At 48.5% G+C, this 124,026-nt stretch overlaps 5 protein-coding genes across 6 annotated transcripts; 1 reads left to right on the forward strand and 4 right to left on the reverse strand.

The window, feature by feature from the left end:
- Positions 1-17,813: 17,813 nt before the first annotated feature.
- LOC122726305 (forkhead box protein N1-like) lies at positions 17,814-42,850 on the forward strand. Its single transcript, XM_043963958.1, has 8 exons — positions 17,814-17,936; positions 18,707-19,177; positions 23,045-23,149; positions 26,346-26,476; positions 29,695-29,791; positions 35,470-35,677; positions 36,784-37,290; positions 42,582-42,850. The coding sequence occupies exons 1-8, from the start codon at positions 17,814-17,816 to the stop codon at positions 42,848-42,850; spliced, it is 1,911 nt and encodes a 636-aa protein (XP_043819893.1).
- A 7,447-nt stretch (positions 42,851-50,297) lies between these two features.
- On the reverse strand, positions 50,298-63,703 carry UNC119 (unc-119 lipid binding chaperone). The gene is made up of 5 exons (XM_043962963.1): positions 63,421-63,703; positions 56,685-56,798; positions 55,401-55,503; positions 54,957-55,129; positions 50,298-54,373 (listed from the first exon to the last, which is right to left on the reverse strand). The coding sequence occupies exons 1-5, from the start codon at positions 63,593-63,595 to the stop codon at positions 54,261-54,263; spliced, it is 678 nt and encodes a 225-aa protein (XP_043818898.1). The 5' UTR covers positions 63,596-63,703; the 3' UTR covers positions 50,298-54,260.
- A 1,415-nt stretch (positions 63,704-65,118) lies between these two features.
- Positions 65,119-79,469, reverse strand: PIGS (phosphatidylinositol glycan anchor biosynthesis class S). The gene is made up of 12 exons (XM_044005009.1): positions 79,303-79,469; positions 78,129-78,268; positions 77,942-78,053; positions 73,811-73,900; positions 73,467-73,558; positions 73,087-73,294; positions 72,714-72,856; positions 72,508-72,622; positions 70,433-70,578; positions 69,896-69,996; positions 68,852-69,062; positions 65,119-65,533 (listed from the first exon to the last, which is right to left on the reverse strand). Exons 1-12 carry the CDS (start codon positions 79,421-79,423, stop codon positions 65,258-65,260), a joined length of 1,755 nt encoding a protein of 584 aa, XP_043860944.1. The 5' UTR covers positions 79,424-79,469; the 3' UTR covers positions 65,119-65,257.
- Positions 79,470-92,113: 12,644 nt separating this feature from the next.
- Positions 92,114-97,530, reverse strand: ALDOC (aldolase, fructose-bisphosphate C). Of its 2 annotated transcripts, none has more exons than XM_044005462.1 (9): positions 97,372-97,530; positions 95,715-95,876; positions 95,409-95,620; positions 95,223-95,277; positions 94,906-95,066; positions 94,648-94,731; positions 93,618-93,792; positions 92,977-93,176; positions 92,114-92,641 (listed from the first exon to the last, which is right to left on the reverse strand). In XM_044005462.1, exons 2-9 carry the CDS (start codon positions 95,824-95,826, stop codon positions 92,546-92,548), a joined length of 1,095 nt encoding a protein of 364 aa, XP_043861397.1. In that variant the 5' UTR covers positions 95,827-95,876; positions 97,372-97,530; the 3' UTR covers positions 92,114-92,545. The 2 variants fall into 2 exon arrangements, with proteins under 2 accessions (XP_043861397.1, XP_043861398.1); XM_044005463.1 differs by having other exon boundaries at positions 95,715-95,928; positions 97,372-97,468.
- A 2,111-nt stretch (positions 97,531-99,641) lies between these two features.
- SPAG5 (sperm associated antigen 5) lies at positions 99,642-121,593 on the reverse strand. The gene is given in 25 exon segments (XM_044004287.1): positions 99,642-99,842; positions 100,467-100,547; positions 100,674-100,748; positions 100,829-100,984; positions 101,105-101,185; positions 101,587-101,698; positions 101,848-101,968; positions 102,373-102,459; positions 102,619-102,709; positions 103,377-103,509; positions 103,649-103,782; positions 103,919-104,012; positions 104,087-104,234; positions 104,486-104,579; positions 105,017-105,130; positions 105,211-105,303; positions 105,420-105,539; positions 105,699-105,833; positions 105,916-106,008; positions 106,703-106,777; positions 107,996-108,170; positions 108,263-109,305; positions 110,098-110,223; positions 121,461-121,553; positions 121,555-121,593. Coding segments are annotated over 25 exon segments (3,585 nt in total). The 3' UTR covers positions 99,642-99,770.
- Between the last annotated feature and the right edge of the window lie 2,433 nt (positions 121,594-124,026).

Below are 124,026 nucleotides of genomic sequence, written 5' to 3' on the forward strand. Positions count from 1 at the left end.
TAATAATGAGTACTATTCCGGATAATCATGAGTGCCCAACATCATTTGGGTAGTAGGCCTCATCCTTGACCCTAGAGCAGGAATTCTTAACTTTTTTGGTACCATGGACCCCTTGACAGCCTGGTAAAGCCTAAGGACTCTTCTCAGGATAATATTTTTAAATAATTGAAGGAAAAACTAAATTTCAGTTAGTGAACATAAAGATGTTGGGGCAGCTAGGTAGCGCAGTGGATAGAGCACCAGCCCTGGATTCAGGAGGACCTGAGTTCAAATCCAACCTCAGACACTTAACACTTACTAGCTGTATGACTCTGGGAAAGTCACTTAACCCCAATTGCCTCACCAAAAAGAAAGAAACAAAGAAACAAAGAAAGAAGGAAAATAAAGATGTCATTTTTTCTCATCCAAGTTCACAGAGCCCTCTGAAATCTATCCATGGACCCCTTAGGGTGGGTGGACCTGAGGTTAAGAAAACCCTACCTTCAAGGGAACCAGGATTCTAGCCTTCTCCATGGTGTGTGTGGAGAAGGGTGGGGGAGCAGAGCAAAATTGGAGATAGAATTGTGAGTTTCTTTAGGTCAAGGACTGGGTTTTTTCTTTTTCTTTTCCATGTTTTTGTATCTCTAAATATTTAGCACAGTGCCTGGCATAAAACAAGAACTTAAGAAATGCTTTTTGATGGGGGGCGGCTAGGTGGCGCAGTGGATAAAGCACTGGCCCTGGATTCAGCAGTTCCTGAATTCAAATCCTGCCTCAGACACTTGATACTTACTGGGCAAGTCACTTAACCCCCATTGCCCTGCAAAAAAAAAAAAATGCTTTTTGATTAATTAGTTTGGCGCCATCAGATTCAAACCAGTTAAAGAAGGGCTCTGAGTAATCTTTCCCTTTCCTGCCTCTTCCATTAAAGGAGGGGAGATATCCATTGCTTTCTGTGCCCAGGAAGGCACCCAGTTATTGCCTGGGGACTGCCTCAGGGGGAGAAGGAAGGACAACATAACCTGAAAAATATGAGCATAGGGTTTTTTTGGGGGGGAGGTGCTTTCACAATACTGGAAGCTATGAGGTAGGTGAGGAGAAGGGTTATTATTATTCTGATTTTAGAGAGGAGAAACTGAGGCCAGAGAGATCAAGGTAGCATAACTAGTAACTGGAAGAGCCCAGGTTTCCCTGACCACTGCCCTCCCCCCGCCCCCCAAGTCCAATGCTTTTTTCCATGACAATGCATTCATTGTGGAGTGCAAGGCTGGGCTGGACAGGCATGGGGCTTGGGGGATTGGGGATTGTGGAGTGATGCATGAGGCTGGGAGAAGGAAAGAGAATCTCCCAAACCCTCCATGACAGGATGGAGACAGGGCTGGATGGAGGCCTCAGAAAGAACTTGGCTTGCAGGGGGTCTTGTGGGAGAAGATGAGATCATCTACAGTGGAAGTAAAGAGAGGCAGAACAAGATCTTGCCCCCATAGTATGAACTTTTTGAGGCTTGGGAAGGTGGGGGGGGCGATGATAGGTGGAGAGGGAGAGGGAGAGGGTAGAGCTCCCCGGTACTTGTTTTATGATGTCACCTGAGGGGGCAGGGCCTCCAGCCGGGGAAATCCAAAGACCTGGAACAAATTCTGTCCTCCCAAGGGGCCCCCTTTCCCACTGAAAAGTTTTCCCTAGCTTTATGCTTAATACATTTTAGCAGAAAGTGAAACATGATCAAGATGATAATTCATTTCTCCTCTGGTCTCTTCATCTCACTCCAGAGCTATCAACTCCAACATGTCCCTCCCTCCCCAAACACACCCACCCATCCCAATAGCCTATTAAGGGGCAGCTAGATGGCGCAGTGGTTAAAGCACCGGCCCTGGATTCAGGAGGACCTGAGTTCAAATCCAGCCTCAGACACTTGACACTTACTAGCTGTGTGACCCTGGGCAAGTCACTTAACCCCCATTGCCTGCAAAAAAAAAAAAAAAAAAACAATAGCCTATTAAAAAGGTGGTAGATTTGGCCCATTTCACAGCAGAGTAAACTAATCATGAGAGGTGACTCACCCTTCAGGAGCTCTGAGATAGGCCTGTCTCTAAGAAGAGAGATATTGGCTTCTAGGGGCTCAATGCCCTACTGTACAGCTAGGGATAATTTTCCATTCTCCAGGCCCCCCATTTGAGAATATCACCCCCATTCTGTCCATACAAACCTGTGACTCAAAGATGTTAAAAGCCTTTAATGGGAAATGACAGTAAAAGGTCATTATCCTATTGATTTTCCTGATTTTAAGGGACCTCCCCATTGTGGTGAAAAGAGCCCTGTCTTTGGAGTTAGTGGGCCTAGGTTGGAAACCTGACTGGGCATCTTACTACCTATGTAAACCATGGGCAAATCCCTTCCCCTCCCTAGTGCTTGGTTCCTCCATCTCGTAAACTGAGGGCATTGGATTGGGTGGCCAATGAAGTCTCAGCCAGCTCTGGTTCTATGATTCTGTGATGCTCACAGTCACCTCTTTGTGCCTCAGTTTCCTCATTTGAAAAATGAGGGAATATGAGTTGATCACCTCTAAGACGATTCCACCTCTAAATCTTTGATGCTATGATCCCTCCCGAATATGTGTAGCCCCAGTCCTAAAGACCATTGGTATGAGACTCCTCCTTAATGGAGATGCTCTTGCATAGGCTCATTTCCACCAATGAAGAGCCCCAAACCAAAGGTCTTTGGGACTGGGGTTGCATATATAACAGTCCAGACTCATCCTATCTTCAAGGATCTCTCTCCTCATGCAGGGAAAAGGGTATTCATTCCTGAGTTGTCCATTGTATATCCCCCTCAAATGGGGAAGTCTTATTGATGTCAGAAATGAATTCCTACTGTGACAATTACCACCTCCCCTCACCTTTCAGAGCAGAATTCGTTGGAGAGCAACTCAAAACTTTAAAGGAGGGACACATAAGACCAGGACTGGGAAAGAGGGGAGGGAGCAGGCAATGAGATCCAAATCCCTCCTCGGGAGCTAGAGATACATGAGTGGGGACTGAGGGAAAGTGGAATCCTGGGGAAAGAAGATCCCCAGTGGGCATGAGAAATCCCAAAAGAGTAGATTTTAATCACGCAGCCCCCCTGCCTCCCAGAGTTGGAAATAGATCCCAGATGAACGTGAGGAAGGCAGGAGAGCAAGAGTAGAACTCCTAGGAAGTGTAAGATCTCAGAAGAGTAGAAGCTGGAGGAAACATGGGTCCAAGAGGAGCAGATTCCAGGGAGTGGGAGATCCCAGAAGAAGAAATCTTAAAATAATAGGAGATTCCAGAAGAATGGATTCAAGAGGAAGGTGGATCCTAGGAGGAAAGGAATCTTGGGGGAAGCAGGGAGAGGTCTGGATGGGCTAATAGATTGTGATCTTTCAGGACCCACCCCTTTCTCCCCATCTATCAGCTGAGTAGTCCAGGGTAGATCTATCCATCCACCTATGGAAGAAAGCTCATCACCCCAGAGGTGGCCTCCTGGAGGACCAGGTTAAAAAGCCATCCAGGCTGCTGGAAAGAGGTTGTGGTTGCCCATGGCATTTATGGGGCATGTGACCCACCCGGCCTGGGGGAACCAGTCCAGAGCTCCACCCCTCAAGGAGGGGGCTGGTCTAGAACATGTGGGAGTATTTATATGGCAATGGAGGCTCCAGGAAAGGCTGCTGGGCAGCACTGACACCACGAAGCCCAAGACGGATGGTCATGGCCTGGAGCCTGCAGTAGGTGCTTAGAGATATCTCCTATGGGGACTTGGTGGGCATGGGCAAGGATGCTTTGGGCTGGTTGGATATGAAGGGAAGCTACTCTGGGGAGCGCTTAGAGTCCCTAGAGATGGGGGGCAGGAGATGGGACTGTCTTGGGGAAAGTAAAGGACCTGGGGAGAGGGGTTGGGAGCAAGGAGAAGGATGAAATGGTTTTTGGAATCACCATTCAGAGGCACTGTTGGGATCCCACAAATGGAGAAAGGAAGGTCCAGAGAAGTTGTCATAGCCCTTGCCTATTCTCTGGGGGATTAGTTGGATGAGTGTCAGGGAGTGGCCAACCTTTGCTTCCTAGGACAGAGCAAGGAGGATGAAACTGCAGCAGGAAAGATTGAGATTAGAAGTCAGGGGAAACTTCCTAACTGTCAAAGGGTGTGAGCTTTAGGGAGCTGGTTGATTTGCTTCCTTGGGTGTCTGGAATGCTTTAGGGCCATCTTGTCCTGAAAGGTAGAATAATTGAGTTTATTTCTCCAGAACTTTGGAAGAAAGTAGGAGGGGGAGAGAGAGTAAGGTACTGGCACCTAAAATGTGACGAAATTTTCAACAATAAGATCATCGAATACTCTGTACCTGTTGTCTCCATGGCCCTAGGGGGGTGGGAGGGGCAAAGAGCAATAGTTTGGGGTCTGCCAGTGGCTGACTGAGATCAGAGAGGGGAGGGATGTGACTTGTCTTCTGTTGTTTTTTCCTCTTTTTCTTTTTGCCACCCATCCTCCCCAGCCCCTGTCCACTCGCCACTCAAAGCACTTAACCAATCAGGACAAGCAAGACAACTTAGGACAACAGGTGGTAGGATGGGGAAACAGAGACTTGGAACCAAGGCTGGAAGCAGTTGGGCTCTGGGCAGGAAGAGGAGACCACAGACTTGCCCTAGCACCCTCTCTCCCCCTACCCTCCCCATCCCATCTTGGTCCTTGATGACCATTCCCTAAACTCCTCCCCTCCACCTCCTCCCCTTGTCAGGTAATTACAGAGCTCCCTAAGGGGACCCCTCCCAGCAGCAGGGCGGGTGTGGCCCCAGGGTGGGGCCACAGGGAGAACTGGGCAGCCAGAGCCCCACCCCTCGTAAAACATGCTCCCGCAGCCGGCAACAGAAACCATTAAGGTGGAACAGGGTCTCCACCTCACTCATAAAGAAAAGGAGCCGGTCTGAGATCCCAGCGTGAACTCAGCAGCTCCCGGAGGATCACCCTCCGTGTGACTCATCCTCCCGGGAGTTGGGGGAGAGAAACAGGGATGGAGCGACTGGGGAAGGGGGTGCACTCGGCCGCCTTTCCTACCTCCAACCCCTCAAGTGCCTAGGGATCTCCGGGCCTTATCTGGCTGGGTTAGACGTGGAGTCCTTGCAGCCTGAGCCCCAGGACACTGCCTGGGGGCTTAGACTCCTGGGGACCTGCCCTTCCCAGAGATCGGAGAGTGGTTCCCTCACGCATCGTCCTCGATCTGAGGCTAGACAGAAGAGTTGAAGGGCCCCTGAAAGGTGACCTGGCCAATGCCCTTCGTTTAGTTCTCCTCCCTGCAAAGGGGGCATTGTCAAGAACCAGAGATTCCCCCCCAAGGAGGACCAAGCAATTCCTCCATTCTCCTGCCTCGAGGCAACACCGAGTTGCTCTCTCTGGTTCTTCCAATTCCTCAAAGAAAGAGACTTGCCCCTGAATGGTCTGGTATCCTCCCTGACCGGGGAGCGGGAAGAGAGAAACTTCTCCCTAATACCTAGATTGGGGGGGGGCGGGGCAATGAGGGTTAAGTGACGTGCCCAGGGTCACACAGTGTCTGAGGTCGCATTCAAACCCAGATCCTCCTGAATCCAGGGCCGGTACTTTGTCCACTGCGCCACCTAGCTGCCCCCCGACTAATTTTCTCTGGCTGCAGACACAGCCCCTATTCTTGAAGAAGTCCGGATCCAGTTAGGGGATGGGGACGATCTTGCCAACTCTGGGTCACCGCAGGACTCGTCACTGCTGCGGGCTTCCCTTCTTGGCCAGCTCCCTGGTGCTTTGCTCTCGGCCGGCTCCCTGGTGCTTTGCTCTCGGCTTATTTGGTGGTTGTTGCTGTTACTGGAGGAGGAGCAAGAAGAGGGGCTCCGACCCCGAAGTGCTCTGGCTAAGGTCTCTTAGGCAGGTAGTCTCTGATTCAGAAACACAGGACAATCCTTCACTTGGCTCCCATTCCTGAGGTATGTGGGAGTCTGAGAGAGAGGGCAGCCGTGCCATCCTGTCCCATTCAGACCGAAATCCAGTGAGGTCCTTTCTCAGTCTCCCTCAGTCCCAATGCTCCTTTTCCTGTATTGGAGCTCTCCCCCCACAAGAATCCAAGGATCCCAGTGAGAAATGAATGAAACTGGCCTGAATCACACCAAATGGCACAAATCTCAGTAAAGCACTCAGCTTGCCCATTTATTATCATTCATAACAATAATAATAATGGAGATGTATATCCCTCACAAATGCTTTCTTTACCACAACCCTGTAAAGTAGGAAGCACAAGAATGATTACTCCCTTTTACAGATGAAGACAGAAACGAAAACTCACAGAGGTTAGATCAGATGAGGTTAAGTATTTATTAAGCGCTTACTGTATGCCTTACTGTGAGATTCCACCTCCTCTTTCCTATATTCCTGGGTGGCCTTGGTCATGGAAAACCCTCTGGGAGTAGCCCCCAGTCCCTTTACCAAAGACTCAGAGACTCAGAACCGAGGGAAGGTCTCAAATCCTCAGAAAAGCATTTCCACTTTCCAGAAAGTAACAGAAAGGATACAGAGGCCCATAGGCTTTGTCCAAGGTCATACTAGACAAGGGTTATCAGAATCCACTAGTTACAGTGGAAAGAGTACTGGACAGTGTCAGAGGACCTGAATTCTAATCCTGACCCTGCTACTTATTACTTGAGTGACCTTAGGGAAGACACTTCACTTCACCTTCCTCTACTGTAAAATGAAAGGTTTGAACTAAATGACCTCTGAGGCTTCAAGTTCTAGAGCTAGCAGTCATTGTGCTCTCTCTCTCTCTCTGCCTCAGTTTCTTCTGTAAAATGAGGGTCTTGGTCTTGGTCTTGGACTACATGACTTCTAAGGCCCCTTACAGCTAGAGACCCAGGTTTCCAGGACTGATTGTTTAGCCATCAAAGGGAACCTCCCCCGCCCCAGGTGCATATGATTTGAATGTGATTTGCATTCAAGATTCCAGGATCTTGGTTGAGGGCAGGACTGGCATCGGACTTCAGCAGCAGCAGTGCTGAAAGGTCAGGAGAAACTAGGCAATTCCTCCTGAACCTTTTGTTTCTCAAGGTAGAGTTGCATCCAATGAAGGGAACTGAAAGAGAAAAAAAAAATGACCCAGTTAGGATTGAGGCAAGGGATGGAAAGGGTTTTGGACTAGGGGTCAGAAAACCTCGGCTTGAACTCAAAGGACCTGGGTTTTAAGTCTCAGCTTTGGCACTTGTCACTTGTGTGACCCTGGGTAAGTCGCAGATTTTCTGAGGCTCAGTTTCCTCATTTCTTAAAAAAAAAAAAAAGTCATTAAATCAGTTAATTGGGCATTGGAGTTAGAGCACCTGGGTTCAAATCCTAGCTCCTTTATGAACTACTTAAGTAACCTAGGATAAGTCAAGTCCCTTTACTTCTCTCAATTTCTACGCCCTCAATGAAGGAAGTGTAGCTAAAGACACAAGGCCTGGCCACTTGCAGGATTGATGATGGATATGAAAGCACTTTATAATAATATATACATATATTTTTTAATTAATTTAATTTATGGCATTATCTTCTCCTCCTTCTCCTCCTCCTCCTTTCTCCTCCTTTTTCTTCCCCTCCTCCTCATACTTCTCCTTCTTCTCCTCCTTCTCCTCCTCATACTCCTTCTCCTCTTTAATTATTTCTTCTCTCCAGAATCCAAACTCCTTAAAACTTCAGTCCTGATTTCCCCTAGGGGAAGAAGGAATCTTCAGAGAAAGAAAAAGTGGGTCAAGAGTTATGGACTAAGAGAGAAAAAAAAAAAACAGGATTGGAATTCATTTTAATCAGGGCTCTACCGCTCTTTCCCTTTTGACCTAGAGGTAATCACTGAGCCTCAGTTTCCTTAACTATAAAAGGAGGGGATTGGGTAGATAACCTCTGAGGTCTCTAGCTGTGTGACCAGGGGCAAATCACTTAATCTCCCTGAGCCCTGGTTTCCTCATCTGTAAAATGGAGATGATAATTGCCCAGCCTCCTTCATGGGACAGTGGTGAAGATCAAAGGAGATAATGGCAGTGGAAGCTCTTAGCAAACCGTAAAGAATGACATCAATGTCAGCTATTATTTTGGGAGGCAACATGGGACAGTAGAAAGAACACAGCACTTAGAGTAGGGGACCTGGGTTCCAGGCTCAACTCTAGCCTAAGCCCAAGTCTGGACAAGTCATGAATAACTTTCAGAGGCTCAGTTTCCTCATTTGTAAAAATGAAGCAGTTCGACTAAATGATTAGTTTAACAGAAGAAGCATTGGCTGTGAAGAACCTAGCTCTGCCACTGACTGGCTTTGTGACCTTAGACAAGTCATTTTGTTTCTATGAACTGCAATGTCTTTATCTGTAAAATGATATTGTTTAAATATCACTTCTCTGGGTATAAGTTGTTTTGCCCCAGTAGAAGAGGAGTCATTGAGGACAAGGACCCTTTGTGCTGCCACAATGCTTAGCATAATGCCAAGCATGTAGTAGGCACTTAAATGCTTGTTGAACAAATGAATGCGTGAATAAGGAGGTTGGACGAGATAATGGCTAAAGTTTCTTCCAAATCCTATAAACCTGCCCACACCACTCATTGGCTTATTCTGAAGAAAGCCTTATATAAATATGAGTGGCAGTGTAGAGATAGCGCTAGTCTGGAAGTCAGGAAGACCTGGGTTCAAGTGCCACCTCTGACACACACTGATTATATGTGACTCTGGGCAAGCGACTTAGCCTCTCAATGCCTTAGGCAAAGTCTGTCCCCTTGGAGTTTTGTTGTTGTTTTTTTTAAGTGAGACCACTGGGGCCAGGTGACTTGCCCAAGGTCACACAACCAGTAAGTGTTAAGTGTCTGAGGCCGGACCGGAACTCAGGCACTCCTGACTCCAGGGCCGGCGCTCAATCCACTGCGCCACCTAGCTGCCCCCCCCCCCTTGGAGTTTTACATCTCCAGAGTTCCCTCATTTGGAAGGTTCCTCCTTCTCCAAAAAAAGTGAGGTCATGATAGTGGAGGTGGGGTTGAGGTGGGAGAAGTAACAACAGTAAGAGATGACCTCCTAACTTAAAATGAAGGTTCCCGCCTCTTACAACCGTGCCCCTCCTCCTTCCTTACCTGCCATCCACCTCTTTCCACCATCCTTCCAGAAATGATACAGCGGTTAGATTTCTAATCAATCAACAAGAATTAATAAACACCTACTATGTTCCAGGAACTGTCCTAGGTACTAGGAATACAACAAAAGTGAAGCAATACCTGCCCTTAAGAAGCTTACATTCAAGAGGGCAGCTAGGTGGTGCAGTGGAAAAGCACCGGCCCTGGATTCAGGAAGACCTGAGTTCAAATCTGACCTCAAACACTTGACACTTACTAGCTGTGTGACCCTGGGCAAGTCACTTAACCCCCATTGCCCCGCCAAAAATAAAAAAGAAGAAGCAGTTTAAATTCAATCAGGAGAGACACCATGTACACATACAAATAAGTGTGTGTATGCAAAATAAAGAAAGATAACTTCTGGAATTGAAATTCACAAGCCCTGGGAACTAAAGGAAGTCAAATAATGTTATTGACTCTCCCTAGGGGAGCTAAAGTGAGAGGTATCCCTACCCCTGAGATTAGTCTGGGAGGGCATGAGTCCTGCTGCAGGGGGATGGATGAAATGACTTCCCAAAGAGCTCTGTAACAGTGAAAGCCATGACTTGGGCAAGTATCAAGACTTCCTTCCTGACTTAACTTCCCTAAAAGAGCTGCTGTCTTTCCAAGACTCGAGGGTTTGGAATGAGAGCAAGCTGATTAGAGGAAAGGTGAGGATAGAGTAATGGTAAAGGGAGTTCTCTCTGGCAGAAAGGAAAAAGCTCACACACATACCCCTTCCCCCATTACTGGGAAGATGGAAAGCCTTAAGCTACTAATTAGCTCTTTAGAATCTCTCTGGCTTTAGCCTGAAAATACTACTAATCCCTTTCCTTCTAAGGAAGTCAAATAGTAGACTTGATAGCTACCCCTGTGATCCCTCACCATACTCCAGCCTCTGAGTCTCTCTCCCTAGTCCCCCAAAAGCTCAGGTAGAAGTAAATCACTTTGTTAACCTTAGAGTGCTGTGGAAAGGCAAATAATTGTTATTAGCATCAATATGGTTAGTATACTACTAACAATGATCATGATACTAAAAGTAACAATTGCATTACAGATCAACAGTAAGCATTGGCAGGTTTACTAAACACAGACATCGAGAAATCCACATCTTACTTAAGGGAATTGGGGAGTACCAACCTCAGATGAAATATTTTCTGGGGAGATTGCATGAGTCAGTTATTCCATTTGGAGGTGACTTGGCCATTATAGACTTCCAGTTTTTATAGCCTTCCATTAGCCTAGAAATAGTTTCAAGAGAGAGGGACTCTGGTCTCTTGGATTTTCTGGGTTTGATGACTAGTTGTTGTGTATCTACCATGGTACATAAAACCCAAGAAAATGTGGATCTCACCAAAAACCTGTTAGTAGGACCATCTTTTTTTCTCTTTCCTTCCCTCCTATCTGGGTGGTAGATGTCAGAGAGAAAGTTGAAAGCTTAAAAGGGAGAGAAAAAAGAAGAGGGAAGACGAGAGCCAGAGAGAGAGAGAGAGAGAGAGGGAGGGAGGGAGGGAGAAGAAGGAGGAGGAGGAGGAGAGAAATGTAGAGAAGACAAAAGAAAGAGAATAAGAGGGAGAGGTAATAAGAAAGGAGAGAGTGAGTAAGGGGAAGGGAAGAAGCAGCAGACAAGACAGAAAAAAGATGATGGGGGAAAAGAACAAAGAATAAAGAGGAGAAGAGAGAGAATGAAGAGAGAAGAGGGAGGGGGAAAGGTAGAGAATGAAGAGAGAGAGGAAAAGAGAATGAAAAGAAAGAGAATGAAGGGAGGGAGGGAGAGAGAGAGAGAGAGAGATCAGCTGTGGTTCTCACCCTTGTTCCCTGATCCCTCAAGCACCAGAGAACAGGAGTACTGAGAGAGGTGCCTTCTGGGCAGATGTGGGAAAGCCCTAAGTTGGTGCAGTTCCAAGGTGGGATCCTTCACTAGGAAAGAGAAGATCACATTTGAGACAGTCAAGGCAGAAGCACAAAAAGGCTTCACTAGGAACTCAGACTCCATAGTTAGGGACATGGAAACAGGGAAATGAAGAGAGAGGTAAGCAGTGGGGAGGAAGACATGAAGAGAGTGTGTGTGTGTGTGTGTGTGTGTGTGTGTGTGTGTGTGTGTGTGTGTGTGTGTTTACAAGGAGGATCATAGGTCCCCAGACTGGCAAAGAGCCTGGTCAAATACAATCCTCATTGTGGTTGTCTAGTCGTTCCTCAAATTCTATGGCCTCTTCTGGATCATCCCACCCCTGTCAACATGTGGAAGGAAACAGAAGAATATCTGGCCCGTGTCCTTCCTGCCCAAGGTCTCCATTCCTCCCCCCACCACCCCAGGCTCAGACCTGATTACAGGGAGGTTTGGAGAGTAGAGGTTCTCCTAAGTTTCTCTTCAATCCCACCTTTGTCATTCATCACTAAGAGAGTTAGAAGAAGGCTAAAAGGGGCAGCTAGGTGGAGCAGTGGATAAAGCACTGGCCCTGAATTTAGGAGTACCTGAGTTCAAATCCAGCCTTGGACACTTGACACTTACTAGCTGTGTGACCCTGGGCAAGTCACTTAACCCTCATTGCCCTGACAAAAAAAAAAAAAAAAAGAAGAAGAAGAAGAAGAAGGCTAAAAGACAGAGTTACTTGGGTGGACTCTTAGGCTACAAGAACCCTGGCTGTGAGAACCACTGGGAAATCACAACATAGGATTATTATTTTATACAAGGGCAACTGTCATTAGCTTGCTATGCTTGGGTAAATCACTTCCTCTCTAGGCCTATTTCCTTGTTTGTAAAATCGGGGTGGGGGGGGGTCAGACTAAATGGTCCCTAAGGTTCTTATTTCCAACCTTGATATTTCATGGCACTATGAATATATGATATGATGGGAGTTGTTCTACCCAAGAGTTTAGACTCTGCTTCTGTCTCTGTCTCTGTCTCTCTCTGTCTCTCTGTCTCTGTCTCTGTCTCTGTCTCTGTCTCTCTCTCTCTCTCTCTCTCTCTGTCTCTCTCTCTCTCTGTCTCTCTCTGTCTCTCTCTCACTCACTTTCTTGTTTGCTCCTTCCCACTACAGTTGTTATCTATGAAAAGGTTATAGGATGAATTAATACAAGCCATAGAATATAAGAGGGAGAAGAGTCTCTAGGGAATATCTCTTCCTTAGAGTAAGAAGTTCTATCTCTGACATTGGTTCTGTGATCCTGGGCAAGATTTTGAGACTCAGTTTCCTCATCTGAAAAATGGGGATGATAGTACTCTCACCACCTAGCATATAGGATTGTTGTGAGACAACACTGGACTGAGGATGAGATTTGGAGTCAGCAGAGAAAAATGTAAATCCTGGCTCAGCCACTTTCTGTCTGTGTAACCCTAGGCAAGTCACTTCCCTTTTCTGTGTCTCAGTTTGCTCATCAGTAAAATGGGAGGGTCAGACAAGATGAATTCTAAGGCCACTTTCAGATCTAAATCTATGACTTCATATATAAGTGAGCTAACATTATTATTACAGAGGAGGAAACTGAGGCTTATGGCCTTGGGAAAATGAATTACTTCCCTCTATAAAATAATGTGGCTTGATTAACTACTCTTAAAGTTCTTGGATCCAACCTGGGGTACCCCTCAGCTCCTTTTCTCATCCCTCTGCTCTCACTTCTTCCTTCTATCTCTCTCCATCTGATAAGCTAGGTCTAGGTTCCCTGCCAGGGTGGGAAGCCCAAGGTCACACAGGTAGTTAGTGGCAGAGAGGGGCCCATCCATTATGCATAGGATCACTTAGAGGGACTTGACATGCCATTAACTCCAACCCCCTCCTTTTACAGATGAGGAAATTGAGGCCCAGAAAGATGAAGTGATTTGCTCAATGTCACATGAGTAAGAGCCAAGACTGGAACTTGGCTTCTCTAATTCCAAATCCAAGGTTCTTTCCAGTGGATCAAGCTGGCTCCCCTGTCTACAGCCCATCTCCCATAGATGATTATAGTGTTTTTGTGGGGGCAATGGGATCCAAGAGAAAAAATGCTGGGTTTTGAATCAGAAGACCAGGGTTTGAATCAAATCTCTGCCACTTACTACCTGTGGGACTTTAGAAAAGTCCCTCTGTTTCCTCCACTGTCTAGTGAGGTGATTGGTTAGATAGCCTTGAGGGTCCCTTGTGACTATAAAGCCAGAAAGGGGCTGAATCGGGATGGGCATTACCTACATGACCTTGGCCATGTGCCCCTCTGTAGCATGAAGGAGTTGGCCTGGCCTATCAGCTTTAATGAATACTTGGGGAAGGGGGTGAGGGGAGGGAGGGAGGGAAGGAGGAAGGAGCCAAGGATGGTGTCATTCCTCCCTGAGGATGAATTATACCTTGGTGAGAAGCCAAGTCCCCTCTGTCCTCTTCCCCTCCTCCTAGAAAGCTGATCTTTGCCTCAGGTTGGTGGGTGCCAAGCCCCCTCCCCCCTTCCCCGAAGTGGGAGGCAGGTCCCAGAATCTGGGCCAGGGCCTAGGAGAGAGTGGGGGCCCTGGTAGTCATGCGGAGCAGAGCTGGAATCAGCCTCAGCCAAGGAGTGAAATGAGCCTCCAGGCGCGTTGGGCTCCTGTTGCAGGGGGTGGTTTTACCTGGGTGGACCCTGCTGCTTCCCCTCCAAGGTCACGCCACATTTAGTGCGGGCTGCGCCAGGCGCCTGGGATTCTGAGAAGGGGACTGATGGGGAATCCTAGAGGGGAAGGAGGGAATGTGGCAGGGACCCCCCCCCCAGGGTATGGGCCCCAGTCCCCAAGCTTGACAGGCCTTGAGCCCTGAAGGCAGGGGATGCGGTGGGAGGAGCAAAGACCTGGAGTCAGAACACCGCAGTTGGAATCTGCCTTGGCTACTTAGAGGCTCAAACCTTGGGGGCCTCAGGTTCCTCCTAGAATCATAGCCAGGAGTTCCCTGAGAGGTCCTCTGGTCATCAAAGGAGCCTGCATGGAGAGTTGGAAGGAAAGCTGATGCTGCCCAGTCCAACCTCCCCTCTTACAGATGAAGAAGCTAAGACCAGAGAGGTTAGGGGGTTTGCCTGAAGCAGTAAGTGCCACTAAGTTAGGATTCGAACCCCAGTCCTTTGAACCTGTTCTGCCTACTTTGTGCCTCAGTTTCCCCCTCTGTAAAATGAGAGAGGTTGGATTAAGTGATCTGGGAGGCCCCTTACCTCTCGAATGTTCTAGGATTCTATATTCCTTATCTCAGTCTGGGATACACCTTCCATCTCACCCCAACACTGAGCCCTTCCTTCTGAGTTTCTCAGACTAGTGCCTAGTTCTCAGGAGAGGGTCAAGCCCTTCCTGACCTGCCCATGGAGCTCAGGTCCCCAATGCTCCCTAAATTTCTTCAGAGCGAGGGTCTGTTTCTTATCCATCTTTCTCCCCCCCAAAAAAAATCTGCTCTGACATTCTACAGACAACAGGTGCTTAATAATTGTTTGTTGAATGAATTGGATAAATCCTCCCTGACCTCTGACCAAGATCCAACCCAGCAAGATCCCTCTCAGATTCCCAGGGATTTATGTTTCCCATTCTCCTCTGGGTAAATTGAATCCTGTCTGCGTTCTCCTCTGCTCCCACCTAACCAAGTTAGGAGCCTCCTTATGGCTTCTTCTATCAGATCCTTCTCTCTGGTCTTCCAGGAGGTCGGAAGCTACCCTTGAAAGGAAGGATGAACAACCCATTCTCTCCTGCTGCCCCATGGGTGCTTGGCCAACAGGCTGGGCACACGTGACCTTTTAGTTTTAACAACTTTGGTTGTCTTAGAAGTCTTGGTGCTGGGCAGCCACACCAGACACACATGCCCCCGTGTCATTTTGTTGTTTTGGTTTGGTTTGGTTTTTTTGGTGAGGCAGTTGGAGTCAAATGACTTGCCCAGGGTCACATAGCTAGTAAGTGTTAAGTGTCTGAGGCTGGATTTGAACTCAGGTCCTCCTGATTCCAGGGTCAGTGCTCTATCCACTGCGCCACCTAGCTACCCCTGCCTGTGTCATTTTTAAAGGGACCACAGTGCGATCTGGATAGCTGTCCTACTCCCCACAGCCCTGCTCTGGACCAATACACACCAAAATGGGGTACTTCTGCTTGCCTAAACTCAGCAGATCCCACAGGCACATAGGCCATCTCTAAGTGACAAGGGCCCCAGGCACATCACACTCTGCAATCCCCCCTTGTACTTCCTTCCCCTTCCACCATCCACCTAAAGGTCAAATCAGCATAAGAGGAGAAACCATGGGAGTAATTCAGTTATCTCCATCCTTTTCCAGGATGGGAACATCCTGTGAGAACATCTCTACCCACACCACTTAGATGGGCCCCCAGAGTCAAGAACTGAGAATCCTCTAAGTCAATCACGGGTCATATCACCTTACTAGAACAAAGGCATCCAGGTCACAGCCCTCTCTCTGAAGGTATCACCCACAGGGTGGACAGAGGTGTTATACTTTTTCAAAAATATTATTGGAAGGGGCAGCTAGGTGGCGCAGTAGATAAAGCACTGGCCCTGGATTCAGGAAGACCTGAGTTCAAATCCGGCTTCAGACACTTGACTTGACACTTACTAGCTGGGTGACCCTGGACAAGTCACTTAACCCTCATTGCCCCGCCCCCCCCCCAAAAAAAACTCTTGAAACCCCACATTGTAGAAGCTGTAGTATCATTCTTGAATATATATGAAATTATACAAAGACAATCAACCAATCAATCTACAAACATTTATTAAGCACTTACTGTATGCCAAGCATTGTGCTAAAAGCTAAAAGGGCAAAAATTATTGGTTCCTATCCTCAAGGAGCTTACATTCCATTGGAACAGACAACATGTACATAACTAAATACAATGTAAATTTTGGGAGATGGCACCATGACCCTCACATAGGAAGTATTTTAAAATGTTCTCTTCTCTTTTCTCTTCTCTTCTCTTCCTCCATTTCTCTCTCTCTCTCTTTTCCTCCCCTCCCATCCCCCGCTCACTTGCCAGCTCTCTGTGTCTCTCTATATCCCTCTCCTCAACTGGGAGCAGGGATATAAAATGTTTAACAGCCAGCTTTCAAAAAATGTATGCACTATCTGATTGCTTGCTGCCTCTGGAAGGGGTAAGGGGAGGGAGAGAAGGAGGGATAAAAATTGGAACCCAAAACCATAAACAAAAATGTTTATTACATTAAAAAAAGAAATGTATGCAGGACACACTTTTAAGTCTAATCTTCATTATTAACATTGTCTCCATCAATTTCTTAAGTCTAGACAATCAATAAAATAATAAGTCAAGTCCTGATTTATAGTTTGTCCATTCCAGAGATATAAATGCTCCCTCTGAAAATTTAACAATTGGCTACCAGAGAGCTGGTTCAAGCTGGCCTCTGCACACTCCTTGCTAGAAGTATCATAAAGGTTTAATGTAGGTATCACCTAAACAGAGGGGTGTGGGGGTTTTTTAGGGGGAACCTACAGATTCTAAGACGTGGGAAGAGTAACCGTTCTAAAGAAATTTATTATTTTATTATTCACAACAGGATCTACATATGTCTAACAAAGAGTGAGAGAGACTGGCTTCAGAAATTAAGAGTAGGCGTCAGATCTTGTCACTGACACATACTGGCTTTGTGACCTGGGGCAAAGTCACAAATCTGCCCTTGCCACCAATCAGCTTTCATGTTCTTTTATTCTACTCAGTTGGGGTTAAGTGACTTGCCCAGGGTCATACTCCTAGGAAGTATCTAAGGCCAGATTTGAACCCAGGTCCTCCTGACTCCAGGGCTGGTGCTCTATTCACTGCAGCACTAGCTACCCCTACCAATTGGCTTTCAAAGATTAACAGTTATACATCAAGTGCCAATTTGCATTGGTGAAAAGAGTTTCCACACTGAGCGTTCCTTATGCCAATGGAATCACAAGGTCTGTCCAAAAAAAGCTGCAGTGACATGTGGCACATTTTTCAGTCTACAAAAGCAGTAAATTAATTTATTCATGGACCAACCCACACTCCACCCCTCTCAGGGCATCTTTGGAACCTTTGGTGTAGTCCAGTGCTGTCACTGGGAGGGGATGATCAGGGCTTAACTCCAGAATGCTAACAATGGGTGAACCTAGGCACTGGAGGCTACAGTTGGGGGGACAAAGAAAAGTGAAAATTCGAGGAATTTCACCCTCGAGGAATTGACTATTTTCCCCTCTTCTGTCTCATCCACTCCATGCTCCAATTATAAGAGGGGAAGGGTTTTAGTCAAGGACTATAATAACTATAACAAATCCCATTTCAACCAACTAATTAACGAGCATTTATTTTCTGCTACAGCAGGAAATTTAACAAGTAGTTCTTTCCAGCATTGTGCCAGGCACTGACCTAGGTGTCAAGTGATTTCAGGGAGTTGACATTTTTTCAGAGCAGACACCATGTGCACATGGAAGTACCTGACCAATAAATTCAAGATAAATGCAAAGATACCAGATAATTTGGAGGAGGCCGCTGAGTAGTTGGGGAGATTGGAAAGGAGCCCTCATCAGAAGGGTGTGCTAAGGCTGACCTCTGAATCTGGGCTATTGGGGAGGTTCCAGCCAAGTGCTAGACAATCACTCCCTAGGAGCAGACCATCAACCATGACAGAGACAGAGCGGGGGTCACCTGGCTCCGAGGTTAGATGAAGGCAGGTGAGCGCTCCCAACCTTACCCATAGTTACCAGCAGGGGCGGGGCATTGGGGTCTCATTGCAGCCGACTTTCTCTGAAGCCAGGATCAGGTGATGGTCTCTCTGCTCCAGCAACCATCTGAAATCCCACTGACCCCCCCGGAGAGCCTCGAGGGAGAGCATCAGGAAGATCTCATGCAGACCCGAAGGGCCACGGGTTCCCCACCCCCACAAAGTGTGAGTACTTGGCGGGCATGGGGCCCCGGGGCCACTCCCCCACTTTGAGTGACTGTGGGAACTGGGAAGAGCTCCAAATTTGGAATCAACCTGACTTCAAATCCCAGCTCTTGTTATCTGTGTGTCCTTGGCCAAGTCCTTTCCTCTCTCCAAACCTCAGAGACTTCCTGAGTAAAATAAAGGGGCTGGACTCAATGGCTTCTGAGGTCTCTTCCAACACTGGCTCTATGATTCTATAAGTCACTTAGCCTCAGTTTCTTCATCTGTAAAATGAGAGTGTTGGACTCAATGGGCTCTTCCATCTCTAGAGCTATTATTTCAAAGTCACTTACCCTACCTGGGCCTCGGTTTCCCCATCTGTAAAATGAGAGGGTTGGACTCAATGGCCTGGAGGATCCTTTCTATGATGATGATCAGTTAGTTACTTCATAAGGATCAGGGGTAACCATCTGGGCAGCACTTAGCAGAGCAAAAAGCCTTATACCAACGCCAGCAATTATTGTCACATAATGATAGATCACAGAACGTCAGACCTAGACGGGACCTCAGATGTCATCTGCTGTAAACCTGGCATTCGGGTGCAGAGGGGCATCGAGTCACTGGCAGATTCAGGACTAGTGTTCAGGGCCCACTGCATCTTGCAGGTGCTCCACCTTTCCATTCTTCTGGTCCTCCAGGGCATGCACAGGGGTCTCGCCCTAAGGCTGCCTCCTCCAGGCTGGCCTCCAGAGCCAGCAGGCCACTTCCCTCATCTCTCCTTCCTTTTCCAGGAGAACCCTGGCTTCAGCTGCCCTCCCTATCCCGGTGATGTCCAGCCGGAGCCGGAACCCTCAATCTCCTCCCTCAGCCCCAACCCTTCCTCCCCGTGCCCCGACCAGCTGCAGAGTCACTTCCCCCCTGGACCGGGCCAGACAGCATTCCGGCTCTCCCCGACGGAGAAGTACCAGGGCTTCGGTTATGAGGACGGGCCAGCAGCAGGGAGCCCAGGACGCTTCCTCAAAGGCAGCCGTGTCCCCTTCCACCCTTATAAACGGCAGTTCAACGAGGACGTTTTTCTCGAGGCGCACCCAGCCCTTGGCCTGGATGGACACTCCTTCAAGAGCCCGGGCTGCATGGAGACTTTTGAGGACGTGGCCAGCGCCGGGGACACTGAACCATTCGCTCCCAGCTTCTCGACAGAGGCCGCTGCCTGGTGCGATGGTCCCCACTATCCGAGCCAGGAGCACAGCCCACAAATGATGGTGAGTGAGAGACCACCTGCTCCCCGCTTCCCTTTGTCCTCTGCCTCATCTTCAGGCAACAACCCAACCAATGATCTTTGAGACCAACAGGCTCTGGGCTCCCTCTTTGTTTGGTCCACCACCACACCACCCAGGGCAAGTGTGAGCCAGGCCAGGACAGAGGGAGCTCTGCTTTAGACGTTCACTGGGGCTGTAAAGTCATCAGCTCCCAGCAGAACATTGAGGAGGAAGGGAAGGAAGGGGAGGAATGTCATGACCAGGTACAGGAAGGTGGGGGTTGTCAGGATAGGGAAGCTGGACAGCTTCCCAGCTATTCCTGAGTCAGGTCTCTATGGTGTGGTTTCATTATTTTTTGTTTGAAGTGTCATGAATCTCCAGCCTATCTGACACACCCATATGCAAATGTAGGCACAAAAACACATTCCACAAGCACAGAAGAAATCATTTTTAGTTTATCCCCATTTATTCGGGGGGGGGGGGTTTAGTCATTGGATGGGTCGCAATCAGCACTGATGGAGGAAGCCATGGCCTCAAGGAGTTCGCCAGTCCATGGATACATTGATGGGTATAAGGTTCTATCTAGCAAGAGAAGGGGTTTCAGGGTCATATAATCCTTTGTTTTACTGAGGAAACAGGTCTTCAAGAAGTGAATTGATTTGCTCAGGGTGGCAAGGAGTAGAGTTGGGATTCAAACCCAGGTCCTCTGGGCCATTATTTCCTTAACTGGCAAATGAAGAAGTTGACTCTAAGGTCTCTTCTAGTCCTCTAAGATCTCGAAGACCTCGAGATCCCCTCCAGTTTCCAATCCAAGGCTCTTTCCATACTATGGAAACCAAAACAGTCATACATGGGAATATACAATCGGGAATTGGCGTGAGCCACTGTTCTCAGAGGGGTCCCTGTAGCTTCCTGCTCAGTTTTCCAGCATATTCCCAGACTTACCTGGAAAGGGAACTTGGGAGATCAACTTGTCCATCCCCCGTCTCCAGGCAAGGTTTTTCCTAAGCTGCCCCAGAACCCTGAAGCTATCCAGAGAAGTCTTCCTGGCCTCCAAGCCATACCACTCCTAGCTATCAAAGACAGGAGGAGCAAATGCAAACTATGGTCCTAGGCATTCACTCCTTCTTGCCCATCCTTACTGAGTGAACTTACCCAAGGTTACCCAGGTTAGACGATAAGATCATAGCTCTAGGGTTGAAAGGAACCTCACAGGGCATCTAATCCAACTTTCTCATTTTACAGTGGAAGAAACTGAGGCCCAGGGAGGTGAAGTGATTTAGGATCCTAGTTCTAGAGTTGGAAAGAACCTCAAAAGCCACAGTGGATAGGCACAATGGCCCTGGAGTCAGGAAGACCTGAGTTCGAATCTGTCCTCAGACACTTACTGTATGACCGTGGGCAAGTCATTTAACTCTTGTTTGCCTCAGTTTCCCCATCTATAAAATGGGGATAATAGCAAATATACTGGGATATAAAATGGAGATCATATAAATTATATTATATAAGCAATATAAAAATGGGAATAATAAAGATTACCTCCCAGAGTTGTGGTGAAAACTAAATGAGATAAAATTTGCATATTGCTTAGCACAGTGCCTGGCACATAGTAGGCACTATATAAATGCTAACTCTTATTATCATTGTTAAGTCACTTGCCCAAAGACACTTAGGTAATAAGCACCAGGGGCAAGATTAGAACCCATGATCTCTGACTCCAGAACCAGAGTTCTTTCCACCATCCTATGGTGCCTCACTGCTTCATTGTGTGATCATCCTCCATCTTCATTTATTGACCTCCCACTGTCTTCTGTACATGACAGGGTCAGCAAAGATGAACAGGACATGGGCCTTGCCTTCAAGTTGCTAACAGACATTAGTAATAAAGGCAGCTGGGGCTAAGGGTCAGATGAGTGACACAAGGGCTATACAGGGCTATAGAGGGAGAAGCATTAAGCACTGAGGAGGTGGTGCTTCCATGGGGTCTGAAGAGGACAAGAAGGGAGACATTGTGGGACAACTTAGAAGTGTCTGTTTCAGCTTTCCTGAGATTGTTCCTGTGGTAAGGAAGTTAATGAGGGATGAGGGAAAGGGGAGGAGAGCTAACACTGGATCAGCCCTTCTGCCCATTTAAGTGAGTCTGTCCTCTCCTATGATAAAAATTATAGAAGAGGCAGCCTGGCTTAATCAGTAGGGAACCAACCTCAGAGTCCAGAAGACCCAGCTTTGTATCCTGCCTCTGACACCTACCGACAGAGTGACCCTAGACAAGTCACTTAAATTTCCAGTACTCTTGGTAATTCTCTGGTACAACAAGTTGCTAAGAAGGTACCAACCTGGGGGCAGCTAGAGGTGCAGTGGACAAAGCACTGGCCCTGGATTCAGGAGGACCTGAGTTCAAAACTGTCCTCAAACACTTGACACTTACTAGTTATGTGACCCTGGGCAAGTCATTTAGCCTTCATTGCCCCACAAAAAAGAAGGAGAAGCAGGTACCAACCTGCTTTAGTAGAGAACATTCCTTATGGCAATAAGTCATACATCTAATTCCCTCCCTCCTTCCAAAATAATAACTTCCATTTACATAGCTCTTTAAAGGATGCAAAACACTTTATGTACACATTATCTTGAGGCTCACAGCAACCCTCCAAGTACCACACAGTAGGTCTCTGAGTTAGGGATGAGGAAACTGAGGCTCAGATCATTTAAGTGACTTGCTCATTGTCACATGGCTAATATGCATCAGCATCAGGATTGGAGCCCAGCTCCTCCAAGCCCAGTATTCTATACATTTCTAAGGAGCTCATGGCTTCTCTGTTGCAATCCTGGAGCCAGTCCCTGCTCTGGCTACCTTTTGGTGTCCTGCTCTCTGGACATTTGGATTGGGAGGGCCTGAGGTACCCTGAGTCTCTCTCTGGTAGGGATCTGGGATTGGAGTCTCCTAAATCCACTTCCCCTTTGGGTTCTAAGAGATGGTAGCTGAGTGTTGGGCCTTTGTCTTTGATCCAGAGACCTCCTTGGCCCTTCCTCAGAGACTTTGTGGCCCTCACCAAGTCTGTGCATTTGGGGGCGTCTGTGGTTATGACTGACATCCTAGCCTCCTCTCTAGGGCAGTAGGGAAGACACCACGATGTAATGGAAAGATCCCAGGACTTGGAGTCATTCTGTCTCCCATAGCTGCATGACCTTGAGTAAGCCACATTCCTTCCCTGGACCTCCATTACTTCCTACGTCAAATGAGGGAGTTGTGCATTACAGCTCCAACATCCCTTGGTTCCATGATTCCCAAAGGCTGTTTCAGCTCCATTCTCATCTTTCCTCATTTCTCTGCCAACTACCAGGAGCAGAAGAGAAGAAATTGCAAAGGGTGATAGAGAAGAGCCAGGGAAGAAAAAGGATTTGACTGAGTTTGGTTTGGAATAAAGCACTGGTCCTTGGACATGGAACATTCTTTAGGTGCTTCTGGGAATGGAGATGGACCCCTTATACAGGATCATAGAGTTAAAAGAGACTTGAGAGGGGCAGCTAGGTGGTGTAGTGGATAAAGCACTGGCCTTGGATTCAGAAGGACCTGAGTTCAAATCAGGCCTCAGACACTTGACACGTACTAGCTGTATGACCTTGGGCAAGTCACTTAACCTTCATTGCCCTGCAAAAACAAAGAGACTTGAGAAGCCATCTGGTCCCATCGCCATGTTTTCCAGATGAGGAAACAAAGTCCCAGAAAGATTGTGGACTTGTTCAGAGTTGCCCAGATACTAATAAGTATCTGAGATGGGATTTGAGCCCAGGTTTTCCTCACTCCAAATTTGGTGCTCTGCTCACTAATTCCTGCTGCCTTCTAAGTATCTGTCCTGTTTCTTCTTCCAGCATGGGTCAGAGGTCAAACTCAAGCCACCCCCTATGGAGGGCCCACCTGGACTGTACTGTTACCAGCCTCAACACATGTACTGCCCCTCACAGCCCTTCCATCAGGTAGGTATAAAGGGCAGGGGTGAGCAGAGAGTTCTCATTGGGGACCAGGAGACAACATAGACACTGAATCTCAGTGTATGGACTAGTCAGGAGTTTTGCCCTCTTGGAATGCTCCAGGGAAAGGGAGGAGAATTTTCCAGGAGACAATGGAGCACAGGACCCTGGACATACTGGGGGTAGAAGCTGGTCTTCTTGGTCCTTTCTCAGGGTGACAAAGGAAGCAGCTACAGACCAAACCCTCAGATGCTCAACCTCATATGTAGGCTCCCGGGGACATGAAAAGCCCACTTGGCCATTTGTTCAGAGAGAATTTTTACCCCAACAGGTGGGATATTCTGCTCCAGTTATGAAATCCCCATTATGGGTTGATGGTCTCAGCCTCAGGAGAAGTCAAGCCAACAGAGCCAGGGACTGGAGTATGCACTCTAGGAGGAGAAAGATAGAAATGGAGCAATCTGTGGAGAAAGTTTGGGAAGGAGAGATTAAACTTTGTAGCTTAGTATTCAAGAAATGCAAAAGAATCAACTACATCCCTTACAAAACAAAAATGCTGGGAAAACTGGAAAGCAGAAATTGGGTTTAGACCTACATCTCACACTACATACCACAATGAGCTACTAATGCATACCTGATCTAAATATAAAAGTTCATTGCATAAACAAACCAGATGAAAAGGGAAGAAGTTACCTTTCACAAATATGGACACAAAAGTCCTTGACCAAATAAGAGATAGAGATGATGATAAAAGGTACTTAAAATTAAGGACTGGAGGACAGTGAGATGAGGAGAGTGTGGGGAAGTAAGGGAGGCACACAATATGATTTAAAAAAAGGGGGGGCAGCTAGGTGGCACAGTGGATAAAGCACTAGCCCTGGATTCAGGAGGACCTGAGTTCAAATCCGACCTCAGACACTTGATACTTACTAGCTGTGTGACCCTGGGCAAGTCACTTAACCCTCATTGCCCCCCATATAAAAAGAACACTAAACACTAGTGCAATCGATACTTGTGTTCTTATCCTAGATATGCCACTTATTCACTGTGTGACCTCAAGCAAATCGTTTCTCTCTGGGCCTGTTTTCTCCTGTGTAAAATAAGAGGGCTTGGTGAGATGGTCTCCAGTGTTTCTTCCAGCTCTGATGTTATATGAGAGAGGACCTTCTGATCTGTGCAACCTGGGGTGTGTCCATTAATCTCCTTGGTCCTCCTTGGTTTCCTGGTCTATAAAATAAGGGGTTGGGCTAGGTGGCCCCTTCCATCTCCAAATCTAGGAACCCTAACGCCTCTCCCTCCATTGCTCCAGTCCCTTCCAGCCTGTCCTCCTTTCCCAGATTTTCCCTCAGCCCGTGCTCCCATCCCTCTCGTCTCAAGCTCCACCCCCAGGGCCCGGGATGCCAAGTGATTACCCCACACTGGCATTGCCTGGATGGAGAAAATTTTTTTTAAATCCCCACATCATCGGAGGAGCTCAAACACTTCCCGGGAGTAGCCGGGCAAGACAGAGCAAGTGAAGTACCCTGCACCCATCTCCATCCACCTGCAGACTGGCACAAGGACAAGACTTGCCTGTAGAGCAGGTTTCATTCCCCTGCTCTCCAGCAGCATTTGCCCTGTTTGCAGTGAAAGCAGGAGTACCAGGTATAGACAAGTAGAAATATCCCCAACCAAAAGAGAAAGGGACTGAGGGAAACCTCAGACCACAGAATGCCAGGGCTGGAAAGGGCTTGCACGGCATCCGCTCTAGATGGAAAAAGGAGGCTAGAGGGAGAGCTTCACATGTCTGGCATTGGGACTAAGTCCCTACCAAGGGTTCAGCAATAGCCAGGCACCATCCTAATTGGGCCTCTGTTAGATGCCTCCAAAAGTCCAGTGTCTGCTTTGACTCCAACCCTGAACCAGAGAGCCCCTCCCTGAGCTTTATGGGCCCTGGGGTAGAGGGTGACTCAGCCCCAAGTTCCTTCCAGGTGACCTGAAAAGCTCGAGAGACAGGGAGCACCTTGGGGAGGTGAAGTCTCCCACCCCCCCCCATAAAAGGCCCGTCCCTGACACTTCACAGCCCTCACACGCTGCATAAAACCAGCCCCCTCCATCCCCACCCCATCCTTGCCACCACCTCCTGCCCTTCCAAGGAGCCACTGAAACTAATAAAAGGGCTAAGAAACTGATGAATGCCCAGGACCTGCCACTGCTAATGGCGATGGCCGCATTTCAAGGGCTACTGGCCTCCCCCAAGGCCAGAGAGGTGTGGGCGAGGGCCCAGAACAATGGGGAACAGGGAAGGGAATTGGGTGACTTAGGCAATAAGGAGGATGGCATTCCCCGTGGACAGTCCCTGCCACCCACCAGTCCAAGGACGGATCATGTCCACCATGAGTGACTGTAATCACCAAGGAACGTGTGGGACCAAATCAGCAAGAGGACTGTGAGCAAGCTGGGGACCCAGAAATGGATCCCAACATGCCCAAAGTGCCCCGGTAGAACAGAAGAGTGGTGGGTTTGTAGCCAGAGACCCTGGGTTAAAATCCCAGTTCTTCCATTTACTACCTTGTGTGGCCTTGGCAAAATGACTTTCCCCGCCCCAATCTAGACCTCACCTTCCTCATCTATAGAACCAAGAGGTTGGCTAGAAGACCTCTAAGGTCTCTTCCAGCTTGAAAGCTGTGATCTCATTCACTTCCTGAAAAACTTAGCCACGTTGTGATTAGAGGCCACCAAGTTAGTGAAAACAAATAAGGTGAAGGGGGAGCGAATCAACCAACAAGGAAATGAGGGACCCCCACATATGTGCTTCTCCCCCCCCCCATTCTTGATCGTAGGATCATAGATTAGAGCTGGAAAGATCTTCAGAGAAGCAACCTCCTGATTTTACAAATGGGGAAACCGAGGCACTAAGTGGTTAAATTGATTTACCCAGGGTCACATCACACAGAAAATACATCTTTCAAATCCAGCCTCAGACACTTACTAGCTGTGTGAGTGACCCTGGGCAAATCACTTAACCCTCATTGCCCTACAAAACAAAAAACAAAAGACAAAACACAGATAATACATCTGAGGTAGGAACCCAAGTCTTCCTGACTTCAAATCCAGTGCTCTATTCACTATAGCATCCTGCTTTTCTGATGTCATTCTCTAAATTTCAGTTCCTGCCTGAATCTTCTTTAGGCATTAGGCTAAAGGGCTTTTCTTTCCACAGTACTCCCCCGGAAATGGCAATTATCCAATGACCTACCTCCCATCCCCACACTATGCCTACCAGAGGATCGCCCCTCAAGCCAACATGGAGTCTCAGCAGCCTCTGTTCCCCAAGCCCATCTATTCATACAGGTAACCGCACCCTGATTCTCTTCCAGCTTAGGCAAAGAGCCTTCCCTCCCAATCCCCCTGTCCCCCAATTACTGCCTCTTTTCCCACTTACGCACTCAGACCCAACCCCTCTGTACTCAGGATGCTGTTAGGATGCAGTCAGGTGGGATGGAAAGAGCCCTAGACTAGGAGTGAGGAGACCCAGAAGGGAGATAGCGTTGGAGTGTGAGGCCCTGGTTTGGACACTTAACAGCTCGTGTGACCTTTGGTGATCCATTTCAACAATGAGCCTCATCTTGCCCTAGATGGACACTAAGAGCACTTCCATCCCTGGATCCTGTGATTCTAGCAATAGTTCTGCCACAGACTCGCTCATGAAGCTGGGCAAGTCACTTCCCCTCAATGGTTTCCAGTTTCCTACTCTGTAAAACCAGAAGTTGGACCTAGAGGAGGTACTGCAGGATATTGGAAAATTTGGAATTTAGAATCAGAGAACATAGACTCTGTGTGCCCTTAACCAAGTTACCTAACCTATCCAGGTCTTGTCTTCTCATCTGTAAAATGCTAAGGTTGACCCAGATGACCCTTAGGCTAAATCAATACCTCGGAGCTGCTCTAACACCATGTAAGAAATTATAATAGGTGTTCTACCCCTGTCCCCTTCCACTACACCCTCCCACCTCCAGCACTGGCTCTAGCTCTCAAATGATATAGAGTTGCCTAGGACAATGTTGGAGAGAAATAAGGTCAGATTTCACTGAATCTCAGAGTTAGAAAGGACCTCAGAACCCCAATGTCCAATCCAACCTGGAATTGACCAAAAATCTTATCTATAACATAGAATCCTGTGGGCATTAGGGATAACTGTTGTCAATCCCCACACCATAGGCATTAATTGATATTCCATCTTGTGGTTACAGGCTCTGGCTTTCATGGCTGATGGGTAGGGGCAATGGAGGAAGAGTATAAATTGGTTCTCTTTTTTTTTATTTGTCCTATTTCTTTTTTTTTAAGTAATAAACATTTTTATTTATAGTTTTGAGTTCCCATTTTTACCCCTCCTTCCCTCCCTCCCCTCCTCCCTCCCTGAGGCAGTAAGCAATCAGACATGGGTTGTACATGTATGATTATATAAATGTGTCCTATTTCTTTATCATTTTTCCCCAAGATTGTAAATAGTATTTTATTTCATTTTTTGCAATTACATGTAAAGAGTTTTCAACCTTCATTTCTGTAAGATTTTGAATTCCAAATTTTTCTCCCTCCCTCCTTCTTTTCCCTCCCCACTCCCGAAGACAGCCAGCAATCAGATACAGCTGACACAGTATACAGATTGGTTCTCTTAATGCCCATTACATCTCTGACACTTTCTTCCCTCTGTCACTCAACCTGAGCTCAGCTCTACCTTAATGCAGTGGGGAGGTATTATAATGGAAAGGGGCCCAGGAGACCCAGGGTCTAATTCCAGTTTTGCCACTTAACCTTGACCTTGGGCGATTCACTCCCCCCTGGAAGCTTCAGTTTCTTCCCCTGCCAAATGCATATGATGATGATAATAATACTTATCTTGCAGGATAGTAAATGGTAAAGCGTTACATAAATGCAAGCTATTATTACTGCTTTTGCTAATAACAGCCTAAGCCAGATGGAATTAGGAAGACCAACTGATGCCCAAAGAGCAGGGGATGCTCTCTAAAATAAAAATTGTTTTGACATCATTTGATGCTTGAGGTGATCCATCTATGTCCTGGCATTCTCCTGATGGCGTGGGGGCGGGGGGGGGGTGTCAAAATCTGGACAGTCATCTCCTAATAACTGCAAGAATCCCTCAGATGTCCAGTCTCCAAAAAGGCTCTGAGCAGTGTCACTTCCCCTTCATTTTTTAAAAACTGAGTTTTTATTGATGTCTTATGTTTTTACATTGCCCAAATTTCCCCCTGTATCCTTCCCCCTCCTGCCTCTCAGAGAGCCATTTCTTATAATAAATCATCTCCTTTCATTTTATCCTATAAGGAAGTAAATGTCAGATGTTTCTCCCTATTCTCCAGATGAGACAGATGAAGTCCAGAGAGGTTGTGAGTTGCCCAAGGTGACACATCACCGAAGCCACAGAACTGGGATAGATTTCCAGGCCTTCAGACTCCAGTCTGAAGCTTCACAAGCTGAATAGCAACTCAGTTCAATTCTCTTCATGAGACAAATATGAATTAAGCACCTACTATTCTGCTTCCCCATGCTGCTAGTGCCTTTCCTATGAGATAACTTCTCATCTACCCCATATATATATGTATATATGTGTATATATATATATGTGTGTATATATATGTGTGTGTATATATATGTATATATATATGTATATATATATATATATCTTGGGGGGGGGGTGCGGGGGGATGGGGTTGTTTGGTTTTGTTTGGTTGGTTTTTGTTTGTTTGGTTTTTTGCTGGGCTATGAGGGTAAAATGACTTACCCAGGGTCACACAGCTAGTAAGTGTCAAGTGTCTAAGGCTAGATTTGAACTCGGGTCCTCCTGAATCCAGGGGCAGTGCTTTATCCACTGTGCTACCTAGCTGCCCCCAACAAGCATTTATTAAGTACTTACTATGTGTTAGGCACTATACTAAATGCTGGGGATACAAAGAATGGCAAAAGCATGGCCCCTGCCCTCAAGCAACTCCCATTCTAAAAGGGGATACAACCTGCAAATATCTGTAAACATACAAGATATATATGGGAGGGACAGCTAGGTGGTGCAGTGGATAAAGCTTTGCCCCTGGATTCAGGAGGATTTGAGTTCAAATCTAGCCTCAGACACTTGACACTTACTAGCTGTGTGACCCTGGGCAAGTCACTCAACCCTCATTACCCTGAAAAAACAAACAAACAAACAACAAATGCTTGTTGACTAACTTGTCAGAAAAAGCACAGGTGATGGAGAGGTGGAAATGAAACAGTTGGGGGCAGCTAGGTGGTGCAGTGGATAAAGCACCAGCCCTGGATTCAGGAGGACCTGAATTCAAATCCAGCCTCAGACACTTGACACTAGCTGTGTGACCCTGGGCAAGTCGCTTAACTCCCATTGCCCCACAAAAAAAAGAAAGAAAGAAAGAAAGAAAGAAAATGAAACAGTCCCCGCACTCAAGGAGTTTATATTCTATGGGAATGCTTGCCACTAAGTAGGGCTCAAGAAGGGTAGTGTAAAAGGGCGGACTTAAAGAGGTCTCTCTCTATTCCTTCAGCATCCTCATCTTCATGGCCCTCAAGAACAGCAAAACCGGCAGCCTTCCGGTCAGTGAGATCTACAATTTTATGACTGAACACTTCCCTTATTTCAAGGTAAGCCTGACCATGTGCTTGCTTGACTTTGACATTCCCCAAGCCTAGGTCTCCCTGAGCTCATTCTCTAAGAACACTTTACTCTCCTAACTAGGAGGTAGGGACCCAGTGCCTCAGTTACCCAACCTAGCTAGATCCAGGAACTGAAAGCAAGGAAGCACATTTTCTACCATTTCCATCCTCTTCCTCCTCATCCCTTGGACAATGTTCAAATTCCTGATGTCATCAAAGGGGCCTCTGTTAGACCTTGTTCCAGCTCCAGGTCTCCCCAGATGGGGAAATGGGGAGAAGAGAGAGGGTGAGATGCTCAGAGCAGGCAACATCTAGGTTAGAGAAAGAACCTCCTTTTTCGGGGACAAGGATAAGAAGTCCCAAGAAAGGAAAGGTTTTCCCCACAGCTCTCAATCTTCACCCTCTCCACAAACAGGACCCTTGGCAACTTGGGAGGGAAGATCATTAAGAGCTTAAGGAATTTGGTTGGGAGACGGTTGTGAAAGATGCCACGGAATGCCAGGTTAGTGGCACCAATCTCCTTTTCTAGAAGGAGATAATGATCTCTTGTGGGTGGCAGGGGTACAGTCCTGCCTGGAGGCAGGGCCATGGACTTAATGTCTTTAGAGGCCCTTCCAAACCCAGGAACATGCCTACCCTACCAGCCACCTGGAGAACTGAGCTTACAATATTAGTGAAGGAGCTTTGAAAAAACAAAACAAAACAAAAACAAAAACAACAGGTTTTATTCTGGTGGGAGGGACAAGATTCTCTCTAGATGAGGAAACAGAACAGATACAATAAATCCCTTGCCCAGAGTCACCCTGAAAGTTACAGATAGAAACTGGGTTAGAATTTAGGACCATGGCCAAGCTCATGAGTTGCTTTGATGGGCAAGCCTCCTTTCCATAATCCACTAGCCCCAATCCACTAGCACCTCCTGACCTAGTCACATGTCTCTGTCCCAGGTACTCAATAGTTTCTCACTGAGAGGACCCATCATGGGAGAAAACTAATAGGCCAAGCTCCTCTCTCCCAGGTCCTTCTTCCCTCCTCCCATATTCCCCCATAACTCCCAGGGGCCTGTATCTCAGCAAGGAACTAGGAGCTGTCCCATAAGCCAAGAGTCAGAAGCGCCCTTCCCACCTCCCCAACCACATGTCCTTGACTCACAGAGTTCCTGTCTTTGAGACGAAGCCCCCATCCTCACAATCCCTCTGCTCTTTTCTGTTCCACAAGGGAGAAATTCCTTTATTTAGGGAGTCAACCAAAACATCCAGCCAGAAGTGCTGACTTAGGGCTCAGTCCTCTTAGGCACAGATTACTCTTGATTCGTTCCTTGTAGCACGGATAATCCAAAATCATAGATAACAACAACAGGCACTCTTCCATCTGCCATTATTACGGAGTTTCTAACCCCCTTCAAGAGATTCGCTTTCCTAACGTTTTTAAGTGAATGTTCAAATGATTGTTGTTCAGTTGTATCATTCATGTCCGACTCTTTATGACCCCATTTGTGGTTTTCTTGGCAAAGATACTGCAGAACTTTGCCATTTCCTTCTCCGGCTCATTCAAATAAGCACCTGTTAACTTGGGGAAGGGGGGTGGGGGTGGGGGGAGGGCTGGCCTGATAATAAAAACAAACAAAACCCAAGAACCACAGAGTATTCCTAGAGTTTTTTAAAAACCTCCAGATCCCAGTGAGGCCCTTCTGGAAAGTCCTGCAGGGATAATAATAGCAGAGAGCTTCCAGAGTCCCCCTGGAGCTACCTGGTCCATATCATCATCTGCAAGAAAAAAGGATCCTACATCCACCCCTCCTTAGGCGACTGAGGAGCTCTCCCCCACCCCCACCCCATCCCCCACTATACAGTTCAACAGTGTAGTGGAAAGTCAGGCAGACTCAGTTCTGACTCAAACTTACTGTTGTGTGACCCTGGGCAAATAAATCACTTAATATCTTGGTGTTCTAGGCAACTGTCTAAAAAAATTATCAAGTGCAGAGGAGGTGCTGACTTGCTTTGGTAGAGGGAGTTTCCTCACCTGGGAGTTCCCTACAGCAAGGAAATCAGAAGGCTCATCCCTGTCCCTTACTTCTCTCAAAGCCTACTCAAGGGGCAGGGGCAGAGAAGCAAGTGGGCGGCTGTCTGTCAAACTTGGGTCCGAAAGAAGCCAGGTCACTGGGGGGTGGGGGTGGGGGCAAAGTGCCCCCTCCCAAGCCCACCACACTTTCATCAGCCTCCCCCAGGAAGCCCGGAGCTCTCCACCCTGACTCCCATCTTGATGCCTCCTCCTCCCCTCCCCTCCCCCCCAGCCCTCTCTTCCCAGCCCATCTTGCTGGCTTAATTATTTTTACTAGGAGACATGTAATCCCTGTTTTATAGGGTTGGAAATAGAAGAGGTTAGACGGCTTTTTTTTTTCTTCCAGTTGTTGTTCTTAGCCAGTTACATCACTTTCTGCTACGTTTACCTTTGACTTAAGGGAGAAAACATCTTTCAGGTTGAGGATGGAGAAATCAGAGGACTCTGGCTCCAGAGCTGGAAGAGACCTCAGAGGCCAGCTGGTCCAACCCCTTCATTGTATAGAGGAGGAAACTGAGGCCCAGGGAGGTGAAGTCTTAGGCTCCTAGGTCTACAACTGGCTGTCTAGTCCAACCTTCTCATTGTACAGAGAAAGAAACTGAGGCCCATTCAGAAGCCATCTAGACATGCTCTCTTATTTTACAAGTGAGAAAAATGAGGTCCAGTGACTTGTCTAAGGTCACACAGGCAGTAAACCTCAGAGGTGGGATTGAAGACAATTCTTCCCACTCCAGAGCCAACTCCTATCCCACACTGTCTCCCCAGTCCAGATGGGCAAAGATAGAGCAAGATGGCGGAAGGTGAGGGCAGACCAAAGATGCTCATGTCAATTACCAAGGAGTAATACCCCGATCAAAGAAGACATGTTGGGCGACTGTCCCATCGATCCAAGAAGCCAAACATTGCCCTCAACAACAATCCTGATCTCATGCTAGGTGGGGTAGAGGGCATAACCTGGTATGAGTTTTCCAAGGGACTTCGAGTTCCTTCTAAAGGACTGAAGACAGGGGCAAAAGGGGGTGAGGAATGTCTGGCCAAGAGAAGAAAGGCTTCCATATCCCTGGCCAAAATGGTACGAGACAACATGACACTGTGGAAAAGAGAGTTAGAAGGGGGGAGGGAGCGTCAAATGACCTAGTTTGAATCCTGGCTCTGCTAAAAACTGAACTTGGGTCACCAAGTCACTCCCCCCTCTCTAGACTCAATTTTCCTAGCTATAAAATGACTAAATGACTTCTAAAGTTTCTTCCAGCTCTAGATTTAAGGTCCCATGATTTTACGGTAAATAACATGACATTGGTTGGTCTAATTCATGGATTCTTTACTTTTTGTATTTCACGGACCCCTTGGGCAGTCTGATGCAGCCTATAAACCCCACTCCCAGAATATTTTTTTAAAATTCATAATTAAATAAAATAATAAAATTTACCTAGAGGTTAGGGAAAATAAAGATGTAATCTCTTTTTCCCAGCCAAGTCCGTGGACCCCCTGAAATCTATTCATGAAGCCCTTGGGGATCTAAGGGCCCTAGTTTAGAACTTCCTGCTCTTAAAAACTTCATTCATGCTTGTTTTCTCTACACATCCAGCCTCCCCTTCCCAGAGAAAGGGTTCCAGATAAAGTCAACCCCAAAGCTACCTGGGATCCCTCTGTTCAGCCCCCATCCCATTCTTACCCCCAATATCTTTCAAGGATTGTGGTTCCCTACAGATGGGATTTTTCTGGATGAAATGGGGTAGGTTAGAGGGGTGGGGGAAAGGGACAAAGGGAAGGTGATAGAGCAGTGAGATAAGCCAGAGAACTGTTAGATGGGGGGGCAGGGAGAGAATACATGCAAAGGAGGCAAGGTGGGAGAAGGGCAGGGGACTATTCACTTTACCCCGTGGTTGTTTACCAGATGTTCTGCCTTTCCCCAGAGGGAAGGGAGGAGTAGGAAGGGGAGAAAGTGAATCTGGGATGTCCTGAGTCCCGAATGACAAGGGGCGCTGTCTCTCTCCCTGGCAGGGACTCAGCAAGGCCACTGGAGATAATTGTTGGATCCAACCGTCCCTTCTCCAAACAGGAAGAGCCAGGGCCCCCAGCAAAGGGACTGGGGGTGGAGAGCTGCTCAGGCATCCCCCAGTCACCAGTTTATGGGACTGTAAAAGGGTACAGCGCCCATTAACACACTAACCATCTTCCGGATGGCTAATTGATGATACTGCAAGGGGACGGTCCTATTGGGGGCTGAGAATAAATACCAAGGAGGTGAATCAGTTTCCCAACAACCTCTTCCCCTTTCCCTAAGGACTTCAGGAGATCATCTCAGCTGGACCCCTGCCTCTGGGGGTGGGTCCTTGGATCAGTTCTCAGTCTCTTTCCTTAGCCCCTCCCCCCACCAAAGGGGAAAAAAAATCCCTGACTCCTCAGGGCCTTTGGGGCCTCTGGAGGGCCTCGCTGTGGCTCCAGACAGCTCAGCCCTCCGAGGGCTCAGCCAGGACTCACATCCTACCCCTGCAGGTGGCGGAGGAGCCTGGAAAGGCCGAGCCCGCCCCAACACCCCCGCCCCAACTGGCCCAGGAAAGGTGCCCAGAGACACTGCCAACCTGTAACATGGAGCAAAGGAGGCCGCTGGCCTGCTTCACTCTGGCTTTGATTGCGAATGATTAAGCCCTCATGTTCTCCCCTGGAGCAAGGAGGGAGTGGTGATTCCTCATTAAGCAGGAACTGCTGCTTAAAAGCAAAGGGTGAGGACGAAGTGGGGGTGGGACCCAGGCTACGGGAGGCTGCCAGAAGCCAGGGGAGATTTCTAGGGCCTCTGCCTCCAAGGCTGCCCTTTGGGGACGCTCCCAAGGCAGCCCCTTCCTCTGAGTGCCTGAGCAAAGAAAGGAAACCGAGGCAGGGAGCCCTGGGTCCTCCCCTCCCCCCACAGACACACACACACACACCCCTCCCTCTCCCCACACTGAGTCAGCCTAATGGTTTTTACAGGCCCCCGTGTGCCCAATTATGATTGCGGTGACATGACAAGACATAATGGGTGTTTATTCTGCTGGCAGAGGCGCCCCCAGCCTGCTTGTTTGCCTCAGTTTGGGGGAGGGGACATACACACACACACACACACACACACGCAGTGGCTCACAGATACTCACAGAAGCCGGGGGAGGGCACAAAACCAGATTCACACAAACTCTTACATAGCGTGCTTCGTTGGAAAGAAAAAAAAACAATGTATTTGGATTTAGATGTCCTGGATTCAAATCTCAATTCTGTCACTTAATAGCTGTGTGACTCTGAATAAGTCACTTGACCTCTGTGGGCCTCAGTTTCCTCAGCTGTAAAATAAGGGGGTTGGAACAAGATGACCTCTGATATCTCCTCCAACTGTAGCCCTGTGGCAGATTGGCTCCCCGAGAGCCACCCAGGACTCTAGCTATGGTCCTGTCTCTTGCGCATAGTTGCCCAGAGAGTTCAGTGTTAGGTTGAGGAGGGGAAGGGGATTTCCTGTGTTGACTTCTCTGGGCTGCTTTAAGGTCCCTGAAGGGGGTGAGGCTGAGAAGCCTGGGTCTCGAGATGGGACAGAGCTCAAAGATTTCTTACCTGTCTCTTTCCCTTGGCTCCCACAGACGGCCCCAGACGGCTGGAAGAATTCGGTCCGACACAACCTGTCCCTCAACAAGTGCTTTGAGAAAGTGGAGAACAAATCAGGCAGCTCGTCCCGCAAGGGCTGCCTGTGGGCCCTCAATCCAGCCAAGATCGACAAGATGCAGGAGGAACTACAAAAGTGGAAAAGGAAAGACCCCATCGCTGTTCGAAAGAGCATGGCCAAGCCCGGTGAGTCTGGGGCACAACAGCAGGAGGAGAGAGAACAGCTGGAAAGGACTGAGTGGTGGGGATGGAGGCTGAGTGATGAAAATGGAGGCTGAGTGCTAGGGATGAAGGCTGTAATGAAAATGGAGGCTGAGTGGGGCGGCTAGATAGCACAGTGGATAAAGCACCGGCCCTGGATTCAGGAGTACCTGAGTTCAAATCTGGCCTCGGACACTTGACGCTAGCTGTGTGACCCTGGGCAAGTCACTTAACCCCCATTGCCCCGCAAAAAAAAAAAAAAAATGGAGACTGAGTAATGGGAATGGAAAGTCTGAATGATGAAAATAGAAGTTGAATGTTGGGAATGGAGATTCTAAGTGATGAAAATAAAGTCTGAGTGATGGGGAAGGAGGCTGAGTGATGAAGAGAGAGGTTGAGTGGTGAGGATGAAGGTTGAATTTGGGAATGGAGAATCTGAGGGATGAAAATGGAGGTCGAATGTTGGTAAAGAAGGCTGAATGTTGGGAATGGAGAGTCTGAGTGATGAAAACAGAGGCTAAGTGGTAGGGATAGAGGCTGTAATGAAAATGGAGGCTGAAAAATGGGAATGGAAAGTCTGAATGATGAAAATGGAGGCTGAGTGATGGGGACAGAGGATGAATTTGGGGAATGGATGTAATGAAAATGGAGGCTGAATGATGAGGATAGAGGCTGAGTAATGTGACTCTAGGGACTTGAGTGATGAGATTGGAAGCTAAGAGATAAAGATGATGGGGTTGAGTGATGGGAGTGAAGTTGGAATGATAGAGATGATGGAAGCCTAATGATGGGAATGGAGGCTAAGTAATGGGAATAAGGATTGAGCACTAGGTGTGGGTCTATACACTGAAGGCTAGGAGAGAGTGAAGGAAATGGAGGCTAAGGAATGAGAGTGAGAAGTGCTGAGTAAAGGAGATAATAGAGCTAAGGAATGAGGACAAGGTGTGGAGACTGAGTGATAAACTGATAGCTACATTCCAAGAACAAGAGTTCAAGGCCAGACATGGGGGCTAAGTGCCAAACACGGGACTTGGGGATTGATTGCTAGGTTGGAGCTGAACGGGTTTCTCTCTTTGTATTGGTCCTTCCAGAAGAACTGGACACACTCATCGGTGACAAGAGTGAGAAACTTCGATCTCCTCTGATGCCCTGCCCACCCCAGGGGCTGACCAGCTCAGGCCCTGCCAGACCCATGGCGTTGTGTGACCCAGCCAACCCCACTGCTATTCCCCAGACCCTCCACTCACTGCATCCGGCACCAGGCCCCATCCACGCCAAGAACCCCATGACAGGCCTACTCGGGGGCCACCCCCCCTCCTGCTATCCGCAGAGCTACCCACATCTCTCACCAGCCTTGGCCCAACCGGGGGTGCCACAAACCTTATTCCCACCTTCAGATGGGCATGGGGAGCTCCGGGCCCAGTCAGGCACCCCTCAGGACTCTCCTTTGCCTGCCCACACTCCACCCAGCCATAGCATGAAGATGTTATCAGAACCCTCCCCAGCCAGAACAATGCAGGACACCCTTATGCCAGAAGGAGACCTCAGCACCGACATTGACACCATCAATCCCTCCCTCACTGACTTTGACTTCCAGGGTAAGCACCACCCCTTCCCCAAAGAAATCACAACTGGGGAGACAAAGGTAAAGAGAGGAGGGGAAGTTCAGGGATCTCCAAATAAGTTTTTTTTCAAGGTTCTCTGGGTAATATGAAGGTATGCAAATCACAACCATTTAATAAACATTTACAAAATGCCTACTATGTGTAGGGCATGTGCTAGAATTGGAGAAGATAGAAAGATGTATATTTAAGGAGTTTACAATCTAGCAGGGGGACAAGGGACAGCTAGGTGGCACAGTGCATAGAACCTGGAGTCAGGAAGACTCATCTTTCTGAGTTCAAATCCAGCCTCAGACACTCAGTAGCTGTATGACCCTGGACAAGTCACTTCACCCCATTTGCCTCGATTTCCTCATCTCTCAAATGAGCTGGAGAAGGCAATGGCAAACCACTCCAGTATCTCTGCCGAGAAAATCCTAAATGGGATCATGAAGAGTCAGACGTGGTTGAAACGACTGCACAACAACAAAATGGGGAAAGGACACACACACACAAAACCAAGATACTATTGTGGTGCCTGAAAGAAAAACTCCGAGACAATCATCAGTCAAAAGATTATTTTCCTTGCAATGCAAGTGAAATGTCCAGAGAGTATTTCTCTGAGTACCAACAGGTTCAACTAGTTTTTTCTACAGAACTTCCTTCTTATAGAAAAGCAGCAAAATCAGGAGAGATGCCCCCTCTATTTTGATCTGCTACCATTTTGTTCTAACAAGGCACAGTTTTACTAACACGATACAGAAGAGCTCATGGGAGTCAACATATTCTCATGTTAAGAAACATCAGAAAAGATAGGAGTAAAAACATTCTCATCATTAAGAAACTCCATTCATAGGGCAGCTAGGTGGCGCAGTGGATAGAGCACTGGCCCTGGAGTCAGGAGGACCTGAGTTCAAATCCGGCTTCAGACACTTGACACTTACTAGCTGTGTGACCCTGGGCAAGTCACTTAACCCCAATTGCCTCACCCCCCCAAAAAAAGGGGAAAAAAAAGAAACTTCATTCATAAGATATGTTGTTGTGGTTCAGTTGCTCCCAACTCTCTGCAAAACCATTTAGGCTTTTCTTGGCAGAGATACTGGAGTGGTTTGTCACTTCCTTCTCCAGCCCATTTTACAAATGAGAAAACTGAGGCAAACTGGAATAAGTGACTTGTCCAGGGTCACACAGCTAGCAAGTGGTTGAGGTCAAATTTGAACTCAAGTCTTCCTGACTCTAGTACTGGTGCTCTATCCACCGTACCATCTAGTTGTCACCTAACTGCCCCTGGGGCCATATTTGAACTCAGGTCTTCCTAACTCCAGGCCTGGTACTCTATCCACTATGTCACCTAGCTGCCTTTCATAAGATAGAAATGGTATGGATAAACACACACATACACATATACATATACATACATATATGCATATATATCCTTAGATAAAGATATGTCATTATATCTTTAATAAGATATATGGTCCAGATAATTAAAGCAAGAAACTGCTGCTATATGATATAGGCAATTAATTACGTATAATTGAAAAAGGAGCCAGATCCAGGGTCCAGGGTGTTTTCCCGCAGAGAGGCATTGTTCTTTTTCGCTTTCCCAGCAGAGCTATGATTGCTTAATACCCAGATGGCATCAGCTGGGTTCAAAGTTAACCAAACTCCATTTCAATGTAGGAGAAAACTTGGTAAGATAAGAGAGGTCCCAAGGAAGTGACATGTGAGGGCCCAAGGAGCAAAGATCGTTTCTGCTGGGAATCTAGAGGAAGGTTTTCTTGGAGGAGGGTCATTTGAGCTGAATCTTGAAGGATTAGCACAAATTCCATGGGATTCCGTGGGGCTGAAAGCCCCAGGAACCATTTTTGTTCACTCTTTCCCAGTCTATGGAGTCTCCTCCTTGGTAGGAAAAAAAATAGGAGTCAGTTCTGCCTTTTCTCCATGGCTCCTTATCATCATCATCATCCCACGCATCCCAAGGAGGGTTGAGACAAGGGATAGTAGATGAGGCACCAGACTTGACATCAGGAAAACCCAGCTACAAATCCCAACTCAGACACTTAATAGCTGTGTAACCTTGAGCAAGTGACTTGACTCCCCTGGGCCTCCATTTCTTTATCTGTTTTTTGGGGGGGTTGTGGGGTTTTGTGGGGGGTTTTGTTTTTGTTTTGTGAGTCAATGAGGGTTAAGTGACTTGCCCAGGGTCACACAGCTAGTAAGTGTCAAGTGTCTGAGGCCAGATTCGAACTCAGTTCCTCCTGAATCCAGGGCCAGTGCTCTATCCACTCTGCCACCTAGCTGCCCCTTCCATTTCCTTATCTGTAAGATTTGAGGGTTAGACGCAGTGGCATCTGAGTTTCCTTCTAGCCTCAGATCTATAATTCGGTTCCTCCATCAATCAATCTACAATCAAGTGCCAAGTGATCATGTCGTGGGCTCTGTGCTAAAGATACAGATGCAACTATAGTTTTAAAAACCAGATTCTGAGAAGGGGTCTCTAGGTTTCACCAGACCTCCAAAGGGGTCCATAAGGTTAAAAAAAAAAAAGGTTTAGGGGCAGCTAGGTGGCGCAGTGGATAGAGCACCGGCCTTGGATTCAGTAGGACCTGAGTTCAAATCTGGCCTCAGACACTTGACATTTACTAGCTGTGTGACCCTGGGCAAGTCACTTAACCCCCATTGCCCCACAAAAAAAAAAAAAAAAAAAGGTTTAGAATCTCTCCTCTGGATCCACAACTTGGTAGTGGTTAATACAGAGGAAAGAGGGAACATGGTCACTCAGGGTTGTTAAGGAAGCCAATCCATGCCCTCAGGAATCTCTCTCTCTCTCTAGAATGGGGAGGCCTGGTTCTTGCCTCCAAGTCAGTCAACAAGCATTTACCAGTTTACCACATGGCAGATACCGTGCAAAGTGCTGAGGATAGACAGATCGAAACAACCAACCAACCAAAAAAAACCATGATCTCAAGGAATTTATAGGCTAATGGAGGGGGCAACAAGCAAATCCTACCTACAAGATAGCCACAGGCTAAGTGGGAGGCACCAACAGTGGCCAAGCCCACCAAGGTGTCTTGCAGAAGGTGGGATTTGAGCTGAGTCTTGAAGCTCTCCCTCTCAAGAGGAGACGCAGTCCCTGCTCTCAGGGAATTCTCTGTATGATGAGATTCTATTCCTAGCCTCAGGAAGCCCAAGAGGGAGACAAGATTCCTGGACACTAGATTTGAAATCCAGAGGACCTGGGTTCAAATCCCACCTTTGCCCCTTAGCAACTGTGTGACTGAATACATCGCTCTGGGCTTCAGTTTGCCCCCTCCCAGCCCCCAGCCCCAGGCTTCGGTTTCTTTATCTGTAAAATGAAGGCACTCTCTTCCTGCTATGACATTCGGCAATCCTATGATCTGCCCATCATAGTAGAAAGTAGTGGGAACAGACAGAACCTTCAAGAAGTTTGCCTTATAACAAAGGGACCAGAATGGGTAAACAGCACTCTCCCAGAAGTAAGGGTAGAATGAGGAGCAATAGGCTAGCAGGGCTTACCTGCTTAATGTCCAGCAAGTCCTGCCCTCCAGGAGAGTTAATTCCCACAGTGATTAAATTCATACGGGGGCAGCTAGGTGGTGCAGTGGATAGAGCACTGGCCCTGGAGTCAGGAGGACCTGAGTTCAAATCCAGCCTCAGACACTTGACACTTACTAGCTGTGTGACCCTGGGCAAGTCACTTAACCTCAATTGCCTCACACACACACACCCCCCAAAAAAACAGAACAAATTCATACAGCATCTACACGTCTCCTCAAAGCCCACAGGATGGTGGGGGAATGTCAGAAACTTGCTTAGGAACTAAGGGGCAAGTGAGGTAGGATTTGTCATTCACTCTGGTTAGTCTGCAAAGAGAGGCAGCTTGGCTTAGACCAAGGCATCGAACTCAATTAGGAAGGAGAGCTGTTAAACCATATAGGAGGGGGGCAGCTAGATGGCGCAGTGGATAGAGCACCGGCCCTGGAGTCAGGAGGACCTGAGTTCAAATCCGGCCTCAGACACTTAATACTTAACTAGCTGTGTGACCCTGGGCAAGTCACTTAACCCCAATTGCCTCACTAAAAAAAACCAAACAAACAAACCATATAGGAGGATCCCTGTCTGTGCAGGTTAACTTCGAAAAACACATATTAACATCATCTATGTTCTATTGTATTTTATTGATTTTGTTAAATATTTCCCAATTACATTTTGATCTGATTTTCACTGTATGTACTCAGGGGACCGAAAGGCAGCCAGTGAGTGGGCCAAGTGCTTGATGCCTCAGATGTAATAGAGAGAGGGCTGGATTCGGAGTTCAGAAGAGCTGAGGTTGAATTCTGTCTCTGATACCAATTACGTGACCTTGGTCAAGTCGCTGAGCCTCAGTTTCCTTAGGAGTAAAATAGGAATAAAAATACCTGTGTTAAGGCATGTTCATACATCAGAGAGAGGACCTTTTGTGATGTCAGGAAGCCTTGAATCTGTGTGACCCTGGGCAAGTCACTTACTTTTCAGTGTCCTGTTAATTCTCTAACATTTTTTGTTTGGTTTTTTTGAGGGGCAATGAGGGTTAAGTGACTTGCTCAGGGTCACACAGCTAGTAAGTGTCAAGTGTCTGAGGCTGGATTTGAACTCAGGTCCTTCTGAATCCAAGGCTAGTGCTTTATCCACTGCACCACCTAGCTGCCCCCTCTAACATTTTAAGTTATAGCTCAGCTGGTCATTTCCATTGCTGGAGAGAGTTTTCACACCTGGAGTTCCCTAGCCCTCAAAATCACAAGTTTAAAACCCCTTTCTCCACTCAAAAAAAAAAAAAGAAAGAAAGAAAGGGGAAAAAAAGAATGAACAAAGGAGGTGACCCACAAGACAATCTCCAAACCAGTTCAAGAGATTCTTGGCAAATGGAATCAAGCAGAAATCCTCTTTGCTAACATTTAGATGGCCTCGTGCAAAGCACCGCGCTCACAGGCTCGCATCTGATGCTCCCGATAACCCTGGGAGGTTTGTGCTAATATTATCCCCATTTTTCAGATGAGCAAACTTCAGAAAGGCTCACTCAGGGCCAGAGTGTTGGATTCAGAGAGTACATTTATTTGGGCACAGGGGTATGAAAGTCTAGTAAAGGCAAGAGCCTATTGAGGAGCTTTCCGTTCCCCATTTTTTTTTACCAGACCTGTGATTTCATGGGTATAGGGAGCCTCCAGGGAGGAATTCCCTTTATCGATCTGCTCTGTGATTTAAAGTTTTGTTATTTCTCCTTCCAGGAAACCTCTGGGAGGAGTTGAAGGATGACAGCCTGGCCCTAGACCCCCTGGTGCTGGTCACATCATCCCCCGTGCCATCCCACTGCTTCCCATCCCATTGCCTGGCAGGGTCCGGGGGCAGTAGCAGCGAGCTAAGCCTGCAGGGCAATGGCGCCCCCAGCGGACTGAGTGACCTGCACCTCACTACTTTCTACTCAGCCTTAATGGAGCTGGACCCCGTGGCCCCAGCCTATCTGAACTCCAGTTCCAAGCCCATGGGACTAGTGTAAGCCTGGGGAGGCCAAGGCCACTCCTGCAGATCACAGCATCTCCCAGGGGCCAGCTCTCTGTCTGGGAAGAACCAGCCATCAATGCCTCTATCACCTTTCCCCCTATGGAGGAAGGAAAAAAGGCTCCTCCCTCCCCTCAAAAAAAAAAAAAAAAAAAGGAAACCCCTCCCCCCCCAAAAAAAGCAACCTGACTTTGTTTTTTAGGAGAGAGGCCTGGAAATCAAGGGGCCTTTTCCGCCTTCTCTGGTCCTGCTCTGCCGACACCGTCCTTAACCCTCAAACATTTCTGTAGCTTCTGACTTAGGGGCCTGAGAGCACCCCTTCTCTGCCAGTAACTTCATCTCTCAGGGCCCCACATAGCTTTCTAAGGTTCTTGAGTTGCAAATCAGGTGCCATCTACACTGGTGGGGAAGGGGATTGTGTCTTCCCTGAGTCCCAAAACCATAGCCTAAGTGTGGTCAAAAGCACACACACACACACACACACACACACCTTTATATAAACAGGCATATGTGTATATACATGTACATGTGTGCATATATATGTATGCACACGTGTGTATCCCAACATTTAATGGGTCCATGACCTCATTCACGTAGATACTCTTTCCACTAGTGAAGATTTACCCAACCCATGCCTTCTTGGGCAGCTAATACAGGAGCACACGTACATGTCACATTCTGTGACAATGTGACATGTGCACCTGTCATACATACCTGTTCCTTATAGACACCATGTGAGTAGGTTTCACACCTGTGCAGATAACATTTGCATGTGTACATGTATATACAGATGTGTGTCTACTGTGATATTCCATGGCCCTGCAATTTGGTCAATGTAGGTACTCTACAAAGCCCTTTGTCTTTATTCCCCTTGAAAAGAGATAGGGCGCACACCATGTCTGTCACATGTGTAGTGTGACATGTGACATGTGAGCTGTGTGTATGTTCCAGCAGGTTTTACAGTGGTGTGTCCATGTGTGTGCATTCCATGTAGAGTTATACATCAATCAACATTTATTAGATGCCTACTATGTGCCAGGCACTGTGCCAAGTTCTGGTATATATGATATCTACAAGGTATGTGTATGATAGACAATACAAATGTATGCATTGGCAGGCTTTGCCTTGGTATGTGGGTAATATATACGTGTGTATATATATATATATATATATACATATGCATATACACATGTGTGTTGGGAAGAGTGTGAAGAATATATATACCACATACCAAGACAAAGCTATCCAGAGGAGTCTGCTTGGGATCCCCAGTGGCGTCAGCTCCCCTTACCCTCTACCTGCCCACCCCCCAATCCCTTGTCTCCTGGCAACACTCTGTATTTATTCACCAGGTTTCATCTCAACAGGACAGGGAAGAGGGAGGAGCCCCAGGGTCGGGTCCCCCCCTCCTGGGCAGTCTTGCGTAGCAGAAGTCCCCTCCAAGTCAGCAGGGTGTCGGTGTTGGACCCTGATATTCCTAAGGGAAGAGACAGGGCAGAGTAGATATTGTCTAATTTGGCAAGAAGAAAGTGCCCCGAACCAGATTCCCTGGGGAAGGGCAGGCAAGCTCAGAAACACGGACACCCCTGGAAACTTGAAGACGTCCTTAGGAATTTGGAGATTCATGGAGGAGGAGATCAAATCCTCCAGGTCTCATCTCTTCTCTTTAAAGGAAGCTACATAGCTTAGAAACTCACCTAGCTTCCTCCCACTCTCCTCCTGGGGCAGCTGTGGGGCGGCAGGGGCCCTGGGCAGCATGGGCTCCAATTCAAAGCTGCCATATTAGTCTAGGCTTCCAAGGTGCTGCAGAGTCAGCTCAGCCCAAAAAGGGGAACTGGAGGAACCGCACTTTGTGGTCTGATATCTGGCACCTGGATCCTTGCCCAACTGGGTCTCACAATACCCAACCCTCAGAGACATTTGTCCTCGGCCTCATGCGCTCTGCTGCTGCTGCCCCTTGGTCGCCCACAGGAGGGAGACCTGGCTGTGGGTCTGGGTCCATGGGGAGCCAACCAGAGCTCAGCCTCAGACTCCAGATAGCTAAGGAGCACCTGGAGCTGGCCTGCCCCAGCCTGTAACATGTACTGTAGGAATAAAGCACACTTCCGTCTTTTCGGATCCTGGTCCCTTTATTTCTGGTTTCTCTTCCCTGGACAGACAACCAGGGCCAAGCCGACAGAGGAGGTCCAACTGACTCAAGAAAGGACTAGTCTCTTCACACCAAACGGGGTTAGCTTCCATAACAGAGGAAGGCCTGGAGGAAGCTTCAGGAAGGACTCTGTGACTGTCAGTCAATCAACAAGCATCAAGCACTTCCTGGGAATACAAATACAATGTCATGAGGCACGCCTACCCTCAAAAAGCTTATATTCTAATGGAGAAGATGACATGCAAACCAACTATGTATGTAAAGCACTAGCTTGAGAATTATCTGTCACTGGGGCCTAACCGCGAGAACAAGCTTGGTGGCTTCCCAAAGAGCTGGTGATCACTCGTCCACTTGGGCAGCCCCTTGGAGAGAGGGGAGAGCAGGGGGAAGAGAAGCATAAGTTGTCCTTCTTAGCAGAATTTGTGCCCACCCTTCCAAGTCTCAAGAGCTGCCCCCAATTCCCTGCTGACCCCTTGTCATCGTTCAATCATTTCAGTCACATCCAAGTCTTCGTGACCCCCTTTGGGGTTCTCTTAGCAAAGATACTGGAGGTTTTGCCATTTCCTTCTCCAGTTCATTTTACAGATGAGGAAACTGAGGCAAATAAGGTTAAGTGACTGGCTCTGGCTCACACTGCTAGTAAGCATCTGAGGCCAGATTTGAACTCAGGTCTTCCTGACTGTAGGCCCAGAGATTTATCCGCTTCAGTACCTAGCTGCCTAACTCTACAAAATCAAATCAATCAATCAACCAAACATGTAATAATCACCTACTATGTGCCAAGGACGATACAAGGGGCCAAAGATACCAAGTCAAAAAAAATCCCTGCCCTCAAGAGCTTCCAAACCAGACGGGAAAAGAGATAACATGAAGTGATTTCTACTGTTGTGGAGGAAAGGGGGGAAGACTAACAGTACTAACCTGGGGCTGCCATTACCTTTGGTAATGTTATGGAAGCCAAGAGAGAACCAATGAGAACACATACTTCCAGTCCCCTGTGGGACTACATCCTCTGACATGGTCTCCTTGCTTCTGATCTCTCCCCTCCCCAATCCACCCTCCTTACCAGTGCCAGAATAATCTTCCTAAAGAACCCCCCTGCTCCCTGTGCCTCTGCGAGAGAATACCAAACCCTCAGCTTAGCATTCACACTCTGCTTTATTGACTCGACTTGGCTTCTGCCTACCTTATTTCCCATCACTCCACTCTGCATGCCAGGCAAACTGCCCTGGCCACTATCCCTTGAACTTCTCCTTCTATCTCCTGGCTGTCCCCTATGCAGGCAAGTTCTCCTTCTTCATCTCTTTCTCTCAGAATGACTGGCTTCCTTCAAGACTCAATTTAAGGTCCACCTTCTGCTAAAGGCCTTCCCTGGTCTTGCCCCCCATGCTCTTCTCCAAGGTGACCCTGTCTCTGATTTCTATGTGTTTTGTATCTACCTATCCATGTACATCATATCCCGTTAGAATGGAAACTCCTTGAGGACGGGCACTCTTTCTCTCGTCTTTCTATACCTCACCTCGTACAGTACCTAATACCTAGCAGGCTCTTTACTACGACAGGGAAGAGGGACAGCAAAACATCTTTTACAGAATCCTAGGGTAACAGAGGTTATTAGAGTGACCAGGGGAACCCCCTGAACTGCTAGACAGGGAACACCACCCATGGATCTCCTCATGCACTCTTTGGGGAATCCCCATGGGGAGGGGACACTCTAGTCTTCCAGCCCCAAACACTCAACAGATTAAGGGGTTCCTTGATTACCTCCTTTACCATAAGATTTGTAGCTGGAAAGACCTGGAGAATGCCTCCTAGCCTTCTTTAAGCTTAGGGGCTCATGTGTTCCTTCCTTTACCAATATGGAACTCAAACTCCACCCCCCAGCCCCACCTCTGGGTGTCTGATTGGTGAACATTTGCCTAATCTTGCCCAGACATTGACCCATTATCTACTTCCCTGCCACTTTCATTCCATGCCAGCCTCTTTCCCTGCACCCTTTTTCACTTTTCACCCCTAAATTCAAGAAGAGTAATTAAATCACACAGATGACATTGCAGCATGGACCCCATCCATGACCACAAGGAAGCAGAAGCCTGCCCCCTGGGGGTTAGCTGGAATTCTGCTCCATTATATTTACCAGTCCCTGGCTACCCCAGTCTCTAGTCCAAAAGCCCATCCCAATGTCTTCCCCGGACAAGAGGCTGTCCGTTCTGACCTGGAGAAATATAAACAGTGGTGGCCAAAAGGCAGGCTACTGTAGCAAACAGAGGATGAGGAAGACATGGGTTCAAGCCCCACCTCTGAACACCTCCACTGACTGTGTGAACTTGGGGAGGTCACCCCACGCTCAGTGTCCCCAGGCTACTCTCTAAGACCGTGAGCTGCAAAGCAGGTACCGATCTGCATTGGAGAAGGAGTTTCCTCCCCAAGAGTTCTCTATGCCAATGAAATCATGAGCCCCATCCAAAAACAACAAGGAGAAGTAACTGTACAGTACACAGGCTGGGGGTGGTTGGAGATGAACCAACAGGGCAAACAGGGCCCTGCCCAGACCTGGCTTAAGTAGAAAACTGCTCATCTTCATACCCCACTTTTTCTCTCTTACCCCCCAGAAAAGTTCCTGTTCTCTCCCACCATCTGCTCTCCCCACCCCTCCAATACACTGCACCTGGTGCTCTGCCCAGCATCCAGAGGCCTGGGATGGGCCTAAGGGGAAGGTGTCCGTAAACTGGTTTATATCAAGTGCTCCCCGGGGCAGCTAGGTGGCACAGTGGATAAAGCACCGACCCTGAATTCGGGAGGACCTGAGTTCAAATCCAGCCGCAGACACTTGACACTTACTAGCTGTGTGACCCTGGGCAAGTCACTTAACCCTCATTGCCCTGCATAAAAATAAACAAACATCAGGTGTTCCCCAAGTGGGGTTGGACTCTAGTGTGTCTGAGGAACGTCTAGGTCACCTCATTCTTTAAACAGTGCCTTTGTGAGATGATTATTTCTGAATTCAGAACCTTTGTTGTTTGCCAGTCGTGCCCAACTCTCCACGACCCCAGCTGGGGTTTTCTTGGCAAAGATACTGGAGTGGTTTGCCATTTCTTTCTCCAGCTCATTTTCTTTTACTTTTTCTTTTTTTTTTGTGGGGCAATGAAGGTTAAGTGACTTGCCCAGGGTCACACAGCTAGTAAGTCTCAAGTGTCTGAGGCCAGATTTGAACTCAGGTCCTCCTGAATCCAGGGGCAATGCTTTATCCACTGCACCACCTAGCTGCCCCCTCCAGCTCATTTTACAGATGAGGAAACTGAGGCAAAAAGGGTGAAGTGATCTGCCCAGGGTCGCACAGCTAGTAAGGGTCTGAAGGGAGATTTGAGCTCAGGTTTTCCTGCCTCCAAGCCCAGTGCTCAATCCACTGAGCCACCCAGCTGTCTTTCTTTAACTTTTACATTTCACACCCATCCTCACCTGGTCACAACGAGATTTGGCCTCAAATTCAGTCAAGGGGCCAAATTACAGATATACATATATGCATATGTATTGCATACATATATGTGTGTGTATACACATCTATTAAATACCTGTTTCCTTTAAGGGGAATCATTATTTTTGCCTTTCTTTGTAATGCCAGCACTTAGCATGGTGCCAAGTACATATTATATATTTATATGGATAATCTGGGTATATATTTGTGTGTATAGATACACTTATGTGATTAATGTGTGCATATAGACAGGGTTAACAGAGATAATCTGCAGGGGGGATGCACTATTTTGAAGGATGGTGGGGAAAATGAGTATTGGAACAGGACCCTGGAACATTCTGATACTTGAAAAAGACCTTGTATATATGCATATATGTATAGGTATTTTATAATCAATGCACATTGTGTATGTGTAGATATGTATGTGATGCACATTTACACACGTGTGTACATGTTTACATGCACATGGGTGTGCAGTGTCTATATGCACCCTGTGTGTATGTATGAACACATGTACACACATACATATACACATACGTTTCTCAGTAACTTCAAAACTTGTGGAAAACTCCCAAGTGTCCCAGGAAGATGATCAGCATTTTTCCAAAGGAACATCTCAGATTTCTGGACCTGGCCTGCCCCCTTCCGGCCACTCCCTGCCGCACAAGCTCCAGGCAAGTTTGGGCAAAAGAAAAGTGAGCTATCCTCTGATCAATGACTGACAAAGCGGTCATAACGGCGACTTGATCCCTGACCTGATCAAACAAGGTCTTTTTCAAGTATCAGAATGTTCCAGGGTCCTGTTCCAATACCCATTTCCCCCACCATCTTCCAAAATAGTGCATCCCTCCCTGTAGATTATCTCTGTTAACCCTGTCAATATCCAGTATGTATTGTTGTGGGTGCATCGTCTCCCCCATTAGAGTGTAAGCTCATGATCCAAGACAGTGCCAAAAGACTCATGATGGAAAATGCTCTCCATATCCAGAAAAAGAACTATGGAGTCTGACACAGATTGAAGCACACTATTTTCACCTTTGTTGTTGTTTCTTGTGGGATTTTCCCCTTTTGTTCTTTTTTTTTTTTTTTTTTTGCAGGGCAATGGGGGTTAAGTGACTTGCCCAGGGTCACACAGCTAGTAAGTGTCAAGTGTCTGAGGCCGGATTTGAACTCAGGTACTCCTGAATCCAGGGCCGGTGCTTTACCACTTCGCCATCTAGCTGCCCCCCCTTTTGTTCTGATTCTTCTCTTACGACATGACTAAAGTGCATATATGTTTAACATGATTGTGATGCAGAACCTATATCAGATTGCTTTGCGGGCTTCAGGAGGGGGGAGGGAATGGAGGGTGGGAGAAACATTTGGAACACAAAATCTTACAAAAGTGAATGTTGAAAACTATCTTTACATGTAATTTTGGGGAAAAACAAAGGTCTGAGAAAAAAAAATGTAAACTCCTTGAGGGCAGGGACTGTCTTTTGCCTTTCTTTGTATCCTTAGCACTCATCATGGTGCCTGACCCAAAGTACCTAACAAATGCTTGTCGATTAAGTGACTGACTCTCAGCCAGGGCATCAGCCCAGGTGACATCCCCAAAGGCAGAACACTTGCTAATGCCTGACATTTGGAACCCTGCCCTGCTGTGGGGAAGATCAGAGCACTTCAAGGGAGCCAGCATCCCTAAAGAAAGCTCTAAGCACCCCGGCAGCTTCCATCAGTGTTTCTGTCTACTTTCTGAAGTCAGAATTGCTAATTATGACAGACATTTACCGGACCACGGAGAAGAAAAGACTGCACCATAGTCAGAGTTTGGTACCTGAGCAACAAAAAGGAAATTTAATGGATCTGGAATTCAAAAGGTATTGATTTCAGAAATTGAAATATGATAGAATCCTGTATATGGTAGAACAATAGTCCAAATTCACAAATTGTCAACATTAACCCGAATAAGAAGCTTGAGACTGAAAAGCCACTCCCGGACAGGGAAAGGTCTATTCCCAACACACACCCAAAAGTGGAACACAGCGGGTAGTCGTGAGGAAGAGCTGGAACCACCGGGGAGAAAGGGGGTCCGCTCCTTATCCCAGCCCCTGTCACAACCTAGTTAACATCTGACCCAAACACTCTAATCTCAGCTCTAGCCCAGCCTGAATTGTCTGACAGTGTAAAGCCCTGGGCAACAAAACTATGTTAGAGCTGGGAGGGACCTTGGAAACCATCTAGCCCACCCCCCACTTTACAGAGGACACTGAGATGGAGACGTGAAGTGACATACCCAAGGTCACACAACTAATTAGCAGCAGAACTGGCCTGTGAACCCAGGAGTCCTGACTCCCCGACCAACATAACAGTGCATCATCCCCATGGTACTCCCTAGCCCCAGCCCCAGGGCCAGGTCCTCTGGACTAGGATCTAGGCCCCTCCAACCTAGAGGCTCTCTCCCTCTTGCTCCCAGCCCATTAGAGGTGTCATCCCATCCTGGACCCTACCTAGATCAAATGAGATAATCAATGTACAGCGCTTCAAAACCTTCAAGCCATATGTTACCTAAGATTGTTATAAGATACTTTCCTCCTCTGAAAACATACCCATACACCCCTCAGGGAGACGTGAACTGTGCCCCTTCCCCAAGTCCTTTGTATTTACTTTTCTGTGTATTTGAAATATCTCCCAAGTAGAAAGGAAGCTCTTTGAGGGCAGGGAACAGATAGATCACTTTCATCTCAGTGTCACCAATGTCTGGAACACTGGGACTGTTTGATAAACATTTGTTGAATGGATTAGAAAACGCACACACACACACCGCAGACCCAAACAGGAGAGACTTCACACACACACACACACACACACACACACACACACACACACACACACACACACCTTGCTAACCACCCACCGCTCATACTTGGGATTGGGAAACTAAGGCTTTGCTTTTGTGCCCAGAAGGATAATAGATAGATCCAGAGCTGGAAAGGACCTCAGAAGCCATCAAGTCCAACCTCATTGTACAGATGGGGAAACTGAGTCCCAGGGAGGTCACGCAGGTAATTGCGAAGGTTGAGTTTGAACCCAAATTCTTGACTCCAGAGACAGCCTACTAGTTCTTACAATACTGCCTTTGTCTGCCATGAACCAAAGGGCAGATGAACATGTTCCCTTCTCCCAATTCATTCACTGCCACCACACACACACACACACACACACACACACACACACACACACACACACTCCTGGCTCTTTCCCCAATGCCCTCTACAATGCCAACAAGTTTGTTATTGTCTGATTCTCGCCTATAACCTTAGGAAGTCATCCTTGGTTTCAGCCCACTCTCCCACTGCTGTTCTCGGTGGAGCTAAATTGCACCAACTAAACCCTCTCCTTCAGTTTTGCAGGTTGTTAGAGCCAGGGATTGACAATCCCGGGCACACAAGGGATTTCTTTTTTTTATCGCAGGTATCATTTTCCCCTTCCCTCCTACTCTTTCTAGGTCGCCTGGGTTCAGGATGAATTGTTCAGCCCCACGCTGAAATGATCCGAGTTGGCCTTGCAGGCCAGCACCCACCTTCATGGTACAATAGATGGAAGAGATGGAGAAATCCTCTCATTACCCAAAATATCTCCCTCCCCAGGTTGCAGTGCCTGAAATACCCTTCTTATCCGGACTCCTCTTTGGATCTATGAGAGTCTTCTACGGAAAAGCAGATACCCCAGGGAAGGAAGGTAGATTTTTTTTTTCTGGAATGATGCATCCGGATCATTTCCCTGGTGACTCCAATCACCATTCCCTCCTACTGCACCCTGCCCAAAGCACTCCTTTCTGGGTAGTCTTCTCCTATCAGAACTTAAGCCCCAGGAGGTCAAAAAGGATCTAAGCCTGATTGTCCTTGTAACTCCCAGCACTTTGCCCAGTGCTTGGCACTTGGGCGGGGAGAGAGTCTGGGAAGAGAATTAGGAAAAAGGCAAGGCCAAGACAAACTGACCCTCTTCAGCTGTGCCCAGGGGCGGGCAGAATCCCAGAGGAGGCCAAGGGCTCTCAGGGGTGATCTGCAGCCAGCCCAGCCCCCTTCTGGGAGAGGTACCCCATGAATAAAGAGGGGAGAGGCCTTGGGCAGGAAGCACAAGGGGAGGAACAACTACAGCAGACTGGAGTCTACCCCGGGTCTAACTGTGGATCATTTTGCCTCTCCTGGCCTCAGTTTTCCTTGTTGTAAAATGAAAGGGGGTTTGGCTTCAAAGGGTCCTACCTCTTCTCCATCTCTGTGCACCCAGGCACCCAGGATACAAGTCCCAGTAGAAAGAGTGTGGCAGAAATGAATGCAGGGCTAGTCAGTCCTCACCTTCATGGCTTATGCACACACAGACCCTACTTCATCCTCATCACTCACTCCAGCGGCCTACAGAAATCTCTATACAGTCAGGCTGGGCTATATGCAACCTGGCCCTCCCCCCCCTGAAACCCCCCTCAAGCTTTGCATCCAGCCTGACCCTCCCTTAACAGCAGGTTCAGAAGGTGGCTCAGTTTCTTGACTTGTAAAATGAGAACGTTGGACTCAATGGCCTGAGGTCCCATCCAGTCCTAGAACAGAGATACTATGATCCAGGCTGTGGGCAGTGAGCTGGAAGGAGGGGGGGGGCGGGGGGGAGCAGCACTGCTTCCCATCTTTGGGAGGGAAAATCTCAAAATCCCAGGGAAGAGCAGTCACTGAGGGATGGCAGTTTGTTATCAGAAACCCACTTGATAGGCTCCCACCCCGGGCCAGGCGTGACCTCTGCCACTCCTGACTAACCCTCAAAGCTCACTTTGACCACCCAAGAGGAGACAATCGAGGCCTTAGGCCCCGGACTACCAGAGCCTGACTCAGTGCCCCTCCTTAGATAAGGTACCTCCTGTCAAGGCCAGGCTCATGCCCTCCTTAGGGAGGGCACCTTCCAAATTGGGGCCTCCAGGGGAGAAATTCCATCTAAGCCCCACCACCATCACCACCCCTGAGAGCCTCAAGGTGCTCGGAGAAGGGAAGGGTAACCCCTACATTGGGTCCAAAAGGACAGGAATGACAGAGACGCCCCTGGCGATGGAGGGGCTGAGATGGGCAGACTTGGGCTGCCCAGGGAGCAGGTCTGCCTGGAGGTGCTTCCCCCAAAGCAACTAGACAACGAGAAAGACTTAAGAGATTTAACGCAAACAGACTCTGGCCCCTTCCCTGGGAAGACCCTGGGGTGGGAGCGGAAGAACAAGAAAGGTAGGAAGTGGAGTTATTAATGGAGGGGGGCAGGCTGCTACTGTTTCCAACTCTCCCCCTACCAGGTTAGAATGGGACCGTTACCCCTATGGCCCCCCCCCATCCTGCTACCCTAGGTAAAGAGAGCTCAGCAGAACTTCTCCAATGCCTGGAATCTCCTAAATATCCTAGATCCTTGCCCAATGACCTCCTCTCAACCTCCCCCCTCACCAAGGCCTTCCTGGAAGAGGAGGACATGCCTATCTTCCCCAAACTAGAATCTGAGACCCCAACAAATGCATCTGGCTAGCATCCAGGAAGAGGCAAGCAATTGAGATAGGAGGAGAGAGATGCCTCTGAGATGGAGACAGACTCCATTTCTCACTCAGGGACCTTGGGGATCCCCATGACTTTCAGCAGAGGGGATATATGACAAGGTGGGACCCACCCCCACACTCCCCAGGCAGTAGGGAGCAAATCACACCATCTGCTTGAAGGAGGGCGGGGCCAGGAGCTGGGGTGGAGGGAGAGTTGGAGGCCAAAAAGAGCCTTGGTTTGGGGGAGGTCACGGCCCCCCGCTGTACGAATAATCTGCCTTGTTGTGCATCACCAGCTTGTTGTCTACAAAGTAAAAACTGTCCGACTGTGTCTCGTAGGGGTGGCGGATCATCTCATTGACTGCAAGAGACCAAAAACAGGACCATGAGTTAGGGGCAGCTCAATGACCAGGGGAGAGGATGGCTTGTTACATGCAATCCTAGTTAGAAGGGGGCAGGTGAAAAACCTAGAAGCGTCCCAGAGAAGAGAGAACAGATGCATCTCCAGCTCTGGGCAAAGAGGCGAAGGGATCCCAGGGCAGAATGGTGCATACACTGGTATGAGGCTCCTGAGGAAGGCCCCCTTGTTTAGGGTCCTCCTCTGTAAAAAGGGAGGCTTGACTTTGAAGCAGGAAGATATTTTTAGAAATAATTGTAATACAAAAAACAAAAGACATCAATTAAACACATTAAAAAGGGTGTATGTAAGAAATGTATGGCATTGGGTAATTAGGATCCAAGCCCCATCTCACTGTAACCCCAGGGAAAAATCACTGTCTTCTCTGAGCCTCAATTTCCCAGCCACCCACCACACTCACTCCAATGTATAAATGGGAGAAACACACACACACACAGGTATGCACACACGCTCAGGTGTGTCCCCACACGCACAGACACACGCACACACAAGAGCATGTCTGCCCGTGAGCATCCCACAAACGCACTTAGCTCCTCCGACAGGGCGGGAAACTCATAGATGTGTTCACAGGTGTTCTTGCTTCTGGGGATGCAGAAACCAAATTCGAAGTCAAAGCTCTTGAGAAGTTGGTTCCGAAAGTAGTGCCTCTCAATCATCCGGAAATTATTGATGGGCTTGTCTCCCACCGTGAACTCCACACTGTGAAAGGATGGGGGAGATGGGGAGAGCAGCAGGATGGAAGGGGGAGGGTATGGAGCCAACATCTGGGAACAGGCTCATCCCCCTGGGGATGAGAAGTCATCTCTTCACCAGACCAGTGGGGGGGGGGGGTCCCAGGAAGTGGGGCCTGATTGGCTTGCCTTTCTGAAGTTCCTTTAAAGGATACCGTAGCCAAATGGAAGGCAGGGAATGGTTCCAGGGCCTCCCCGACCACACCCTTATCCCACACCCAGAGTTCCCAGTAACTCACGTGGCTCCAACCTGCCGCAGGCGGAGGAAGGCTGGGGTGAACTGGTAGCGGACAAAGCGGCCAGCATTGGGGTCCACGTCCCGCTTGTCGCTAAGGTCCCGCTCTGCAATGGCGGACCCCCACCGCCCCCAGTACCCCGGGTGAATGGCTGATAAACCAGCGGCCGTCCTCCCTGAACACAACTCCCAAAGGTACCCTCCTGCCCACCTTACCCTTCCCTTCCCTGCCCTGAGGAGTGAGCACCCTGTCTTAGCCCTCAGCATAGTGCCAGCTATAGGAGGCCCAGGCTTCCCCTCACTACACACACACACACACACACACACACATACACACACAGAGGAAACACACGAACACTCACCCCTTACACCTTCCCACTTACCTAAAAGCACTGGCTGATCTCCCCACCCACCAAAATCAACCAGATCTTAGTGTCTCCCAACTCCTAGGCCCGGGCTCTGTCCAGGGCACTCCTCACCCCCAGGGATTTTTGGACAAAAAGAAAAGAGAATGGGGAAGCTAGGTGACACAGTGGATAAAGCACCCACCCTGGATTCAGGAGGACCCAAGTTCAAATCCGACCTCAGACACTTGACACTTACTAGCTGTGTGACCCTGGGCAAGTCACTTAACCCTCACTGCCCCACAAGGAAAAAAAAAAAAGAAAAGAGAAAGGCCAAGGCCCCAGTCCCGTCTCCCTGGCTCACAGGCTAAAGGGAATCAAACAACAAACGTGTGTCTACTATGTGACTGGCACCGTGCTAAGTTATAAAGGGTTATATAGAATCCTAAAATTTAGACATGGAAAGGACTGATTTCACAGATGCAAAACCTGAGGCCTTGGAGAGAGCTTAAGTGAGTTATCCAAGGCCTCACAGATAGCAAGTGATGGGCTAGAGACACAAAGACAAAATGAAAGAGTCTTTGCCCTCCCTTCTATTCTATCAGAGGCAGGGGAATGGACAGGATGATCTCCCAAAGTCTTATCTGGCCTGTACCTGAACTCTCACTCTTCTGGGGTGGTCAGTTCTGCCTTAAGCACAGCTAAGCACAGAGGAAGAATTTAATAAACGCTTGTTGATTGAATACTGATCACAGCTAGCAAGAATTGGGGAAGGAGGTGCTATAGCTGTCTTAGGAGTCAGAACCGGACAGGAGACCTGGGCCTGCCGTCCACTGGCTGTGAAGAGCTCTGGGCCTCGGTTTTCCAGGAATGAGGAATCCACAGTGGGTGGATGTGCGCCACCTCCGCCACAAACCCCCTTTCTGGTCCAGCCTGCTACTCACCCGAAGCCGGAGGCTTGCTGATCTCAAAAAGGACAGTGCCCGACTCCATGTCCCGAATCTTAAATCTGGTGAAATCAATTTTGTAGACGTTCTCCTCAGGAGAGCAGAGGTAATCTGTGGCAGGGGAGGGGGAAGAGGAGGGAGATGATGGCCTGTGAGATCAGAGAGTATACATAGTGACCCTGGGCAAGTCACTTCCCTCCCTGGAGGGTGTGAAGCTGCCACCATCTGTCCAAAGCAGCCATAACCCAAGGGAGGAGACTCACAGTTTCAGACCAGGAAGATCTGAGATCACTTAGTCCAACCCCTCTCCCCTGTTTTACAGAAGAGGAAACTGAGGCCCGTAGAGATGAAGAATCTTAAGATTGCAACTCTATAGCTAGAAGGGACCTCTGAGATTACCCAATCCACCCCCCCCAACACTTTACAGAGGAGTCACACCTTGTGTCTGAAGACCCTTCCAGCTCTGACATTCGATTCCAATGTTCTACAGGGTCACACAGCTAGTGTCATGTCTGAGGCCAGATTTGAACTCAGGTCCTCCTGAATCCAGGGCCGATGCTTTATATCCACTGAGCCACCTAGCCACCCGAGCCTTGACTTAAAATGTATGAATTTACTCACAGAAAAAATAAATACTCCTGAGTAGGATTTTCTGGCACTTAAAATACTTGCCTTTATACAGGGTGGGCCAAAAGTCACGAAGGGGGTTCAATATTTAATAATAACTCCTGTATTTTTTGTTTTTAATTTATAATACCATGGCATCTTATATAGTATATATGAAATGAATTGATGTTATATGTGAAAAATCAAGTCTCATAAGTGGCAAAAATAAAGAAAAATTAATCTGGAAAAAGTTACTAAAACATCGTGACTTTTGGCCCACTCTGTATATGTGTGTATACACATACACACATGTATAGATACATACACATGTATATGTACATATGTATAAAACAACGTGTTATGTGTATAACCTAAAATATATATATATATATATATATGTAAATGCAAGTGTTTTGAATGCTGAAAAATCCTGCTCAGAGGTATTTCTTTCTTTCTTTTTTCACATTTGGATCTTACGCTTTTCTTGCTTTCTTAATTCCTTTAGTCTTTTTTTTTTTTTTTGCGAGGCAATGAGGGTTAAGTAACTTGCCCAGGGTCACACAGCTAGTAAGTGTCAAGTGTCTGAGGCTGGATTTGAACTCGGGTCCTCCTGAATCTAGGGCTGGTGCTTTATCCACTGCACCACCTAGCTGCCCCTTTATTTCTCTATAAGTAAATAACTGTGCATATATAGTTTAAGTCATATGAAAAAGGGTCCCCTCCACTCCAGACATACAGTTGTGTGTCTGGGCTCCACAGTCCTCACTGTTAGCTATTCAAACCTTACCCCCTTTCTTCTTCATCCCAACAGGAAGGGAGGATGAAGCCCCCAGCCCAGACCTGCCTCATCACCCCCCACAGCCCCTGATACACACACACACACACACACACACAATCTCTCCATCGCCCTGAGTCACCATGAGCCCTTGGTCCTCCCCTCATAAGAGGCTTAGCCACATAAGCAGATTACCAGGAGCTATCAGCTGACCAAGTATAAGTAGAACAGAGGAATGTCCTGAGAAGGGGAGGCGGGGGAGGGAAGTCCTGCTTGGTGTCCTCGGGGTCCCATCCTCAGGAATCCCCCACCCTCCAAATCCACTCCTAGCTGGAGAAGCAAAGGGGGCTTCTAGCGCTGGGAAAATATTCCCCCTGCCTAGCCAGGCCCCAGTGCCCACAGGCCAGAAGGTGACCATAGGCCTTGCTTCTGGGCAGTTCTGCTCCTAAACCTTTGTGGTCAGCTCTCCTCTAGTTTTAATCCCCCTCGATGCAATTCCTGGTCCAGCTGCATGGGCTGATGAAGGGGACTGGGTGTTAGGGGTAACCATTTTAACCACCAAAGCTTCAAAAAAAAAAAAAAACCCCAACCCTGCCCGTCATCCCTCAGTGCTCCCTAGCTCTCTCCTTCCTCCAGATAAGGTGGGGAGAGGACCCGGCTGGGTTGAGAGGCCCGTGGGGACCCTCGAAGGAAAAAGCCAAGCCTGAACCTCCGTGACAAACAGGAAGATGGAGTCTCTGGGGAGCTGCTTAGAGCAATAAGGAAGTACCACAAGCCCTGTGGCCTAAGAGGCGGCTCAGGACCACAGCTCTGCTCAGGAAGGGAGGGTGGAAAGAAATTGTAGCAGGCCCTGACAATAACCTCACTCAGATTGTGAGGGCAGGCCTGAGGCAAAAGCCACAGAAACCAAGCCCGAGTCTCCCTCAGACTTGTCCCCGAACCTCAGAGCCCTTAGAAAGTCAGGTTCTCGTGGGAACCGACACCCTCCACCCCGACCTCTGTCTCCCTCTGCCCCAACCCCATCTGGGCTCTCCTGAAGCCTCCCCCTCGTTAGAAAGAATGGGGTGGGAGGGCAGCTAGGTGGCTCAGTGGATAAAGCACTGGCGTTGGATTCAGGAGTACCTGAGTTCAAATCCGGCCTCAGACATGACACTAGCAGTGTGACCCTGGGCAAGTCACTTAACCCTCATTGCCCTGTAAAAAGAATTTTTTTTTTTTAAAAAGAAAGAATGAATGAGGGGAAAGCCATGTCCCCTTCCAGGGACACCTGGAGTCCCCAGCTCCCAGTCTTGTCTTTTCTCTCTTTTCTTCCTAGTCCTGGCAAACTGGCTGACCCTCATCTCCCAAGAAGCTCGGTGCTACAGCAGGGAGTGTCCCCGTTCCAGCTTCTGCTATCTCACTGAGTGACCTTGGGCAAGCTACTTCCTATTTCTGGGTCTAAAATGAGGGGGTTGGGACAGAAAGTTCCGTCCTACTGTTCTCTGGAACAATGACTGCTCTCCCACAATCTCTCTCCGAGTTGGGGCCCGTAAAATCACAAAATCTTAGCCTTGAAAGGGACCTCAAAGACCTCCTGATCCCACCATTTCTCCTCCCCCTCCCCTAGGTCCGGTCCCTTTTCAGATGGAGGTGACCATTCCCAAGAGACCCTCAGGAGCCTTGGGCCCAGAAATCCAGGTATAGGTCCCTCCTTCCCTGCCTCCCTCTAATCCCTGCTCTCTGCAGGGAGAAGAAGTCCAACTGGTGTCAAGGGACTGGGAAAAGACCCTGGGGTGGAAGTGCTTGGGGCCAGTTCAAAAATAGCAGACAAAGGCCCTAAAGGGGATGGGGTGCTTTGGGGGCAAGGACTCTCACACTTTTCCCTAGCCCAGGTTGCTTAGGTCACACGGAGGGCTTCACCATCCTCTCCTCCCCCTCAACTCCCCAGCCAGGAAGCTCAAGACCCAGGAAAATCCTGGAACAGCTGGTGTCAGCAGCCAAGCGGGAGGGGGGGTCATCTCCTGAATCTCTGAGAGACTGGGAGAAGGGGGAGGCCTGGGGGCAACACGGGAGAAAACTAAAGGACGGGCAGAGCCCCATTAGCTGTTTGTCTATTTTCCAGATGAGACTCTAGGGACTGGGGTGAGGGGCCCCAGAACTAAAGGGAAGGAAGGTAGTTTGGGAGGGATAAATGGATGGGCTGAGTGAAACAGAGAGAAAGGCACAGGACAGGAGCAGGGTCCTACTGGCTGGTTTGGGTTTGGTTGGGGATTGGTTTTTGTCTGGGTTTGGGTTTTGTTTGTTTTTTGGTGGGTTTTGTTTTTATGTTTGTGGGGGGGATTTTTTAGTTTTTGTTTTGTTTTGTTTTAGATAAAACAGAAAGAGGTAGGAATGGAAACTACAGCTAGGGCAGTGTTGGGAGGAGGGAATAAATGAATGGCTAGACAGACAGAGACAAGAAAAGAGGCCTCCTTGAAAGAAAGAAGGGCTCTTTTCCTGACCTGAGTTCAAATCTTAGCTCTTCTACTTATTATTTGTATAGCCAGTCCCTTAATTTCTTTTTTCTTTCTTTCTTTTTTTTTTTTTGCAAGGCAATGAGGGTTAAGTAACTTGCCCAAGGTCACCCTTAATTTCTTTTTGAGCCAGTCCCTTAATTTCTCTGGACCACAATGGCCTCACCTGTAAAATGAAGGAGTTAGAGAAACTGATCCCTAAGGTCTCTTACAGTTCTGAATCCTATGATTCTCTCTGAAGCTGACTTTAGCTAGCGGTAGAGAAAATAAAATGGGCTGAAAGTGAGTCAGGAAGGACTGAGGTTAGACCCAGAGAAGGGCTTCCTGTTGTTTCATTTCTGTCTGTGGCCCCGTCGCCCACCACGGTGCCTGGAACATAGGAGGCATTGAGTACACGTTGAATGAATGGCCAAATGACCAAATGAATGCATGGAGAGACTTTGGAATGGGGCAGCCAGGAAGGCTGTGGCTCCCTTTCCTAGAAGTCAAAGTCAGTCTGGCCTAGAGGAGGAGCTAGATCCTGGTGCCCCATCCTTGGGCTGATGAGGCAGGACAGAGGCTGGAGGCAGACCACACAAGGCTAGGAAAGAGGCAAGGAAGTGGGGGTGGGGGGGATACAAGACAAGATAGAGCCTCCGAGCTCCATAAACCCACTCCTCGAAGCCTTCTCCATAGGGAAGTCCCTCCTTGGAGCTAACCTGCAGTCTGTCCACCATAACTTAAGCCTCCTCTCCACCTAGTCACAGAAGGGCCCTTTCCATTAGATTATGAAGGCAGGGACTGTCTTTTGCCTTTTTATCCCCAGTCCTTAGCACAGAGCTTAGCACGGAAAGGTGATTAATAAATGCCTATTTACTGACCTTTCTCTCTGGTCCTCCCACATCCAGCATTATCCATACATTTTCCTGTTTCTTCTCAATCTGGGTCAGAATGCCCACTGTCCCAGGGGAAGGGACCAGCCTAGGCAGACCTTTCCTCCTGTGCTAGGCCACAAACCCCAGGGCAAAGGACAGAATAAGGAAGGACAACCACGCCCAGGGAGATGAAGGAGGTTTAGGGAAAGAAAAGTCCTGGTTGGTTAGGGAAGGAAAGAGAAGAATGCTTGGGGAAGCTCACCCTACCCTCTACCTGGTCACTGTGTGACCCAAGCCACATCATATGCTAGAACCTACCCAACTTGCCCTCCTTCCCTAAGGAGGTCGAGACAGAGGCCTGTGTGACAACACCTGGCTTCCATTGACTTGGGCCTTCCAAAGGGGCCCAGGGCCAAAGCATTGCTCCTACCCAGCATGCTCATGAGCTCCAGCTTCCCCTGCCATAAAGACCTGTTTGACATTCCCTTTCCCCTCCACCTTGGAGGGTAAGGGAAGGTGTGGGAGAACAGACATCCCATCCTTAAGGGTCAGCTCCCTGTCCCCGCCCCCCCTTCCCACAGGGCTCTCTCACTCCCAACCTCCTCTGGGCCCTCATTTTGGCCCTTAGCAGAGACTGCCTAGTGACATGCTCTGTACAAACCATTATGTAACTTTCTTTTCTTTTTTTTGTGAGGCAACTGGATGACTTGCCCAGGGTCACACAGCTAATAAGTGTTAAGTGTCTGAGACCAAATTTGAACTCAGGTCCTCCTGAATCCAGGGCCAGTGCTCTATCCACTGCGCCACCTAGCTGCCCCCCTGTTATATAACTTTTAGTGGGTGTGAGCTGTCTCACCAATGAGGCTGGGAGCTCTTTGAGAGCTGAGATTGCCTTACACATCCATGCATCCCTGGTAAGTACCCTCTGTTTTGATGATGGGCAGACTCCTTGTCTCATTTCTTTTTCCAGATATCAGGATCTTGGGGAGGAGGGACTGAGGCCCTGAGAGCATCGCTTCAGGGGCATTCTTGCAATACCTAGCCCCAGGACCCAGAATTCCCTGATGAAAAACAGAGCCTAACTCAACAGATGCCCGGTTGGTGGCAGTAACCAGGGGGGTGCATCTAGACACCCCCTAGCCTTGGAGCTCCAGAGAGAGCATCCAAGTCAGGTGGAAGCCCCTCTAGGGACTGAAAGATGACAGGGAATGCTGGGCCATAAGCAGTCCCTCTTCCCAAAAAGGCTATATATCATCAGGATATGCTCCCTCGGGCCAGGGGTACTGCGCCAGTGGCTTAAGACAGAGAGATTAGTGTTCAGGGTCACCTCATTGACCTCAATCCATAACAAGCAGATCTGCTCCTGGGGCTGGGAGGAGGGGAATGTACCTGGAGGGTCCAGCAAGCCCAGGTCTGACTCTCCCCAACTGGATGCCCCCAGCCATGCTCCTTAGCAACACCTGGTATTAAACTCCACATTTACCCCACAGGGCCCCCCTTCCACAGCCAGTGCTATTGCCCAGATGTAATGAGAATCCACTTAGCAGGTGCTGGGCCCTCCTTGAAAGTCTAGGTCTGATCTAGAACCTCGCTGGGAAACCCAGCTAATCCACCCCATGTCGCAGGGGGCAGAAGAGGTGAGGAAAAAGGACTACCCTCATTGCCTTGCCCTGTTTAGTCTAGGTGGAAATGGGGGTGGGGGCATGCCCGGGGCTCCCGCAATTTAAGAGCTATTTTCATGCCCGGCAAAAGGCATCTATCTGACTGAAGGGAGGAAGGGGATGAGAGGGTAGGATGGGGTCTCGAAGTGGAGAAGATGGGTGGGGCGCAGGGAGCGGAGGAAAGGATGGAGGGGCGCGGCTGGAGCTCGCTGGGGGGTGGAGACGGGGTGGGGGGGGGGCTGGGGTCGGGAGTGGGGTGCGCGCAGAACAACGTCCAGGAGGCTCCCGGGGCCGCCTCCCTCCTCCCCAACCCCAGCCCCAGCCCCGACCCCACTCCTCCCTCACCGCACGTGATGCGCTGGAGCCCCAGCACATCCTCCGGCCCGATCAGCGCCTTCCCCCGGAGCGCCGGGGGCTCCGGCTCCGATTCCGGTTCGTCGTCCTTGGAGCCCGTGGCCCCCGGCCCCGGCTCCGACCCGGCCGAGGCCCCGGCTCCTCCGCCACCCTTCTTCACCTTCATGGCCCTGCTCCCGGCCCCCGGCTTTCCCTCGCAGCGCCGCGGCCGTCCGGCGCCCGCCCGGCGGGGAAGGGGAGGCTGCACGATCTACTCCGCTCAGTCCAGCCCAGCCTGGCCTCTCTACTTCCCCACCCCACCCCCCTCCCCCCCCCACCCCCCTCCCCCCCCCCCGCGGCTCCCGGGCCGCCCCCTGTGCCTGGTCCCGCCCCCACCCAGGTACCTGCTCTCTGCTCCACCCCTAGGCCCGCCCAGCTGCGCGCCCCTGGACCTCCATCCGCAGTTTTCCTCCCTCCGCGCCCCTTCTTTCACATACCCTGCGCTCGTCCCTTCTCCCCACCCCCAGGCCTATCCCCGAGCCTCCGCTTCACCCTCTCCCCCAGTGCCAGCCCCCGTGGGAGGGGAAAGGGCAGTCCATTTGGGAAAGCAGATGGCTCAAAATAACGTTCGGAGCTGGTACCGGAGCCTGGGCGTGTGGGAGGAGGGTGAGGACCATTCTGGGCAGGTCCCTCCCTAAAGGGGAACAAAGGGATCCCTGAAATCCTGTCCCCACCGGTTTGTGAGTCCCCAAGGGGCGCCTCTCATCGGGTGCCCGACTCTGACCGCCCCCAGGTTCGTTCCTGGCCCCACCCCAGGAAAAGGGACTGAGGAAGGGACTGAAAGGGTGGCGAGAAGGGGGAGAGGGCCGGGCGAGGAAACTAGATTTCTCAGGACCCAGTTCTACCAACTGAAGGGGATGCGGGAGGGAACAGCCCCCCCCCCCAAGGGTCGGATGGCATTTTGCTTGGGCAATGCCAGATCTAGGAGCAGGGGAAGGCCAGAGCTGCAGAAGCCACGCTCCCTTCTTCACAGGATAGGAGGCTCAGGCCCACCGGCTGTGCTCCACAGCAGTGGACAAGGGAAAAGCCAATGAAAAAGTCTGCCCAGCTGTGGCAAATGCTCGCTTCTGATGGAGACATCTAGGGCCCTCCACCACCCCCAGGGAGGAAAAGGAGCCCGGAGCTGATCCCAGGGCCATCGGCAAGGAGGCTGGGAGAGGAAAGTGATTTCAGGGAGAACTGGGGCTTGGCTGTCACTTCTAAGGTGACACCCCAAAGGCTGGTCCTTTTGTGCCTGCACATCCCATGCCAGGATTCAGCCATCGAGGCAATGCCAGGGGGTCTGCCATTCTGTACACTGAGGGGGGCTTCCTCCACCCCAAGGGACTTCTCTGGCCAAGTCTGCAGAGGCACACGAACCAATTCCCCAGTGGGAGCAGGCCACCATTTTGTACCCCAAGAGTCTCAGCTTAGAGTTGACAGTTTAAACCAAAGTGTGAATAAAGCACAAAGTGTGAGGGCCAGATGACCTCCAGACTTTTATTTCCTTTTCAGTTTCCTCCCTTTCTTTCCCTTCTCCCCCCCCCCACCCCACCCCCGCACCCCCCCCACCCCAGGAACTGGGTTGATCCCTTCTGAGGAAACTAAATCTGAGGCCCCAGGGCAGAGGACTTCTTAGAGAGCCCACCCCAACCCCCCCACCCCCCACCCCCCTGAAGGCCTGGCCTCTATCCAAAAGGATCTGCAGGGCGAGGGAAGAATGGGACCAGGCTATGCCCAGGAGCAAGGACCTTTCCCTCCCCCCAGCCCAGCTTCCATCAGGTGCCCCCCATTCCCCTGCTCTGCACACTCAGTCCACCTTCTCAATATCCTTCCTGGCTTTTTGGTTCTCCACGATAATCTTGATCATGGAGAGAAAAATGGGCACCGCCATGGGCAGGAAGAGGGGGATGTAGATGGCAAACTTCTGGTCATCAGGAAAGTAGAGGAGGTGAAGGAGGGAGGGGTCAAAGAAGGCCTTCTCTGAGGCTGTCACAGCCTCCCGGCTGATGTGGAAAGCCGACTCCAGGTTTCCAGAAGCCAGCTCCACCACTACCTCCTGGATAGCATCCAGTGCACGGTATACCTGGGCAGAAGGACACCGGTCAGCTTCGGGGGCTAAGACAGGGTGCCCTGGTGCCTTCCCCCCTCACCTAACCCATGCAAAGGGTGCTCTGTGAGCTACTCCGAGCCCCTCCAGGTATGGCCAGGGCTCTGGGGAGCCGCCAACACCCTCCATGGCAAAATGCAGATGCCAGGCAGTCATCGCAGGACCTGGGAGGTTGGAGGTTCCAATTCAGTGGGTCCTTCCCCAGCCTAGAGCCGGCAGACTTCCTCCTCGGGCTCCCCGAGCCCTTGAGTCAGATGCCATCGGCTAAGTCAAGAGTCTCTCCCCATGCTGCCACTTTCCTGGACTCTCATCTGTACCAACCTCAGCCCAGATCCTCCCTCCACCCTGCCAGGAAACCGCCGGGCCACCTATTGTGACACTCACAGAAACCCCATTCAGAGAGAGGGGAGAGGGGGAAGAGATGGAGAGACAGAGACAGAGGCTGCTAAGATTCCACTTATTCCCTATTTCTCATGGCTATTTCCAGAACCTCCCTCCACCATCATCATCCTCTGACATTCACCCAATCCTTCTAAATCACTTGGACCAAATTCTTGTAGCTGTAAGACATCCGCCTTTCTCAAGGGATTCAATCCTGGTTCACAGTGATCATCCCCACCCTGAGGCCCGCACATATACTTGGGGACTTCAATATACACGCTGATGTTCTCTCAACACCAGGGAAAGATGAGAGACACCCGAGAAGAGGGTGCAGGACAATCTTAAGAGACGCACCTGATAGTGCGTGGGAGATGGCAAAGGGGCCACAACGCCCTCATCCGTGGTGCTCAGACTCCCAGAATGGTGCCCACTCCAACTCCAATTCCTGATGGCAATTTCCCATCATCCCACACCCTTCTCCTTCAACCCTCCTCCGTGTCCCCTTCATCTTCAATTCCTTCATTAATCCCTGTTCTCCTAATGCATGCCCTCTGCTTGGACGTCTCTCTCCAAAGCCTCTCCCTAGGGATGCCAGGTCAGCTGGGAACCCCTGAAGCCCTGCTGCTGCACAGCCACACCCATGTCCATCAGCCTTCCCTGCCCCAATGCTGTTGCTATTGCTGAACGTTGGGGAAGGCACCTGGGTGTGTGTTCTTCGTCTCACCTGGGCCTCCCTGTGAATGATGATACTCTGATTCTCCCTCCCCCCACCAAAGCTGGTCCACACTTTCCCTTTCCTCCCTCCTGCGCTCCCTCCTCTCCCCTATGACCACTAGGTGGCACCATTGTGCACAGAGTGCTGGACCTCACACACCTGTGTTAACTGTGTGGCCCTGGGCGGATCACTTCACCCCCAACTGCCTCAGTTTTGAGGTCTCTAAAATGGGGGTGAAATAGCACCCACCTCCCAGGGTTATCAGAGTAAAATGAGTTAGTCTACGTCCTCAGCAGGGGCTCTGTGGGCACCGCCTCTTCTACTACACACCTGAAAACCACTCCACATTTTTCCATTCTCTCCTCTGACTCATCTGTGAAGAGCTGGCCCCTCCCTTTGCAAGGCTCCGTGTGCACCTGCGACCCATCTCCTCCCTCCGCCTTTCTACTGGCTCCTCCCCTGGGGCTGATGAAAGGGGGGGGGGGCGGCACTCACAAAAAAGAGCTTCACTAGGCCCTGTCCTCCCCTCGGATGACATGACTCCCTTCCCTTTCAATGCACCCCCTTCCTTAACTGTTCTCACCAAGGTCACAACAAGCCCTGACCACTCGGTCTTTCCGTTTCAGCCCTTCCTCCTCCTCGGCCTCTGAACCTTTGGGCCACTCTCCCTCTCCTGAAGACCATCTCTCCCTTTCTTTAGCGCCTGTGACGCAGCTCGCTCCGGGTGCTTCTCCTGTCTGAACCTCCGCCAGGCCCTCGGCCGGCTCTCACACGCCAATCACGGGCATCTTTTCAGGCTTGGCCCTGAACCCTCTTCCTGCGTGGGGGTCTCCTCAGAGGGTCATCACTACGCAATGACTCCCAGCTCCAGCTCTCACCCTGATCCTCTCCAGGAGGTCCCCCCTGACTCGTCCTAGGTGCTACCGTCCTGTTCACCAACTCCAAACCCCGACTTTGCCCGGCAGATTCTGCTTCCTTCACCTTCTCCCACCCATCCTCCCAGGGGCCGCCCTACACCTTCAGGCTCTCCCCCATCACCCTCTGCTGGACACCGTCCCCGCTTCGTCACTGGCACCTGCAGCTTCAGATCTGCCAATACCCTTCCTCCATTTTGGGACGAGGACAAGGAAAACCTGCACTGAGCTGTTCCGGCCCTTGGGCAGAGGCCCCGAGGAGGCCAGAGACAGATGGCACCAGCCAAGAGACCTGCTAAGACTCTGGTAGTAAAACCTGCAAAGGCCGTGGGGGCCTAGCAAATGTGGCCGGTGAATGGGATGGAAGGTACTGCCCTGTGAGGAAGGGGAAGAGGGGGACAGCAGCAGCAGCTGACGTTTCTACAGTGACGGGGTTTACCCGCATCCCCACAACCTCTGGTCCCACAAGGCTATGACCAGCCGCTAACTTCCACTTTAGAGATAAGGAAGCTGAGGCTGAGAGAGGTGCAGTCCCTTGCCCAGGGTCCCAGAGCTGCTCTGTGTCAAGAGGTCAGCCTGGAGCCCAGGTCTCGCCCACACTCCACTGTGCCAATGGACGAAGAGCATGAAGAACTCAGAGAAACAGGGTGAGACTCACACCCACTGCTGGAGAGGGAAGTCAGCAGGACCGCTGCCTGCCCTGACCAGGGCTGAAGTGGTGGAGAGGGAGGGCGCACAGGCCCGGTAGGTCATCTTTGCTTATCTGTCTTTGTTATAAGGGAGGGCTCATCTGGACAGTATGACTGTGCGCTAGCTCTAGAGTCGACATCTGCTACGGGCATAATCTCGGGTAGGTCACGTCCCCTGCCTGGGCCTGAGTTTCCTCCTCTGTCAAATGTGGGAATTGTACTCGATGGCCTGAGGTCAGTTCCAGCTCTAGACTGAGGATGCTCCCCTACTCAACAACCTGCTGTGGCTCCCTATGAGTGCTATGATAAAACACCAGTTCCTCAGCGTGGTGCCTGACGTCCTCTACTGCCTTTCAGCCTAATTTCCATGATGCTCCACAAAGTGCTCCACACGCCAGCCAACCCAAAGCCCCTGCACAAACCATGTCCCCAGGCGCGGCCTGTGCTCCTTGCTCATCTAGGCCTCTCAGAATCCTTATTATACGCTCATTCAGCCTGCTCCTTTTCTGGCCTCATATCCTCACTAAGCAGCACGGCGCCTGAAAGGTGGGGCTGGACGGAGATGGCACGAAAGCCTGCCCTACACCACACACACCTCGGAGGCCACATCATCCTTGATAACGATATTGCCAATCTTGTCGAGCAGCTCAGCGAGAGAGGTCAGGGTGGTGATGACCGTAACCAAGTTCTCCACGGTGCGGGCCCAGAGCAGCCTGTCCACTTCCCAGGACCGCAGCCCTTCACTCGGAGGGCTTCCCAGAAGAAAGTTGGCTGGCATCTCAGGGTGGGGGATGCCAAAGAGCAACCTAAAGAACAGGGAGAGGGATCAGGTGGGGCCGGGTGGTGGTGAAGAGCAAATCACCCAGAGAGCCGGGCCCTGGTCCGTGCAGGCTCCGACCTCTGATGAAACCTTAAGGGCAGATTCAGGGGCTGCCACAAGATTACGGACGTGCCCAAATACCTCCAATGCCACATCCTATGTGAAACATTACCTGATGCACTGCCCCATCCCCTCCCTCCCCCAGGCCTGCAGACCCTCCTCTGGGCACACGGCCCCGTCTTCCCTGTGCTAGCTCTGTCCTGACTTATCTCAATAGACTTTATGTGGTCTAACGCATCTCCTGTCCCCCTTCTCCCCACAGTGGTCAGCCTAGAATGCCTATTGTGGATGCTCAGTCTGCTGGCTAAAGCACCAACAATCCAGGTAGACTTTCTGAAATATCAAGGAAGCGGGATATGGGGCCAGGCAGGAAGCCGTGGCCTCTGTGGGGTTCGGATGTGACCCTGGACATGCTGCTAAACCTTCCGCGCCTGAGGAAATGCTCTAAGTCTTCCGATGCCGCCCCTGACCTTCCCTAGCGGAGGCTGGTCCTCGCCAGCAGCCACATACACCAATGACATCCCGGAGCCATCCTCAGCCCCAGCCCCTCTGGAAGCTGGCCCGGACTTCTCGGTTAGCGCTGCTCCTCCAGGGAAAAGGAAGCTCTTCTTCAGACCCTCCTGGTAAGATTCCAGATATTGCCTCCTGACACTGATCCTGCCCCTCACCCTGTGCCCTTGGGGGGTCTGGGGATGGGACGGTCCCCAAAGGGTGACTCTAAGAGCAGACTCCCGTCTCTTCCACCCCCCGGGCCCTCACCGCATCTGGGACAGGAACACCTCCATCACTGGTAGCATGTCCACGTTGACCTTCACAGGGTACTTGGTGGTATTGTAGGCACCGGGGTCCACATTGTACACCTGCAGGGAGGAAGTCACAGTCAGTGTGCGCGGGCAGAGCCCTGCGCATGATGACAGTGACCAACCCTGGTCCCGAGAAGGGATGGGGAAAGGCAGCAGCCTCCCTGGGCTGGGGAGGCCCATGGGGAGGCTGGGGCAGTGACTGCAGGTGCAGGACGGCGCCTGGGCCATCACATACAGCTGACCGCACCCCTGGATTTGCTCTAAGGCCCATCTTTGTTACCAGAGAAGGCTCCCTCCGGGGAAGGGACAGATGCCGAAACGACAGGGATGGAAGACCAAAAAGACAGCGATAAGCCTTTGACAAAAGCAGCAGCAGGTGACAGCCCCGTGCTCGGGAAGCTTCCAGTGTGACAGGGCTCACGGACCCTGCCCTCCGGGATTCCCCACGGCCCAGCCCAGACAGGAGGCCCAAGGGTAAGGAAGAGATCATTACCATGATGCCGCCCCACCGGGGGCTATGGAAGGCGTTGGTGGCCACCCGGGCTCCATCCTTGTCCTGGATATATAGTGGGGAGTGGGCACGCTCAGGCACATACAGGAGGAAATTGATCACCGGGTAGAGGGAGGCAGCTCTGGACCCTGGGTGACAAAGAGGACACCGAAACCCGCTCTGAGTCTGCTCTGAAGTCAGGCCTCGCGCCCTGGTGCCCAAACCCACCTTTCTACCCTGTTCAAACAGCTCCTGGCATCTCACCTCCCCCACACACTCTGCCAGGATGAAGCTGAAGCTTCCCTGGGCCTGTCCAAGCTGGGGCCGAATGGGGCCTCCCTCAGTCAGCAGGGAGCGGCAACAACCCCGCACCCGGCCCCCGGCCCCCGGCACCCCCATCCCATCACTCAAGATTCCTTCCTTTCCCACTAACCTCTTCTGATACGCCTGCAAGTCACAAACACCTCAACATACACGTTTATCAATCAGGCACTTTCCTGGTCAGGGAATGACAACTAGAAGCCTCGTGGACTCCTGGGGGCACGATGTTAGAACTCTGCCCATACTGCTTAGCGGTCACCTGGCCCAGGTTCCTCTCTGCCCAACTTTCTGCCACGATCACCTCTCCAAGCCCCCACTAAGGCATGAGAGGTGTGATCGGTGTCTCCAAGGGAGCACCTGTACCGAGGAAGTCCCCCTCACCTCCCCGAGGGCTGCTTGCTTTGGGGGCTCGGGGCCTCCGTTTGCTCCTGGCCTGGGGGCCCCCTTCCCATGCCTCCTGCCTGTGTTCTCTTAGTGGCTCCAGATCCTGCTCTCTAGTCTGGCCCACGAGTTCTGCTTTTGACAAAGCACCTGAACTGTGGGGGACGGTGACTTTGGGGGCTTCCTAGGCACTCCCTGCATCATCTTTGTGCAGATGACACCCGAGTCTTCCCTCCAGCCTCCCTGAGGTCCAAGCTGACAGCACTACCTGCCCCCTGGACCTTGCAGACCAGAACAGAAGCCCCCATGACCCCCCAGGCTCACCTGTCCTCTGCATCTTCTACTTCTGTCCCCACCACTACGGCCCCCAGCTCCACAAGCTCAGCCATCCTCAACTCCTCATCTCTCCCTCAGCCCTGACAACCAACCACCAACCAGACTGTATTGTTTCTACTTCGGCCATCTCTCACATATCCCAGTTGGATTCTCTCATCTGACCCTATCAGCCTCCTTACATCAAGCCCCTCCCTCCATTCCAATCATCCTCCACACAGCCCCCTAAAGCATGGTCACTCAATAAACTGCAGTGACTACCTACTGCCTCTAGGGTAAAACACAAACTGCCCCGTCTGGCCTTTAAAGCCCTTCACAGCCCAGCTCAAACCTACCTTTCTAGTACCTTCACATGTTCCAGTTTGGCTGAGCCAGCCTCCGTGCTCTGTCACACACAATATTCTATCTCCCTTCACCACACTTTTGCACATGCCGTGTCCCATGCCAGGAATCCAGGCCCTTTCCCTCTAAGAATCCCCCGTTTTCCCCAAAGCACAGCTCGCATACCTCCTCCCACAAGGAAGAATCACTGCCTGATCCCCCACTTCCATACCCCCTCCCCCACGGCTGCTGCTTTCCCAACAAGATCACCTGATGCCTATTTTGTACTGACTCATTCGCGTACGTGGCGTCTCCCCTGACAAATGTTACTTCTCTGAGGACATTTTCATTTCTGTATAGTGGGGATGGGGACATCTACAAGAGTCTATATGCAGCAGATCCATGGGTGATTAATGAGAGGGACACCCTGAAAATACGACCTCCTTCCTACGTCAGGCCTAGCAGGGAGATATGACCCTCACCCCGCCCCACTGGCATCACCACTCAATCCCCTTTTGCTGTCACTAAGCATGTGCGAGCATGCACATGGTTCGAGAGCGCGCGCGCACACACACACACACACACACACACACACACGCCTTTGTAATCATCCTATAACCCCCTCCCCTTCCCTGTTACCACCCCCCCCACACACACACACACACATGCTTGCGGTCCTCCTCCTTCCCCATCACCCCCAGACCCACGGAGAATTTCTTTACCCAAACGGGCCTCCACAGGGTTGATGACGTGAGGGAGGCTGTGAGCAGCCAGGGTGTAGCTCGAAGTGGCCGGGTCAAAGCGAGGCGTCACACCCAGCATGGCGTAGTACAGGATCTGGGGGAGGCAGAGTGGGCAAGCTGCTTCACAAGGATCTCCAACATCTCCCGAGGCCTCAGCCGGCACCCCCTCCCCCAGCGCCCCTCACCTGAGAGTCCATGGAGAAGTTGCCAACAGCACTGAGAAGGGACAGGAAAGGCTGCACGTAATTCTCCACTGCCCCCTCTATGTCCCAGTGGACTTCGTGGGACTTGGGGTCAGGGTTCAGTAAACTGAAGGTGATCTCATAGCCTGCAGAGGAAGAGGAGTCAGGGAGCTCAGGAAGGCCTGGACTGGGGGAAAGGAGACTTCTCCGGAAGGAAGAAGAGACCCCTTCCCTAATCAGGAGGGGCCCTGCCCCACGGTGTCTGCATCCCTTCCCATCCCACCCCCCGGGCACAAGGCCAGGACCCTCTGACCTGCCTCATCAGACAGCATGGGAAGGAGGGAAAGCCCAAGTGCAATCACACTCGGTCACCTACCCAGGCTAGACTTGAGGGGCCGCCTCTTGTCCAAGCTCACTTTGTCCTCTGGTAGGCGGTCACCCAGGGCAGCGGCGAGGACCTCATCGGTCAGTGACATGGCCTGAGCTACCTGCAGCACCCTCTGGCCGATCACCGTCAAGGCCTGCCGACCCTGGGCGCCCCGAACGAACGCGGTCCTCTTGGGCCCAATGTAGCTCATCTTGTCCTGCAGGGGGAGAGACGTCCATGGTGTGGCAGCACGCAGCACCTCGGGACAAGGGTCATCACCCCACCCCCCCACTCCCCCCCACCCCCGCCTGCATGAGATGGCAGTAATGGAGATGACCCCTGTGAGAGACGTCCCCAAGAGCAAGCGGCAAAGCTCCATGGCTCTTTACCTTGGAGAACAGTGAGGATTTCTCAGGGATCACAAATATGTTGAGTGAGCCCAATGAATCCTCCTTTGGTGGAGGTAACGCAGCCTCGGCCTCTGAGGAAAAGAGCAGCCAGGTGGGCAGCAGGCCTGACACCCCTGCCCCCTCCCCTCCAGGAAGCACTGCGACACCCCCAGACCGAGGGGCTTCCTCCAGGTCAGGGCCCAGTGGCCCTCATGGAGAGCCTTGGGAAAGCTGCTGCCCTCGAGCCCACAGGGGACACCCCCTCCCCACCCTTCTCCACAGAGGCCGATGGAAAGGAAGGCAGGTGAAGAGAGGCTCGGGCCCCTGGGGTCCCCTCCTCATACCTTGAACAGTGGCCTTTTTCAAGGCCTTCTCCTCGTAGGAGCCTGCCATGCGATAGGCCTCCTGGAAGCGGCATTTGAGCTTCATCTTGCCTGAGGGGAAAGGAAGGGTGGGCTTGGGGGCCTTGGCCATCGGCCCCCTACTCGCTCGTCTCCAACGTGCCTGCGCTTCCCCGGCTCCCCAGTGCTGTTCACGATGTCCCTCTGACTTGGAATGCCCTGCCCCAACTTGGACCTGCCCTTCACAGTGTTCTCCCTAAGGCAGGCAGGACCCGACTCCATTCCCTGCCCCCTCCACCACAGAAGTGTCTCCTCCCTGCCATGCTCCCTCCGTCCCTTCCCTATTCTGAGGGTGCTTATCACAGACGTACTTGTGTGTCCTACCTTATCTGTCCAACTAGAGCAAAAGCTTCACATGGTACACATCCCCCTACCCCTGTCCCACCCTGGGGCTTTTTTCTCCCCTCCTCCCCCAGCACAGAGATGGGCTCAGCAGGAACACTTGGCTGCTCTTCTTGACACGGGTCATGGGAGGCTCAGATCCCATGTCCACCTCCACTCTCTATGGTCCTCTGCCTAGCACTCCGGCCCGCCCAGGGGAAGAGGCAGCATGGGACTGGGGCAGGCCACCATCTTGCAAACCCCCCGTACCTCAGTGGGGCTGGGGGAAGGTGGAATGAGGAGCTACTCAAACAGAAAGCTTCCCCTACTAGGGTCCAAACCAGTCCAGCCAGTGTTCCCCTTCTCACCCTCGACTAGCATTATTCCTGGGGGTGGCTGTAAAGGTAGAGGGCTACCTTCCAAAGAAGGGTTAAATGAGGAGGAAGGCCTAGTCCCCTTAGCCTTCCCTTGAAAGAAAAGGGCCCGTGGAGGCCAGAGGTAGCTCTCAGTGACATGTCCAAGTTTGGCACAGGTGGGGCAGTAACAACCAGCCTAGGTCAGAACCTTGTCCACTCTGGGCGTTCAGATGAATAAATGAAATTTGGAATCTCGGGCCAATTCCATCCTGCCCATCCCTACCTATCATCCTGCTCTCCGTTGTCCCTCCCTCTGCAGTCTCTCAGTGGGTACTCAAGGACAAATTCATCCCCATATCAGTCTAAGCCTAACAGTGTAACAAAGGGGCATCCGGTATGAAGTCAACTAAACTCAGCATACGCTGAATACCTACAGAGTGACCAAAGATGGGAGGGAGATGGGGAGGCTGACCACACTGAGATACATTCAAGAAGTCCCCGTGGAACTTCAGCCTAGCTTTCGGGGAAAAAGACCCTCTAGTGCACGACTGGAGAACATCATGCAGCCGAACAGATTTATCTGAGTCTCTCAGAGGATACAGCAGGAAACTGGACTTAGAACCAGAGGACCGGGTTCTACCACCAACACGCTGGGTGACCTCAGGCCAGTCACTGCATCCATCTCTCTTCTCTTCTCTGTCTCTCTCTGTCTCTCTCTGTGTCTCTCTCTGGTCCCTTTCAGCTCTCTGTGGTGAGCTGATGACCCTGGGCCCCTGCTCCCACTACCAACCCTGAGCCTCGAGGGTGAGCATGCCTAGCTCGTGGCAAGGACATTCCCTCCTTGCTGGGGGCTTCTCCCGCTTGGTCTGGCACCACAAGGAGATGAAGAGGATGGAGATAATTCACTGAACAGATCACCAAGACAGCATCTGTCATTCATCTGAGCTTCTCTCTTTCCTCACTAACTCTCAGGCTACCCCCATCATCCTTGTTTGGTCCTGATATCCCAACCCAGTTCAAGGGTCAAGGGACCTGGGCTACTGTAGAAGCTCTATTTGGGAAGAACGTACAAAATACCCAACAGGTGCCTTTCTGTCAGCCTTCTGGCCTGCCCAACAGCCAGAGACTAAATACACTGTTCTTTACGTTGGGCAAATAACATTTCAGACCATGAGGAGAATGGCTTCAGTGCCAATATGGTGCCAACCCCCCTCCACCTCTGTGAAAATCAAGGGGGTCAAGTAGTGTGAAGTGCTTTACAAACCTTAACATGCCTGACCAACATCAACTCTCCACGCGGGAGAAGGACTGGGGTACAATCATGTCCCCCCGAATTTCTAGACCACTCCTGTTCTCAAAGTACTTGGCTGAGCTTTGAGCCCGGCTTTCCTGTTCCCACTCCCACCCAGGCACCTCTGAACAGCAAGCATGCCAACCAGCAGTGGGCACTCCTGAATACTCTGCCTTTGGGGCTGGGTGCTGGTTCTGCTCCTGAGGCCTCCCAGGACTCTCTGGCCATGTCTCCAATTTAATTTGGGGGGGGGGGGTGACTTGCCCAGGGTCACACAGCTAGGAAGTGTCAAATGTCTGATGCCGGATTTGAACTCAGGTCCTCCTGAATCCAGGGCCGGTGCTTTATCCACTGCGACACCTAGCCGCCCCCTCTCCAATTTAATATAACAATCATGGGAGTGGCTAGGTGTCCCAGTGGATAAAGCACCGGCCCTGGATTCAGGAGGACCTGAGTTCAAATCCGGCCTCAGACATTTGACACTTCCTAGCTGTGTGACCCTGGGCAAGTCACTTAACCCCCATTGCCCCCCCCACCCCCCCCAAAAAATTTAGCAATCATTGACCAAAGGCCTTCTAAAGACAAGGCATCACCCTAAGTGCTGGCCATACAAACAGTCCCTGACCTCGAAGAAGCTACAAGCATTTAGGAAGCACTGACTATGTGCCAAGCACCAGGATAGGGCTACGAAGGCAAAAGTGAACTGTCCTACAGGCAGACAACATGTGCATGAGGAGGATCTCATGAGAAAATCACATGTAGTGAGGAGGTGCCAGCAGCCGGGGCCAGGAAGAATCAGGAGTGGGCTGTGTACCCTGTGGAGCACACAGGAAGTGCTTGTTAACGCTGTGGGAGACAGAGGCCGAGCTGAGCCTTAGAAGAAAGAAGGCAGGATAGAGCACAGCCGATGGGCCAATCTGACTAAAGTGCGGATGGGTAAAGAGAAGCACCACAGAACAGGACTGGGAATGTAGGTGGGACGTGAAATGCCAGGATCTTGTCATACTTTATCTAGAGACACCAGGGAGCCACGGAAGACCTCTGAGCTGGGCAGTGACATGGCCAGAGCCAAGCAGAGATCAATGCGGAGGGCAGCAATCTTAGAGAGCACTGCCTGCAGCACAGACAACTGCCGTGCTTAATAAGGCCAAGAGGAAGAACAGGCAGAGAGAACAGAGAGCGAGACATGGAGTCAGGAAGACAGGAAATTGAGTCTGACTTCCCAGTACTTACAACTGTGTGACCCTGCGCAAGTCACTTCATCACTGAGCCTCAGTTTCCTTAAATGTAAAATAGGAATAACAATACTTGTAGTACCCAGCTCACAGGCTGGGAGGATCAGGTAAGATCATGTACGCTCTCATTTTGTAAATTATAAACACAGTAGAAATGTCAGCTAATGTCATGACTAACAAGAGGTAAACTCCTTCTGCCCCACGGATGCTGAGAAAAATCTGTCTCTAGGCTTTTGATGACCTGTTTTTAAAATCAAAAATTTAACATCCAGGGGCAGCTAGGTGGCGCAGTGGATAGAGCACTGGCCCTGGAGTCAGAAGTACCTGAGTTCAAATCCGGCCTCAGACACTTAACACTTACTAGCTGTGTGACCCTGGGCAAGTCACTTAACCCCAATTGCCTCACTTTAAAAAAAAAAATTTAACATCCAAAGAAATACAGGGCGGGGGGAGGAGGGGGTTGGATAAAATGAGACTATAAATTAATTAGTGGTGCTTTTAAAAGCACCTATTGGGGCAGCTAGGTGGCGCAGTGGATAAAGCACTGGCCCTGGATTCAGGAGGACCTGAGTTCAAATCTGACCTCAGACACTTGACATTTACTAGCTGTGTGACCCTGGGCAAGTCACTTAACCCTCATTGCATCACCAAAAAAAAAGAAAAGAAAGGGGAAAAAAAGCACCTATTACCCTTATCATAGTCATAACAAAATCAGCTTTACAGGACACTCAGGCTCCAAGGCTTTGTGCCCTGCCCAACTGCTTCCCAAAGCCCCAAAAGTCTGTCAGGGTATCCCCATGCTACCTAGGAGGTAGAGGGAGGCAGGGAGGCGGAGTCACAGGGCAGGGAGACAGGGGTGGAAGAGACTCACATTTAAGTGGGACATCTCGCTCATTGACAACGGTGAAGGGCAGCTTTTGCTGATCTACTATGGGCAGGGAACCCTGGACAAACACCACTGAGACCGGAACTCTGAGCCGGAGCTAAAAGGAGAGAGGAGATTAGGGCCTCCCAGCAGGGCGCCAGGCCATAAACCCACAAGCTTCCAAAGGCCTCACCAGCAAGGAGTCCAGCTGGCTGATCTGGGAATAGGGCAGGGTGGCCCGGTATGTCTCTGTCGTCTTCCACCACAGGGGCAGCCCCAGCATGACGGCCATGGTGGCAAAGCAGAGGGCAGCATGTTTGCCCCGGATCTTCTCTGGGGTACGAGGTGAGACAAGGAGAGTCAGCCATAAAACATGGGAAAGGGAAGCCCACTAGCCTCACCATCCTAACAGTCAGTCAATGCTCACCATGTGCTGGGCACTGGAGAGACAGTCCCCACCTCTGGCATCTGGAAGTTACCCACCCTGCCCACTCCGAGACCACCCACACTTTCCAATCCATCTTCCCCCTCTTCACACAGTAAGGGGGGAATCAAATCCCCCACCCCACCCCCACAGAAGGGAACCTCCAGGCCAGGGGCTCTTAATTAAGGTCTTAATTTTTTTATCCTTCTTTCTACTCTGATAACTGCACTTCAATACGGTTTCCATGGTAATCCCATTTTGCACATTTAAAACCCTCCTGCTGAGAATGAGTCTCAAACTATGGGGAGCCTGTGGTGATGCATGCACATGCATGTGTGCGCACATATACACACACTCTGAAGAGAGCCAAAAGTCCAGGGGCTCCTAACGGGGGTCTCAACTTCTTTTCCTTATTATTTTGATAACTGTATTTTAAGATATCTGGTTTCCATGGCAACCCTATGTAACAGTCCGTGCATTTCTCTTATGCTGCAAATGGGTCTCTCGAGCGCACACACGCACACATGCATGCATGCGTGTGCACACGTTCTAAGGGGATCCTCCAGGCTCCACACACAACACACATGCACACACACACCCAAGAGCGCGTGCACACAAGCACGCAAACACGCCACGCCCACACGGGATGTACATAAGCACAAACACGCGTGAGCACATACACCCAAGAGCGCGTGCACACAAGCACACCAACGCCTGCCCAGACACAACCACGCGCGATGCACAAAAGCTCACACCACGTGCGCGTGCACATACACCCACGCACACGACCGCGCTGACACACGCCCCCTCCCCCCAGCCCCACGCAGCCCGGGTGAGAGCAAGAGCCTCTCCCCTCCCCCACCGCCTCAGTTTCTCCCCCTCCGCGTAGACCCCCGCCTTTCTCGGCTCCCCCAACCCCCGCCCCGGGACCGTCCCTCCACACCTGGGTCCAAGGTCAGCGCTGCCAGCGCCTGGTTCCGTTCTCGGTCTCCTCGGTCCACCCGAGGGCGTTCTAATCGAGCTCGCTCCGGCATCCTACCTTCAGCCATCCTCCCTTCCGCCATCCTTCCTTGCCGCAGAGCGCTGGCCGAGTCAGGGCGGGGCTACGTTCACATCCTCCAATCAGAGCTCAGCTTGCCGCTCCGCCCGGACGGGGCGGAGCCAATGTTCAATCGCGGCCAATCCTGGGGCGGTATTCCCTAGCAACTCGCCCGGGCCCGCCTACTGAGCACAGGGGGCCCTTCACTACAGGCCGCGGCGAGGGACTAAAGAGCTTGGAGAGCGCGAGCGAAGGAAATGCGGCATCGGGCTGAATGCACCTGCTCTAGCGGCTCCTGATCTAGACCCTGACGTAAGACGCCCTAGAGGGCGTGAAGGAGGCTCGGGGCGGTGGCACTGACGTCATCTTGAGAGGATTGTACAGAAGCTTCGAATTACAGACCTCCGTGACTGGTGCTATTGAATGAAATCAAGAAGCGTCTATTACAAAGAAAAGCAGAAACAGACCCTGCCCTCAGGGCAGTCTAAGGGACCATTCCCCAGGCAGCCTATGGCACTGTTAGACAGCTTTCATGGCTAGAAAGTTCTCCCTGACATCAAGCCTCAATTTACCTCTTTTGCATTTTCCATCCGTTACTTCCAGTTCTTAGGATCATAAATTTAGAGCTACAAGGAACCTTGGAGGTCCTGTCTAACCCACTCATTTTACAGATAAGAAAACTGAGGCCAAGAGGAATTAAATGACTAACCAGGGATAAAAACATCTAGGGTGTGTCTGTGGTGGGCTTTGACTGAACTACAAAGTCTAGTACCTTTTTTTGGTGAGGCAATCGGGGTTTAAGTCAAATGTCTGAGGACAGATTTGAATGCAGGTCCAGGGCCATTGTTCTATCCAAAGGGCTACCGAGCTGCCCCACTTTTCTTTTTTCTTTTTTTTTTTTTGCGGGGCAATGGGGGTTAAGTGACTTGCCCAGGGTCACACAGCTAGTAAGTGTCAAGTGTCTGAGGCCGGATTTGAACTCAGGTACTCCTGAATCCAGGGCCAATGTTATCCACTGTGCCACCTAGCCACCCTGCCCCACTTTTCTAACACATAATGGTGGCTTCTCAATTCTGCCTCTTTCCAGGGCCAGGAAGCACTTTGTCTCCTTCAAATACTTATAAAGACAGATATTATTGTCTTCCCTGAGTCTTCTCTGGGCTAAAACACTGACAGTTCCTTCAACTAATCCTTATATGTCATGGACTTCACCTTTTTGATTGCCTTCTGGTCAATTTATCAATAGTGTCCTTAAACGTGGGGCTTAGGACTGAAACAAGTACACCAGAGATGTATGACCAACATCATTTCCTCTCTATCTTGGATAATGTCTATCTAATGATCTGCCTCTAGGTATACCATCTCTCACCTGGACAATACCCCTAATTGTTAACAGGGCCTAAGATTTCAGGGAACAAAACCTGCCTCAAAGTTAGAAAGAACTGCATTCAAGTCCAACCTTTGACACATGATTCAAGAACTTGGGAAAGTTAACTTTCCAACTCACCGGCAACTTTCTCAGCCAGTAAGTTTCACTGATCTGCATAGATGGAGAGAGTGTACACTCACCAGGAGTTCCATACATAGTGTGACGAATAAAATCTAATGTGTGTGTAACCTTACCTGCCCCTCCCCCCCCTCCAGTGTGTGTGTGTGTGGGGGGGGGGACTAGCTAGGATTTACTTATAAATTAGAAACTTCAGCAACAGTGTTTGGGCCTTAAGCATTTATTAAAGTATATTAGAAGTTAATAAAGATAGAACACATGGAGTTCAGAAAAATAGCCAAAGCCTATCTACCCTAGAGTTCAGAATCGACTCCTTCTTACCTCAGCCACCAACACCTGGAAGGAAAGAGGCCAGAGCCAGCAAACCAGCCTCCCTTCCTATTTCCTGTCTCCGTCCCTGGGAATAGGAGATCCTTCAAGCTGATTGGTTGAGGGATGTCTTAGTCCACAGCCTCTGAGAACAACACTCCACTCAGGGCAGGCCAGGTATGGTCTCGATTTAATCAATCTTAAATGGGTTCTCAGTCAGTCTCACCCAACTCAATCAGTTCTAAATCTATCACCAGGTGGGGCCTTTGGGCATCTGCCAAATCCCATTATTTTATCACAATAGATGAAATGGGGCAGCTAGGTGGCACAATGGATAGAGCACTGGCCCTGGATTCAGGAGTACCTGAGTTCAAATCGGGCCTCAGACACTTAACACTTACTAGCTGTGTGACCCTGGGCAAGTCACTTAACCCCAATTGCCTCACCAAGAAAAAAAAAAAACCAATAGATGAAATCACACATCCCAACCCTTCCCTCCAAACTCACCCTAACCCTCCCCATGCCCCACCCCAATTTCTTTGTAGCCACTTCATACCATGTCCTATTGGACTGAGGAATTGCCTTAGAGAGTTAAGAAAGACCTGAGTTTCAATTCTGCCTCAGAAACTGTGTGACTCTGTGCAAGTGACTTAACATCTCTACCTCAGCTGCTTCATCTATAAAATGAGGATAATAATACATACCTTACAGGATTGTTGTGTGGGTCAAATGTGATATTTACAAAGTATTCTGCAAATCTCAAAGTGCTACATAAATGTTAGTTATTCAACTCTGAGGTACCACCTCGTGCCTATTAGATTGGCTAATATGAGAGAAAAGGAAAATGATAAATGTTGAAGGGGCTGTGGGAAAATGGGAACCCTAATGTATTGTTGGAGTTGTGAAATGATCCAACCATTCTGCAGAGTAATTTGAAACTATATCCAAAGGGCTATAAAACTGTACATACCTTTTGATCCAACAATATCACTACCAGGTCTGCATCCCAGAGAGATAAAAGGGGAGGAGAGGACTGTATGTGCAAAATTATTTATAGCAGCTCTTTTTGTGGTGGCAAAGAATTGAACGTTATGGGGATGCCCATCAATTGGGGAATGACTGAATAAATTGTTTTACATGAATGTAATGGAATACTATTGTGCTCTAAGAAATGACAAGCAGAATGCTTTCAGAAAAACCTGGAAAGACTTACATGAACAAATGCCAAGTGAAGTGAACAGAACTAGGAGAACATTGTATCAAGTAACAGCAATACTGTACAATGATCAACTGTGAATGACTTAGCTCTTCCAGCAATCCCTTGATCCAGACAATTTCTTTTTTTTTTTTTTTAGTGAGGCAATTGGGGTTAAGTGACTTGCCCAGGGTCACACAGCTAGTAAGTGTTAAATGTCTGAGGCCGGATTTGAACTCAGGTACTCCTGACTCCAGGGCAAGTGCTCTATCCACTGCGCCATCTAGCTGCCCCGATCCAGACAATTTCAAAGGACTCATGATGAAAAATGCTATCCGCCTCCAGAGAAAGAACTGAATACCGGTAGAAGTATAATATTTTTCACTTTTTTGTATATGTATGTGCATGTGTGTGTGCACGTGCATGTGTGTGTGCACATGCATGTGTGCTTTTGGTCTGTGTTTTCTTTCACATGACTGATATAGAAATGTTTTTGCATGATTGAACATGTATAACCTATACCAAATTGCTTACCATCTCAGGGAGTGGGGACTAAGTGTTGAAGCCAAGAAGATCTGCATTCAAATCCTGACTCAGACATTTTACTAGGTGTGTGAACCTCAGCAAATGTCTTAGCCTCTCTATGTGTCAGTTTCCTCATCTGTAAAATAAGGGGGTTAAACTTAACGGCTTCTGACTTATTTCCTCTCCTTCCTTGCCATCTACTTAGATCTCAGAATTTCAGACTTAGAAGTGACCTCAGTAAACACCACGTCCAATCCATACTTGAAAAATAATTCCAGGAGCAGCTAGGTGGCACAGCAGGTAAAGCACCAGCCCTGGATTCAGAAGGACTTGAGTTCAAATCTGACCTTAGACACTTGACACTTCCTAGCTGTGTGACCCTGGGCAAGTCACTTAACCCTCATTGCCCCACCCCCCCCCAAAATAACAATAATTCCGACCGCATTCCCAATCAATCAACAAGCATTTATTGAGCACTTACTAAATTCCAATCAGCTACTAGGCAGTGGGGATACAAAAAATGAAAGGAAACAGTCTCTGATTAAAGAACTTATATGCTCCCAGGGAAACAACATGTACACACATTAGAGAGATATATGTAAAAAGTTTAGATACAGGAAAGATACAAATTGACCCACATGATGAGGGATCGTGGCTAGCAAACCACTGGAGCAACCAAGACAGGATTCTTGAAGGGAACAAGAGGGATGGCATTTATAGACATGGGGAGCAATCTCTGCAAAAACGTGGAGGTTCCATGGACATTCCAGATGATGTAGAGGAGATAACAGGCAAGCCAGTGTAGCCAGAGCATAGATTGGAGAAGAGAAGGAATGTGTAGCAACCTGGAAAAATAGACAGCTGCCAGATCATAAAGGACTTTCAGTGCCAAAGTGGTGTGTATTTTTTTTTTAGTGAGGCAATTGGGGTTAAATAACTTGCCCAGGGTCACACAGCTAGTAAATGTTAAGTGTCTAGGCTAGATTTGAACTAAGGTACTCCTGACTCCAGGGCCGGTGCTCTATCCACTGTGCCACCTAACTGCCCCCTGTGAAGTGTGTATTTTAATGGATAAAACACTGGACCTTTCAAAGGATATGAACAGGCAGTTTTCTGATGAAGAAACCAAAGCTATCTATTCCCATATGAAAAAATGCTCTAAATCTCTAATGATTAGAGAGATGCAAATTAAAACAACTCTGAGGTACCACCTGACACCTATCAGATTGGCTAAAATGACAAAAAAGGAAGATAATAAATGTTGGAGAGGCTGTGGGAAAATTGGAACACTAATGCATTGTTGGTGGAGCTGTGAGCTGATCCAACCATTCTGGAGAGCAATTTGGAATTATGCCCAAAGGGCGATAAAGCTGTGCATACCCTTTGACCCAGCAATACCACTTTTAGGTCTTTTGCCCAAAGAAATCATGGAAGGGGGAAAGGGACCCACATGTACAAAAATATTTATAGCTGCTCTTTACGTGGTAGCAAGGAATTGGAAGTTGAGGGGGGTGCCCATCAATTGGGGAATGGCTGGACAAGTTGTGGTATATGAATACAATGGAATACTATTGTGCTGTAAGAAATGATGAGCAGGAAGAGTTCAGAGAAACCTGGAGGGTCTTACGTGAGCTGATGATGAGTGAGATGAGCAGAACCAGAAGAACATTGTGCACAGTATCATCAACATTGAGTGTTGACCTACTGTGACGGACTATATTCTTCTCACCAATGCAATGGTACAGAAGAGTTCCAGGGAACTCATGATAGAAGAGGATCTCCAAATCCAAGAAAAAAAAAGAAAGAAAGAACTGTGGAGTATAGATGCTGATTGAACCATATTATTTCTTTTGTTTTGGGTGCTGTTGTTTTTTTTTTCTATTTTGAGGTTTTGCATCACTGCTCTGATTCTTTCTCTTGTAACAGGATTAATGCAGAAATAGGATTAATGTTATTATGTGTATATATATATCTATATGTATATGTATAGAGATATATAGATATAACCTATATCAGATTACCTGCTGTCTAGGGGAGGGGGGAGGGAGGGGAGGGAGGGAGAAAAATCTGAAATTGTAAAGCATGTATAAACAAAAGTTGAGAACTATCTTTACATGTAACGGAAAAAATAAAATACCTCATACATTAAAAAACAAAAACAAAAAACAAAAAACAAAAAACACTGGACCTTTAATCAGAAAGACCTGAGTTTGAATTATACCTAACACTCTGGTCAAATCACTGTGTCAAACTGTCAGCCTCAGTTTCCTCAACTGTATAATGGGAATATCATTAGCAACTACCTCACCAGGTTGCTACGAAGATCAAGTACAATAACATAAGGAAAGGGGTTTTCAAAGCTTAAAATACTATCTAAATGTAAGTTGTTCTCATCATGACTGAAGCAATAGGGAGCTTCTTCAATGGAAAAAAGACCCGTTCAGACCTATGCTTTAACAATGTCAATTTCATACCTTATGGGATGAATAGATTGGAGAAAGGAGATGCAGGTAGACCAGTTATGAAACTATTGAAATAATCCAGGCGAAACCCCAGAAAAAGAACTATGGCATCTGAATGCAGATCGAAGCATGCTATTGTCACTTTTGTTTTTGTTGGCTTTTGTTTCTTCTTTCTTGTGGTTTTTCCCTTTTGTTCTGATTCTTCTCTCACAACATGACTAATGTGGAAATAAATTTAACATTATGGTACATATATAACCTATATCAGATTGTTTGCTAGCTTCAGGAGGGGGGAGGGAAAGGAGGAAGAAAAAAATTGGATCTCAAAATATTACAAAAAGGAATGTTGAAAACTATCTTGGCATGTAATTGGGGGGTAAATAAAATAAAATACTATTAGAAAATAACCCAGGGGGGGCAGCTAGGTGGCACAGTGGATAAAGCACTGACTTTGGATTCAGGAGGATCTGAGTGCAAATCCAGCCTCAGACACGTGACACTTACTAGCTCTATGATCCTGGGCAAGTCACTTAACCCTCATTGCCCTGCAAAAAAAAAAAAGAAAGAAAGAATAATTTAGTTTGAGGTATATTTATTGCTCACAGTTGAGCCATGCCAGTAGAATTAAAATACTAATGGTACCTAAATTAATTAATTTATAGATTTAGTGCTAATATCAATCAAATAATCAAGGGGTGGAATGGGTGAAACAGAAATATTTATTAAAAATCCACTATGTACCAGGCATTGTGCTAAGTGCTTTACAAATATGATCTCATTTGATCCTCACAACAACCATGAGGAGTAGATGCTATGATTATTCCTATTTTTCATTTGAAGAAAGCAAGGTAGAGGTAAAGTGATTTGCCCAGGGTCACACAGTTAGTAGTCTCTGAAGTTCGATTTGACCTTAGGTCTTCTTGATCTATCCACTGCTGCACTTAGCTACCTACTTTACAGAGCTAAACAAAGCATTAATAATTCATTTGGAGGAACAAAAGGTCTAGAATCTTAAAGGGTTCCATATTCTTTATTTTTTAAAATTCTCAATGTAACAATAAAAATTTCCATATTCAAAGTAGAACAGAGATGTGAAACTGTGAATCTAATACATATAGCTTACCTTAAAAAAATTTTTATTTACTTTTAAAATTAAATTAAAATTTTTTGATTAGGAGAATCTGCCTTCTCTTCCTTCTCCTCCTCCTTCCCCACATGAAAAAGAAAGACAAATCCTTGCAACAAATATGTTGTTGTTTAGTAGTTATATGTGACTCTCCATGACACCATTTGGTGTTTTCTTGGCAAAGATCCTGGAGTGGTTTGCCATTTTTTTTTCTCCAGCTCATTTTACAGATGAGGAAACTGAGGCAAACAGGGTTAAATGACTTGGCCAGGATTGCACAGCTAGTAAATGTCTTGTGAACTCAGGTCTTCTCAACTCCAGCCCAGGCCACCCAGTCACCTCCACAAATACATAGAGTCAAACAAAACAAATTCCTACAGAAGTTGCGACCAAGTAGAAAGTCAGTTCATACAATACTTACCAGGTTTCTCTGAAACCATCTCATCACTTATAAGAGACAATATTCCACTACAGTTTTGTCTTATAACATGTTTATCCATTCCCTAATTGACACATACTCCTGTCTTCAGTTCTTGGCAAAAAGTGCTTCTACAAATATTTTTCTACATATGGGTCTTTGTCCTCCTCCTTTGATCTCTTTGGGATATAGGCATAGCAGTGGTGTCATGAGGTCAAAGGGTATGCTGAGTCAAATGTAGCCGGGGTCAAGGGATATACACATTTCAAAGTGGCTTTTGAAATATGTTTCCAAATTATTTTTCACAGATTTATCAATAGTGCCCCAATGCACCTGTCTTCTTCTTCTTCTTCTTCTTCTTCTTCTTCTTCTTCTTCTTCTTCTTCTTCTTCTTCTTCTTCTTCTTCTTCTTCTTCTTCTTCTTCTTCTGCAGGGCAGTGAGGGTCAAGTGACTTGCCCAGGATCACACAGCTAGGAATTGTCAAATGTCTGAGACCGGATTTGAACTCAGGTCCACCTGAATCCAGGGCCGGTGCTTTAACTACTGTGCCACCTAGCTGCCCCACACCTATCTTTTTATAACCCTCAACAAATATTTTGGGGCAGAAAAAAAAGTAGGAATGAAGGGAAAATAATACTTCCTGAAATTAAATTCCATTATAAAGCAATAATCCTCCAAACTATTCTTTATCAGACTGCTTGCCATCTTTTGGGGGTAGTGAAGGGAGAAAAATTTGGAACTCAAAATCTTATAAAAAGTGAATGTTGTGGGGCAGCTAGGTGGCGCAGTGGATAGAGCACCGGCCCTGGATTCAGGAGTACCTGAGTTCAAATCCAGCCTCAGACACTTGACACTTACTAGCTGTGTGACCCTGGGCAAGTCACTTAATCCCCATTGCCTTGCAAAAATTAAAAAAAAAAAGTGAATGTTGAGGGGTCAGCTAGGTGGTGCAGTAGATAAAGCACCAGCCCTGGATTCAGGAGGACCTGAATTCAAATCCGGCCTCAAATACTTGACACTTACTAGCTGTGTGACCCTGGACAAATCACTTAACCCTCATTGTCCTGCAAAAAAAAAAAATAAATGTTGAAAACTATCTTTGCATGTAATTGGAAAAAATCAAATAATATTCACATACACACACAGAGACAAACTATTTGGTATTGATTTTTTCAAAAGAAGAAATGTAGATCAGGGGAAGAGCAAGAACCAGAAACAACTAAACAATAACACAGTGACCCCATGCTTAGTAAAACTGAGAAGATAAATTATTTGGAAAACAGTTTAACAACAACAACAACAACAAAAACGGGTTTAGATCACCATCTTACACCATATAACAATAAATGGATGTGTGAGCTGAACAAACTTAACGAGAATTTATTAAGCTTTTATTATGTGTCAAGCATGGTGCTAAGTGATGGGCATACAAAAAAAAAGGCAAAAGACCATTTTTTACGGTGGCAACAACAGGTAAACACAAAATATATACAGTGTAAAAAAAATGAAAGGAATTTAATAGCAGAGGGAAGGAACTAGCACTGGGAAAGGTCTCTAGCTTTAGGTGGTATTTGACCTGAATCTTGAGAGAAGCCAGGAGGTAGAAGAGGAGGAAGAACATTCCAGTATCAGGGACAGTCAGTGAAAAGGCATCATTAAAAAAAAATTACAAGAGAATGAATGAGAGGAAGAATCTTTCATAGCTATTGCTAGCAAGAGAACACTTAATCCAGCGAGGGATAGAGGAGTTCATAAAAGATAAGATGGCTTTAGCACATGAATTTGAAAAACTTGGCACAGACAAAACCAACTCAGCTCAGATAAGAAGGAAAACTCAGTTGGGGGTTGGGGAGGAAACTTTGCATTAAATATTTCTAGTAACAAAGGATAAGAAAACAGTTTTATTTTTTTGTGAGACAATTGGGGTTAAGTGACTTGCCCAGGATCACACAGCTAGTAAGTGTCAAGTGTCTGAGGCCAGATTTGAACTCAGGTCCTCCTGACTTCAAGGCAGGTATTCTATCCACTGCACCACCTAGCTGCCCCCAAGAAAACACTTCTTAAAAGAATTGCATTCTACTAACAAGATTGCTCCAGATAACTAATAGAGAAAGGTAAATTGAAACAGTTCTTGGGTTTTCCCTCAATCCCTAAAAATTAGTAAAAATAACCAAAGATGTAAATAGTCATTGTTGAAGGGGTCACAGGAAGACAAGCACACTAATAATACACTGTTGGTGGGGCTGTGAATTGTTTCATGATTGTTCAGTAGTTTCAGTGGGCTCAGACACTTGACACTTATTAGTTGTGTGATCCTGGGCAAGTCACTTAACCCTCATTGCCCTGCAATAAAAGAGAGAGAGAGAGAGAGAGAGAGAGAGAGAGAGAAATAAGCAGGACCAAGAAAACAATTTATACAATGACAATGTAAATGAGAAGGGAAAAAAATATGAATTATAATGACCAAGCTTGGCTCCAAAGAAGAATTTGAAAAAAAAATACTTATACATATATGTGTATATGTGTATATATTTGTGTGTGTAAATATATAAAATTTAAACTACATTCCAAGATTCCATCAGAAATCAAAGTCAAGCTCATTGGTTAGCAGAGCCTACTGTCTTCCATTTTGCAAAACCAAGACATTTGTCATTCTTCAGTGTTATGGTGTCTCTTCCATTTCCCAGAACATTTCAAAGATCACTGGCCATGAGAGTCAACAATCCCATCGACCATGTCTTTCAGTGCCTCTGGACTGGTGCTGAAATCATCAAGGGTGGTTGGGTACTCTCACTATCTCCTATTTCATCTTGGGTCCCATGTTTTTGTTCTCTCCTTGCCAGTCCAAAGATTATTTCACTTGTCAGAGAAATCGAAGCAAAATAAAGAAGTGGACAGTTAGTTCTGTCTTCAGTTAGCATTTTTCCACCTACGCTGAGCTACAGTTCTTCTCTTGATCCTCATCTTTTCCCCAGGAGAACCAAGGAGCAGACCCAACAAACAAAAACAAAATAACAAAAAACCCTTTTGTTAGTGATAGCTTTCCTCATTCTGAGTTCATTCTAAACTTTAGAGATGTTGGCACCATTTCTTTTGTTAATTTGGCAAATATCGTGATTTCCATATACAAAGAACGGAAAGGATTATATATGAAACCAAGATTCTCTACTGCTTATATTTTTTTTAATGCACATAAGAATTTTCAGCTTTAGCAAGACTCACCCAAACACCCACTAGCCCTTGCTGGTAGCAAAAGACTGCCACCCCCAAAGTCAAAATCATGAACCTCTTACAACTCATGAAGAAAAAGACCTTATTCTTTTGATCACAGTTGTGTGAGTATTGCTGGAATTGGAGCAGCCTACGTGGTCCATATATTTCCTTTTCAAATCTGATGTGATCATTAACAGAAGGGAAAATCCAGAACCATGGGAAAATGGGAATCAGTTACAAGCCTCAAAAGCTTTTCACAATTAACCAACAGTGGAAAGCTGTTGAAGAGCTGCATGTTGTCCAAAAATTGACCCAATGGAGTCGCTCTTCCTTTTTTTTTTTTTAAAGTGAGGCAATTGGGGTTAAGTGACTTACCCAGGGTCACACAGCTAGTAAGTGTTAAGTGTCTGAGGCCAGATTTGAACTCAGGTACTCCTGACTCCAGGGCCGCTGCTCTATCCACTGCGCCATCTAGCTGCCCCTCCCTCTTCCTTCTAAAGCACTCTCTATGAATCTAGTGGAAATATCTCTGTACAAACTAGGCTCCTGAAACCTGTGGGTAGAAGTGCTTTTGCTATATTCTCCCTACATTTGGGGACTCTGAATGAATTCCATTTTGCCTTAAAAGTGGCAAGCTGAGGGGCAGCTAGGTGGTGCAGTGGATAGAGCACCGGCCCTGGAGTCAGGAGGATCTGAGTTCAAATCTGGCCTCAGACACTTAACACGTACTAGCTGTGTGACCCTGCCTTAGACACTTACTAGCTGTGTGACCTTTAACCTGTCAGCAGGAAATTTCCTCCTATGTAAAATGGAAATGATAATGGCACTTTCTTCCCAGGGTTGTTGTGAGGATCAAATGAGACATTTATAAAGTGCTTAGCACAGTGCCTGGCACATAGTAGGTGTTTTATTCATGCTTGTTTCCTTCCTTGGACAAGTCATTTGGCCCCTCTGGGCCTTCATTTCTTCATCTGTAAAATGAGAGGATTGAACTGGATGACATTTAAGGTCCCTTCCCACTCCAAACTGATGATCCCCATGTTCTAAGAAGTCCCCTGGGCTCCTCAGTCTCTCGATCAAGGAGGAACTGGTTACCTGGGTGAAAGTGACCGCTCCATCTTAGGATTCAAGACAGAGGAGAAGGAAGCTATGCAGATTCTATGTTTTAGGTCAGACCCAATTCATCCCAGTCCAGTGGATCGGGATCAAGACTTGTCACTGAATGAGACACATGGAAGACATTCAGTAAGCATGGAGCATTCAGATAGGCACAGAAGCCCTCACTTTGTCATCTGCCATGGTGGCACGTTCAGCCAGAAGCCAGATCAATGCTCAATTAAATCCCAAGGACCAATTCAGTCTCAAGGACAGTTTTATTATCTCTTCAGGGGAAAACTAACTTAACCTACATGTTATTCTTACCATAGTCTGATATATACACTTGATGTTTAGAGAGAAAATTCCAAAAGATTCAGGGAAATGATAGGAGGATCTCATGGACTGAAATATTACAAGGGAAGTGAGTCCAAGTTCCATAGATGCAAAGCTGGGAAGGACTAATCTAGTTTGACCCCATCATTTTAAAGATAAAGAAATTGAGGCCGAGGGGTTAGGTGATTTTTCCAAGAACCAATGGGTCTTAAGTGACAGAGCCAGGATTTGCACCCAGTGATAACCCCAAATTCAGGCCCTTCCCCACTAGCCTATGTTGCCACAGAAAGCGAGAGGTTAAGAAAGGGTGGGTATGGGGGCAGCTAGGAGGTGCAGTGGATAGAGCACTGGCCCTGGATTCAGGAGGACCTGAGTTCAAATCCAGCCTCAGACACTTAACACTTACTAGCTTTGTGACTCTGGGCAAGTCACTTAACCCTCATTGCCCCACCAAAAAAAAAAAAAAGAGTATATTAAAAGAGGGTAAGTATAAGGGCAGGATAGAGGAAACAGACAAGAAACAGTCTCTTGACTTCACTAACATTTATTTGAGGCACTACACAACACAGCCACATGGAAGGTGTGGCATGAATTGGGGCCCAACCCCATAATCTTGGGAGGGGATGAGCGTCCAGGAAGAAGCTAGAGAATCATGGGTATAGCAAGTAGGGGGATATCACACAAAGACAGTGTGGGGGAGTGGGAACCCAGATAATCCTGCTTGGATCTAGCAGCTCCTCACTCAAATCCTCCTGTCTGGGCCCAAGGGGCTCTCTGTCTCCTCCCTTCCCAAGGTTTAATAATACAGGGGAGCGAAGCTGGGGTGCTTGAGCAGAGGGCAGAAAGGGTGTTATTATACACTCTGCTCTACATAGCTATTTGGTTCATGGCAGTGGCTACAGGTAAAGCTTAGTATGGGTGGCATGGGCTGGGGATAGGAGTGACGAGGGCTCCATGGCCTCAGTAGGCATGATTAGCAATGTAGAGTGACTGCCCGGCTGCTCCTGCATCTTCTCCACCTCCTTCATACTTGCCCTGGGCAGCAAGACCATTCACCTGCAATACCAAGGAGAAGGAAAGAGAGCTCAGCAAAACCAGGCCCTGCTGGTAAACTGGTACCACCCAGTGCCCAATGTTCCAGAACAAGATGCCTTCTGGATGTAGACACCCACAGCTCTGCCATCAAAGTGGGGATTGCTACCAAAATGCCCACTCCTTGGGGCAGCTAGGTGGCACAGTGGATGGAGCACCGGCCCTGGAGTCAGGAGTACCTGAGTTCAAATCCGGCCTCAGACACTTAACACTTACTAGCTGTGTGACCTTGGGCAAGTCACTTAACCCCAATTGCCTCACTTTAAAAAAAAATGCCCACTCCTTTCCGGTAGCCTCACCTCTGCCCGTTTGATGAACTCCTCAGTGGCAGCGCTCTCGTTGTCCCTCTGCCCACGCCAAGCATTGAGGGCAGAGGCTTGTAGGGCACGCCCATAGGAGAAGGTCAATGCCCAAGGCCGGGGGAGAGGACAGCGGTTAATGGCATTGAGGTTGATTGAAGCCTCCTCCTCACTCTGACCTCCAGACAGGAACGTCACACCTAGAAGGGGTAGAGCCAAGGAGATGAAGAAGATAGCGGATGGTGCCTCTCTCTTCTCTTCAGACTGGTAAATACCCTATAATGTGTAGTCTGGAGGAGCTTGCCTGGGGATAATAGGAGATTAAATGATCTGCCCAAAGCTAGCCAAGAAGGACTAGCCACATAGTCACTGTGTCTATAAGAGGGAAGACTGGAACCAAGGCATTCTTGCCCCCAAGCTTGGTTCTCTCTTATTAACTCTGCCACATTACTTCTCATTCCCCCAAATCAGACTCCTTCAGAGGGCAACAAGGTATGGGGCCCAGGAAGAATCCAGTACAAGGGACAAGAAATGAACCTCAGGATATCTGCTCCCCTGGATTGTAGGAGAAGCCTGAATGACTTTGGGGAGTTACTTCCCCCATTTCAGGGTAGTGGGGTTAGGGCCTAGGCTTAGGATACCTGGGACGGCAGGAGGCACAGTTCGACGTAGGGCAGAGACAGTTGCCATGGCGATCTCCTCAGGGGTGTACTTGAAGGGGCAGGCATGACCAGGGGTCACCATGTTGGGCTTGAGCAGTGTCCCCTCAAGGTACACATGGTGGTCACTCAGGGCCTTGTAGACAGCAGCCAGGACCTGAAGAGACAGGAGAGGGAGAGTGATCCCAGGGTTTCTGTCCCCTTGCTTCCTGCTTCCTTCCAGATCTTCCCCAGACCCCTAGACTCATGGCTGGGGCATATCTTTCTTCTGGGGGAAGAAACAGAATCATTATGTCCCAAGGGTCAGGAGTCTCCTAAACATACCTTCTCTTGATGCCTCTGGGCCCTAGCTCAAGCTATTTCCTATGTCTTATTCATCCTTTAAAATTCAACCCAAGGGGCAGCTAGATGATGCAGTGGATAAAGCATTGGCCCTGTAGTCAGGAGGACCTGAGTTCAAATTCAGCCTCAGACACTAGCTATGTGACCCTGGACAAGTCACTTAACCCCAATTGCCTCACCAAAAAAAGAAAGAAAAAAAGAAAAAGAATTCAACTCAAAGACCCTCTCTGCTCCATGAGGTCACTCCGATCCCCCTGGGAGGGAATGACTTCCCTCTTGGCCCTCACACAACTCTTCCTGCAATTCTCATGTAATGCTGGAAGGAACAACTGTATCTTCTAAGACTGTGGGTGTCCGAGGGTAGAAACGGTTTTATCCAGATGTTCTGTTCCAGTGGTCTTCACATAGGAGGTGCCCAATAAATGTCTGCTTTGGTGCCATAACTATATTTATTCTTGCTCATGACCTGGTCAGAAGCACTGGCTCATGTTTGATTTTGGGTAGTGTCCCACCCTGGCCCAAGCTAGTGAGTCCACTTGTGGAGACAGACAGACAGACAGACAGCTGGAGTCTGCCTGGAGCTCAAGTGGGCACAGATGGAGACAGGCGCGCTCCACTGTCCTCTGGTCTCCGAATGCCTTGGGGGTGCCAGCACCCAGGTTGGACTTACCTTCTCGGTGACATACTGGCATCGTTTGAGATCATGGTCTCCATCCGGTAAAATCTCGGGTTCCACAATAGGCACAATGCCATTCTGAAGGTCAGGAGGAGAATAGCTCAGGCTAAAGCAAGGAGTGTCCCTAAACCAGCCCTCCATTCCTCCAATCCACCCATGATTGTAGAAGCCCTCAGTTGGAAGGATGCTCCTCCCGCCCCGGGGGCCAAGGTCCCTAGAAAGACCCCCTACACATAAGCACGCATGCACAACCTGCTGGCAGATGCTGGCGTAGCGAGCAAGCACGTTGGCATTCTCCAGGATCGCCAGGGGAGAGGGTGTATGATCACTGATCTTCAGCACGCAGCGCCACTTGGCAAAGTCGGCCCCATCCTTCTTGTACTGAGCACAGCGTTCAGAGAGCCCGTCCAGCCCTGGGCACAGCGTTAGCACTTGCTGGCATCCTGACACCATTGTCCAATACTACACCAACCCTTTTCCATAGCTCCATCTGACACCCACCCCTGCAGCCCTGACCTTGCCAAGCCCTCAGGCACCCACACTGCTCACTGTTCCCCACCCCCCCCTACCTTGTGTGGTGGTTTCTCCATCAGTTCCAGCCAAAGCAACCACACCTTTATCAACCTGTAGGTCAAAGAGGAGAAAACATGGAGGTGAGACCAAAGATAGGAACAGAGGACCCACCTGTCACCCTGACAGAATAGAGCTCCCCACTCAGAATGGTCCTGCCCCATCCCAGGACCCAACACTCATACCTTGATGCCCACAACAATGCCCTTGTCCTGGATGGTGCGGACAAAGGGCACCCCATCATCGCCCTTCTGGTAGAGGGTCTCATGGAAGAAGATGACACCCCCAATGCATTTTTTGATCCTTCCATCGGCGCTGAACAGGACCTGGCGATACTGTCTGCGGTTCTCCTCTGTATTCTCCACTCCAATCTGACTCAGACGCTTGGCCATGCTGCCTATGGGTGCACAAGATGGCGGCCAACATTGACCCTGTTGCCCCTAGGTTCTGGGATCCTCACACCACCCCTGTGCCCTTCCTCTCCCACCTACCAACAGACTCATCAGCTGCCAAGATGCCCTTGCCCGGAGCAACAATCCGAAGGGCGATGTCCGACAGTTCCTTCTTTTGCTCAGCCGACAGGGCTGGATATAAATGGGGCATGGTGGCGGTCTTCTCTCCTCTTGGCTAGATGAACTTAATGGCTTTTCTCACTAGAGGGGTTGGCAAATGCGTAGGTGTCAGTGGCCCTCCTTGGCCTGGGTCCTAGGTACCACAGCAGTGTATCACACTTTGGCAGTACACAGCCTAGGGGGCCCCATCCCACATTCATCTCCCTCTGTTCCCAGTGGGCACCCTTCCCAGCACTCTGGCTGGCCCTAAAGGGAGGGGGATGGGTAGCCGTGGGAAAGCACACAATCTTGCAAAACTGCTATCTGGGTAGTTTAGGGCTTCTGGGGTAATAGGGAGAGGCATATTTTATAAGCCCTGGGCTTTTTAAAGGAAATTCTATTCCAATAAGCACACTTCTTTGGACCTCAACTTCTTCATCTGTTAAATAAACAGTTTGGACTAAATGCCTCTATTATCTCTGATACTGTCAGGTTGTCCAAAAGGAATAAATGGAGAAAAATCCAATGTCCTCAGCCCCGCCCCCTTCCTTTTCCCTTGAAGGAAATGGATCTTGAAGGGGTACGGAACTGCCTGTGGCATCTTTAAGTTTGGCATAGAGTGGGCACTAGCTTCTGCCTCCCTTACTCATATAGCAAATGAAGCCACTGTGCCAAATCTCAGAACAGATGCTGGAGTTCCCATTTGCTATGGGGAAGAGACACTGAGGAATCTGCTAGAAGCATCCACCCAGCCTTCTATCTGAAGGGGCTGGAGACAATGAGATTCAAGGGTTAAGCGATAGAGTGTGGCGTTCGTTGGTATTCCTTCCCTATACCCCTCTAAACCTCAGACTGAATGGGGCTCAAATAAACAGACACAGACATAGACGGGGGCAGGGTGGGGATGGAAGGTGAAGCGTTAGATGACGAAGATGAAGCCCCCAAGATGTGTGGTGGGACAGGAAGGAGAGAAAGGAAGAGGAGCTGCCGAAAGCTGCTTAGACAAGGGATGGAGAGGAGTCAGGGCGGATGCTAAGGACGTGGAAAGTGGTTAAGAGATGTCAGATTAAACGGGAGGGAAGAAGATGGGAAAGAAGCCTGGAGGAGGCTAAGTGGGTGGAGTAATGGGGGCTGAAAAGGAAGGCTGGGGATTGCAGTGAGGGGAAGATGGAGAGTCAGAGGCCAGAGAAAGAGAAAGGAACGAGTAAGCACAGACTGGGAAGGGAGGAAGGGAGGAGAAGGAAGGCGGCTCTGAGAACAGGAGGAAAGGTAAAACAGGAGGGGCCGAGAAGCGGAGGAGGAAAGGAGCCCAGGGAAGCAGAATCCCGCCGTGCGGGATGCAGGTGGGAAACCTAAAAAGGAAGGATGCCCATGGGGAGGGGACAGCCCGGGCCACTGAGTGGCTGGGGAGGGAAGGAGGGAGGGAAAGACGGGGCAGGAGCCGCGTGGCTGGGAAGGCAGGAGGCTGGATGGAGAGGCTGGGGCTCCGCGCAAAGGCTCCCGGAGCCGAGAGCCTCTGCGCGGAGCCCCCCGAGCCGAACCTCTCCAAGCCGAGCCTCGGCGGCAGAGCTGCGCAGCACCCGGGAGCGATGCTTACCACAGCCTAGTGCGTCCTGCGCGGGGTCCAGGCGTCTGGGGCGGTGCAGGCAGGAGCTCCGGGTAAAAGAGGCTGCGGCTGCCGCAGAGCTACGTGACTTCAGCGGGGGAGGAGCCAGCCCCGCCCCTTGCCCGCCTCCGGCTCGGACCAGCAGGGGCGGGGGCCAGAGCCGAACCTGCCCAACCCCCGCCCCCCACCTTCGCAAGCAGGCGGGGTGGGCTGGGGCTGGCGCCAGCTGCTTTCCGTGAGGATGCCCCCGGGTACCATCAGCCTCCCCGTTCCCTTGGCTGCTCTGCCCTTCCCCCTTTCCACACCGCAGCGGACAGGAGCATCCCTCCCCCCCACCTCATGCTGAGAGGGGTGGGCCCGAGAGAAAGAGGCCCATTTTGTTCCACCAGGCCCTGAGCCCGGGAACAAGCTGTCCAGTGTCCAGCACAGCGCAGGCAGTGAATAGAAAAGACTGCGTCCTAGGCGAGGCCACGAGGCCCGGCCTCCTAAGGCAGAGAAGCACCAAGGAAAATGTAGACTCCCCTTGCCAAAGCCGGCCTCACGTTCCCCCAACCCAAGATTGGATTCCATAAGCACTTCTTAGGTGCGTACCATGGGCCCACACGCCCCCCCCTGCCCTCAGGGAGTGTGCAGCCTACTAGAAGGGCACAACAGGTACAGATGAACACAAAGTTTATACCAATAGAGTATTTTTTAACTGGAGGTTAGGACATCACCTATGTAGAACGGGTTCCTGAGCTGGGGGCTGAAAGGAAGGGTTTAAGATGTCGCACAAGGGGAGCACATTGCCAGCCACTTTAGGTCACCGGAGTGTGTGAATAGGAGTAATACAAAAGGTAGAGAAGGAAGGGACCTGGGAGGTCAGTTTAGCCCAATGCCCTTCTTTTTACAGGGAAGAAGCCAAGGCCCAGAGCAGGGAAGCGACTTGCCAATCGGGTGGCATGTCTTGACTTCACCCCCTCCACAGCTGGTGCAGCTGTCCCTTTCTCTGGTCCAGGACTTCCTTTTCACCTCTAATCTGAATGACCTCCCGATTGGCCTCCATACAGCTGGCAGTTATTTCTCAAGCACAAGTGTGACCTGGAAGGGTCAGTGACTCCCCTAAACCTCTAGGTTAAAATAAATTCCCAAGTGACACAGAGTCCTTCAGAATCTGGCTCCTGCCCCACTCCGCTCCAGGCCACAGACTGTTGTCTACCATTTGGAGGTCTTTGCACTGAATGCTCCTCATTCCTCACCTGGCTGTGCTAACTGGAGACCTCTAACCTCAGGCCCCTGGAAGCTCATTCCTGGGATAACCTCATGACTCTGCAGCCCCCTCAGACTTGGGACCCCTCTTCCTCACTACCTAAAGCCTCTCAGACTGAACTCCAGACCTCCACTTAAGGAAGGATTAGCTCATATTCCTCACCTAGGCTGCCCTTCGCTGACACCAACCCCCACCCCCATACCTTCCCAACCTTCTCTAGTGTTTTATCTCCCCCTCTCCCCCATTAGACTGTAAACTCCTCCAGGGCAGGAACTTTCTCTTCATATTTTAATCCCATGGGTTTAAGAGGCCAGGTCCTAAATAGGCACTTAAGGAACGTTTAGGGACCTTCACCTCCATAGAATGCACAAGCCACTTCCCTGACCCAGGCTACTTTTGGAGGAGATTGCTCACCTCGCAGCTTTCCAGTATTCCTTAACTCTCGCTAATCGGCTCCTAGCATACTCTCAAAGGTCACAGGTGACTTCCTAAAACTCTCAGCTCTCACAGATGGATGGATGGATGGATGGATGGATGGATGGATGGATGGATGGATGGATGGGACAGTGGCTGGCCCCCTCCCTCTGGAAATTCTCATTGGCTTCCAAGACCCCACCGGCTCTGGCCTTTGACTTCCTGAGCCCTTCTGCTTTGGCTACTTCTTCAAAGTGGATGTGGAAGCCAGACTGGGGAGGCCTCCATAGATGCCCAACTGAGTGAGGACTTAGAATTTTATCTGAAGACAATTTATGGAAAGGATTTAATCCAACAGCTTTGCTCTCTGCTGCCTATTTCAAGGATCTAGGATGGCATTGGCACTCCCTCTGCTACTGACCACAACTTTTCCCACCTTGCTGAATCCAAAACAATTCGTCTTCTAGTGCTTTGCTTCCATGCTTATGCGACAGGTATATTGTCCATTCTGAGTTCAACCTTGAAGTCCGCCTAGGCTCATAGGACCTTCTAGAGTCTGCAGACCGCTGGGATGATCACAAGGACAATTTATCCGAAATAAATTTATTCAAATTTTAAATACACATCAATATACAGATTGCTGTCTTCTCCACAGCATCATTTCCTCTTCCCTACCCGACCTCCACCCCCCAAAAAGCAGGTCCAATCTGTTGTCTATCTGTGTTAATTATCTCAGTAATTGCATCACTTTCTGCAACTCCTGGCAGCCACTCACAACCTCAGGAATGTTCGACAGAGCCTGGAGAGAAGACAAAGGGAAGAAGGAGAAGCAGCTTAGTTGGCTCCTATTAGGCCAGATGCCCTTAGCCCTCTCTCCCCTTCTTTCTCTCAGTAAAGAGCCCCAACATCAATGGAAGGAAAACCAGTCTTTCTGGGGTCATGGACCTCTCTGACAGTTTGGTGACACCTCTCTCAGAGAACAAGGTTTTTAAGTGTATATAAAGTACAGAGGATTACAAATAAAGATGTGGACCGCTCCCCCTCCCCCCCATCAAGTACACAGACCCCTTGAAATCTATCCGCAGACTGGGGGCTGGGGGGAGGTCCAGAAACCTCCAATTAAAAACCACTTCTATGGAGTCAGTGAAATGTTAATATTTAATGGAAGCTCTATTTCCTTCTAGAGAAAGGTCTGCCACTAACCATCACTTTGACCACTGTGACATTATATGTCACCCTAATGGAGTACCCTTTGTGCTTTTCATTAGATCTTTCCATCTGCCCCTGGGCCAGACGCTCCCCATTCAAACCTGAACTCTCTGGGAGCAGATGTCTTGCTTTCCTGCGGTATCCCATCCATCCATTAGCACAGGCCTTGGCACATCATGCGCACTTGAGATTTTTCCATACCCTCCCTCTTTACCTTATAGATCTGTTCAAAGATGTCATCCAGCTTCTCCAGTTCCTTTTCTGAACACCTCAGGTTCTCTTCCAAAATGTTCCTCTGCCGGGGCAATAGAGCATTAGCTCTGGTCCCAGGGTATGTGGGACAAACGGGAGACAGGCTCAGGCAGCAAAGCTGGGCCCTTGTGGAGCCCCAAGCCCGAGGAGATCCACCCCAACAACTTACGTGGCTCTGAGACTTGACCACAAGCGCTGCCTTCTCTTTTTCCATATCAAGGAGTAACAGCCTCAGTTTATCGACCTATGGAGGAATTTCTTTTTTTTAATCACAATGGACTGCATGTTCCCTCCCCAAAGCTGCATGAGACCTCTGCATGGTACCTCCTGGCACAGCCACACTTTCTCCTGAATCCAAGCAGTGTCCATGGGTTGAGAATCTGGATTCTGCTGGCAGGCCAAGGCCTCCTGGAGCACCTTGGCTTCGGTCTCTGATCGCTGCAATGATCGGGTGAGCTGGGTCACCTCCTCTCGAAGACTCTAGAGAGGAGAGGAGAGGTCAGTGATACCCCTAGCCCCAGCTAGACAAGCACCACTTGCCCCAAGGATACAGGACAGAAGTGAAGCTCAGGGCTGCCAAGGAGGGCAGGATAAACTTACTGTGAATTCTCCAATCTTATCTATCTGCTCTAGGATCTTCTCTTCTTGCTGCCGTATCACTTCCTGGAGTTCCTTCTCATTCTGTGGGGAAAAGAGAAGGAAGGGAAAGTTTGCATCAGGCCCAGGGAGAGCTGGCCTCTTCTCACACCTACAAGAAAACACCGCAGTGCCACCCCCATGGGGCCACCCAGGGGGGCAGTTCAGCTACTTCCTCGACCTTCTTCCTAAGTGGTGTCAGAACCCCTCAGTACTCATACAGGTCACATGACCTTTCCCATGCCAAGACCTCTTTGCCTGGGTCAGCACAGAAAAGAAGAGGTCAGAGCTGGTGAGCCTCATGCCTCTCACCCTGGGTAAGGCAGAAATAGGGCAGGAGCTGGAAAATCCCCACCCAAGCAGAACCCTTGAGGAGCCATGGGTCCCACTGGGCCCATCTGACTGTCCCAGTTCTGTGCTGCCCCAGTTCTGGACCTCTCCCTCACCTTGTAGCGCATACACAGGGCTCGGCTGAGCTTCTCCACCTCGGCCTCTTGATTCTTCAGGGCCTCCTGGTGTTGTTCCTCCTGGGCCTGCAGTTTGATTTGTAAAGTGCTTCTGTGGGAAAGAGTTCAGCATTATTCCTTTATTGGGGGGGGGGGGCACGGGACTGGAGTGAGCACAGGGACTTGGCCTTTTGGGAGAGGAACTTCATCAAAGGGCTGCCCCCCACTCCCCCCCCTGCACCCCACCCGGCTCCTTCTCACATCTCTTGCTGCAGGGCCCCGACAGCTTTTTCTTTAGAGTCCTGAAGCTGACAGCACAGGCTCTGAGCTTCCTGCATCAGGCAAGTCAGCTCTTCCAGACTCTTCTCAGTGTGGGGGACCCCTGGAAGAATGAGCCCCACAGAGGGCAGATTATCAGGCTGAAGTGAGAGGAACATAGCCCTCTTTCTTCCCTTTGCACACAGTCACAAGTGAAAAGGATGCTTAAGTAAGTACAGCCCCACAGAGATGATCCAATCAGAAAGGACTAAATACAAATAATACAAAGGGAAGGGGTGAGGAAAGGCACCACCCAAGCAGACCCTGCTGGGCAGAGAAGCAGGAGTGCAGGGAACAGGGAGTTGTGTCCACAGAGAGAGCATATATCCCGTGTCATCACTTCACAAGTGACAATGACGTGCCTACAGTGTGCCAGGCAACCAAGGATACAGGTAAGAGAAGCCCAGGGACCTCCAAGCCTCTCAGCTCTCCTACTGAAAGAAAAAATTCCCTAGAGCTCACCCTGACCTGCAGGCCAAAGGGAGATTTTCGATTCCACTTGGGAAAAAGCACTTGTGTCACTTCTGAGCAGAGGGCTGAGGTCGGGTTCTAATTCTGAAAAAGAAAACAGAAAACAGCACTCTGCTGCCTCTGTCATGACCCCGCTCGAATGACGGAAAGTGACCAACTTAGACCTAGCCGTGCCAGCCACATTCATTATCTAGAGGGGCGGCCGGGCTCTGGCCACCGGCCCGACTCCTTGGGCTTCCTCACCTCCTTCCATAGCTCTCAAGACACTGCCCAGGAAGCTGTTGTCACTGGGGTGGAGGTGCCGGGCAGGGGTCCGTGCTGCACTCAGAGGAGTCTGTGGGCAAAACTCGAAGTAAAGAGTAGGCACTACACTCTCTTGGGAGCTGAAGGTTTTTCCCAAGCTCTTGAGGTGCTCATTCACCTGGGATCTGGCACTAGAGAAACAATTAGGCGTTCACTACCCTGCACATTCAGGGCTAGGTACAATTCATGATAAAGTGTGAGCCATGATTCTTGATAAAGGCACTCACAGACTAGCTGAGGAGGCCAGACAAAACTCAAGAAAAGACGGTATATGACCAAGTGCCAAACACATGGGTAAGTCCTGTAAGGAAGGGAGAGGGATGGATCACTTGGACTAGAGTGGTCAAGGATATCTTTACAGAGGAGGCAGGTCTTGAGCTGGGCAGTACATATTTAGGTTGAGGGAAAGAAGGGACAAGGATAAGGACTTCTGGGGAAGGGAATGGTCAAGTAAGCTAAGGCAAGGTGGCTGGAATGCAAATGGTAACGAGGCCAGTACTTAGAGAGGCCTGCCCAGTTGAAGTACAGGCTTCCTCCTAGGGAAGAAAAGGAGATGACGTGGAGCCAGGCTGGGGCAGGCCTCAGGGAAGGGCCAAGCTCAGAAGTCTTGGTGAGCATCCTGCAGTCTAATATATTCAAGGTTCCTCAGTCTGGCAATGAAGCACAGATGGGCCTGGAGATGGGCACGAGTATCCTACCCCCTCCTTCAATGCCGTCTGTAGCGAGAGAAGCAGGTTACGCAGGCTCTCTGAGAGCACGGACAACTCTGGGGAGCTTTGGTGTCTCTTCTTCAGCTCCTGGGCCTCTGCTGTTGCGTCAGCCAGTCTGGCCCTGGAGGAGGGTACAGGAGACAGGAGAAGGCAGTCAAGTGCCAGCCTAAGTCACCTCCCATGACTTCCCCCCATGAGGAAAGCTGCCCCAAACAGGGGAACGAGCCTCAAGTTCTGGGAAAGTGAAGGGAGCTATTTACTCGAGGCTGTCCACAGAGTCCTTGAGGTGCTGGCACTGGTCGATGCGCTCCTGGAGAGCGGCCAGGGTGCTCCTCAGCTGACTCTCCAGCCTTGTCAGCTCTGTGTGGGCCACTTGGTTCTCTTGGTCCAGAAACTGGGAGGGCAGAAGGAGGAAGGGGACAGAGAGGGGCAGAGAAGCAAAGGGGTCCTGGGCTTCTTTCTGGGCTGTTTGCAGACACCCCCCACCCCTGATGGCCGGGGGCTTTTCTGTGACCTAGCACAGAACTCACCTCCACAGTCTCCTGCAGTTCTCGAGCCTCCTCCGCGAGGGCTGCCCGTTGCTCCAGCTGAGTGGACTTCAAGGTTGCTTCTGCCTCCTGCCACCTGTCAAAGGCCTCCCTTAAGCCTTGCACTGCATGACCGACACCCCTGGGCTTCCCAGCCCCCGCGGCACTCACCAGGCGGCTTGCTCTTCCCTACTTGACATGAGCTCGATGAGGGCTTGGTCCCGAGAGGCCAGGTCCCGGGCACAACGGTCGTACTGGTCCTGGAGCTTCTCCAGATGACTCTGGGTGCTGGCCAGGCTCTGTAGCTGCAACTGCAGATCTAAACCAGAGTTCACCCCACTGACACCCCTGTGACAGCCCACTCTCAACCCTTCCCAAAGGAGGCCAACAGTTGGTCTCTGGGAAGCAGTGAAGGCACAGAGTGAGAGGCTCAGGGAAGAGAGAGCTCAGTCCCTCTCTAGAACAGGCCCCTAGACCAGACTAAGAGAGAACCCCTCTCTTCCCGTCCTATCACCTATCTGGGGCTCTTAGTACAAAGCCTTGGCCAGCCTTCAATAGTGGCATCTATACCTGCCGCCAGCCGTCTGTTTTCCAATTCCAGCTGCTCAATTCGGGCTTGGGAGTCCTTTAACTGAGCAGAGACCTGGTCCAGCTGCCAGGACACCTGGGAGGAAAGGAGCATGTAATTTCACAACTGCTCTGGGCCAAGAATCCCAGGGCTTAGTCTAGTTTTCCACCCTCAGAAAAGCAGCACGAGACACTAAGCCATCTTGCTCCTTCTTGGGCAGAAACAGGACAAGAAATGAGTTTGTGACTGAACCCCAGGGCAACAGCAGAGGAAGGGGGAGAAGAGAAACACTGGCGCAGGTGGCCAGATGTGGGGTAGTCTTCCATGTGAACCACAAACGGGCCAGGCTCTACAGGTGGTTTCACATAGAAAATCACAGAGAATGCCAAATTCTATCCGCAGGTGAGCTAGCTCTTCTCCAAATCACAACATGGAAGGAAGAAAGTCCTTTAGTGAAATGCTGCTGAAAGTGCACTGACAGAAGGAGTGACAGAGCCAACAGGGACCAGGCCTGAGCCCCCTCAGCTTCGTACCTCTTCCTCCTTCTCCCTGGCTTCATCTCGCTCCTGCAAAGCCTTCTGACTCTTGGTTAGCAATGGCTCCATTAGCTTCTGGGCCTGATCCAGCACGGCTGTCCACACTGTATACTGCCAAGAGACAAAGCGCTCGTCAGAGGGACATGGTCCAGGCATGGAGAAGAGGGACCATAATGAAGGCACAGACTTACCTCTCGGTGCATCGTGAGCCAGTCCTCCCGTAAGGTGGAAGCCAGCTGTGCTGCCTGCTGTGCCACCTCCTTCTGCTCCAAGTGAAGAGAAGCCTGCAGGGAAAAGTAGTCCCTCCCTTAAGAACCCAACAGAGTGAGGCATGTGGAAGACACGGGCCAACTGGCCTCTCACCCCATGACCTCCACTGACTACCCATCCAGCAACTCACCTGCTGGCCTTGGGTCTCCCTCAGGAGACCACAAAGCTCTGCCTGGGACTCCAGATCATGCTGGAGCTCGCTGATACGCTGACTGCAATGCACACAGAAGGCTTCCAATACCGTCTCTGCCTGGCCAGAGACGGAAAGAGAGCACAGAAGACGCCATTGCCATGGGCCCTGAGAGCAGCCCAACGTCCCTTCTGGGGGCCCCTCCCCCCAGTGGGAACGGGCGTGGGCCCAGCTGCCCACAGCAGCAGCCGCTAGCCAGGAGGAAGCCCCCGGTCTTACTGCAGCTCTTCCCCTGAGGGCTCTTTCCTCTCGGCTCCTCGATTCCTCCCTCTCTTCCAAGTGGCTCTGCAGCTTTGTCCGGGCTCTGGCCAGCACCTCCCCGCAGCGGGAGACCAGGGCCTCAGCTTGTTGGTGCTGTGAGATAAGAAGCCGGGTTCTTTCTGGGCTCTCTGCCCTTCGCTCCCAACAGCCTCCAGGGCGTCTTCAAAGCACTCACCTCCTGTTCCACTGCTGTCCTGTCCTCCCTCAGCTTCAGTAGGCACTGGTTCAGCAAGGACAAGAGCTCTTGGGACTCCACACCCCAAGACTGCTATAAGGGACAGATTGAATCACTCCACTCAAACAGGCCATCCCTCAAAGTCCCACATCCCACCTTAAAGGGGACAGCTAGGTGATGCAGTGGATAAAGCAGCACCCTGGATTCAAATCCAACCTCAGACACTTGACATCAGCTGTGTGACCCTGGGCAAGTCACTTAACTCTCACTGCCGCCGCCCCACCCCCGCCAAAAAGCTGCAGCAGGCAGAAGGAAGGCTATTAGGGAAGCGTGCTGTTTACCTTCGATGGAATGCCCTGAAATAAGGGGAAAGGGCACAATGACTAGCTAATAATGTGTGGGCTGTCAGAGACTGACATGCTATCCAGGGAAAGGGAATAAGCATTTGCATGGCACCCACTATGTGCCAGGAACTCTGCAAAGCACTTGATGATCTTCTTTGATCCTCACAATAAGCCTGTGAGGCAGGGGCTGTTAAGATTCCCGTTTTACAGATGAGGAAACTGAGGCAAGCAGGGGGAGATTAAGTGACTTTCCCGGGCTCACATGGCTAATAAGTGTCTTGAGGCCAGATTTAAACTCAGGTCTTCCTAACTCTAGATCCAGGTGCAACTGAGCTGCCAGGCTGCCAGGCACCCTCCTTCTTCACTTTCCCAAAGTATTCAGAACAGAAAGCCCCAAAATATAGGCCAAAGGGCCTCCCAAGAGCCATAAGACCAGGACCTACCATGGCATTATGAGCCTGTACTAGATGCTGATGGGTCTCCTGACTCTTCTGCAGATGCTGGGGTCCATCTGCCACCTAGAGAAGATCCCATATATCTGATCCTTCTGCCAAGATATATTCTCTCAACCTTCTGGGCCCCTCCCACCCTGGAGGAACAGTAAGGCTCATGAATGGGCTTCAGTGCTCCTAACCTCCAAAAAAAGGCTGGGGTGGGAAGGAAAGGGAAGGAAGAAATCGGATCGAGGGAAAAGGTGCATGTCCGTGAGAGACAGGGGTGCTCTTAATGGAGATCGGGGCAATCCAGTGGGGGCAGGGGTTCACTGGAGCTGAAGGGAAGCCCTGCTGGGACAGGGCAATGGCTCAGCGTCATTGTGCTGAGTCATGATGTTTCAGCAGCTTGGATGGAAGCAGTGTGGCCACAGGCCTCTTGGGGTTCACTCTAAAAGCTTCCTGGTTCCCCTGGAGTCTTCCCCAAGCAAGTCAGCTCTCGCGCTCGCTCACTCTTCTCTCTCTCTCTCTCTGATGTGCTGAGAGTCACGGAGCGTCTCATGTGCTCTAGGCAGGATGTGTGTGTGTGTGGGGGGGGCAGCCAGGCGGGTGATCAGATTAGTGGGATGGAGCGAGGAGGTCATTTCCCTTCTTGTTCTGCTTCACCAGCCTCCCAAAGGATCAGGCAGGCCAGGCTAGGCCAGGGAGGGGACTGAGGAAGGGTTAGGAACACGCAAGCCAAGAGGAGCAGGGCTGACAAAGGAGGAGAATGGATAAACTACCTAAGATGCGATCAGCCTAAGGCTCTCAGACTTAAAAGTTAGAGCCAGGCAGATTTCCTACACAGACAGATTGGCCTGGTGTTTAAAGGAAAGACAGCCAGACCATCGTCCCTCCCAGCTGGCAGCAGTCACCCCAACTCAGCATCTGGGTGGCCACAACATGCTGGCACTTGGACACACAGGAGGTCAGGTCACTCAGGTTCAAGTTCATTCCATCCCTCCTACTTTTTGATAATTTCCTGCCCCGTGCTAAAAGCAGACAGTCCCCCTCCTCCCGGGGCACCTCTGCTACCACAGCTGCACAAGTACACCACCTCCAACCCCTTCCTAGATGCTGTCGCTCCCCTAATTCTGCCTGGTTCCACCTCCTGCTTATTATTGGTGGCATGGGGGTGGGGAGTGAGGAGGGGGCTACAGACAAACCAGTCTTATACTTTATGGGTAGGACAACGTTCACCACGCCTGCTCCTTTGCCTCCTGGTGGCCGCTGCTGTTTTCTAGGATCGGGAACAGGCCCTCTTACCCCGCTGGGACACACATCAGTCTGTGTGCTGCTGTCCTGGGCTTCAGGGTGAGGGGTGGCCCCACTCTTCTGCCAGTCTCGAAGTTGCCTGGAGAGGGCCTCAAGAACAATGAGGGAACTGAGCAGATGATCTTCCAGGTCACGTCTGGACAAGGCGCTCAGATCTGGGGGTCGGCTGGACAGAAAGGTGGAAGTATGAGATGTGGGCACAGGTGCAGGGGAAGTGGCTGATGGGCCGGAGAGAGGAGGGAGCTGAAGATTACTCACCACCACAGCAGGGAATCTGTCTCAGAGGCATTGTCTTTTGTATCGGCCTGCCCCACCTGGGAGGTGTTAGTACTCTTTTCCACTAGCCATGAAGCCACAGAGCCGGAAGAGACAGGGGAAGTGCTGGTCCCTCGATCCGACTTCAGAGCAGGAAGGGGGAAGCTCTGGCGTAGACTGTCCAGCACAGCTGAGGTGTTCACCCCTTTCTCTAGCCAGGCCAGTGGGGACATCCATGATCCAGTCCTGGGACTATGAGGGTTATTAAGGTCTCCCACTGTAGCAACCACAGCCACCTGGGGTCCAGTCTCTGCTGGAATTTGAGCAGGCAGCGACAGTCTTTCTGCCAGCTGCCCTTCCTCTGATGAGGGGGAAGATGTCAGTTCCTCTCCTTCTGGAGTTGTGAGTGATGTGCTTCCTGTACCGGGGTCTGAGAGGCCGGCAGGGGGACTGACCCCTGAGGCAGACGAAGTAGGGAACTGCTGCAGAGGAGAAGGCAGCACAGAGTTGCTTATCAGAGGGACGGAGGCCTCAGGGTCAGCTTCTGTCCTGATGCCTACAGAGTTCTCTTCCGGGTGCTGCTGCTGCTCTGAATGGGGATGGGACGAGGCATTCTGGGAGGTGGCTCTTCCCAGACTGGCAGTGACGACGTCTACAGGGTTGCCTTTTGGACAAGGTGCTACCCTCACGGTCACCGCGTCCGACTGACAAGGAGACAGGCTGACAAAGATGTGATTTGCCTTTGCCTTGGCACCCACATCCATCTTGAGTGGAACGTCTGACTGTAGGCCTCGGCTGGGCCTCTCTTGGGAAGGAGAGGGGACCAAGGTCAACGTTTTGACCACACCATCATCCAGTGGGGCCGCTGCTCCTTCAGAGGCTTTAGGAGTAGAGCTAGTTTGGGGAACCAGACCCAGACACTGCTCCCTGGGGTCATCCTGGGAAGCCTCAAGCTCCTTCATAGGCACATGCGGCAGTTCTGGAGGGAAATCTGGCCAGGTGGTCTGGGGAAACTCCAGCAGAGATGGGATGATGCTGTCCTCTGGCTAGCAAGGGAAGAAAGAGTGACAGAGCTGGCAAACAAAGGTCACTCTGCTAAGCCAGGCATCTCATCGAGCATCAGACACAAAGCATGCAGGGGTGCTGTACCGTCTGGGCACAAGGGCGCCGGGCCAAGCAGAGCTCAGACTAGCTTTGTTTCATTGTAGAAAACTGGGCTGATCTCTTTTCACTACAAAAGAGACTGGACGACGGGGAAAGACTATTCAGCAATTGAGCTCCAGCCTGTGCAGCCTGACTGTCAGGAGACAGCAAAAACAGGTGGAAAGCCCCCTAGGTCAGGAGATAGGAGACCTAAATTCTAGTCCCAATTCTGATGCTAATTATATGACTGTGGTTAAATGCTATCATGCTCTCCCAGGGCTGCAGGTCCCATGAGGTATTCCCTACTTCTTTCCTATTGTACAAAGTGTTAGGCTGTCAATTACTCTGCACGCAGCTGAAGAAGTGAAGAAGAACTTGGCCGCCATTCCTCCTTACCCTTGTGACCGCCAGTCCGGGGCTCCACTCTAGACGTAGCAGAGGGAAGGAAGACTTCTCTCATTGGCCAGCCCTGCTCTGCAGCAGCTCAGTGAAAGCCAAGCAGGGGAGGAGGTGGTGGAGACCACCAGCTAAGCAGGGCCATGGAAACCTCTAAGGTTGTATGCTCAGGCCTTGCTGACATCACCAGCATTATTGATTCCTGTCTCCCTGCCCTAGTCCGCTATTCCCTGGCTTCTCCGGCTGGATGCAGGGCCCCACTCACAAGTCCAACCCAAAGCTAGACAACAGAATCTTACCTGAGGCCCAGGCTGATACAACATGGGGTTTGTCATAGAACACGCCAAGGTGACTTTCTCAGAGCTGGGAATAACATTCGGTTGCAAGATGAGTTCTTGGAGCGGAGGACGGTTCTCAGACTTTCCCTGAGATAGAGAGATTAATGAGCAGGAATAAGTGCAGGGCCTTTAAGGCTGATTCAGACCTCTCAAGGAGCCCACCTTTCAGAATTTTAGAGGTAGAAAGTATTTTAGGCATAATTCAATCCCACCTCATCATTACACAGGTATAAAACAGAGATTTCCAGGAAGACGGCCAAGTGTAAAGATGTATATAAACCCAGCTTTCTCCCCAACCCCTTCAAAATGGCTAGAAATCGATCACAAATAAAACCTCAAAAATGGACAAAGATTTACAGGGTAAGAGAATCTAAAAAGGATGCTGGGAATGAATGCAAGGCCCAAAGCACTGGATACTGAGGCTATATTATCCCTGATACCCCAATTACAGATGCCTACAGCTGGTTTCTTAAAAGAAACAAAGACTAATGGGATTGGGTGGAAAGAAAAGCAAAGATGGAAACAAGAAAATGATGAATGTTGGGAGGGAGCTAAAAACAGGCAGGTCAATAAGTGTAAAACTGTGACTCGGTTTGGTTACTCTGGGAAGCATCTTGGAATGAGGCTTTAAAAGCCCCTTTGACCCAGTGACATCACGACTGGGCTTATATCTTCAGAGAGATCAGAGAAGAAAAGGACCCATGTATACAAAAATATTTTGAGAGACCTTTTCTAGTGGCAAAAAACTGGAAAGTAAAGGGGTGCTCATCATTTGGGAATGGCTAAACATATTATGGTATATAAATGTAATGGAATATTATTTCACTGTAAGAAATTATGAAAAAGATGGGGTTTCAATTCAATTTTATTTTCAGTTCCAGATTCTCTCCGTTCCCCCACCCATTGAGAAGACAAGAAATACAAAACCCATTTCAAATATGAAATCATGCAAAACAAATTTTTTGCATTAGCTATATTAACGCCCCCCCCACACACACACACAGAAAACGGCAAAAAAAAAAAAATGCTTCAATCTGTCCATCAGTTTTCCATCTGGACATGAATAGCACTTTTTATCCTAAGTCCTCTGGAACTGTCGTCTTTCACAGTTGATTATCTTTACATTACTGCTTTTATTATGTATAATGTTCTCCTAGTCCTGCTCACTTCACTTTGTTTCAATTTACATAAGTCTTCCCAGATTTTTCTGAAACCATCCTCTTCATCACATCTCATAGCATAAGAGCATTCCATCATATTCATAAACCATAACTTGTATGTCCATTCCCTACTTAATGGGCACCCACTGTTTCCAACTTCTTGCCACCACAAAAAGAGATGCTATAAATACTTTCACAGGGCCAAAGGGTACGGTGTACAGTACCAAAGGGTACTTAATAGCTTCTTGGGCATGGTTACAAAATATCCTCCAAAATGGTTTGTTTAGTTCACAGCTTCATCAATGGGCATCACTGTACATATTTTCCCACATCCCCAGCAACATGTCATTTTCCTTTTCTATAATCTTAGCCCATCTGATGGATGTGAAGTGGTACTTTAGAGTTGCTTTAATTTGCATTTCTCTAGCTACTAATGATTTAGAATATTTTTCGTATGGCTATTAATAACTTTAATTCCTTCCTCTGAAAATTGCTTGTTTATATCCCCAGACAATTTATCAATTGAGGAATGGCTCTTATTATTTTTCCATATAAATATTTTATTATTTTCCAGTTACATGTAGAGATAGTTTTCAACATTTGTTTTTTTAATTATTTATTTTTGGGGGCGTGAGGCAATTGAGGTTAAGTGACTTGCCCAGGGTCACACAGCTAGTAAGTGTTAAGTATGTGAGGCCAGATTTGAACTCAGGTCCTCCTGACTCCAGGGCCAGTGTTCTATCCACTACACCACCTAGCTGCCCCAACATTTGTTTTTATAAGATTTCTAGTTTCAAATTTTTCTCCCTCCCTCCCCTCCCCAAGACAGCAAGTAATCTGATATAGGTTATATATGTACAATCACATTAAACATATTTCTGCATTAGTCATGCTGTGAAAGAAGAATCAGAGCAAAAAAGAAAAGCAACAGGGGCGGCTAGGTGGCGTAGTGGATAAAGCACCGGCCCTGGATTCAGGAGTACCTGAGGTACCTGAGTTCAAATCTGGCCTCGGACACTTGACACTTACTAGCTATGTGACCCTGGGCAAGTCACTTAACCCCATTGCCCCACCAAAAAAAAACCACAAAAAAAACCCCAACAACAACAAAAACAATAGAAATAGTATGGTTTTATTTGCATCTAGATTCCACAGGTGGTTTTTTTCCCTGGATTTGGAAAGCATTTTCCATCATGAGTCCTTTGGAACTATCTTGGACTATTGTATTGCTGAGAAGAATCAAGTCTATCACAGTTGATCAATACATAATGTTGTTGATACTGTGTACAATGTTCTCCTGGTTCTGCTCATCTCACTCAGCATCAGTTCATGCAAGTCCTTCCAGGTTTCTCTGAAATCTGCCTGCTCATCATTTCTTACAGCACAATAGTATTCCATTACATTCATATACCACAACTTGTTCAGCCATTCTCCAATTGATGGGCATCCCCTCAGTTTCCAATTCCTTGCCACCACAAAAAGAACAGCTATAAATATTTTTGTGCATGTGGGTCCTTTTCCTTTTTTTATTATCTCTTTGGAAAAAAGACCTAATAGTGGTATTGCTGGGTCAAAGGGTATGCACAGATTTATAGCCCTTTGGACATAGTTCCAAATTGTTCTCCAGAATGGATAGATCAGTTCACAGCTCCAACAATGCATTAGTGTTCCATTTTTTCCACAGCTTCTCCAACATTTATTATTTTCCTTTTTTGTCATATTAGCCAATCTGATAGGTGTGAGGTGGTACCTCAGAGTTGCTTTAATTTGCATTTCTCTAATCAATAGTGATTTAGAGCATTTTTTCAAATGACAGTACATAGCTTTGATTTCTTCATCAGAAAACTGCTTGTTCATATCCTTTGACCATTTCTTAACTGGGGAATGACTTGGATTCTTATAAATTTGATTTAGTTCTTGATATATTTTAGAAATGAAGGAATGGCTCTTATTCTTTTGGGGGGGGGGACAATGAGTGTTAAGTGTCTGAGACTGGATTTGAACTCGGGTCCTCCTGAATCCAGGGCTGTTTTTAAAGGTTTTTTTTTGTTGTTGTTGTTATTTTTTGGCACAGGGCAATGAGGGTTAAGTGACTTGCCCAGGGTCACACAGCTAGTAAGTGTTAAGTGTCTGAGGTCACATTTGAACTCAGGTCCTCCTGAACCCAGGGCCTATTCTTAAAGATTTGGTTCACTTTCCTTTATACTTGAGAAATAAAACTTTTATCTTTTTTTTTTGCACTGAATATGGTGACTTTATTGATGATACGTATACAATACAGGACTCTAGGCTTCTCCCCCCACTACAGGGGTGCTTTGGGACAACAATGTGAATGGGGTATGGGATCTCTGGTACAGGAACATAGGTTAGGGATGTGGGCTTCCCAGTAGAACTCTTCTTTTGGCTGGGGATGAAGATCCATGGCTTTCCACTTTACTCTTTGGAGGCCACATAGACCATGAGGTCTACTACACAGATGCTGTAACCATACTCATTGTCATACCAAGAAATGAACTTCACAAAATGGTCATGCCAGTGCCAGCATCAAAGGTAGAAGAGTAGGTGTTGCTGTTAAAGTCACAGGACTGGTCCTCTCTGTAGCCCAAGATGCCCTTCAAGGGTCCCTGTGATGCTTGCTTCACCATTTTCTTGATATCATATTTGGCAAATTGAAATGAAACCTTTATCAATGAAACTTGCTGCAAAGATTTTCCCCCTCCAGTTTCTTGCTTTTCTTCTCATTTTAGCTGCATTGGTTTTCTTTGTACATAAAATATTAATTTTCATATTATCAAAATTAGGCCATTTTACTTTTCACGAACTTCTGTTTCTTTTTTTGGTCATGAACTCTTCCCCTAACCACAGATATGACAAGTAATTTCTTCCATGCTCCACTACTTTGCTTATGATATCACTCTATGTCTAAATCATTTATCTATTCTGAGCTTATGTTGGTATATGATTTGAGATGTTGGTGCACGACCAGTTGAAACTGGAAATGAATAATTTAAAAGAAACTGGGGAAGATTGGTTCAGAGTGAGCTGAACCAGCAAAACATTGATACAGTAACAACATTGTGAAGATGAACATCTTTGAAGAACTTAAGAGCTCTCATCAGCGCAACGACCAAACATGATTCCAGAAGATGGATGACAAAGCATGCTATTCACCTCCTGACAGGGAGGCAATAGACTCAAGCTGCAGAATAAGACACACATTTTTTGTTATAACCAGTTACAGATTCTTCTTGATTATGCATATTTGTTATAAAGAGATTTTTTTCTGATGGGGACAGGGAAAGAAAATAAATGTTTGTTAATCGAAATAAAAGTGTTTAAAAAGAAGATGTAGATAGTAAGACGATCATAGTTGGTAACTTCAATCTGCCTTCTTCAGATTTAGAAAAATCTAGTAAAAATAAAACAAGTAAAATTAAAGATTTAAATGAAATGTTAGAAAACTAGATATATAGATCTTTGGTCATAATTGAACAGGAATCTTGAAGGAATATATTTATTTTTCTATATCAGAGGACACAAACCCTAATCATATGCTAGGATATAAATAAGGTAGAAAGCTTATAACATATTCTTTTTAAATAAAAGTATTTTATTATTTTCCAGTTACATGTAGAAATATTTTTCAACATTTGTTTATATAAGATTTCAAATTTCAAAATTTTCTCCCTCCCTCTTCCTATGGGCATAATTCCAAACTGCTTTCCAGAATGGTTAGATCAGTTCACAGCTCCACCAATAATGCATTCATGCTTATAACATATTCTTAACAAAATACAATACAATAAAGAATTGTAATCAATAAAGAAAAATATAGACCTATTTGGAGACTAAATAGGGTAATCTTAAATAGAATATATATGTGTGTGTATATACATGCATACATATGTACTATACACATACATATGCACACATACATATATTTGATTTCTTTGGGCATATATATGCCCAAAGAAATAAAATTACTTGCCCAAAGTATTGTTTGGCAAGAAAGCAAAGCTCCATGCTGCCCCTCAGCTTTGCCCTATCTTTCTTGCTTTGGCTGGATGCATTTGATGGCAATGATAATAACAACAACAAATCCCTTCAAAGCCCAACTTAGCGTTCATGTCACCAGAAGGGACATTGCCAGGGGGATTTACAATGGGGCCTCTGAGTGCCTCAAGACAATTATGGTAGTTGTATAGTTCCAGCAGGAACCCTGAAAGCACTGATATAACTGCTCCTAAGAATCAAGGCATAGGTTACAGGCCCCACCTTTACCCTATCTGTTGGAAATGCTTTGTGCCAGATGGTGCTGGTAACTCTAGTAGGTCAACCATAAGTCCATATGACTGCCAGTGACTGTATTCATTATGCACCAGTATATGAAAACAAAACTGGAGCCCTCTTAACGTAAGCAAGAGGTTCCTATCGCTTTCTGACTGTACTGTCTTTGCCAAACTACACAATGGAGCCCAATGCACTGCAATGTTAAGAAATGATTTCATTTCTAAGGCCAGATTAGATGAAATAAGAGCAGAAATCAAGTACTTGCTTAAATCACAAGAGGGAAAAGTAGAAGAACCTCCGTTCACTAAAAATCTTCAAGGAACAAAAACTCCAAAAGTTCTACTCTGGGGCAAATGGAAAACCAGGGGATATAGGAGGCAATAGAGGCAATGTCATATCCAGGAATTTCCTTTCAAATCTGTTAAATCTATCTCCCTTTGTTAGATGGGTTAGGAGAGTCTCTTCTCTCTCTCAATTTAGTGTTTTATTTTTCCCCAATTCCATGTCAAAATAATTACCATTTATTTTTAAAATTTTGAGTTCCAAATTCTCTCCCTCCCTCCCCACCCCCCATCATTGAGAAGGCAAGTAATATGATATAGGTTATACCATCTTGTTTCTTTCTAATCTAAAGGCATTGCCCAGAACAAGGTGCTTTCTCATACCTATTCCTTGGGGCCAAACTTGGTCAGTTTAGATTGTGTCATCAATGTGTATGTGTGTTGTTTTCCTGGCTCTGTTTACTTAACACACTTTGCAGCTACATTCATCATTTCTTAAAGCACAGTAATATTTATGTACCCCAACTTGTTTAGCCACTCTCCAACAGATTGAGTTAATTACTTTGCTTCCAGTTCTTTACTACTACAAAAAATAGTATTTTGAGGGGTCAGGTAAGAGCTGCCAGCTCTCTTTGTGGTGAAAATGTGGGTGAAAATGAACAAATAATGGTGTAAATCGATGTACTAGATTATTATTGAAGAGGGCAAGTAGGTGGCACAGTGGATAGAGCACTGGCCCTGGATTCAGGAGGACCTGAGTTCAAATCCAGCCTCAGACACTTGACACTTCCTAGCTGTGTGACCCTGGGCAAGTCACTTAACCTTCATTGCCCTGCCCTGCCCACCCCCCAAGATTATTATTGAAACTTGACTATTCTCAGCAATACAATGATCCAAGACAACTCTGAAGAACTTATAAAAAATGCTATCCAGCCCCAGAGGAAGAACTGATGGAGTCTAAATACAGGCTTAAACATATTTTTTTTAAACTTTATTTTTCTTGAGGGTTTTTTTTCTGTATTCTCTCACAACATGACTACACATGTATAACCTATATAGAATTGCTTGTCTTCTCAAAGGAGGGTGGGGTGAGGAAAGACAGGAGTTAATTTGGAACTCAACGTTTTAAAATGGATGTTAAAAATTGTTTTTACATGTAATGGGGGGATAAAATAATAAAGAAAAAATTAAAATTAAAAAAAAAAAGAAAATGATCGAGTATAAGAAATGCTGAACAGGATGGTTTCACAGAAACCTGGATGACCTGTATAAAATGATACAGAGGGAGGTGAGTAGAATCAGAACAATTTATATAACAACAACAATGTTGTAAAGAGAAGCAGTTTTGAAAGACTTTGGAGCTCTGGTCAATGCAATAACCAACAATCCTAGAGGACTCAGTATGAAACATGCCGCCCAACTCCTGGAAGTGAGAGGATGGACTCAAAGAGTCCAAACTGAGATGTGGACGTCTGGGGGATCATTTAGCTTGACTGCATATTTGTTATACAAGTTTCATTTTTCTTAATGGAGGGGAGAGAAGATTAGGAGAAAGTAGATTTTTTTTAATTTAAAAAAAAACAAAACTTAAATAAGTGCTGTTAGTAATCTTTTGCCATATGTAGGGTTTTTCTTTTTAGCATACTTGAAGTGTAAGCCTAGAAGGAAAATCTCTGGGATCAAAGCATATGGTCATCTCAGTCCCTTTCTTTGCATAATTCCAGAATGAATTCTAGAATAAGTGGACCAATGTGCAGTTCCACGAGTGTGCTTTTCTATCACTCTCCACTGCTAACTTCACCAAAAACCTCAGAGTTGTTTTGCTCCGTATTCTTATTATGAAGATTTCACATATTCTTTCATACAGCTAATACTTCATAGTTTTTTTGGAAAGCTGCTTGTTCATATTCTTTGACCACCTATCTATTGGAAAATGACTTGATCTCACCTTTCTTAACACATCTTTTATCAAAATATAAAACCACCACGGGCCCCACCAAATATAGGTTAATTAAAAATTTATTTTATACAAAGTATTTATAGCTTGTACCCTCGAAAAGTATATAAATACTTAGTAGAATAATAATGTATTCTACACATATTTAGAATAATACTTAGTAGCCAACATATTGGCTAAGGACCAAAAAAGGATGTGTCAAAAAGTTCCAGAGGTATAAAGAATAACTCATTATTTTAAAAGCCATCCCAAAATGCCATAACATTTATACCAACTTCATCAACTATTGCAGTCTTTGTCTCAGTTCCATACTCATTTACAAATATATTAACAACCAAAGGGAGAACACTAGAGCATTTGATATTCATATGACAAATTGTTCTCTATTTAAAACATACCATCACAATGTTAAGAACAAATGATGGGGCAGCTAGGTGGCACAGAGGATAAAGCACGGGCCATGAGTTCAAATCCGACCTCAGACACTTGACACTTAACGAGCTGTGTGACCCTGGGCAAGTCACTTAACCTTCATTGCCCCGAAAAAAAAAAAAGAACAAATGACATAAAACATGACATCTTTCAGAGAGATTATTTAACTTTATTATGGTCTTGCCTAACTTTATCCTCAATATCATTTCTCCTCAAAAGAACTCAGTACAGCTTCCACATAAAAATTGAAGTTGTACCAAGACATCTTATTAATCACTTAATGTAATATGGATGACCATAAAGTTACATGGCTCTGCTGAAAAATACACCAACCAACTTATTCATCTCATCATATAATATAGAAATATCACTTGGACTTGATAAGTATAAAATTCTTAGTATACACCAAGGAAAAATAGTGACTGAAGACTTTGAGCTAGAATCTGGAAGTCAAATTGAGCCAAAGAATAGGCAACACTTAAACATACCTTGGTATTCTGCAAGCAAGGCAAAAGAATAAAGCCATAGCCATTTATGTAAAGAGACTTTTGTCATCTGCCAATCCAAAAGTTAAAACACAATGGGAAGAACACATGGATAGCAATTAACCCCTCTACAATAATAGTCTTAAGGTAAGCTTTTGAAATAGTAAAATGGATAACAGTGGATTAAAAACCTATAAAAATGAAACCCAGTCCTATTTTCCAAAAAAAAAAAGATTGACAAATGTTCACTGAGGATATGATAACCAGGTTAAAAATGTACAGAAACATCACTTCACAAAATAGTAGTAAAGGCTGGCAAAAGATACACACCACTGGATTTATCTAACGTAAATCAAAAGTGGTTTACCTCCAGATAGAACATTTGAAAGAACAAAGACCCAAGAGTGGAAAGGAAAGACTGCCTATTGGTGCTGTCCACATTATGTCAACAAAAGGCCAAGTCACAGAAATGGAGAGGTTTATACCAGATACCAGACCAGAAAATTCAGAAAAGGTGACCTTTAGAGAAGCTGGATTTGATCGATGCTGATTACTCAAAGAATATAAACTGGGCAATATAACAGTTTGGGCTGCAAAAATTAAGTACCTAGAAAGACAGCTAAAAGGCCAGAATTATAAGCTAGATACTTGATACTAGCCACAAATCCTTGTACTACAAATACAAACCTCAAAATATCCTTAAGAATTCAACAAACAGGGGCAGCTAGGTGGCACAGTGGATAAAGAACTGGCCTTGGATTCAGGAGTACCTGAGTTCAAATCCAACCTCAGACACTTGACAGTTACTAGCTGTGTGACCCTGGGCAAGTCACTTAACCCTCATTGCCCCACCAAAAAAAAAAAAAAAAAGAATTCAACAAACAAGGCGCAGCAAGGTAGGTGCAGAAGTGAATAGAGCACCAGCCCTGGAGTCAGGAGGACCCGAGTTCAAATCTAACGTCACTCACTAGCTGTGTGACCCTGGGTAAAGTTACTTAATCCAGATTGCCTCAAAAAAAGTATTCAACAAATAAATTGGGAACCAGAACACAGACAAAACTGCTACAAACAATTGTCCTGATATCACTTTTTTTTAATTTAAGAAAATTTTCGACACTACCACATTGAATATTGATAATTTCCAAACTATATACAACAAAACATTTCCAAAATCCAAAGCTTCATCAGAAGAAATTAAAACTACTGGGGAACAGAATAACTACACAACACTACTGTGAGAAAATGGGTAGTTCTCTCCTCTCAATGTGGATATAACAGTCAATCATAGCCCTCCTGACCGGTTCCTAGGACAAAGGTCTCAGATCCCCTCTTCCCCCTCAGGCTAACAAAATCACATGGTTCAAGGAGCCCTGTTCTCAACAAGGTGCACATGGAGTTGTATCCATATAAGGAAGAATAAGGTCCACTCCTGAGTTATGCCCACATAAGAAAGAGGGATGGGAATACTGCATTCCAATTAGCTAGTTTTTGTGTGTAGATTGTAACCCTTGAGTAATAAGACCAATGATGAAAAAGGGGAGGGTCCATTTGCGTTAGGGACTAGGGTATAAAACAGGGCCTGCTAGCCCCTTTTCTTTGCACCCATTAGCTGCACACCAGCGTACCTCTTGGAGAGAAGGAAATAAAAGAGCTTTTGTCACCTCGATGCTGAGTTCCCAAGGATTATTGAGAAGAGGATTGATTTTTCCTCAACTACCATCATTATCTATGTGTCTGGCCTGGAGTCTTTCTAAACATGCCTTCAGTGAGCCTATCCTAATACTTTTATCCGTCTTTTAAAAAGTACTCATTCACTTACTAGCTGGGTGACCTTGGGCAAGTCACTTAACCCTCATTGCCTCGCCAAAAAAAGAGTCATTTTAGGAAAATAATAAAATACTTCTATGATTAAAAAAAAACTAAGTAGTCATTTTATCCATCTGCCCCAGCAGATCACACATAACATAGCAGGCTAGCAGTTCATCTCAGCACTATTTTTATCTGAACTTCAATGCACAAAGAAGAGAACAATGCACAAAGAAGGCAGCAACAATAATAATGTAAATTGCCGGGTAACCCGGATCGGAATACACAAATATGAGTTCTCATTACCTCCCACGCATACTCTGTATACCCTGTGTGCACATAATTGCGCTTTTAAAAAATGCGCGTTGCTTGATAACAGCAGGGTCGTGATGCTCGACCACCCTCCTGGTTATATACGTGGCTTTAAGGTTTACGAAGTATTCCCCCTCCCCACCCCGCCCCTCAACAACCCCGAGAAGTAGGTCAAGGGCGCATTCAGTAAGAGCCTACTTACTGCTCACCCAACCCTTTGCTAAACACAGGGAATTTAAAACACAAACAGGCTTAGCTCTAACAGCGCAGCTGGGTGGTGCAGTGGATAGCGCACTGGGCTTGGGCGGGGACTCAGGCCAACTCGAGTTCCACTACAGCCTCAGACTACCCCGGAAGCAAGTCGCCGCTGCCTGCCTCAGTTTCCTCCACGGTAAAAATAGGGATGACGATGATCATGGCACCGGGCCCCCAGAGTTGCGGTGTTGACTAAATAACATTACGGCGCACCTAGGGAATGAACCCCACACAACGAAATCCCGCCCCCCACCCCCGAGACGGAAGGGAGCTAACGGAAGCCCAGACCGGCCCGGCCCGGCCGGCTCACCCACTGTGGCGCAGCCGGCGAGCCGAGGCTCCTCACCCGCCACATGACGCGCCGAGGGCCGGGGAGGCGAGCGGAGCGCCTCTGCTCCTCCGGGTCGACCAAGCCGCTGAGAAGCTGAGGGGGGAAAGGGCTGGGAAGCGGAGGCCGCCTCGCCATCCGCCGAGTCCATTCGAACCAGCCGCGCGCTCCTGTTATTGGCCACGGTGCCGTGACGTCACCGACGCAGCCACGCCCCCAGTCTCGCTCCCGTTCTGGTCGCGCGCACGTGGCCTCGGTGCGCTCCTACCTGCAGGCTCGAGGGGGCGTACCCCGACTCTAGAGCCCTCGGGGTGTGACGTGGGGAGGCCCGGCCGGGGACTCCCGGGAGCAGCGGGGCCCTTCACCAAAGGAGCCGCGCAGTCCCCGGCCTCCGAGAGCCCTTTCTTCACAACCTTAATAGACCTCAGTTTCCCTGTCCGCAAATTGAGAGGGTTGGAGCAGATGCTCCCCAGCTCACTTTCAGCTCTACATCCAGGGACTCGTGGGATCGAAGGTTGCTAATAATCAGACCCCTTTAAAACCGTCTGTGGATACGAGCATAAACATATCTGAGATCTCTGGTTCTGTGGTTATCAAGGCTTGATATGCCCTGGGCGGAGCTGAATGATGATGCCAAGACTGACATTTTTGCTGCTGTAACCGCAACCTAAACACAGACAGAGGTTTACAGCTAAACAAAGTTACCCGGGAAAAGCAATGAGAAAAGTAATCGTTTTAGAAGAACTCGTGTTGGGTTTTGTGTGTGCGTGTGTGTGGTTGTTGTTTTGGTTTGGTTTTTGGTTTTTTGCCGGGCAATGAGGGTTAAGGGACTTGCCCAGGGTCACACAGCTAGTAGGTATCAAGTGTCTGAAGCCCAATTTGAACAGAGGTCCTCCTGAATCCGGGGCCAGTGCTTTATCCACTGCGCCACCTAGCAGCCCTGAGAACTTTTTAAATAGAGAGTTTTAAGATCCTCACAACAACCGTTAGGTAGATGCTATTCCCATTTAACAGATGAGGAAACTGAGGCTGAGAGAGGGGAAGTGGTCCACATCACACAGCCGAGTGCCTGAGGAAGAATTTGAAGGCTTTGGAGTCAGGTCTTCCTGAGACTCCCAAGTCCAGCTACCTATACCCATTGACCACCTAGGGGGTTTCATTGTATGCCAAGAAGTGAGATGACTTGTCATACCATGGGATGCTTGGTCATTATGTCAGGCAGTCAACAATCATTTATTAGGAATAAATTATGTGCCTGAATTGATGCTAAGTGAAATGAGCAGTGGCTGACTGAGAGGAGTGGAACCAGGAGAATATTGTACATAGTATCAATAACATTGTGTGATGATCAACTGTGATAGACTTAGCTTTTCTCAGCAGTGCAATGATCCAAGGCAATGCCAAAAGATTTACAGTGGAAAATGCTCTCCACATTCAGAAAAAGAACTATGGAGTCTGAATGCAGATGGAAGCATACTATTTTGAGTTTTGTTGTTACTTTTTTGTTATTGTTCTTGTTTGTTCTTTATTGCATTTGTTTTCCTCTTCTTCTGATTCTTCTCTTACAACATGACTAATATGGAAATATGTTTAACATGATTGTAATGTATAACCTATATCAAATTGCTTGCTATCATCGGGAGGGGGGAGGGAAGGGAGGCTGGGAGAAGAACCTTTACATGTAATTGGAAAAATAACTAAAATAAATAATTTTTTTTTTAAATTGTGCCACAATGAGCATAATTTGCAAAAGGACCTTTGTAAAGATAACACAGCTTATGTGCCAATATTGGTTAGAGAGATTGAAGTCAGTCAAGAAATTTCAGCAAGAATTTCACAAAAGCCTCCCTGATAAATCGATTCATTGTGAAGCTGGGCACAAGGGAAGATGGTTGAAAAAAAAAAACTTGGAAATAGGATTGCTCGTTCAGAAATGAGAGGCCAGAGGTTTGTATACTTACATCCCAGTAGCCTCACTTGAAAAAGAGGGTCAGAAGGCACAGGACATAGTATCCAATGGTAAAGAAAGTAAAATTGAAAATAGCTTAACAGAAAGGAGACAATGAGTTACCTGTGTCTAGAGTCCTTTCAGAATTAACTCTCTGTGTATTTGTCAGAACGTGGACTAGAAGGAAGGTCAAAACCAACACCACATTAGGATAAAGATGAGAAGACACCCCATGTGATCTATGACCCAATCTATTATTTAAATAACCTGTAAGTCTGGAAGACCCAAATTCAAATGTGGCCTCAGATACTTACTGGGTAAGTCACTGAATTTCTGTTTGCCTCAGTATCCTCAACTGTAAACAGAGATGATAATAGTACCTGCCTCCCAGAGTTGTTGTTAAGGATTAAATGAGATAATATTTGTAAAACATTTAGCACAATGGGGCAGCTAGGTGGCGCAGTGGATAGAGCACCAGTCCTGGAGTCAGTAGTACCTGAGTTCAAATCCGGCCTCAGACACATAACACTTACTAGCTGTGTGACCCTGGGCAAGTCACTTAACCCCAATTGCCTCACTTAAAAAAAAACAAAAAACAACAAAAAACATTTAGCACAATGTCTGGAACAGAAAATC

The sequence above is a fragment of the Dromiciops gliroides genome, chromosome 4 (assembly GCF_019393635.1).
Source record: "Dromiciops gliroides isolate mDroGli1 chromosome 4, mDroGli1.pri, whole genome shotgun sequence".
NCBI classification, from domain to species: Eukaryota; Metazoa; Chordata; class Mammalia; order Microbiotheria; family Microbiotheriidae; genus Dromiciops; species Dromiciops gliroides.

Coding starts and splice junctions, on each gene's coding strand:
- PIGS (XM_044005009.1), bottom strand. CDS start 79,423: ATGGCGGAAGGGAGGATGGCTGAAGGTAGGATGCCGGAGCGAGCTCGA. Junction 78,054..78,128: donor GCCAGCTGGACTCCTTGCTG/GTGAGGCCTTTG, acceptor CTCTCCTTTTAG/CTCCGGCTCAGAGTTCCGGT. Junction 72,857..73,086: donor GCCCCTCAAGTCTAGCCTGG/GTAGGTGACCGA, acceptor CTTCCTCTGCAG/GCTATGAGATCACCTTCAGT.
- LOC122726305 (XM_043963958.1), top strand. CDS start 17,814: ATGGTCTCTCTGCTCCAGCAACCATCTGAAATCCCACTGACCCCCCCG. Junction 19,178..23,044: donor AGCACAGCCCACAAATGATG/GTGAGTGAGAGA, acceptor TTCTTCTTCCAG/CATGGGTCAGAGGTCAAACT. Junction 37,291..42,581: donor CACTGACTTTGACTTCCAGG/GTAAGCACCACC, acceptor TTCTCCTTCCAG/GAAACCTCTGGGAGGAGTTG.
- ALDOC (XM_044005462.1), bottom strand. CDS start 95,826: ATGCCCCATTTATATCCAGCCCTGTCGGCTGAGCAAAAGAAGGAACTG. Junction 94,732..94,905: donor ACGCCAGCATCTGCCAGCAG/GTTGTGCATGCG, acceptor CCTGACCTTCAG/AATGGCATTGTGCCTATTGT. Junction 93,177..93,617: donor TGTGCCTCCTGCCGTCCCAG/GTATCCTAAGCC, acceptor TACCCCTTCTAG/GTGTGACGTTCCTGTCTGGA.
- UNC119 (XM_043962963.1), bottom strand. CDS start 63,595: ATGAAGGTGAAGAAGGGTGGCGGAGGAGCCGGGGCCTCGGCCGGGTCG. Junction 55,504..56,684: donor CAGCAAGCCTCCGGCTTCGG/GTGAGTAGCAGG, acceptor CCGCCATTGCAG/AGCGGGACCTTAGCGACAAG. Junction 54,374..54,956: donor CGCCCTGTCGGAGGAGCTAA/GTGCGTTTGTGG, acceptor GGTCTCTTGCAG/TCAATGAGATGATCCGCCAC.